Source organism: Camelus bactrianus, chromosome 31 (assembly GCF_048773025.1).
Source record: "Camelus bactrianus isolate YW-2024 breed Bactrian camel chromosome 31, ASM4877302v1, whole genome shotgun sequence".
NCBI lineage: Eukaryota > Metazoa > Chordata > Mammalia > Artiodactyla > Camelidae > Camelus > Camelus bactrianus.
Genome location: NC_133569.1, coordinates 24,430,938 through 24,573,684, shown reverse-complemented (window position 1 = coordinate 24,573,684; position 142,747 = coordinate 24,430,938). Strand labels below are relative to the sequence as shown.

Sequence of the window (142,747 nt, the reverse complement as noted above, 5' to 3'; positions counted from 1 at the left end):
GAAGGTACCGACCCCATAAAGACTGACAACCCCGCCCCTCGTGGCCGCCCTCCCTTCTGAGTGGGACGGACCACACTCTGTCTGTGGAGTGTGGATCTGCTTTTACTTTAAGCTGAGCTCCCCACCGCCACACCTCGTGGCCCTTCTCCGGCCTGAAACAGCCTGCACTCTGTCTCTGGAGTATGTGTCTGTCCAAATAAATCTGCCTTACTCAACTGTGGTTCTTGAATTCTTTCCTGTATGAAGCCAAGACCCACACTTGGCAGGGTGCATCCAATGGGACCCAACCAAAACCTGGGACACAGCCATCCTTTTGTGCCACATTTTTTCCCTGTATCGTTTGGGGAGATCTGCCAGTTGTGAGCCTGCCTGCAATTGTTAAGGTTATCAAACTTGTAGCTTTAATACGCTTTCTCTCAGGCAAAGCATGCCACCCCAAGTAGCAACTGGTGCTCATAGAATTTAACAAACGATTCCATCCCTGAGGTTCCAATAAGCAGAGAAAGAAAGAAGCAAAGATGACAGAGGCCAGAACCTGGATAGCGAAACATCCAATGATTTAAACCCATAAATAGCAATTTTATAAGACAGGGCCTGGCATCCTGCTCTGGCCTCAGTTTTGGTCCCTGGAAAGGGGGTAGGCAGTTTCCTGACATCAACCCGTTACCTGGATGCCTCTGCTCTGAGAGAGGGTACGACACGCTTAGTGCCTGGAAGCACATCAGCAAAATCCTTGCCTCTCCTGGTAAAAGCCACCTGCCTGATGAATACCCTCTGCACGCACCACGAGGGGCCGGTGGAGTGCGGGCAGGGGCTCTCGGTGAGGAAACGTGAATCCAGGACAGAAAAGGAAGTGTCTTCCTGAGCCCTCTGCACTGTATCAGATTTCCTCACCACCTCCTTGTTTTCCTCCACTCTGACCTGGCAGTGGGCGCCAGCCCCTCCGCACCCCGTGGCCCAGAGGGGAGTTCAAGTCCCTGCGTCTGTAGTTGTCCCGCCTCAGATCTGACCCTCTGTGCTCAGTGCACAAAGACGGACCGAGCAACGGGCTCTCTGACCCTCTGTGCTCGGTGCACAAAGATGCACCGAGCAACGGGCTCTCTGACCCTCTGTGCTCGGTGCACAAAGACGGACCGAGCAACGGGCTCTCTGACCCTCTGTGCTCGGTGCACAAAGACGGACCGAGCAACGGGCTCTCTGACCCTCTGTGCTCGGTGCACAAAGACGGACCGAGCAACGGGCTCTCTGACCCTCTGTGCTCGGTGCACAAAGACGGACCGAGCAACGGGCTCTCTGACCCTCTGTGCTCGGTGCACAAAGACGGACCGAGCAACGGGCTCTCTGACCCTCTGTGCTCGGTGCACAAAGACGGACCGAGCAACGGGCTCTCTGACCCTCTGTGCTCGGTGCACAAAGACGGACCGAGCAACGGGCTCTCTGACCCTCTGTGCTCGGTGCACAAAGACGGACCGAGCAACGGGCTCTCTGACCCTCTGTGCTCGGTGCACAAAGACGGACCGAGCAACGGGCTCTCTGACCCTCTGTGCTCGGTGCACAAAGACGGACCGAGCAACGGGCTCTCTGACCCTCTGTGCTCGGTGCACAAAGACGGACCGAGCAACGGGCTCTCTGACCCTCTGTGCTCGGTGCACAAAGACGGACCGAGCAACGGGCTCTCTGACCCTCTGTGCTCGGTGCACAAAGACGCACCGAGCAACGGGCTCTCTGACCCTCTGTGCTCGGTGCACAAAGACGCACCGAGCAACGGGCTCTCTGACCCTCTGTGCTCGGTGCACAAAGACGCACCGAGCAACGGGCTCTCCTACTTAGTCCTCGTTGCAGTCCGGCCTCGATGGCCGCCTCGCCAGCACCCTTGGTGCACACCTGCTCTGTTGAGCGTCTCTCTTGAGCATCCTGGCTGACCACTGTGCTCTTAGCCTCCTGGGATGTAGACGGCACACAGCTGGTTGCTTTTTTATTCGTTTTGAGCAGCTTTTTAGAGAGAAAGCGCTCATTTATTACTTCAACATTCCACTTATTGACATGAAAAGTGTGCTTCGCCTCCTTTCTATCACTTTATGGTAAGATTTTTGCCTTAAAACTTCCGTCTTTATGTGTTTGCATTTGATCTTTGTTCACTTTGTGTACAGATGCTTGCTTGTGTCTGATTTCTGAAAACTGGGCAGTCATGTGTCTGGGTTAGTTGACTTCTCCTGGTTAACGGACTCTATTTATAAAACTGAGGTAAGTCTCAGTTTCTTAGTTTTAACTCAGGATGTGTCTGAAGTGTCTCATGACTCTATACAAGATGACGAAATTTTCTAAGAACTCTGCTATTTCCTCTCTCCATCACTTCTGCATGTTTGTCAATTATGTGATGCTTTTTACACTGTGCTATTTTATAAAATTTACCCTTCATTCTATAACCATTGTTCCCATACAGTTCAGCTTAAATTCTATCCCCCAAGCCTTCTTTCCACAGTTTTCTGGTTTATCTCTTGGTTTTCTGGACGTGCTCACCCCCAACCCTCCAAGAAGTTTTTGTGCTAGCTAATATTTGAATTTTTCTTTGTGAAAAAAACTGGTTTGTGTCATTGTGTGTGTGTGAGTTAATGACAGTTAATCTGGGGGTAACATTCCAGGTCAAATTTTTATTTTCCTAAAACTCCCCTATAGTGTTTCTGTTTTCTTCATTGAATGCGTTGTGGTGAGAGCCTCCAGCCAGCGTGAGTCACCTCCTTCCAGGCAGCTTTGCTTTTGCAGAAGGGAGGAGGGCTGGACACTTATCAGGTCCTGGGACTATTTCTTTACATTTAAAATACCATCACTATTAACAGTTCATGTTCTGGGTTAATCATTCTGTGACCATCTTTCCTAGGACATGGTGTGTCCTATAAGTATATAGAATTAATTTGTTTGCTTCAGTATATGTATATATACTGAAAACTATAAAACGTCGATGAAGGAAATTGAGGATGATTTAAAGAAATGAGTTTCAGGTACTAACTACTATATATAAAATAGATGTACAGCAAGTTCTTCTGTACAGCACAGGGAGCTGTTTCAATAATAATAATAACCTTGTAATAACCTATAACGAAAAAGAATATGAAAATGAATATATGTATGTGTGTGATTGAAACATGACGCTGCACACCAGAAATTGACATAACATTGTAAACTGGCTATACTTCAATAAAAAAAAATAATAAAAATAGAAAGAAAGGAAGGAAGGAAGGGAGGGAGGGAGGAAGAAAGGAAGGAAGTAAGGAAAAGGTATCTCATGCTCTTGGAATGGAAAAAATTAATATTGTTTAAGTGGCCAGCCTACCTAAAGCAATCTGCAGATTTAATGCAATCCCCATCAAAATCTCCATGACAGTTTTCACAGAACTAGAAAAAAATGTTCCTAAAATTTTTATGGAAATATAAAAAGGCCCAGAATTGCCAAAGCAATTCTGAAGGAAAAGAACAAATAATGCTGGAGGCATAATCTGTCCAATCTTAAAACTATACTACAAAGTTACAGTAATCAAAACATCATGGTCTTAGCACAAAATTAGATGTACAGATCAATAGAACAGAGCAGTAAATTCATAAATAAGCCAGTGTACACCTAGTCAATTCATCTGTGACAAAGGAAGCAAGACTATGCAGTGGAGAAAAGACATTTTCTTCCACAAGTGGTGCTGAGAAAGCTGTAAATCAATGAAATGAGAAAACTCCTTCACACCATAAATTCAAAATAAACTGAAAATGGTTTCAAGACCTAAATATAATACATGACAACATAAAACTCCTAGAAGAGAACATAGGCAAAGAATTCTCTGAAACAAATTATAGCAATATTTTTTTAGATCAGTCTACCAAGGCAAAAGAAATAAAAGCAAAAATAAACAAGCAGGGCCTAATCAAACTTAAAACCTTTTGCACAGCAGAGAAAGCCATTGACAAAATGAAAAGACAAATCACAGAATGGGAGAAAATACTTGCAAATGATGAAATCAGTAGAGGGTTAATAGCCAAAATACACAAATAGCTCATACAACTTAATATCAAAAAAAAAAAAGCCCAATCAAAAAGTGGGCAGAAGACCTAAATAGACCCTTCTCCAGCAGACGCACAGATGACCAAAAAGATGCTCAATATTTCAAATTATTAGAGAAACAGAAATCAAAACCACAATGAGGTATCAACTCACACCAATCAGAATGGCGTCCATCATAAAGTCTACAGTTAATAAACCCTGGAGAGAAGGCAGAGGAAAGGGAGCCCTCCTACAGTGTCAGTGGGAATGTGAACTGGTGCAGCCGCCGTGGAAAACAGCGCACAGGTTCATTGGAAAAATAAAAATCGAGTTACCATAGGATCCAGCAACCCCACTCCCGGGTACGTGTCTGTAGCTGAGGATAATTAAACATAATAATCGGCTGACCTTAAAATGGAGAGATTGTACTGGAATAGCTAAGTGGTGCCAATGTAATCACAAGCATCCTTCAAAGTGGAAGAGAGAGACAGGAGGGTGAGTGTGATCTGATGCGAAAAAGGTTTATCCCACCGTGTCTGCGTTTAAAGTAGGAGGAAGAGACCAGGCGCCAAGAGATGCAAGCAGCCTGCAGAAGCCGCAGAAAGCAGAGGAGTGGGTTGTTCCCCCTGGGGACTCCGGAAAGGGACGGGCTCTGCTGACACGTTGAGTTTAGCCTTGTGAGTCTCATGTCAGACAGACTTACACGACTGTAAAACAACAAATCTGTGCGTTTTAAGGCCACTAACTCTGCTGCAACAGAGAACACACACACCTTATCTCTGCAGAATGAAGAGGTCACAGAGGGCCTGTATGCAGAACAGAGTGGCCCAAGGCACCTCTCACCTCCGCCTGCAGAGAAGGAGCCCGCGGATCATTTACACGAAAAATGGGCCCGTTTGTCTAAATTTGGAAATGAAGTGGCCATTTTTCACCAGTCAGCACAGCTCTGGTCTTCAAGCACGTGCATCCATGTTTATGTTGGGGTGGTTGGAGATTTGTTTTTTTTTACTAAGCCTTGAAGAAAGGGAAAAAAATAAAAAAAAACTTTAGCATGGAGCATGCCCCTTCTTTTTATTTTTAAATTTATTTTGGAGGGGGTGGGTAATTAGGCCTATTTATTTATTTTTTTTAGAGGAGGTCCTGGGGATTGAACCCAGGACCCTATGCATGCTAAGTTATACCCCCCCACAAAACACTTTTAGCACTGAAATTCCAGGTTAACGAATTTTATCTTCATGCCAAATTACAAAATTGAATTTTGCTTTGAGGGATCCCAGGCCACTGCAGGACCCACTTCCTCTGTGACAGCTGCTAAACCATTTAGGGAGGAGTTACCGCTTTATTCTAAACACTTCTTTGTAAGAAGTCTTCAGCCGAAACAACCACGGCAGACCGCTCCTATCCATTGGGCATCTTTGTTCTTCCAGTTATAGCAGAAGGCAGATAGGAAGTACTCAGTACTTACTTACTCAGCCGAACTGGAAAACTTTTGCATAGTAAAGAATAGAAGCCTTGTTAGGACCATAATAACATAGAATTGTTCTGCAAATATAAATGGAGTTGTGAACATAACCGTATTCTCAGTCTGAACGGGTCATTTTACACATCCAGTGAATAGAGGAACTCCTCAGATTTCTGGGGGGGAAAATGAGAAATTGCTTCCTACAAGAAATGTACCTTATCAGAGAAATCAAGAAACCTTTTTTTTTCCAAAATTTTTGAACACAAAAAGGTAACTGACAGTGATGAGCTCTTATCTCAGTTAGAAGGAAAAATGTGAAAAAATACTAGGAAAAAAGTTGGAGGCTATGGGCATCATTAGAAGCGCTAAATTTTTAAAATTTATTGGACTAATTACGAGCAACTTGTAAATGAGCATGAGCTGAGTAAAGAGTGATCAGGCGGACGGTCTGGAGGTTCGAGGGGCTTCTTCATAAGTGTGTGTTCTACTCAGTCATCTCACTGGACGAGCCAGAGGGAGGAGACATCGGTGAAGGAAGGAGATTCAAGAGGGGTAGTTCAGAATATTCAGAAATATGCAGAGAGATTTAATTTCCGAGAGAAGGAGTACGAAGGTATAAAAGCAATGCTGAGTCAGAACAAAGGAGGGAGAAATGGAAAGGAGAAAAAAAGATGAGATACAGAAGTGAGGAAGAAGCCTGCAGCCATCTCATCTCCGACTTGCAGACCCCCACTCGAGGTGGTGGCCCCCCTGCTCCCAGCCTGGTCTCCTGTCCAGGGAGGGTACGAAGGACCGTCCATCAAAGCTTGCTGCCTCCCCACCCTGTCACCTGGGTTGAGGGGGTATGTGAAACATGCCTGGAGAAGCCCCAGCATGGGGGGGGGGGGGCCGGGGCATAGGTCCCTTCTTAGGGCGAGGGCCAGGTCTCATCTCCCCAAACCCCGTTCTCAGTTTATCTTTACGTGAAGCTGGGGAGTCTGAGGACACTCATTATTTCACCAGCACGTATATGCTTTTGTTGAAGCAAATAATCAATAAACAATTTATAGTAAGAATAGAAGAAAGGTTTATTCTTCCCAAACTGAGGATTGTAGCCCAGAAAGCAGCCTCCCAGCAGCTCTGAGGGGCCTGCTTTAATGAGCTAAGGGAGGAGCCAGTATTTATGTGATTTTTTGTGCCTAGGAGACACATGTAGTTAAGCAAGTTTTAGCATCTTGCTAAAAGATTACTGCTTATCACAAAGAAACAGAGAGCTCAGGTTCATGACTTGGTGCCTTTCTATGTATGGGAAGATGCAGGAATCCGGGGTCACTGAAATTTTTCCATAAGTGTGCAACTTAACTATCTCGGGGCCATTTATTCAAAGCACAGAGTGCCTCATCCTGTTCTGTTTCCTCTTTTCCTGAATTGTCCTCCGAGTGCACTGTCAGTGGGTGGTTGCAGTGGGTTGCAACGTAACTGTTTGTATAACTCAGTGGTGAACAGCATTCTTTTCTGTGTGGTTAAAGCAGATGTACCGTGGATGTTGGGCCATAAGACAGGCTGTTTTCGTTGGCATACAGTTCAAGCCAAATCACGCGTAAGTCAGAATAACTCCCCCGTTCCTTAGCATGTGGAAGTTTCTCCCATTACTTTAAAATGAAGGTACAAAGAGGCCAGATCGGGGGCCATCAAATAGGGACAATGTAACAGAGAACTGACAAACAGTACTCCTTCCTTGTGGACTGTAAACACTTACGGTGCTTTTTAACCTCTCCCATGCAAGGAGCCAGTGGGATGTGGGTTATCAGGGCTTGGCCTGCAGTGAGCCATGTGTAAGCCCCAGGCCCACTCTTCTCTTGTGAGATTTTTACTAAGGTTCTGGAACCTTGAACTTCAGTTCTTCTTCCATAAAATGAGAGTCGTGTGGTTTAAAGGATTAAATGGAAGAACACACATAAACCACCCCAGACGTAACAGTGTATCACCTCTAGACCGAGCACCTGAGGACACAGTCATGCTGCTGTGTGAATTTCCTGGGGTTGCTGTGATAAGCTATCAAAAACCCTGATGGCTTAAAACAACACAAAATGTATCCTCTTGCAGTTCTGGAGGTCAGAAGTCTGGCACCGGTCTCACTGGGCTGAAGTCAGGGTGTTGGCAGGATAATGATTCTTCTGGAGCTCCTAGGGGAGAATTTGTTTCCTTGCCTTTCTGGCTTCTCAGGACCGTCTCGTTCCTTGGCTCATGGTCTTGCATCGCTCCTCACCCTGACCTCTGCTTCCATCGCCACGTCTTCTGTACTCTGACTCTCCTGTCTCCTTCCTTCCCTTGTAAGGACACTTGTGCTGGCGTTGAGCCCATCAGGATAATCCAATCTAAGATTTCCTCAACTTAGTCCCATCTGCAAAATCCCTTTGTCACATAAGGTAACGTAGTCACAGTTTCTGAGAATTGATGTGGACATTGTTGGGGACCATCATTCCGTCTGCTTCCGGTACTAAAACAAAATGCAAGGGCTGTGAGGCTTGAGAAAGTAAAAGCAAAGACGTAGTTGGAGAGATTTGAGAGGAAATAGTGAGTGTAATCCCCTCACCCTACACGGAGAGGGTGTGCGAAGAACGTCTGGAGACAGATCTAAATGGACCGAACAAGAAATCAAGGCTGAAGGCTATTTAAAGATGCTAGAAGACCAATAGAGAAATGGAAATAACTCATGTCAAAGATGAGAAGGAGCGGACGACAATTAGGTAGCAGGTTGAAAAGTGAGCTAAAATGTCATCATTAAGAATGTGCAGTCAGTGCGTGAAGTCTAAAGGGACAAAATGAACTGAAGAAACAGGGCACTTAGAATTATGGAAATAACCAGATTTAAAAATATTCTTTCTTGTGTCACGGTATCCATTCCGCCACCAGTTTGCTGGTTTTCACTTTCCTTTTGCTGGAATAAAGCAGAGAGAGAACGCACCTTTGGGGGTTCCCGCTATTTGAAACCCTTTTGTTTGGCTCTCACGCAGCAAGGTTACAGCTCCCAGCAGTTGAAGAAGCTCCAGTCCGCTGGCCACGCTCACCCCGTAGCCTCCGCTGTAATATGTTGTTCCCTTTCTTCGAATCCTGGTTGGTGGGGTCTCCGTGGTGGGGAAGTTAAGCACATGTGCTCAGCCAACTGCACTCAACCAGACATTCTGGAGGTGCATCTCTGCCGGCCTGGAACACTTTCCAGAAACCAAGGGCATGAACCTTGCAGATGGCAGCTGTGTGCATCACTGCCCCGACACCTTCACGCCATGTACTCTGGGGGCACGTTACAGCACCAGCTCAGGGAAGATCCCCTGAGGCTGTACTTAGAAAAAGGTCTATTTGTATGCATTAATTTGCTTTCTTAAAACCTACGAGGCACGGATGTTTTTGTGGAAAAAGGACTATGTAACAGACATCGGCAAGGGTGTTACTGGAAAGGGGTCAAGCGTGAATAAGAAAAAGAGGAACTCAGGACCTCTTCTGCCTTTTGCTATGTTCCTGTCGTTGGAAACGGTGAGACAAGCAGTAGCAGAGAAGAAGCTCCAGGCTCGGGATCTGACACAAGGTGACCGGCGCTTGGAGTCCAAGGGGCACCACTCACTCGTCGCAGTTACTGCAAGCAGGGCGCTTGTAATCATGCCTGGCACGGAGTAAACAGTCAGCCAGTGTTATCAGAGGGACAGAGAACCGATGGATTAACTATTAGCATAAATAACGTGCCCCGTCCAACCCCGCCCCCACCCCGCAGGCAGAAAAGCGGTCGTCAAAACTGTCGGGGCCCGAAGCCCCGCTCTGCCACCTGCTAGCTCTGTGGTCCTGAGCGAATCTCGTAGTGTCGCTGTGCCTTGCTTTCCCCCTCCGTGACATGAAGGTGGCAACACTGCTTCCCTGGTAGAGTTGTGGTGAGGGTGTAAAACGTTCTTACGGACAAAGCACTTACAGAGCTCCCAGCCGCGGTAGCTGCTCAGACATTTCTTGTTGTTGTTCTATTACCTTTTCTGAATTGCCTATTGTTTGTAAGTGCTCTGAAACGGCAGGTGCTCAAAGGGTTTAACATCTTTATTTGTGGTGAATAATTCATTCAATAGACGGCAGTAGGAACCGATGGAGGCATTGAATGAGGCCTCCATTCTGCCACGGGCAGGCGTCCGGAGAACCAGGGGAAGGGGTGAGGCCGATGATCCGGCCACAGAGGTCACGTACAGAGCAGCTTTGTTATCTAGAGAATCCCTGCCAGTTTGTTACAATAATCTGACATTCAGTTCTGAATCCTAGTAGCTTATAGATATAAAAGGAAATAATCTAGAAAAAAAATAAATTTTTTAAAACATCCTGTGACTTATGCAGATTCTTTAAATTGGTCATTTTCTAGACATTTGACCATATCTAATGCTGGACTGCATCACCATCCGCTCAGCAATGGTGACATGGCTCCCATTACAGGCATGTCAGTAACTTCTATAAACAGAGGTGAGGAAAAGCACAAACCTCTATCCCTTTTCTTCATTCGTAGACTAAAACGAGAATTCTAATTTTTTTTTTTTTTTTTTTTTTTTTTTAGTTTTTCAAATGCCTTCCAAGGAACAATCTTCAAATTGTGCTTCCTAATGAGGCTGGATTTCATCTGAATCCGTGGCTATGCACTGTTCAGCATCCTCTCCAGGTACGTTCGGCCCTTTCCAGCTGAGACTGGTTTTTGCTCCAAGCAGTTGGGTTTTCACAGTTCCACCCCAGGGGAAGGAAGGGGCGCTGGCCTGAGACTACACTGCCCTCTGCTGGACGACAGAGGCCGAGTCAGGCAGGGAAATTGTCAGGAAAAACGTTCTTCATTTTTAATAAAGTTTATGAAGATTACACAGGTGCTTCTCATGGAAAGCAAGGTGAAGCTCCTACACTTCCAGAGCCTCCCACTCTTCAGAGGCAAACAGGAGGTCAGTGGTGCATGTGGAGATCAAGGGACTGCAAGTGTTACGCGGACAGCTGGATTCCAGCTCTGAGGATCCCAGCTGCGCCATCGTGGGCAAACAGTCAACCCCTCTAAGCCTCAATTTTCTCATCTGTGAAATGGGATAATTCATAAAGATAGCCAAAAATTAAAGAAGAAAATGTATGCAAAGTCATTCATTAGCAGAAAGGTGCTTAGTATTTCAATAAAAGTAGATTATCATCAACCTCCTCCTTTAAGATGTAGAAACTCCGAGGTCCTGACTGAAGGTGCCAAGGTTTTATCTGCTTAGGGATGGAGGAGGGGGGAATCCCAGGCCAGAGCTTCCCCCAAGGGTCCTGGGCTCCAGTGAGCTCCTTTTGCTCTCCCCCCCACCCCCCCACTTAGGCGCTGCCTCAGCAGACACCCTTGCCTGTTCAAGGAAATGTTGAGACGCTGCCTTTTCCCCGAGCAGAGCAGCACACAGGTAGGCACGACAGGCTTTGTCCTGCAGAGGGCAAGGTGGAGCTGGCACTGCTGTGAAACCGGGGAGAGCATTCCTTATGCCACGAGCAACTGGGTCGGGGCATCAAGGTCCAAAAACAGGGATCATCATCTGCTGACCTTACTGAAAAACAGGGAAGTTCATTCATTCATTTTATTTTTATTCGTTTGCAAGTATTCACTCACACCATTTGCCAAGCAGGTCTTGTCTGTATTCACACTGAAGAAAAGAACAAGGCGTGAAAATGACGCTCCAGTTGGGCTCTGCGAGACCCTCGGACACCTGGTAAGTGGGCTGGTTCCCCTTTTCTGCGGCTTGTCACACCCCCAGGAAGTGGCTGAAAACCTCACCAGGGCATTTCCATAAGATCCCACGTAGCAAACGGTCCCTCCGATGAACAAGTCTGAGCAGATGCAGGCTCACACTGACCTCAAACATCATGTCACCAAAATAACGTAGGTGCTAACAAGAGCCATCCGTGCCCTGTCTCAGCACCACGGATGCCCTTTCAGTGGGCCCCATAAGCACAGCCGCCAGCGCACATCGAACCCTCGGCACCCCAGGATCAGTACACAAGGATGGACCTAATCACCACTGCTAATGGGTTAGGACCGGAATTCCAGAAATAATCCCCGCTGCGTCGCTCTCAGTAGAGTGTTCAACACGTCCTGCACCCAAGATCTCATCAGATCATGGAAATGATCCTAGTACTTATCTTGAAAATTTTTGTGAGAAATCAGAGACACTAACTTTCAAGCTCCTGGTTGCCTACATAGACTGGGCACTGAGTAATGGGGACTTATGATATACATTATGTAGCCACCGTTATTATTTCACACCTAAACAAGATACACATGTGAACTGTGTGTGTGTGAGTTTACATACACACAGTGATGCACATAAAACACGCGGGCTGACTTTGTCTCTGTGTAGAAAATATTTAGTCTAATATTGGAAAAGAGGCAAGAATGTATAACCCTGAAATATGTTTACTTAGCTAAATAAAAAATAAAAAGATACTGCTTTGGTCATGAAGACTACTGCTTTTTCAACCTTTGAGGCAAGGAAAAAGTATATATTTTAAGGAAAGCTGTGGAGACAGCCACCACATAAAATGAGATTTAAACTTCTTTTGAAGGATGAAATCAATGCCTCTCTTCATTTGTTTTCTTGAGTATTCTGAAGAAATCAAAGAGGAATTATATCTATAGAAGCATGTGTTTTAGGTTGACTTACATTTTCGCAGTGCAAGAAGTTACAACCATGCTGTACAGATGCGCTGCTACCAACACACTAAGCAGCCATCAGCTTCCCACTGCCCCCCAAAAGGCACTGCTCTCTAGCATCTGCTACTTTCAGATGGGCGCGTGGGGACAGAACGGAGTCACTCCATGAATGAGGACAGAAGAGCAGCCAGCCTGTGATCTCAAGAAAAAGACTGTAGGATTCTGCCGCTTCCTAGCTGTCTAGCCCTGGGCACGTTCTATACCAAACTGTGCCTCAGTTTCCTCTGCTAGAAAATGGAGATAATAGCACCCCAACCTTATTTCAGAATTAAATCAGTTAATACTTAGAGTATAGTATGTAGTAAGCAATGCTTGTGAAATAATACTTTTGACTTTATATATTGGTATTTTACAAACATTTCAATTCAAAACAGAACCCAGGACCTTTTAGAGGAGTTGCACTTGAAAGGAAACTTTCTCAATCAAGAGCATCTATGAGAAACATAACTAGCATCATCCTTTATCATGACCCAGTGACTGTATCTGCCCTAATTTGGGAAGGAGCCAGGAATGTTCTCTCTCATCAGTTCTAATCACCATTGTATACGTGGTCTTAAGCATCACAATAAGGCAAGAAAAATGAAATAAAATAAATTTAAAAAAAATAAAGATGAGAAAGAAAACTGCCTCTGTTTGCACATGACACAAATGTTAACATCAAAAATCCTAAGGAATTTATGAAGGAACTATTATAACACACAATGAATTTACTAAGATCTCAAGACACAAAGGAAATCTATAAGTTTCAAAAGTACACATATGTAGTCTTAATACGGGAAATAAAAGTTACAAAATCGATGCCATTTTACATTCGTGTAAAATGTGTAAACTACATAAACTAAGTTGTGCAAGACCACGTCTAGTCCCGCACCCAGATTATGGAAGGTCATAATCACTGGTGCCTAGTGCGCTCTGGACCAGCGTGTCTTTCCCAAGGTGAGAGTGGCAGCCGCATGCGTGGTCACATGGAGGACTCAAGGTGTCACCACTGGAGACACTTGTCTTTTCTCATTTTGCTGGGATTAAAGTAACACCCTTATTCTTTGGCGGACTAATACAAAATGGCTAGTTTGTGTTTTGAATTGTGAAAATGCATTACAGAGGTTTTGAAATAACTGTGTGTTTACTCCTGAAAACTGTTCTCTGGGTCGATATGGACACACTCTCTGGTCCCTAGAACACCAAAGACAAAGTTGGGCACAGGGTTCCAGGAGCACTGAGATCTGGGTTCATCTAGTGGTTCTAAAACTTCCTGCCTGTGTGACCTTGGGCACATTTTTTCACCTTCTCTTCCTCAGCGCCAACAGCTATAAAATGGAAATATTAATGGTCCCTACTTCACAGGCTACACTGAAGGAAAAATTAAGCAATACATGAAAAGATTTTAGCAAAGTGCTAAAATTATTTATAATTTATTTTAAATTTGTCTTATAAATTCATAAGCAAAGGCCTATGGAAAGTGTTCTGAGTGCGTTGAAAAGAGAGAAGTGCCCTATTTTGACTAAAAGAAGATGTAGAAGTTGCTGTCGTGACAACAAAAAGGGAACTGGAACTAGGGAGGTATAAATATAACAAACTAATAGTCACTGATATCGGGGACCTTATACAAGTGATCCCTTTCAGATTTCACAACAGCAGAATTTTGTGATATATGTTGGGCTACTTTCAATTGCTAGAGGTGTAAACCTAACTCAAAAGGCCTTAAGACAGAAAGGAGAAAGACCAAGGGAGAAGGACACAAGTGAGAAAGTGAGAGGAGAGGAAAGAGCGCCGCCCTCCGCACTGGAGCACCTCGTGGAGACGGGACCTGACCCAGCTCAGAGACCTGCGGGCTAAACGCTGTGCGAACGCTTCTTCCTCTCCTTCTTGCTCCGTTTTCCCGGCTGCATCGTTCTCTCTTTCTCTTTATTTGTTGGCCTTATTCCCGCCTACTTCGGGCAGGCTTCCTCGGTGAGCCAAGAAGTGATGGCTCCGGAAGCCCCAGGACCATGTTCTTCTTTTTTTTTTTTAATTCAGTTATAGTCAGTGTACAATGTTGTGTCCATTTCCAGCGTAGAGCGCAGTTTTTCAGTTATACGTGAACATACATATGTTCATACTCAACGGTGAAGAACTCCAAGGCTTCCCACTAAAATCTGGGACAAGACAAGGCTGCCCACTCTCACCACTCCTATTCAACACAGTCTTGGAAGCCACAGCAATCAGGCAAGAGAGAGAAATAAAAGGGATCCAAATTGGAAAGGAAGAGGAAAAAGTGTCACTATATGCAGATGACATGATACCATATAGAGAAAACCCTGAAAGGTCCTCACAAAAACTGCTAGAACTAATCAAAGAGTTCAGCAAGGCAGCAGGTTACAAGATTAACGTACAGAAATCAGTTGCATTTCTTTACACTAACGATGAATCAACAGGAAGAGAAAGTAAAGAAACAATCCCCTTCAAAATAGCACCCAAAGTAATAAAATACCTAGGAGCAAACCCAGGACCACATTCTTACAGCGCACAGTCCAGCCAAAGAAGAGACGCACCCTGACCCGTGATCCCTGTGTCGAATTGTCACAGAGGAGAGCAGACCTGACTCCATGCTGGATCTGTTGCCTTGGTTTTAACCACTGGGCCCTTTTTCTGGGTTTATGCTTGCCGGCTCTGCACCTTTTGTAAAGGAATGCTGCCTTCAGCCTGTCTGGTAAACAGGAGAGCCTTTTCTCAGGGCTCTGACCCTTAAGGATATTAACACTTCTGCACTCACATAAAGATACCAAGTTGGTAGCCTTTGTTTGGTTGGCGGTTTTACGGGAGTACCATGGCCTGGCGCAGGAACAAAGGACTCCTGCACCAAGAAGTTTGCACCAACCAACCACATCCCTCCCCTGTTTTTTTGGTATAAAAGGAGCCTGTGTTCTGACTTGAGGGGGATGGTTCTCCAAGACATCAGTCTGCCATCCTCTGGGTCTGCCAGCTTTCAGAATAAAGTCGCTATTCCTTGCCCCAGCACCTCGCCTCCCGATTTATTGGCCTGTCGTGCAGCGAGCAGAACGAGTTTGGACTCGGTCACAAAATCTCAAGGAAGCACCCAAGTGGGCCCTAACTGAGTCACACATGCCTGCCACTTGTCCAGTCGCTGGGTCTGCAGGCATGGGGTACCCTGACTGGCTCTAGAAAAAGAACAAAAGAAGCCCAGAGTTAGAAGGGAGAAGATGATAAAAATAAGAATGGAAACAAATAAAATGGAAGCTAGAAAAAATCAACCATACTAAGAGCTAGGTTTTTTTTTTTCATCAACAAGTTTGACAAACCTTTAGCTAGACAAAGAAAAAAGAAAGAAGATTCAAATAAATAAAATAAGAAATTACAGCTGATGGCACACAAATGACAAAAATTATAAGTGAGATAACCAAGAAGAAAAGGATAGATTCCTAGTAACACACACCTTTACCAAAATTGAACCACGAAGAAACAGAAAATCGGAACAGACCACTAACGAGTAAAGAGATTGAATCATTAATCAAAAACCTCCCAATAAAGAAAAGGCCAGGATCAGAAGCCTTCACGGGTGAATTTCTCCAAGCTCTCCGAGAAGAATTAACACTGCTCCTTCTCAGACTCTCCCAAGTCTTCACTCCAGAAGGCAGCCTTCACACCGAGGGAGAGAGATCTTAGGAAGCAGAAGCGTTGATCAATATGAGAAAGAAATTTCTAAAAGTTGGGTTCTCCAAAATTGAAACAGAGATTCTAGTTGTGCTCTGATTCTTCATGCAGACCCTAGGGAAAAAGCAGCTGGAGGCACCTCTGCCTTTGTGGATGCATCAGACAGAACCCAGAGCAGAGCAGGGTTTCCCAGGGGGCCCCAGAGACCCCAGCGTGGGGATGCATGCACAGATGCAGGGTTCCTGCCACTGGTTGGAGCTCAGAGGTGATCTAGTCCTCCTGTGTAAGTAACAGGCACCAGTCCCCCAGCCCACGCCTGCTCGAGGTGGGTGGGGCTGTCCGAGCTCCCCCAGGGAAGCAGTGTCTCCAGCTGAGCCCAGGCTGGCCTGGGAAGAACCATTTGGAGACAGTTGGGTCTGTCTTTTGCTCTCCTGACTTAGCGCACTAGCATCTTCCCGGAAGCAGACCCGACATCCTGATGGAGTGTGAGTGAGTTCAAGTGTCCCTCTCCAAGGTCATTGAGAGAATGATGTTTTCCGGAAATATTAGAGCATGAGGTTTCTTCAAGCCAAGAAAAAGGGAAACAACTTTAAATACAAAAGCACACGCTCAATGTGGAGGCCCAGCTGGCAGGAGGAAGCTGACGCGCTCCCTGTGGTGTAACTGCCGCTTTTTCTAAGAGGTTTTGGGGGGTTTGGGGGGGCAAGTTTCCAGGCACTTAGCTCCTGACTTTAATTTCTGGTCTTCTGCAACTAAACGAACCCTCATGCAATTGCTCACTGCCCTGAGACTCCTCTGAAGTGAAAATGCTGCCAGTTATGCCAGCGGGCTTAGCGGAGTCGTGGGGCCACCAGCCTCCGGGTCTCACTCCACACTCACCAGGTGAGAGCAGGGCCTCCTGGCACAGCCAGCCCTCTGCCCTGGGATGCTCTCCTGTCTCTCCCGCCACAGCCCAGAAACCGTCCCCCTGTGGCTCCTGACTTTGCCTCTCCTCTGATGGCCACCACGATCCCCGCCAGGAACACGGGTCTCAGAACAAGTTAAACCGAACAACTTTGATTCTATTTTCAATGATTACAATGGTAGAATCTTTGTTGCTTCTGCTGAGTTAGATTGCCCCAGAAAGGGTCTAGTTTGGAATTGAGGAAGAACTTTCTAATTATGAGAGTTTTGAGTCTCTAAGAAAAATGACTCAGGGTTTCTTTCTGTTGGTACGGACTGGACATCTGCCCAAAGACTTAGATTTTTCTTATTTAAAAGCACTTAAACAAAGGCAGGGGATTTTTCGTCTCTCTCTCTCGTTGGTTTTTATGTTGTAGAATCAAAGACAATCAGATCTGAAAGGAAGCTTTAAAAGGAGAAGTTTTGTTCTTGTTAAAATCCTAAGTGTGAATGTGGCATTGCCTTATTGTCAGCAGTGAAGTTTAAACTTGAAAGTGTAGCAGGGAAGGACAAACCTGACTCCGTGTTAGACCTGCTCCTTTGGCTCTGACCCTGGGCTCCGTCTCCTGGGCTCAGTCCTGCTGGATCCGCACCTTTTGTAAAAGACTGTTGCCTAGAGCCTGATAAAGACAGGAGAGCCCATTCTCAGGGCTCTGGCCTTTAAGGGTGTAACACCTTCCCATTTATATAGAGATAAAAATTTGCACAACGGAGAATAACATTTGTCTTGTTGAAGGTTTACAGGGACACCATGACCTGACCTACGTGGACAACTTCAAGAACAAGAAATTCAGACGCCAAGAAGTTTGCCACAACCAACCACACTCCTTCCCCTTTTTGGTATAAAAGCAGCCTGAATTCTGACTTGGGTCAGATGATTCTCTAGGACATTTGTCCCCCATCTTCTCGGTCTGCCAGCTTTCTGAATAAAGTCATTATTCCTTGCCCCAACACCTCGTCTCCCGATGTATCAGCCTGTTGTGCAGCGGGCAGAACGAGTTTGGACTTGGTAACAAAAGGGCACTGAATGCAGCCTTGGATCCTGAGCCAGATCTTGAAACAGGAAAAGGACACTAGTAGGAAAGCTAGTGAAGGCAGAATAAATCTGCAGTTTAGTTAACAGTATTGTGCCAGTGGTAATTGTTCAGTTTTGGCGACTGCTCTGTGGTTACATAAGATATTGACACTGGAGAAACTGGGAGAAGGGTACATGGCTACACTCTGTAGCATTTTTGCTACTTGTCTGTAAATCTAAAATTATTCCAAAATTAAAAGTTTATTAAAAAATAAAGAACAGATTTCCACTTATTAATATATTTCTCTGAGTCAAAAAGTTTGTTTCCTTTATTGAATAATAAACATTTTTAATCCTATAATGTGTCTTTAAATCAGGAGCTCTATTCAGGATTCCCAAAGGTCAAACAAATCAATAGTTCTTTCTCGTTATCATCTATGAGATAAAATGAAAAATTTCAGGACCATTAAAACATTTACATATGTTAAAAAGAACTTCAGGTGAGCGCCACACAAGATGCAAAATACGTTTGAACCTGATATTCTTATGTAAATCAGCAGGCACCATAATTTTTTGAACAGAATCATTCTTTTAAAAAATTTGCATAGTAGTAATGCCTCCAATGAAGGAGCACAGAACTTTCCGTTTTCCTTTGATATTTTTATATTTCCTTCCTGTCATTATTATATATATGACAGAGCAAGAGTGGGAAAGCTTATGACAAATATTTCACACTTAATATAAGATTTAATATAAATCAAGACATAACCTCTGGCTTCCTGGGCGGGGGCGGGGGCCATCGGGTCCCTGCCAAAGTTACCTGGAAGAAGGCAGGAGATGGCAGGCTTCTGACCAGAGGCAGCCTCAGTGGGCTCTGCGGTAACCCAGCTCAGCGTAAGCCAGCTCAGAATAGCCACTCAGTCCCAAGTGACTTGAATGTGCTTTTCAAAGCAGAACCTAACTTCCGGATACATCATTCCGGTCTCTCAACCTTCCTTAACGTGTTACCCCCCGGGGCTTCCCTACGCGGCCTGTCTCTGGCTTTGTGCAAGGAGCCCATGCCCGATGGGAGGACCACAATGCTCTTACCTGCAAAGCTCATTGAATAATCTAGGTTATCTGCATGAGAGGCCAGCACACTTGTTCTGCGGGAAGTCAGATAATAAAAATGCTAGGTTTTGCCAGCTACATAGACTCCCCGGAGCACAGGCGACATGGTTTAGTTTTTGCACGCATTTTTAAACAGCCCTTTACCAATGCAAAAAGCGTACCTGATGCGGGAAGGCACATCAAAGAGGCCACCGGCCACCTTTGGCCGGCAGCAGGAGTTTGTCAATCCCTGGTTGCTGTTGACAATATCTTTACTTTTTATTTTTTATAGAAGTGTCTCAGGGGGGGGGGAGGAAATAAAAACCCCTATAAAAATCTTCCCCTGAGATGGCAAAACACTCAGATGTACAGAGGTATTTACATTCAGGTGATCAGGGCTTGCTCAGACAGCAGCCTCTGCAGGACCCCGGGAGGAGGGCTGTGGGTGTGGGAGGCTTGTGCAGAGTCTCACAAACCCACTGGTCAAGGGTCTTCCTCTCGGGTGCAGAGGGTCCTGAGAGCTCCCCAGGCCCCCAGGCCCACCAGCCTGCAGCCTCCTTCCTCAGGTGTGGCCATGAAGCTGAAGGTGGTCACCCGATGCCCGCTTACCTGACCTCAGTGGCCAGCTGCCTTCCCCACGTCCCCTCCCCTGCATTTCACGCCCTCTCCTCCTGCTGACCTGCTCAGACAGCACACCTGGGGGTGGGGTTCTCTTCTCCTCTGAGACCCCTGGGACCTACAAGGACACTGAGACCAGGTGGACAGCAGAAATCCTGTTGGAGCCATTGTTGGCTTCTCACCAACCATGAGTTATTCTAATGCTCTGGTTGCTCAAGATGTTTCCAGCCCTTAGTGCAGCCTCTGACAAGGAAGGAGGATGCAGAAGGAAGGACATATCTGGGGGCTCCCCAAACCAGGCCTTCCAGATTGCTGAGGTTGATGCCCTCTGGGGCCAAGGGCTCCAGGCATGGGTCCCCTTCCCATCACGTGGTGAGAGTGTGGGACACTGACAGGTCCCCTGCTTCCTGCTGCTTCAAGTTGCCCATCCTTGGATTGTGACCACTGACACTGTCCCTTCCAAATCCTCAAGGATCCCAGCCACATTATAAAACATACCTCCTCTGATACGGGAGGTTGGAGCAGGGGACGTGTCTATATATTGCCTTGCAAGCTGTAGGAGAAATAAATAGCAGGAGTCTCCAAGTACTCACGTTCTGTGTAATTTGTCCACCTGTTTTACTTAACAGAAGAGTTTGCTCCAATATATGCTTCCTATTGAGGAATTGCCTCATAACGTCAAACATACACCAAAGGGGGACAATCTAGGTAAACCAGTTACTCAGAAAAAATGTTGAAACAGCCGTGAGCCTCTGAATTATAAAGTAAACCAACAGAAGCACATTTGATAGCACAAAGTACTGTTCAACAAACTTATAATAAATACATATGTGTCCAATCTCCTCTGCAAAAAGATATCAGAGTGAAGAGTGGTCCCCACTTACTTCTCAGCTGCTCATCCTCCTGCAGGTCACCAGGAAAAACAGGAAAAAACTGATACTCAACACAGATGCCTACTAGAGAACTGTGGTGTTGATCACCATATCAGACTCACCGTTCCACTTGATAACCAGGAATTGCGGAACAGCCTCCCTCTGTTGTCTTCCTTTGTCTCCTTAAAACGGAGTCAGAGAATCTGTGATGTAGGAATTCATACACTTAAGTATTTTCTCAGTCTATTGGTAATAAAAGTAGGAATCCGACCATGGTGGGAGTGGGACTTTTGCTTTATCAAATAAGACTTTTTCAAATCCTGAAAAAGAATTATAATGAAGCAAAATTACAAAACTATAGCAATTAAAGCAGCAATGTCTTAGAATATTAGATAAATGAAACAGGACAGAAACAGACCTCTGTGTTTAGCAGTCCAGCATTTGGTAAAGTTGATTTACCCATCACGGAGAAGACGGACTGTTGAATAAACTGATTGGCCATTTTGGGAAAGAGACTGAATATCTATCTCACTCCCTAAAACCAAACAAATTCCAAATGTATTATGAAGATTTAAATACAAAACAGTGGGAGCATTTTTATATATTTGAAGGTAGCAAAGGCATTAAAGCTAGAAATGATGGGTGAGTTTTCTACGTAAAAAATTGAAATCTTATTTTGGGCATAAATACATAGACAAATGAAATATAGGAATTTGTGAGACAAAGAACAAACTGGAGAAAAATAATTATTACAACATATTGTTGGTGAACATAGATAGAAATAAGGTTGGTAATCCACTAAAACTTTTTATAAATCAATAAGGAAAATTTAGCATTGGTGAAAATACTGGGAACACATGATGAACAGACATTTCACAAAAGGAGTAAAATATGAAGAAATCAAGAGACCTATAAAATGATACTCAATTTCTCTGGTTAAAATGATACAAATTAGAAATAAAAATGAGATTTCTTTCACCTCTCACACTACATGGGATAAAAGCATCACTAGTGCTTGGAATTAATTACTAGACAGGACCAGCCTCACAGAGTGCTGGCTGGCACCAGGGCCTTGCCTGCCCCTCTGGCATCTGGGTACCGCGAAGGGTCAGCACCCTTCCTCTGGGCGGATGCTGGTGGCAGAGTGTGGGCTAGACTTCAGCCCCACCTGACCCTCTGCTGGGCACCACCTGTACAAGGTGAAAGTGTGAATCAAAACCACATCTTCCCAGAGTGCAAGTCTGGGAAGCAAGCATCGCAGATAACACTACAGCTCCTCTGACCCCCTAAGTCAGCTTCCAGGAATTTATCCCAGCAAGGCCCATCAGGCATCAAAGATGTATAAACACGGGTGTTTGTGGCAAGGTTGTTTATAATAGCAAAACCTGGGGAACAATTAATTGTATATCAGTCAGGGATTGGTTATAATTCACGGTTCATACACGCCAGAGCCACAGCGTAACCAATAGGAAGACAGTATAAAGCATTTCCACAACATGACATCTAATCCTACAGTGAGGTGACAACAGCATATGTAATCACATTTACATTGATATGTCTGTGTGTGCAGACGGATGACTAAAGCCACATCAAGAAAAGTTGCAGTAGCTGTGTCTAGAGTTGTAATTTGGGATGAATTTTATATTTTTACCCCGTTATTAAAGTTTGTTAGACATTCTCTTTGGAAAACCAGGGTTCTTTCTTGAACCACTTCTATTCTAAATTCTGTCCTCACTTACCCCACCCTTCTGGTAACCCCCTGACATTCCTCGCAATATATTTTGTCTTTGACTCAAATCAAAGAACCCCCATTTGGAGAGGAAGGAGCCTGGAGGGCTCAATGACTCAGAAGTCAAAGTGTGTAGGCAACTTCAATCAATCACGCCTTTCTTCGATTTCTATATGGCAATCCAATTTTACAACAAACTTTATTGATAACTATAAAAGATACATAAATTTTAAAACTTTCATTTTTTAATTTTGAAAATAAATATATTTATTTAAATTAAAAAACAAAAGACAAAAACAGTTCAGTCATTTCTCCTACCCCCTACCTCCTACCTTTGGCAACCACCAATCTGTTCTCTGTACCCAGGAGCCTGTATATATTAGATTCCACATGTAAGTGAAGTATGGTGTTTGTCTTTGTCTGACTTGTTTCACTCAACATAATGCCCTTGAGGTCAATAAATGTTGTCACAAATGGCACAATTTTCTTATTTTTTTAAGGCTGAATAATATCCCATTGTGTATTTATACCACATTTTCTTTATCCATTCATCCATCAATGGGCACTTAAGCTGTTTCCATATCTTGGCTACTGTAAATGACACTACAGATACCTTTTCGAGTTCGTATTTTCATTTTCTTCAGACAAATACCCAGAAGTGGAATTCCTGGATAATATCGTAGTTCTATTTGCAATGTTTTGAGGAGACTCCTTACTGTTTTCCATAGTGGCTGCACCAATTAACATTCCCACCAACAGTGCGCAAGGATTCCCTTTTCTCCATACTCTCACCAACACTTGTTATTTCTAGTCCTTTTGATGATAACCATTCCAACAGGTGTGAGGTGGTATCTCATTGTGGTTTTGATTTGCATTTCCCTGATGCTTAGTGATGCTGAGCATCTTTTCACATACCTACTGGCCATCTGTATGTTTTCATGTACATGTTGGCTCTCTGTATGAATGAAGAGAATGATAATTTTTCATTCTTAACTGAGTTTCAAGGTGACAACCTCAACTCCAAATCAAACCTGGAAATTCAAATCAGTCAAGTTTTTTAAACATGATCAATGGAAGAGATGTGTGGGCAAACAGGAAATGCCCATTCATGGAACTGAAACGTATTTTGAGTCAGAAAATATAGTTTCTGTTCTTTGTTTCTAGGTGTATTTTTCTAGGTACACTTAAAATAGATTACCCCAGGGTAATAAAAATTTAATAGGATTTCACATCAAGACACTTGATGCTGTGCATTAGAAGACTTTGTTAAAATACTATTATATTGCTCATCAAGTTAGTTACTCTATATTTAACCTATTTCCCCCATGAATCACTCACCATCCCCCAAAGACCACATATGGACTTGAAGAAATAAAATTCATTTGAGTACTACTAAACTAAAAGAAAAATAACAGTGATTTGTCACATCGTGTCAATTTTGTAAGTTTAATTTTCTACTGTCTGAGATAGGTATTAATAATCTCTAGCATGTATGCCAAGGAGAGCACAAAGATTATTTGTCCGAATCAAGCATGAGTAGGTCCCACAGGGACTGGTGATAGTTAATGGCAATAGGACACAAGGAAGTTCACATCTAAAAGTGTTTAAACACAATGGAGGTTTTGGAGGTGAGCAATTACAAGGAGAACGGAAACTTAATAACACTTGTAGCAATAAGCAACTGGAAGATCTACACAACAGGATGAGAGGCAGCTAAGAAAAGCCTTCCTGGGTAGGAGCAAGACTCAAAGACTGGCAACATCTGTCTCTGCAAAGAGGACCTACTTTAATTGTATCAGACAGTAGAGCAATTTATACTCAGGGTGTTGTTGAAAATAACAGAGAAATCAGTAAGCAATTAAAAGAGGCTAAAATCTTGATGAGACACTGATAGCAAACCAACCAGAAGCTCATCAGGGAGATCAGGGAAAGACAGAGTCAAAGAGAGACCCGCTAAGACCACAGTGATTCCCAGTGGTGTGAGATTCTTGTCCCAGACTCAAGACTGTGCTCTCTGCGGAGTGACATCACAGGCTGCCTACAGCCAGGAAAGTAGTCCAGCCGAGACACTAGACAAGTGCACCAGCAAACAGGCAAACATCAACAAGCCCTGGGGGAGAGGGGATCGGTCTCCAAATCTGCTACATATATTAGCAAAAATGTCCAGTTTTCAACCGAAAAGGAAAATGAGACATGAATAGAACTAGGAAATCAACACCTGTACACAGGAATAGAAATCGAGCAATAGAAACAACCTTTGTAGGGGCCCAGCTGGTGGACCTAATAAAGACTTCAGAGGAGTTATAAATACGTTCAAAGAAGTAAAGGGACTATGATTTTTAAAAAAGAAGAAAACTAAAGAAGATCTTAAAAATGAATATGATTATGGATGATAATATTTAATATTTTTTAACTTTTTTTATTGAGTAATAGTTATTTTACAATGTTGTGTATTTAATATTGTTAAGATGGAAATGCTCCCAAACTGACCTACAGAGTCAACACAATCTTTATCAAAACCCCAGCTTTGGTTCTTGCATAAATTGACAAGTTGATCCTAAAATTCATATAAAAATGCAAAAGAAATATGATAGCCAAACAACCTTGAAAAAGAACAGAGCCAGAAGATGCAACCTTAACAATTTCCAAGTTTACTACAAAAATACAGTAATCAAGGCTCTGTAGTTCTTGTGTGAGGAAAGATCAATGAGATGGAATTGAGAGTCCAGAAATAAACCTTTACATTGATCTTCAACAAAGGTGTCCAGGTAATTAATCGTGGACAGAAAAGTTGTTTTAACAGCAACTACTGTTGTGCTGGGACGACTGGAGACGTGCGTGCAAAAAAAAACAAAAACAAAAACAAAAAAAAAACTGAAGTTGGACCTCCACCCAAAGCTACATACAAAAATTAACTCAAAATGGATCTGAGACATGAATGTATGAGCTAAAAATATAAAACTCCTAGAAGAAAATACAGGAGTAAATCTTCAAGATCTTGGGTTAGGCAATGGTTTCTTAGATATAACACAAAAGTACAAGCAAAAAAAGAGAAAAACTGGAGAAACTGAACTTCATCAAAATGAAAGAACTTTGTTCCGCATATGACACCATCAGAAAAGTGAAAAGACAACCCTCAAAGCAGGGGAAATATTTGCAAATTTTATGTCAAATAAAAGACTTGTATCCAAAATATGTAAATAATCCTTACAACTCAGTAATAAAAAAGATATGAGTCAATTAAAAAGTGGGCAAAGGATCTGAAGAGACACTTCTCCAAAGAAGAAATACTGGTGGCCATGAAGAACATCAAAAGATTTTTAGAATCGTAACATAAAGGAAACGCAAATCCGAATCACAATACAACACCCTCTCACACACACTAAGATGGCTGTGATCAACATGACAGTCACATGAGATGACAAGGATGTGGAGAAACTGGAACCTTCCCACACTGCAGGTGGACATCTAAAAACGGTGAGGACACTTTGGAAGACAGTCTGGCAGGTCCTCAAAATGTTAAACGTAGAGTTACCGTATAACCCAGCAATTCCACTCCTACTTAAACAGCCAAGGGAAAAAAAATAACATCGTATCCACACAAAGACCTGTACACAGATACTCATGGCAGGACTATTCATATTAGCCAGAGAATGTCCAATGACAAAATAAACAAAAGAGTACAGGCATCTCCATGCCAAGGGATGTTATTTGGCAACAAAAAGGAACACCGTATGCTACAAGAATGAAGCTTGCAACCATAATAAATGAAAGAAGTCGGTCGCAATAAGCACATAGTGTATAATTCTATTTATATGCGATGTCCAGAATAGGCAAGTCTAGAGACAGAAGAAGAAAAAAGCAGCATTTTCCTAGGGTGTATGTGTGTGGGGAGGGGGTACTGTGCGAGGTGGGGAGAATGGAGAGTGAGTCCTAGTGGGTAGAAGGTTTCTTTCTGCGGTTAAAAGAATTCTAATATTGACTTTGGTGATGGTTGCACAACTTTGTGAATATACCTAAAATCATTGAATTGTACATTTTAAATGGGTAAGTTGTGTAAATGTAAGTTAGATCCCAAAAGATGTTAAAACTGCATTGCATTTTTATAAAAAAAAAATAATTATGAGATCTTGCTATAAGGAAAGCTATTTGATTGAAGTGGTTTTCGTTAAGGCAAAAATAACAGCTTGAACTACTTTCCAATTAAGTAATTATATTTTTAAAGCGTAGCCTTCCAGGCAAGTGCGTACTTATCCGTTGAGATGTGCAAAGGTGGGAGCTATTTTTGAGCATAAATTTTTCCATCATTTTTAATCTCCGATGCTTAGGATCATGTCTGGCAATAAACGACACACAATAATTGTTTGCTGACTTGAACTTCATGCAAAATAAGAAAACAGAGGTACACGTGGGAGACATGACTTGCTTGGAGTCACGTAGCCAGGAAAGGAACAATGTTGGGACCATAGCCCATATCCTCTGACGCCTGATCAGTGTTCTTACCACTGGGTTTAGATGCTTGTGTCCAGTTCAAATGCTGTCCTTGGTCCTTAGGTAATTCTGCTCTTTTTTTGCTCAAAACTTCACTAACAACAGAGAAAAGCATCAGGGAAGTCCATCATTTGTAAGTGAAAAGTTACATTTAAATCATGGTTGAACCATCGAGGGGAAGACAGATGCTTATGACCAGGTTGTGGAAATCACTGAGATAAAGCAATTCATCTCATCATTCTGTCAGCAATTCTGGCCAATTTGTCAAAATTAGCTTGTCTTCAAAGATAAGACAGGGCTGAGCTATTACTTTGTATAAAAAGGTTCACCTACATTTTAAAGTGATAAAAATGGTGAATTTTGTGTTGTGTGACTTTCGTCTTAAAATAATTTGTATGAAAGTACACCTGGTACAGTCCTAATTCTGGATTTTTTTCCCTTTGTATGCCGATAAAAATTTTTCTTTTTAATTTTACCATTTCAACAGCTGGAATTGAACATTATTTTATTTGCAACCTAAAGCGTCGTGTGTAACTTGTGTATTTTTAATGTGAAATAGACAAAAAGGAGGACCATGCATTCTAGATTTTTAAATATACAGTCTATATTCTATAACGAAAACATGTGTGGCATTAAATTCTGGATAAAAGTGGTGGAATATTCAGGGTGTACCAAGGAAGGTCCCACTATCTGAGAATAAAAGAACCGTCCCTCCCCTTTTCCACCACAGCTCCCTCCTACCCCTCCTCAATAAAAAAGGGAAAAAGGGAGAAACAAATGTAAAATTGACCAATAGGAACCAAACAAGAAAAGGAGAAGTGCTTAATGGGATGAACTTCAAAAAGGGTTGGCTCACGTGAAAAAAGCGGAAGTTTGAGAGTACCCCCTTGAGGGCACGCCCCCATCTCCCAGAAACCACACCTTCCTTGTGAGTCTACAAAATGCTGACACCTCTCACTCAGATCTTGAGAGAGGAAAGGGAAGCAATTGTTCATGCTTAGTTTTTCCCAGGTTTGACTGTGAGTAGTGAACGTGGCTGCTCTGGGCACGAGGGCAAAAAGAGAAATGGCAGCAGTCTGGCTGAGGAGCTGGGGGACTGAGGTAACGCTCAGGATGCTCCCAAAAGAATGGGGTAAGCTGCACCCGCTTCCTCTGCCGCTGAGGAGGGAACCCTGGCGCGTGCAGGCCAGCCTCACGTGGGAGAGAGGAGCCGGGAGGCGCAGCTCCAGCTAAGCGCCCTCCCCCACCCCTTGCTCAAGGACTGCAGTAAATCAAGCAGCAAGGGAATAATAACCCTCAAACTACAACCCAGAAAAGGGAACGAAAGAGACTCCGACATAAGGACCACAGAGCTGTCTCCCCCAGCGGAGCAGAGCAAAGAGAAGGTGTGGGCAAAACAAGGGACTAGTAACTATGCCAACGAGGCAAAGAGTCAGAATAAAAGATGGAGGATGAAGAATCTCACGCAAGGAAACCAGAGATTAATGGCTTAAAATTGTGAAGAAGAGTAATTTCTGAACTAGAATTCTTTACAACCTGAACCGTCAATCAAACTTGAGGGCGGAACTTTTTCGGATAGGAAAGGTCTTTATATTAAAAGACCTACTTCCACTTCTCAGGAAGCTCCCGAAGACCGTGTTCCACCCAAACGATGGCGTGAACTAAGGGAGAGAGGAGCATGGGATTCAAAACACACAGACTCCAAGATAAAACAACCTTGAAAGGAAGCACAGAGCAGAATCAGATGAAATGAATCCCTGAGAAACTGTAACCAGCAGTTGGCCCGAACTGTGCCCAAATTTCCAGCCCCAATTCATGTCACATTCATATGTAAAAACACACAAGCTGAGAATTTACCTTCAGTTGCCCACTCATTGCACCCTAGGCTTCTGACAGAAGGGAAGGCAAATTCTCTCTGAAAGAAAGTACCTTCTCCCTCGACCTCAACTCATCTCCACAGATAAATTTTCAAGGATGATCAGCGACGCAGTCTAATGTCACCAAGTCCACGAGGAAGTTAGGCACCGTGAGCAGGGGCCGGGGTAACCCTCAGACGACATGAGCATACATGAAAGATTTCATATGGTGGGATCAACCCAGCCAAAGCATATATAAAAAATATCTACTATTTTTAAAGAAATAAAAAAATTAAAGAGTCTACAGAGAACAGGAGACTTTAAAAAGTGATGGTGTCGGGTGTCCCTGAGACCATCTGGAGGCAGGGCTCTGTTGGGAGGGCATCCAGAACTCAGGGTCTAATCACGGCTGAGACTGATTGTAATGAAAGCAAAGGCAGCAGAGGGAAACAGCACTGGGGTGAAGGCAGAAAGGTTGGGAGAAATGTACTGACTTTTAGGAAGATTTTTTTCCCCTAGGTATTTGTGTGATGGTTTTAACATTAAAAAAAAAATCATTAAAAGCATACTAATTAACTTTTTTGAGGTTAATTTGTGCTTTTATTCACCAGGATACCTTGAACACAGTGGTGTGCAAACTTTTTTGGCCTAAAAAAACACATTTTGCATCACAATCCAACAAACACAGACACATATATAATATATACACATATATAGAACTCAAATAAATGTTTTGCCAAAAATGTCTGCCCTAACACTGAGAGTTAATTCTCTCTCTCTCTCTCCTTTTTTTTTCTTTTTTAAGACTTTTATTTTCGGAGCAGTTCTAGGTTTACTACAAAATTGACAGAAAGGTAAGGAAATTTCTAACATACCCCAGAATCCCCCCTCCTCTCCACACACACGCATAGCTGTTATCAACATCAGTCTCCAGAGTGGTAATTTTTTTTCCACCAAAGATGAACATATGTTGACACATCATAGTCACCAAAGTCTGCAGTTCACCTTAGGATTCACGCTAGTGAAGTGAACAGTGTCTCACATTCTGTGGGTTTGGGCAAGGGTACGGTGACATCTGTCCAGCCTTATAATGACGTATAAAGTATTTTCACTGCCCTAAAAACATTCTGCACCCTGTGCCTTAACCACCCCGTCCCCCATCCTCCTGGCAACCACTGCTCTTTAACTGTCTCCATAGTTTTGCCTTTTCCAGAATGGCACATGGAATCTTTCTTTTTTATTCCCTTGAAAAGAGAGGTTCAAAGCCCTCATGTCTATAAGACGACTGATGGCCCACCTATGCACGGACTGGACAGGTTCTCCGTGGCAAACTCCCCCACTAAGTTCTGTAGCTTGTCTTCCAATATTGAGCACTGTGCCACTGGTCCTGCCCGGCAGTGACCTGGAGGTGCAGGGAGACACGTGTAGGGTGTTTGTTCATAGGACGGGCACCGATTTTGTACACCCTGTCACAATGAACCCAGATTCCTGTTGGTTGTGAATACGGAGGAGCCATTTCTTCAGTCCCTCTGCTCTGCTCCCATCCTGACTAACTACCTTTTAAAAGGATTCAATGCCGGGAAGGACTATAGCAGTGCTAAAAGGTGGCTTAGAGATGGATCCAAACCTTGACCTCATCTCCAGTGAACGTCCCTAAGAATCACTGTAATTCTGTCCACTTCCAACAATCTTACCACCTGTAGGGAGGTTCTGCAGCCTCTGTTTAGAGACCGATGGCTACTTTTTTGGCTATTTGCAGTAACATTAAGTCCATCAGTTAACAAATATAACCATAATAAAAATCCTTCACTTGGGCTAAAAATTTAGTGGCAAAAATTAAAAGGAAGAGAATGTCCCAGTGAAAAAGGCTGAAGGAATTCCAATCAAGCAGAAACACTTTCTATCATCTTTTTTTTTTCCTCCAAGGCAATTATAATTTAACACACTATATGTTTTATTTTATTGACTGTATTTTGGCTCTTTTTTAAAAATTCTTTTATTGAAGTATAGTTGATTTACAATGTTAGTTTCAGGTAGGGTACAGCTTTTTGAAAAAGGCACCACCAGCCAGTGTTACCAGGAATGTGAGGGTCTGGAAACGGTTTTATGGAATTCTGAAGAGGGCTAACAATAAAAGGGGGTGTGGCGGGGTGGAGGGGTTGGGGGAGGGGAAACAGATAGATATTTTTAAACCATTTTAAAGAGGAGGGAGGATTAAACGTAATTTATTTAGCCTCCAGATGTCAGAGCTGGTTGTGAGTAGAAGGAAGCAAGTTAAACTCACTGCCAAGAACCTTGTAATGATTACAGGCCTAAGAAAGCAGCCGTGGGGGGCAGGCTGGGCTCATCCCGCGATGCGCTATGATACCTGACGCTCCCCTAAGGCAGAGGCCACCTGGCAGGTCTCATGGGCCTTCCGATCCCCTGTCAGCAGGAGCATCTTGGGTTGGTGACTGAGAATCCTCGCGGCAGTGAATGAGGTTGGCTTCCCAAGCAGCTGCACTGAACGGGCGCGCCTCCGAGCGGCTGCGGGCTCTTGGAAGGAGCAGACGGCAGGCAGGCCGCGTGGCGGGCGTCCCCTGTTGTTGGCCGTGCGGCTTCTTTGCATGTGAAGGCCCCTCTGCCCCGCCTTCCGCGCGCCCCCTCCCCCGGCGCCTCTCCCTCCTCCCCTCCCAGGCGGACCCGGGGGCGCGCGGCCGGCGGGGCGGGGCGGCGGGGCGCGGCGCCCGGGAGGAAGTGCGGGCCTGCCCGGCGCGCTAAGGAAGTTGCCCAAAATGAGGAAGCGCCGCGCGCTGGGCGGCTGAGGCGACCCGGGCGGCAGGAGCGGCGAGGAGCAGCAGCGGGCGGCCAGGCGCCGCGCCCCGAGCTGCCCCCGCGCCCGCCACCGCGCCCGCCACCGCGCGCGCCCGGCCTCCGGGGCCCCGCGCCCCGCCCTCGCCGCACCTGGCACAGGTAGGTGAGGCCGCGCGCTCCCCCGGCTCGGCCGGTGGGGACCCGGGGCCCGGGGGCCGCCCCTTTGGACCGAGGACGGCGGCGAGGGAGGGGAGGCGGCGGCGAGGAGGGAAGGATGCGGCCCTTCCTCCTGCGCCCGCGTCTATGCGCCCAGGCACCCCGGGCGGGTCCATTCGGGGCCTTCGGACTTTGCAAATCGGAGGAAATTTTTGATAAAATGTTTCTAATAAAAGCTAGTGGGTTGTGCCAGCTCTTCTCCTAAACCGAGTTAGTGTGTCTCGGGGTCTAGCTTCTGTACCGGGAGCCAGGGGCTGGGGCCGGGCCCGGGGGGCTGCGCCGGGACCCCGTTAATTCCAGAGGCTGCAGCCAGTGCAGGAGGTGCGGGCGCGGGCGGGCCCTGGGAGACGGGAGCTGGAATCCGCCGCTCAGGACACTCAGGTCTCCGGGCTGGGAAAGAGCACGTTTTCGTTTGGCCATTTAGAGAATCCGCCGAAAAACTCGACTTCATTTATTGAAGCGACTCAATGTAAAGATGCTCATCTGCCTGCAAAAGTTTTTCTTGCCCATCTTGTACTACAGAAAGTAGGAACAGTTGCATAACAACATGAAACTTTTGCGGGGAGGGTCACAGTGGTGGAGCGCGTGCTTAGCATGCACGAGGTCCTGTGTTCAAACTCCAGTACCTCCACTAAAAAAAAAAAAAAAAAGTGAAACTTTCAGAGCCACTATTAAAATGTAGCATGATTGCTTTCTTTAAAAAAAAATAATTTTCGTGGTGCGGTAACTTAATTAGCCAGTGAATGATTTGGACGGCAGGAAAGTTTGAGGCAGTAAATTGTGAATTTGAATTAAAATGTTTTTGGGAATATGGCTTCAAAACCTTAAGCCTACCTAAATAACTATAAATGGCGATTCATTTTTGGTCTGTTTGAATATTAAGAACTAGGAAGACAGCCATTGGAGAAGTTAGTTTCAGTCTTTTGGCCGTTTCCGGTGCAGTTCCTTGGGAAGAGAATCTTGCTCACGGTGCAGTGTGTGCCTGTCACCAACCCAAGCCGCTCCTGCTTACTGGCGAGGACGAGGCCCTGGAATCCCGCCTGGTGGCTTTGGAAACCGGGTTGCAGATTATTTTAATGAGTTTGCCTGACTCACCGAAGATTCCCGTTGAACCTAAGTTAAGCTGTTGTCTGGAGTTATTCTTTTTTTCTTAAACCCCGGAAGCATTTCAGTGTTTACTTAAAAGACTTGGGGATAGCCCACATCTGAATCTTCCTATTAAGGGGAAAAAAAAAATCATAGGATGATGGAGAATTCCTGAAAGACATGGAATTGATTCTAGTATTTGTTTTGTTCTGTTTTAGTAAGAACAAATTCATTGCTGTTGAACGGGCAGCATTTTAGTTACATGCAATTAAATTCATTAATGTGCACCCTGTCCTGGCTGGGGGGAAAAAAAAGCTAAACACTGCAAGGGTATGTTTGTTTCTGAGCTAAAAGGTTTAAATACTTGTAAAATATTTGGTGTTTTAAGTGAGAAATCTTATCTATGGAAGTTATTTTAATGAATTATTTTGTTCTATCTACATCATACTTTTGTTTTGCTCTGTTTAGGGAAATTTTGCAGTACAATAGAAACTGATGTCTATTCTCTGTATTTGGAGTGCTTCAGTATGTGGAACTTTATAAACAGTCTTAATAACCTGGATGGTTTTAATGTTCGAAGCAAGGCTCAAAGTGAGGTGTGCGTTTTAGGGCTTTACCCTTCCTGAGAGATGGAAACGTCAGAAAGATCATTTTATCGCTAGATGTGCACTTCAGAAGTAACTCAGTTTGGCCTCCTTTAGGTTTATACTTGGTATTGTAAGTGCAGGTCGTGCTTCTCTGGTTTCAAGCGAAAGCCTTGTTAGTGGGGCATCAGGTGTGCAGCACATAGCTTATCTGTGATCATTATCCAAAACTCTTGTGCCCAGACACGTTTTGGGATTCAGGATTTTTCGAGATTTAGGATTCAAATTTAGCATCTAAGTTTCAGCACTGAGAAACATGTTTCTTGGGATTTAGAAAGGTGTGCCTGCACCCTGGCACCATACGTTACATGGCGTCCGACACAGCCTGGGTGGATCCTGAGATCCCACCCGGCTGTACTTCTGCACCGACAGTGTGGACAGTCTCGCTGAGTGACATAAAGAGACTCTACAAATAGCTGTGCGTCCGTTTAGGACAGGTGTCGTCCCTAAACGAGGTTCCCTACGAAACTTACCAAAAAAAAAAAACCTTTGTTTTTCAGAGCTTTTTGGAGTTAGGGCTAAGGAACTGAGTCTGCATGCGACTCCACGGAGCTGCCGTTTGCTTTCGAAAGGAAATTGCGTTTCCGTTGCTCAACAACTCACACGTTCCAGTAATTAGAAGGATTGTTCCCTTCTTTTCATTATGTCTGAAATGGCCAGACTTCGCTGAATTTTCAATGATAACCATCAAAATTCTGCTCCTCCAAGCGGGAATAGGATGTTTCGTCCTTATCGATAGATTGTGAAACAGCAAAGCTTCCGACAGTCTGATTCTAGAGAAAGATGACAATAGCTACTTGAAGAAGGGGTGTCATCACACCCTTCGCGGCCGCAGTGTCCTTGGAAGAAACTGGCTCCTGTTCACCTTGTGGCTGGTTTTATCTCTGTTATCAGTGCCTAGGAATGGCAGGGTGCTTCTTATAATCCGAGCTAATTTTTGCTTTCTCAACTTTGATCATATAGATTTTTCTTCCAACTCACTCACCACCACTCCACCCCCACCACTGTCTTCCACTTCTGGCCTGGTTTAGCTGCAAACGAGCGGAGAGAAAATTAGCAACTGAGGCTTTTGGGTGAGAATTTCTTTTTAAAAAAGGTCTACACACTGCATGTTGCTTTTCTTTTAAAGCAATTGAGCTCCGAAGGCAGAATCTTAAAGAGAGATTGGGATTAAATTGCCTGACTTAATTATGTCTTATCTTTCTCTTCTACTTTGGAAATGAGCAAGTTGGTTTTTTGTTGTTTTTTTTTTTTCACTCAGAAAAAAAGAGGTTTTTTGTTTTTTTAACTGAGAAATTGTGGGAAGATTTAAAAAACTAGGCGTATTAGAATTTTAAAGGAAAAGTTTGTTCATTCATTTTTGTTTTATTAGCAGGGAAGTTTTCTATTAGCTTATAGTTTTGTCTGGCAGAATGTTAGCTTGGGCCAGTTGCATCAGTTGGATTTTTTTTTCCCTTAAGAGTTAATTATGTAAATTTTGCCCTATGAATTCCGAAAGGTGGTTGAATTGGAATCTTAAGTACAGTCCAATTTAGCCACAGCCAAAGATTCCATTACAAGGAAGAATAAATACTTAATTTCTATTACAGTAGATTTAATAAATCAAAAATGACTCTCCCTTGATGCTTTTATCTCTGGGAAACCATGTTTATTTTTGGTGGCTTCCAGAGGCTGATGATGGAGGAGAAAGATGAGGGTGATTAGAATATTGGTGGCACCTCAGTGACCAACGGGGATGTACTGAAACTTGTATGATGCACAGTGTCTGGTAACCAGCATCCTCTGTCCCGGGGGTACCCACCTTTGACGCTGGAGCCCTGGGGCAGAGCACGGATGTGGGAGGACACTGGGCTTCCAGACTGGCGCGCTGAGTGTGAAATCTTTGCTCCGGGCAGAGGCTGAGCAGGCAGCAGGACTGACCAGGAGAGTGTGCGGCCGGGGTCAGGGTAAGTGAGGTTCAGGCCTGGGTACAGCCAAAGAGGGGCGTGTGGAAGGATGGAAGAGGGCCGAGGGCCAAATTTTAGGAAAAACCGCAGTTTAAAAATTGGTTTTGTTCAGTTATACTCTGCATGGCTGCAAAGAGCATTTGAGTGTCCAACAGGTGACCTACTTTCCCGTTCCGTTTGTCTCAGCTAATAAATCTTCCTGCTGTCCTGGTCAGTCTGACAATGTATTAAATGCATCCGTTTCTGTTCAGTTGTCATGAAAATGTTTTGGTGTGAACAGAGGTAATTTTTCTTTTTCTTTAATTTTAATTTATAACAGCACCTTCCCCTTCTCTAGTACTGCTCCCCCAAAGCAATCTTTTAATCTTTTTTCACTATTTCTTCTGGAATTTTCCACCTCATTTTCTAATAATCTGCTCACTTGCTTTTTTTTTTTTTTTTTTTTTTAAGTATACGAGTTTCAGACAATGCCTTCTGACTTCCTACTCAGAGAATCAAATGCGCCACAGCCCTGGACTCTCATTACCCAGGATAATCATTCTATAATTTGGGGTTAAGACACTATTTGGTGTTTACTGTGACCGTGTTTACTTTGAAAGCTGGTGTACAGTATAGTTCCCTTTCCTTCCTTATGCCCCGTGTCGCTTTTCCGGGGGCAGACTCTTGTTTCGTTTTTGTGTTTTTTTTCAGGTCTTGTACCCCTTACGATGGTCTCCCCAACTCTCTGACTCCCAGCTAAAACTCCCCCTTGCTCCAATTTCCCCCTGAGTCAAATATACCAAGCAATCTTTCAGTTTCCCTCTCTTTTTCTGGAACCTTCTGTCTCCTTGCGCCAGTCCGACAGTTTCTTTTCAGTCTCACTACATACATATTAATAACCGAAGCATGTTTTGGGGAATTGATTGGCTAAATACATTTTCTGCAAGTTTTTTAATTTACTTCCCAGTGTCTTAACATACTTCTTCTCAACATTCATGTGCCTTGTAAATCCATTATCATAATTGTTGCAAACATTTCCCCCAAACTTTTTATTTCTGTGGTTATTTGATTATTTGTACATTTGATGACTTTTTGTAGCTTAGAACTTTTATAGCTTCTCCCATCAGGACATATTCTGAGTCATGCTTCGTGAAAGGTTATTTTTAGCTCCAATTTGGCAGTTAGCATCTCCGTTTTAAATCCGGCTCAGTGTCACCGCTGTGTCTGCTCTGACCATGATGTTTTATTATCTGATCGAGGGGACTGCGTGTTTCCCTGGGAACGGGGAACCTCAGGGCTTTGATCAGATGGCTGGCCTCAATTCTTCTGATTTCTGAAGTGGGTACCGTACAGTTTTAAACGGTATTCCCAAGGAAGCTTTCCTGGCTCAAGCAAGCGAGATGCTAGGCAGAATGAAGTTGAATAAACAGGATTAGTGTCGTGGGCTTCTTCAGAGCTGTGCAGGTGATGTCACAGAGAGGGCATTTGTCACTGCACCCTCCCACCTCTGTGGCCATGGGATGCTCCTGGAGCATCTTGGGGACCAGGGCTCTGGGGGTCGACTTTGGGAAACACTAGGTAACTTCCTGCTGCCCCTTTGCAAGAGCCTCGGGCTCTGCTTGGCTGAAGGCAGAACGCTGTGGTTATTTTCAACTTAAATGCTAAGAATATTTGAATCACTTGATTGCTCTCATGCCTCCAAGTCACATTCACTGAATATTTTTATCAACAGTGGTTGAGAGTAGGGGGTCTGAGGACCTGCTAGTTTCCAATCCCACTGTGTTTTCAAGCTACCCCTTGAGTCTCTGCAGATGGAACGTTGGTTGCAGGGGGTCTCATCGTGATGCACGACCGCGACCATGCGTGCAGTGCCCGTCCCTGGCCCGCCGGTTAGAGCTGATGTCACTGTCATAGTCCCTCCCAGGCGGGTGGCTCAGGAACCTGCCCCTGCAGCCTTGGATGGCCGCTAAGCATAGCACTCCCAGACGGGTCACAGCTGAGTAAGGCCTGCTTCTGAAGTTAGTTTCTCTGACCTCCAAGATGGGAGAAATTTCTGTCTTTTTTTTCTTTTGGAAAAGTGTTAAATTGCATTGTTAGTGCATAAGTACATAGTCAGTGGCGAAGAATTCAGGTAAGACAGACGGCACTGAAACTTTCCTTGAGCACCAGCCCTCACCCCAGCCCGCCCACACTGACGGAGGGCAGTTCGGCATATATTCTTCTAAGTTTTCATCCTGCACGTTCATGTACGTGCATAGGTGTGTGCATTTTTAGAAGATATAATGGTGGTGGCGTGTATGTGTGTGTCTTCTTAATACCCATATCATCCTGCAGCTTTTAAAATTTGATCAGCAGTGTTGGGGGAGCCCTTCCTAGCAGCAACCATCGTGTTTCACTTGAGAGTGGGAGATACGATTGTTGATCGATAGACCTTTCAGATTGGTTTTTCTGATTTTTGATATAAGCAAAGCTCAGTGAACGCACTTTCTCTTTCATCTTTTCCCTCTCTTTTACCGTTTCTGTTGAGTTTCATGAAACTGACAGGTTCAACTTTTTCTCAAGGGAGATCTTCAGCCCTGTCCATCTTGTTATTCAGTCCATCCACTGAGTCTTTTACATTTTAGCGAACAGGTGGGCGAGCACGGAAGCAGGGGAAGTAATTAGTTCTTTACTTGGTAAATGACACATTAGGCTTGTTTTTATTACTGGTCCCAGTGTGGACATTCTCTTCCTGCCGCACGACCTGTGTGTCCTTTGGCACCTGCTCATTTGATGCCTTTCCTTTGTGGGGTGAGCTTTCCTGATGGGCTTGGTGTTTCTAGGGTGCATGCACCTGGTTTCCGAGGTGCCCTCAGAGCTGGTCTTTTAAGGCTGTGTGCAAGGCATGGCCCTCTGGTAACCTGTCCCCCATGAGATGGGAGAGAGTGAGACAGGAGTGGGGCAGGATGAGCCAGTAACCAGTGTGTAGGGTGCAGGCGCTCTCTGTTCTGCACAGATGTGGCCATACGCTGCCTCTCCAAACGCATGTCTTTCCTGCAGGGGGACTTCTGTTGCTCTTAAGGGTGCCGGAAGCTGAGGACTGGAGAGGGCTTGGCCGCCTGCCTGCCCTCAGCTCTGCTCCTCCCCAACCCCCCCAACCCACTCCATCGCACCCAGGCTTTGTGATTTTCAATTTTCAAGGCACCACGCTCCTCATGGCCATCCGCCTCGCGGCCATGCCCTGCTACCTGCACTTCGGCTGTGGTTCCTCTCTTCGCTTGTGAGCCCACCTTGCTTTGAGTCCTTCAGGGATCATGGTGGTTTCCAGTCCACTAGTAATTTGCCTCTTTTTCTCCCCAGCGGGGTTATGGATTCATCTATGTTATTGTTTTTAATGCTGTTTCTTTGCCTTTTCTGCATATGTAGCTGCTGTCTAAGCTTGAAGGGGAAGTCCACCACTTCCTTTTTTTTTTTTTTTAGCAACACCAATCAGCTGATGGTCATAGCTGTGAAGGAAGTGACAGCTGGGAGGAAGGAGAAGAGGTCTCTAGAGCAGGGGTGGATGATTCTCTGGTCTTCACTGTCGCCCTGGGAGCTGGGCCCGCCATCCTGCAGCTTGGGCAGGAAAGGTGTCTCATGAGAGGGCTGCCTTGTCAGGTCTGTACTGAGGAATAGCAAATTGCCAGGCCCAAATCCTAACTTTCTTAGCAGCATGTTTAAGGATGTACGGGATGTTAGGGGGGAATGGATCTTAGGGAACACCGAATCAGCCTGCTGAGATGCAGGGAGGCCCAGAAAGGTGCAGTGACTTTAACTTGTCCAGTCGCTAAGCCATGCTGCTGTGATCTGCAGCCCAAAACCTAGGTGTTTCTAATCCAGAACCAGAACCCCTATCTGCTACTCTGATGAGGAGCATGAAAGGACCTGCTGCCGGGCCACCAGGTGAAATTTAAGGTCCTATCAGGGGGCACAGGAGCCTGAGAAGGCGGCTGGAGGGCGTAAGCTCAGGTTTGAGCTCAGTTTGACATGTCAGTTTCACTCGTTTCCCAGTAGTTTCAGAAAACTTAACAGTAAGTTAAAGATAATAACAACTTTGTAGCTTTGTGTTGAGAAATTAAGCAAACTCAGTAGGAAGTGGACAAAAAAAGAAAAACCCCTGCATCAGAGAGAGGTTAACATCAGAACATGTGATGCTGTTGGATGTCCCTCCTTCCGACAGAGTTTGAGCTTACTGTCCGGGTTACCGTCCACGGCGAGCTGATGTCACGCGGGGAGCTGGCTGAAAAGGACATTGTCTGCATATGAGGCCTGCATCCCTGTGGCTGTCCCCACGCGGGGTAGGATCGCTGCTCTCTGGGCACATGACTGTCCCGAGGGCTGAGGGGAGGTGCGAGGCATCCTGGAGGTTGGAATGGAGCAAGGGTAAAAGGAAAGTTGCAAGCTCAGCTCCATTCCAGGGTGGAAACAGTTGTGATGCAAGTGGGTTTTCAGTGGTTCAGGCAGAGAAAGGCAGGTTGACCACCAAGGAAGTCTTCTAGAAAGAAGACGGAAAGGTCATGTATGGTTTCCCCGAAGGAGCGGAGATACGTGCAAGCTGTTCCTTCTAGCCGGCCCTTCCTAAGAAAACGCGGGAAGCTCACCACCGTTAGTGGAGGCCTGGTGTGTCGGCTTGCTACAGGCACTGGAAAAAAGCACAGACCGGGCAGCTGACACAATGGACGCTGATCGTGTCACAGCTCTGGAGGCTGTAAGTCTGAGGTCAAGGTGTGGGCAGAGCTGGCTTCTCCCGAGGTCTCTCTTTGGTTTGTGAATGGCGTCTTCTCTCTGTATCTTCACATCTTCCTCCTCCTTTGCATGTCTCTGTGTCCTGATTGCCCCCTTTTTATGAAGGCATCAGTCACAGGGGATTTGGGCCCACCCCAGTGATCCCACTGTAACTTTGCCACCTCTGTAGAGGCCCGATTTCCAAGTAAAGTCCCATTCTGAGGTCGTGGGAGTCAGAACTTCAACGTACAAATCTGGAGGGGAAACAGTTCAGCCCACAGCAGTTGGTTGGATGGAGTCTGGCCTCTCCTCCTGGTGGCCTTGCCGAGCTGCCATCAGGAGCATGAGGAGGGCCTCTGGTGTCACTCTGGGGAGATTTCTCAGCCAGCTGGAGTCAGCTTCGTGCACAGCTGATAACAAACATGGTGGATGTGGACATCACACAAAACTAAGCAAGTTAAGATGCTCAAGATACAACTTTCCTTCCACCTTAGATTGGCAATTTTTTTTTTTAAAGAAACTTTTAAGACACCAAGGGAAAAAAAAAATGAAAAATAAGGTTGATAAGGAGAGATACATTTTACAAGGTCTTAAGGCAAAACTGCAGTGGAGAGTGGAGCAGCAGACCCACATTCTGTGTGGAAATTAGTGCCAAGCAAGGGTGGCATTTTCTTCCCAGCAGTCGGGCGAGGGAACATGGCTTATTAACGAATGCTCTGGGGAAGAGTGGCTAATAATTTAGGAAAAATAAATAAAATTTTGCCCTGAATACCAAAATAAGTTCCAGAATGAACAATAAATAAAAACATATTGAAATAGTAAAAGTACTAAAAGAAAACGAATGAGTTTTAAAATAATTGTGAAGAAGGCCTGCAGAAATATGGTAGAAAATGTGGAGCCATAACGGAAAGAGGCTGATGGTATGATTTTTCTGAAATTGTAAGCATGTCCCTCTACAAATGAAAAATCTATATAAATAAGTGTAAGATACATTTATTTTCAATGCCTGTGGTAAAGGACCAGTAACCTTAATATGCAAAGAGTTCTTCCAAATCAACAAGAAAAAGAAACACACTCCGATAGAAAGGTCAGTCAAGGACACAAGCAGCTAAAAAGGCAAATGGACCAAAAGCACATGAATATACTGTGCTTCTCTGTGATCTCGTGGTGATTTAAGGACTTGCTGTGTGGTGAGCTGGGGAAAGAGCCACCCCCACAGGTGGTGCTGGAAGGGCTGTTGGGTAATATTTTCTGAAATGTAAAACGCACATGCATTTTGACTCAACATTTTTACTTTTAGGAACTTATTACGGACATATATTGGCAAAAGTTGGGAAATCTATAAACATATAGCAATTCATTGCAACATTTTATTTTGTAATAGCAAAATTTTTTTTTGCTATTTTCTTTTTTAGAAATAGGTGTCAGGAAGGGGACTGGTTAAATACACGGCGGTGTGTGCCTGCATTGGCTTCATATGTGGTCTTTTTTAAAATGTGGACTCTTGTAGACCAAAATGTAAAGTCTGTCCAAGCTATGTTTGCTGAAAAAGCAAGATGCAATATGTCCTTGTATTTTTAAAAACACATACATGCACATAACGAAATAAGTTGCACTGGATTGTTATTTACTACATGTGGATGCAGATCTGCCTGTACTGATGTGTGCATGCGTGTGTGTGTGTGTGTGTGTGTGTGTGTGTGTAAATATGCAGAGAGACCCAGAAGCAAAGGCACCAAATTGTGAGCAACAGTTATCTGGGGAGGGCAGTTGAATCGATTTGGGGAGAAAGAAAATGGAACGCAAAACATATTTGACGTCTGCGTACGGATGAGTCCAGCGATCATAATCAGATAAGAAGGTCTGCTTGGGAGGCTGGGGGCTAAGGAGGGTGAGACCAGGAAGAGAACTAACTCAGAAACGAAGCCTCCATCACGGCTGTGGGGGCCATTCCGTCCCCAGGGGGGTGCTTGGAGAGGCCGGGCGGTTCGCCCAGAGCCGAGCAGCCGAGGTTCACAAGCGGCCTGTGCGCGGTCGCCACCTGCGCTCGTCTCGCCCGCTGGGGCCGGGGCCGCCTCCGGAGATTCTGCTGCGGGCCTGCCTTGGGAGATTCATTCCGAAGGCCTCCTCACCCCTCCTCCCCCAAGTGCAGCAGCCAAGGTGGGGAGCCGCCGGCTCAGAACGAGTTCGTAGGGTTTGGTAGCACACGAGCACGTCTTCAAAGCCTCACACGATTTCCACCAAATTTGAATTTTTTGGTTACACTTTGTATAGTGGCAGTGGTGTGAGCCTTTGATTGCAAAGACTCTGGGCATGTTAGATGTTGCATCCCCGTGTGTGTGTGTGTGAAAGAGAGGGAGAGAGAGAGACAGAGTGAGGGCAAGAGAGGTCGATTGAGAGAAAGAAAGAGATTGAGAGAGAACTGGCACGTTTTTTGCTGCAAACACTCCATTCCTTGGGAACTTGTATTCCCAAAGTCTGGGGGTCTGTGACGGTGAGGAGGAAGGCATTTGAGTGAGAATGTTAACGTGTTCTCCGCACACTGCTGTGAAATTTTAAGGAGGTGAATGTGCCAAAAAATGATTCTCAGAGAAAGAGTTGTGTGTCCTGATCTCATAGAAAAACTACCCATTTTAATAATAATAAGTTTTTTAACCCAAGATAATGTAAATGATTTCCATCTTTAAGGTTTGGTTCTAGCATTACTCGCAGTCCACTGGACCTTTTTCTGTCAGATGGTTGGTCGCCTGCTTGTTTCACATGAGATGGTTTTTTTTTTTCCTCATGGGAAGGACTGAGTGACTGGTCTCGCTCTGGGTGGAGAGCTTGGTTTCTTGGTGTCTGTGGCTTGGCTTCTGGGCCTGGAAAGCCGCAGCAGGTGGTGACGGAGGGGCTGCTGTCACTGGGGGCCGTTTGGGGACAGTCTGTGGCTGTCACTCTTGGTCCTGACTCTGTCCAGGCACATCCGTGGGAGCACTGTGCCCCACACACTTGGGGACCCCCGGAGCTCATCACATGCACCCACATTTCCACTTTGTAATGAAACTTCTAGGACCACCACTGCGACCCATAAATGTCCTGTTTGCATAAGTGGCTTTGAAGCCCCTCTGGGGGACAGCGTGGATGGCCTAAGCAGACCATCATTCCATCAGTCCTTGAAACTGCATAAGTCCTGGCCACCTCATCTCAAAACGAGCCTGGAAACACCTGCCCCTTGGCAGCTGCGGCTCCGTGATGCACTGTGCGTGTGGCTGTCATTAATAAACAGAAAACCTAGAGCTCCACGCTTGGCCCGAGTAGGAGGAACATCTGGAAGGGAGAGGTGTCTGGACACACAGCCTGTTCCTTGGGGTCAGTTGATAAGGTTCCCTTTGTCGACCCGCAGTCCCATTGCGCTGGTCCCGGGAGGTGCTGCGTGCTGCTCCACCCCTGACACCCAGCCCAGGTGAGGACAGCTGACCTCTCCCCAGCTTCCTGGCCAAGGATCCAGAACTGTGCTGTTCAGAATGGCTCCACCAGCCACACGTAGCCACAGACATTTCAAATGCTGAAAAGGAAATAAAATGTAAAAATCAGTTCTCAGTCACAGTGGCCACGAGCCACATGTGGCTGGCGGCTCCGTGTGGAGCAGGCACCTCCATCATCGCGGGCGGTCTGAGGGACAGGTCAGCGACACCGTGTTACCCGGAGCCCCACTCCGTCCCTCCTGGGGAGTCAGCGGGCACAAGCCTCTACCCCCTCCCACCTTTCCTTGCTCTGGATACCACTGCATGTGGACGGTGCATCGTTGCACTTTTCCACGTGTGGACTCCCCTGCCTCCCATTTCCGTAAGGGGCTCTGACCCTGGGAAGTGGCAGTGGCACCAAGATGCTTACACCCTTCTGATGAGACCCCGTGTCTTGTCCACGGGACCTGACCTGGCCCTTCCATCCTCGACACGGTGGCAACCTCCTAGTCACCACAGCAGCCTCTCCCCACACAGACACACACGCACACACATGCACTGTGACAGCCTGGCTTACTGACAGGCTGCTAATGAGTCACATAGGAACTGAACTGATTCCTGGCACTTGTCTCGGCGCAGCCTAACGCGGGAGCCGAGCTTTGGGGAATGCTAATTAATGTGTGCATCCTTGGGTTAAGCGCACTTGGTTCAGTATTGTTTCTGAAAGAATAAACTCCTTTTTAAATTTTTCTTGCTCAAGAGGATTTAGAGGTCATGGAGAAAACACGAGCATTTATTCTCTATATGCAGCGAGACAAAATCCAATGTCATCTTCGCAAAATGTCTGGCATCCAAGGTTCTTTCCATTTTCAAAGGGAGATTTGAAGAGGGAGCGTGTGTTTCTCATCAAGGGAAAATGTGATGCTGATCCCATGACCACGTTCTGTGCTTTCAAATGCAGCAGAACAAGACTCTTAATTCTGGGAATGCGCGCCGCGTGCATCTGAGGGTTCCGACAGCATTGGAAGGAGCCAGGCACCACTGGGGGGTAGGTGCATCCCTGGGTGGCAGGTGCATCCGTGGGAGGCAGGTGCATCCCTGGGTGGCAGGTGCACCCGTGGGGGCAGGTGCGTCCCTGGGTGGCAGGTGCGTCCGTGGGAGGCAGGTGCATCCGTGGGGGACAGGTGCATCCCTGGGTGGCAGGTGCATCCGTGGGAGGCAGGTGCATCCCTGGGTGGCAGGTGCACCCGTGGGGGCAGGTGCGTCCGTGGGAGGCAGGTGCATCCGTGGGGGACAGGTGCATCCCTGGGTGGCAGGTGCATCCGTGGGAGGCAGGTGCATCCGTGGGGGACAGGTGCATCCCTGGGTGGCAGGTGCATCCGTGGGAGGCAGCACCTGACAGAGGGCGAGGGGCGGAGGGGGCGGGGCAGGAGGGCCAGCCTCTGCCTCATCCCCCTTCTGGGCGGCACGCTGATGTGCAGTTTGTCTCTGGAATTCCTGGGCTGCTCCGTCGGAGGAGAGAGAAAATACCAGAAGCGCAGCCGCTGGAGGGGTTTGCGAGTTACAGAACTTCCGTCACGATGCAGCCGGACGTCAGGAGGCGGAGCGGCGCGCGTGCTGCTCGGGCGGCCCCGCGGCGCCCCTGCGCGGGGACAGGACGGGGCCCGGGCGCGGCCCCCTGCGCTGAGCTCCCGCGCTAGGAAAACCCGCGCCGAGAATCAGGCCGCGGGACGGGCCCCTGCTGACAGAAAAGTGGTTTCCAGAGTGATGCCTTCACCGTTTTTCTTTAGAATCCTACGTGGAACTTTGAGGTCCTCGCTCTGTCCGTCTTGCCCCAGTCCCTTGGCCCCCGCCTCACTTCAGCGGCCGGCTCTGTTTGCATCCGTTCTGAGCCCCTTCCAGAATCTTCCATAAGGAGGCAATCATTTTAGAACAGTGATTCTCTGTCCAGGCTGCTCACCAGAATTACCTTGAAAATTTTATAAAATAACACAAAAAGCCAATATCTTGTAGTAACCTATCATGAAAAAGAATATGGAAACGAATATATGTATGCACATGCATGACTGGGACACTGTGCTGTGCACCAGACATTGACACATTGTAGCTGACTGTACTTCAATTTAAAAAAAAAAAAAAAGGAAAAGAAAACCAGAAAGAAGCAAAAAAAAAAAAAAAAGTGTGGTGTCTGGGCCCCGCCCATCCCCGGAGGTTCTACGGAACCTGTCGCCGGTACTTAAAGGACGCAGGTGGTGCTCACCTGCAGCCAGGTGGAAACCGCGGCTCTGGTGTAGAGCTCGGCAGTGAACTTGCCGTTGAAGCCACGCAGGTGGCTTCACGTGCACACCCAGCACCTGGGGCGGCAGCTCAGGCTCTCGGCTTTAACTCCCTGGGCTGCTGCGGACCAGGCGTCTGCACCGTTAAGAAGCGTCTGCAGGGATTTTAAAGCAGGTGCCTCGGAGGTGTGGTGCGTGCGCTTCTTGGCTTTTGGACTCTTGGCAGAAGCATCAGAACCCTCTACCGTCTACAGCCCTTTAATCCGTGTCCTGAAATTGCGCTGCGCAGAGCCAGCCCTTAGCGCAGCTGGACCGTTCGTCTCCGGGCTGGGCACGCTTGCCTCCTCTGGGGACACCGCCCCTCGGCCGCCTGGCTTGGAGCGCGGCCGGGGAGAAGCCTGGAACCCAGCACTCGCCTCCCCTTCTTAGGCTCCTGGGTCAGAGACTCCAGGAGGAAAGTCCTCTTTCATTTCTGGAAACTTACTTTAATTACAGCTCCAAACCTCTGCTCCACCCCTTCATTTAAATTCTCTCCCTCAGGGACATCGGTCTCATATTTTGGATCTCCTTTGTCCTTCTAGTACTTTTCTGCTGAATTCTTTCGCTCTTTGTCCATTTTTGTTTCATTTTCCTGAGCTCCTCCATCCCGCCCGCCAGGTTCTCCTGTCAGTGTTCCCGTCTGTTCTCTTCCTGCCGTTTGGGGTAACAGGTAACACCACGTCTCTCCTGCGCTCCGCCCGCCGCGCTCTGCGCTTGTGCCCGGGGACACGCCCCCCCCCCCCCCCCCCCCCCCCGCTCATCCCCGGCTCCCGCGTCGCCGCTTCCCGCTGCTGTGTCGCCAGCGCCTCTTCCGCGAAGCCCTCGGGTTTCCCGGCGCCTGGCGTGGTCGTGACTTCCTCCGCCTCTCGGCGCGGTCTTCTGGCCAGCGTTCTTTGGACCGTTTGCTCGTCTTGTTGCTTCTCTCCTTTTGTTCTTCCAGTGTCATTGTACCGACCCGGGGTAGGTTCCTCTTCTGGGAAATGAATCACGTCGGGGCGGGGGGGCAGCCCAGGCTGTGCTCCAGCCTGAACAGAATCTTTTCCTCATTTTCAGTAATGCTTTGTGTGTATGTGCGTCTGTGTGTGTGTGTGTGTGTGTGTGTGTGTGTGTGTGTGTGTGTGTGCGCACGCGCACGTGAGAGAGAATTGGTTTAACATTTAGGGAGGCTGCTAGCCATTCAGAACCTCCTCGCCACCCTCGGCAGCTGGCTGGCTTCCCCCTGCCCGGGGGGACCCTGGCTCTGCAGGCTCTGAGGTCTGCAGTGGCCCCTCTTCCTGGACCCTCTTCCTCAAGGCTTTTCGTGCTCCCAGCATGAGCCTTTGATGCATTTGGCTCTGTTCCCGCAGGTGGTTGTTCGGAGTGCGGGGCGTCTGCTAACTCCATTCCATTTCTCTTTCTTGTTCTTTTTGGGGAGTGATTTCAGAGAGAAGGGGGTCATGACATCTTTCCTCTGTCAGCACCCAGGCTGCCTGATATTTTGGTATTGATCTTACAGGGCAGCTTAGAGCAGCTTTTTTGTCAAACAACTAGGTTTCTTTAGAAACAGTAAGAAGCAAACAAATAAATAGCAAACAACTTCAGAATGACCAAAAAGCTTCATGTGGCACATTTTTTTTACCATTTTTTATTGATTTATAATAATTTTACAATGCTGTGTCAAATTCCAGTATAGAGAACAATTTTTCAGTTATACATGAACATATGTATATATATTCATTGTCACATTATTTTCTCTGTGAGCTACCACAAGATCTTGTATATATTTCCCTGTGCTGTGCAGTGTAATCTTGTTTATCTATTCTACAATTTTGAAATCCCGTTTATCTCTTCCCACCCTCCACCTCCTTGGCAACCACAAGTTTGTATTCTATGTCTATGAGTCTGTTTCTGTTTTGTATTTATGGTTTGTTTGTTTTTGATCTTGTTTTTGTTTTTGTTTTAGATTCCACATATGAGCGATCTCATATGGTATTCTTCTTTCTCTTTCTGGCTTACTTCACTTAGAATGACATTCTCCAGGGACATCCATGTTGCTGCAAATGGTGTTATGTTGTCAGTTTTTATGGCTGAATCGTATTCCATTGTATAAATACGCCGCATCTTCTTTATTCATTCCTCTGCTGATGGACACTTAGGCTGTTTCCATGTCTTGGCTATTGTAAACAGTGCTGCTGTGAACATTGGGGTGCAGGTGTCATCCTGAAGTAGGGTTCCTTCTGGATATATGCCCAGGAGCGGGATTCCTGGGTCATATGTAAGTCTATTCCTAGTCTTTTGAGGAACCTCCACACTGTTTCCCACAGTGGCTGCACCAAACTGCATTCCCACCAGCAGTGCAGGAGGGTTCCCCTTTCTCCACAGCCTCTCCAGCATTTGTCATCATGTGGCTCTCCTGACTTCTGTCAGCCTCGCTGGTCTGCCTGGCCACCAGGGCCATGTTGCTGGCTGGCTTCTTCACCTGTCCATCACATTGATTTACTGGCTACCTCCCACCAGCCAGGAATGGTGCTGGGTGCGGGGGCTATACCAGTAGCCCATGTCCTTCTCTGTGCTCAGGGTGTTCACAGTCAAGTTGAAGGAGAGAGCAGGACCAGCAGCAGGCCTTGATCAGCTGTAACTTCATTTACTCTTCACAGCAGCCGTTTAAAAAATTCAGAAAAGGGCAACACAACTCATAATTCACAAACGTGGCCAGTTTACCATTTTGGCCTTCATTTCTCCTAGAAGAAGAATATTCCAAATAAAGTAGAAGTTACACCCCTTTTGTGGAGAGTAACTTGCCCGCAGCCGGGGAGCCGGGGAGCAGCAGGCCCCTCTGTGTGTGGAGCCTGTCTGTCCTCTCGCTTGCTTTGCTGCGTTGCTTTGCGCACAGCACATTGATTACGTGCGGCTCGCCTGCAGCAAGGGCCGGCAGCTACGACAGTAAACCAGACGGGTGTTTCTCACGCCATGGACTGATTTTTTGGCAAAGGTAAGTACGGTCCACGGTTTTGCGAGTGCCAGGAGCCAGCTAGTGAGAGCCAAGCAAAGCGAGGGAGATGTGGTTATCAGAGGCTGAAATGAACTGAAACATGGATTTTCCAAATACACGTACCTCGTCACCCTTGTTTTGATTTTTACGATAACCTGTTCCTTCCCATGCAGTTTGTTCGTGACCATTGAGGCCCCATGTGAATATTCTCGGAGTCCCTCAAAGTGGATAAAGAATGAATTTAATTCCTTAAAAAACTAAAAATAGAGTTACCATATGATCCAGCAGTCCCACTCCTGGGGGTGTGTATGTATTTATGTATCTGTATGAAAGAATCAGTTTTCATAGCCAATACGTCTAAGTAAATCTCTTTCTCATAACCAGGCAGTGATTGTAGGCAGGTTCCCTTCCATCTGCACAGCTGGCGGCTTGTGACGGTGTGCTGGAACGCACGCCCACCAGAAGGTCCTCGAGACTCGCGGTGTTCAGACCTCCAGGTCGTCACAGGTCCTTCGTGGCACGGGCTGGCTCAGAAGGCTGTCAGGCAGAAACCCCTCTGCACAGCAGGATGACTGCAGGCTTCTTCCTCCAGTGAGGTCCTGGGGCATCATACAGCTCAGGTGCGGAGGGACAGGTCCACGCCTGGAGTGGCTCCAGGAAGCCAGTTGTGTCTTTGAGCAACGCTCAAGGCAGAGTTTCCAGGTCCCACCGGAAGTAGGCTCAAAGCTTTGGTTTTTATCTGGGATAGTTCCTCCAGTCTAGATGCAATTTATAAAACAGAACACTAATCAGTACGAACAGAAACAGCGCCCCCTAAATAGGTGAGCGTCACACAGCCAGTAGGAGAAGAAGGGCCTCCTCTGGTGGAACAAAGCCGTTCCTCAGCTGGGCAATGCTGAACCCACACAATTCTTGTGACAAAGAACGTTGTTTTTCAGAAGGTAAAGCATTGGTCATTGTAGCAACTGGAGGTTTCTGTGAACAAAATACTTTAAGTCATAAAGTCAGAGGGGAGTGCTTGGTGAAGGCTCTGTGTTTTCAGAGTTTCTCGCCCCTTGTGCTTTGGTCCTCTTCGTCTCTGTGTGTGCTTGGAGGGTGGGCGTTTGGGTCTAGGGTGTTGCGGCCATCCCCACTTGGCCCAGGAAGATCCTTAAAGCACCAGAGCATCTTTCCTGATCGTTCTTGCCCCAAGCTGCCGTTGATTTATCCGTGTGCAATATTGGGCTCCCGTGCAGTCAGAGTGGTTGCTGATGGGGATATGCTATAAACTTGTCTTTGAAGCCCATATTATGTAAGATGGGTTTTATGCTCTTTTTAAAAATATTTTTGCATGAAAAAAAACCTCCATTTTTTACCGTGAATATTTGGTAACGCGCAGACACACGGAGAGGGGTGTAGTGATCATGCGTATACTCAGAGCTTAGTTGTGGTAATATTTTGCCATATTTTTTTTCTAAAGTGCCTTCCAAGGAAACTACAGATATTATAAAAGATTTTGTTCATAAACACTTCAATAATCCTCTTTGAAAAGGGGCAGGATCATTACACAGTTGCCCCACTAACACGATCAGCACCAGGAGAGCTTGTAATTACGGTGTCGCCCCGAGTCTGCTGGAAGCCGCGGAAGGTAGGGGCCGAGAAAGAGGAACGTGGGAGCGTGCCGTCCTAGGGCTGAGTGGGTGAGACAGCTTACACGAGGAGGTCATTTCCACCAAGCAGTGAGGGTGCGCTCCGAGCCACCAGCCTGCTTGCTCCTAGGACACCCACCTTCATTGCCAACCCGGGGCATTGACCAGGTGCCAGGCCGCCTGCTGTGAGCACTTCATGCGGGTGGACAGCGGAATCCCCACGCTGCTCTTGGAGGTGGGTTTCACCATGGTCCTCATTTTACGGAAGAGGAATCTGAGACTCAGTGTTTGAACCCCAGGATTCCAACCTGAGCTGGGACTTGTGACAGTCAGAGACCACCTCTCCACCCCACGTACCCAGGCTTTCTGTGTCTCTACGAGAGGGTTCTGCCTAGACTAAGGCACAGACAACGCAGCCTGACCTTGCTTGTGAAAGAGAAGCGTGTGAACCTTGCCTTCAGAGCACCTTTAATTTTGCAGAGTTATTGTAGTGTTTTTGGTTTTGACCTCACATTTTGTTCAAGGTTGTGCATAAGGGACAGACGGGAATTAAGAAGATAAGGCTCACGGCATCTCCATAAATTTGGGACAAGACTATGGTTTTTTGATTATCCAGGTGGAAAAATAACACTTGGTGGCATCTAAATGGGACATATCCAGGTTTTCTAGCAGTGTGGTATTAGGAGGGAGTATGAAAGACACATACATTTTTCCTTCTGCATTTCAGTCCTTCATGAAATAAATGAGACCTAGTAGTTTCAGGCAGAAGTAGTTCAGGACTGTCTCAGAGCTCCCAGGGAGAAAGCATGGAAGGGGTGTGCACTGAGCATCCGAGGACGAGCACGAGGACCCTGGAGGATGTTGGGTCTCTGGTGATTTGCAGTGACATAGGGTGGACGTGTCTCAGCACCTCGGAGCACTTATGGATGCCTTAGATTTGAGATGCGCAGTTAGGGCACCTGTCTGTATAAAACTGCAGTCACATCTCACTCCCTCATTCATTATTCATCTGACATGTGTTTATGGGCCAGATAATCACATCTGAATCATTCACTCATTCATTCCTAAATTCATAAGTATGACCATCTGTTACAGGGTAATCACAGCTGGATCATTCATTTATTCCTAAATTCATGACAGGGTTGTGGACCATCTATAACAGAGTAATCACATCTGCATCGTTCGTTCATTCTTTCATCTGACACGTGCTTGTGGACCCTCTGTTATCGAGTGATCACATCTAATGACTCACTCGTTTATTGATTTATCTGACAGATGTCCGTGGGCCATCTCTAACAGGGTAGACACCAGGTACACAGGAAGGAAAAGAGACACCATCTTCCAGTTTCAGCTCCAACAAGTAAAGAACTTAAAACAGGTGTTGTCACTTTTACTCTTGGAATAAGACAAAGCCAGACTAATAGAATCAGTGACTCCTCTTAGACTATCAGAGAACCGAGCTCTCGGGGTAGAGTGCCACCTAGAAACCTGGAGGAGACAGGTGAACCCAGAGACATCAAAACCCACTTACCTGGAGCAGAAGCTGCTGGAGCTGTGGGCAGACGGGGACCGGGAATGGTCACCTTGGTGAACAGCTGCAGGCCAAGAGTGGACTGGTTTGAGAGAGAGAGACTCCAGTGGGTCACAGTCTCAGAGGGTCCCCCCTTCCTTGGGTTTTACCTCTAGAAACCTTGTTTGAAGGGCACCTGGGATGCGTTCTACTCAGGTGTGGTAAGACACAGGCACAGAAATCACTGTCATGAGCATAGAAGTTTTTATACTCACAGGTGCCTAGAAATAGGAGGCAGAGCACACCATGCAGGGCCACAGGGGGAAGCACCAGGGCTGGTCAGGAGGCAGAGGGAGAGGGGAAAATGCGGACAGGAGCCTTTGTTGTGGTTTCTGTAGGAACGAACAGGGCAAGCAGGCTTGAGATTGGCTAGTTTGAGTGATTTCCACAGGCGCTGGTGCATAGGGGCTGTCCCTTGCTGCCTGGTACCTGACCCTGGGATGACGGGGGGGGCAGCAGAAGGGTGGCTTGGCTTGTAAACGAGGTGGGTGGGGGATTGGTTGGTTTGGATACAAAAGACCCACTTGTAGGAGACGCCTTCACTCTCTGCAGACATGGCTAGCCCTGGGAGGAGCAGTCTCCCCAGGAGCAGCAAGGCCTTGACGTCAAAGCATCAAAAATACAGAAAAGGAAAATGCACAATTCGTACAAACCTCACCAAGTTCTCATGGTGAAATGCCACTAAAGAAATACTTGTGACGGCCGCAGCCCCCCAGCCTCGGCTCACTGACAGACAGAGAAGAGGGATGTTGAGGGACCCCCCTTCCTGCCCACCTTAGCTGCACACTAACGGGAGTCTAGCCTGTTAACAGGGAGTCACAGCTAAAGAGCTGCGAGGCATGCACACCTCCGAGAAGGAAGTTCGGGGGGTCAGTAGGAGAGACGCGAAGAAGTTGAGGGATGTGCAGTCTGGCACCTGGAGCTGCAGAAAACAGGAAATGCTAGCAGATTAAAGTGAATCCTCGCCCTAAAAGCCTGCCCACCTCGGTTCCCATTACCTGAGACCATAGGTCTCGCTTTCAGCAAAAATGTGCGCGGCAGGCTGAAAGGGAAGAGAAATGTATTCATCACAGCACAGACCCAGGAAGCTCACAGAAAGCAGAAAATCAAAGGCAAAGAAAGAAGCTTGAAAGACGCCAGATGAAAAAAAAAATTTTTAAGCCGTCTTCCCTAGAGAGGGATAGGATAAGAATTGTAACAGATGTCTCATCAAAAACAATGCAGACCAGAATTAGAGCAAAAGATTTGAAGGACTGAAAGGAGAAGAAAAAAGCACCAACCTAGAATCTTCTCTACAACTCAATTTATCCTTCAAAAGTAGAGGAGAAATAAAGACTTTCTCAGACAAACAAAAATGGAAAATCCACCATGAGCCGACTGACCCTACAGAAAACATCAAGAAGTTCTTTAGCAGAAGGAAAATGATATAGGTCTGAAACTTGGATCTGTCTGAAGGAAGGAAGAGTATCAGAGAAGGGAAAAAAAGTAAGATAAAGTAAGACATTTTGTTTTTCATATTCTGAATCTAAAAGGTAACTGTTTAAAGCAATAGAAGTAACAGCGTATTGAGTGAGTGTAGCATGTGGCTAAGTGAAATGAATGACAGCATCGATTTAAAGGCTCAGATGGAGGAGTTGGGAATACTCTGTTATGAGATACCTGTATTATATGTGAAGCCATATAGTGTCATTTGAAAATGGGATTTAGATTTTAAAATACATATTGTAAACTCCAGGGCAACTACTAAAAATTTTTAAGAGATGTGCTGGGAAGATATAAAATGGAATCATATAAAATGCTTGATTAAAACCAGAGAAAGCAGAAACAAAGGGGAAAATAAAAAACAACAACATAACGCAGTGAATAAAAAAGTTACAAACATTGTAGGTATTAATCCAACTAAGTTAATAATCACCTTAAATGCAAGTGGTCTGAGTGCCCCAATTAAAGTGCGGAAACTGTCAGAGTGGATCAGAAAACAAGACCCAACAGCACGCTGCCTGCAAGAAACCCACTGTAAATATAAAATCATACGTTAAAAGGAAGAAGGTGGAGAAAGATACTCCATGCTAACACTAATCAAAGGAATGCTGGAGGAGTTGTATTAATTTTAGACAGATTAGATTTAAGAAAATGGAAGATTAGCAGGGATAAAGAGGCATGTGACATAATGATGAAGGGGTCAGTCATCTAAGGAGACATAATGATCTTAAACCTGTATGCACATAATAAAAGAGCGTCAAAATACACAAGGCAAACACTGATGGAACCTAAAGGAGAAGCGACAAGTCCACTATGACAATTGGTGATTTCCATCACTATCTGTCAGTAATTGACTTGTTAAGTAGATAGAAAATCAGTAAGGAGATAGATGACCCGAGCAGCACTGTCAGCCAACTTGATCTGCTTGTCAGTTATAAGACGTTCAATTCGACAATGGAAAAATACTGGCACACCTCATTCGGTTGCACCTAACTTACCTGTGCTTCACAGATACTGTGTTTGTTACAAGTTGAAGGGTTGTGGCAGCCCTGTCCTTGTCATCTGCTCACTTTGTGTCTTTGTGTCACATCTTGGTAATTCTCACAATATTTCAAACTGTTTCATTATTATATTTGTTATGACGATCTGTGATCGGCGGTCTTTAGTGTTACTATTGCAAAAAAGATTATGACTCGCTGAAGGCTCAGTTGATGGTTAACATTTTTTAGCAATGAAGTATTTTTAATTAAGATATGTACATGATTTTTTAAGACATAAGGCAAATGCACACTTAATAGATTAGTATAGTGGAGACATAACTTTTATATGCACATTTTGAGAATCCAAAAATATTCATGACATGCTTTACTGTGAAATTTGCTTTCTTGTGGTTGTCTGGACCCTGACCTGTGGTAGCTCCAAGTACACCTGCACATAATCTTCCCATCACAGGCAGCATTCACCAACACAGGGCAGATTCTTGAAAAATCATATGTAGACAAAGGTAAATGAATAAAAAATTATACACATTATGTTCTCAGAACGCAATGGAGTTAAACCAGAAATCAGTAACAGAAAGACAGCTGTAAAATCCCCAAATACTTGGAAATTAAACACCAGACTTTTAAATACCTTGTAGGTCAGAGAAGAAGTCTGTCTGAAGAGAAATTTTTAAATATTTTGAACTGAATAAAAATGAAAGTAAAATTTGTCAAAATTTGTGAGATGCATTAAAAACAGTGCTTTGAGGGAAATTTATAGCATTAAGGGCATACATTACATAAAAGGAGCATATGTGGAATCTGAAAAGTAACAACAAACTAGTGAATGTAACGTAGCAAAAAAGCAGACTCACATATTTAGAGAACAAACTAGTGGTTACCAGGAGGGGGAGGGAGCAACATAGGGATGGGGGAGTGGGAGGTACAAACTGCTGGCTGTGAGATAAGCTCAGGATGTCTTTGTACAACATGGAGAATATGGCCAATATCTTGTAATAACTGTCAATGGCAAGTCACCTTTAAAATTGTATAAACATGAAAAAAAATTTTAAAATAAACTCTAGTTGTGAAAAAAGAAAGATATAAAATCAATAGTCTGTGCTTCCACCTTAGAAAATTACAGGGAAAAGAAAGAGCAAATTAAATCTGAAACGAGAAGAAAAAAAATGGTTAACATTACAGCAGAAATCACTGACACTGAAAACAGGAAAACAGCATGGAAAACCGACAAAACCCAAAAGCGGTTCTTTGAGAGCAGTCAATAAAATGAATAAGCCTTTTAGCCAAGACAAACAGGAAAAGAGAGAGAAGACGCAAATTACCAATATTATAAATAAAAGAGAGGTCATCACTACGGGTCCCGTGGACAGCAAAGGACAGTAACGGAATACTGTGGACAGCTCCAGTCTCACCAATGTGAAGAATGAAACGGGCTAATTCTTGAAAGATACAAACTATTGAAACTCTCAGAAGGAGAAAACCACCTAAAGAACCCTGCCTTTTCTATTTAAATCGATAATGAATAACCTCCCTCCCCAAAAAGCATTGCGCTCGGATGGTTTCCTTGTGCGTTGTACCATACGTTTAAGGAGGAAATTAGACCAATTTTCCACAATTCTTTTCTCCCAGAAAATAGAAGCGGACAGATGGATTGAACTCCCATTGGCATTAATATGGATACAGATGGATGGATCCAAAAATGCTTTAGCTGTGTGTACATGTGCAGCTTAGGTACACACACACATTTTTCCTTGCTGTATCATCTGAGAGGGTCCAGACACAATGACACCCTAGTGGCAGCAAGCACACCCAGTGCCCAGATCTTGGTGTCTAATACCCTCTCAATGAAAAGGAATACAGAACTCACAGATCCTGGGACGGGAGCAAGAAATAGAGAAGATAAGCCTGGAGTATCTTGTAGTGCCAGGAGTAAGGAAGACCTCAAAAAACAAAACAGAAAACCTCACCGTCATGCAGGTGTGTCAAAGGGACGCAGGGGCCAGTGGGAAGTGCTCCCCATGGCCAAGCTGGAACCATTGGACAAATTATTTATGGATTTACCACCTGTAAAGTGATAATGCTTTTTGCATACAGCTGTCATTTTTGCTGGCTTTGGAGACAGGTTGACTACTGTTAACTTTTCTGAACACATCTTTGCACATGCCAGTAAACCACCCACTGGACTCCTTCCAGCTTCAGGCGTCTGGAGACGGTGTCTCCAGCAAAATAGAATAGTATTGGATTATAACCTAAAGGATAAGATAATTATCCTTGAATCTATGCTTCCAAAAACAAATTATTACATAAATAAGTAAGTAGGGGAGAATTGATAAATCTATCCTGCAGAAGAATCTCAAACCCTCAAGGAAGTGGAATGCACTTTCCCTCTCCTTAAGGTGGGCTGTGCAGAGTTTCTTGCTTCCAAAGAGGATGGGATGGAAAGGGGATGGGGTGGGGGAGCAACTTGAGAGTGGGGAAACCTGACAAGCACCACCTCAGCCAAGTATCAAAGATTAAGATCAGTGGTGACATCACGTTGGTGGCGCACACCTTGATAAACTGTAGGAGAATTCTCTACCCTTGTCTTCCCCAAAACGCATAACCCCCAGGCCAACCGAGGAAAACATCGGACAAGCCGCACCTGAAGGACGTTCTGCAAACTGCTCGACCGATACACCTCGACACTGTCAAGGTCATCAGAAACAAGGGAGGTCGGAGAACCTGCCGTGGCCAACATGTGCCTAAGGAGGCATAACCACTAAATACAATATGGCGTTTGGGGTGGGGTCCTGGAACAGAAAAAAAAAGACATTGGGTAAAAACTAAGGAAACGCAAAGCAGGTAATAAAGTATGAGCTTTAATTTATCATTTGTCACAACTGGTTCACTAATCGTACCAGAGTCATGTCAGACGTTCCTGACAGGGGAGCTGGGTGTGGAGCACATGGAGACTCTCTGTGCCACTTCTGCAATGTTTCTGTAAATCTAGCTGCATCCTAAAATGGAAGATTTATTTTAAAAGTAAAAGAGAGAGAGATAAATAGATATAATCTCAGCCCTCATCAGGGAGACAGGAATCTGTCAAATAATCACACACATCTAAGTAAAGTAAACTAAAATTAAGCGAAAACTGTGGTCAGTATTACAAAAGGAAGGCACGTGGCACCTTGAGGGGGGTTGGATGGTCTGGAAGCATCTGATGATGCTGTACCAACTGGACAGTGGGAGTGAGATCACACAGGGTAGCTGATGTGGACCCTGGGGGACAGGAGCATGTCTACCCTGAGATCAGAGGACGGACAGTAGTGGATCTTTAGCAGAGAAGTGGTGTGATCGGGTTTCGTCTGAAGAGTGGACACGTTTGAAAGGTTGGAGCGTAAGATGCATGGAACCGTCGCTGTGTTACCTTCAGGAGTGCAGAGGAGAGAGCTCTCTGAGAGGACGGAGATGTTTGTCTTGAGCAGGGACATGGGTGGAGTTCTTGGGCCAAAGTTCTCAAACATGAGCTTGTGAAAACACAGTCCCGGGGCCCCACCGAAGCCCCAGAGCCTCCGATTCTACCACAGAGGGGGCCTGAGCATTTGCGTTTCTCACGAGTTCCCAGTGACGCCGATGCTGGAGAAGCCCTGAGCTTGCATTTGGATGTGCCGATAGAGGTGTCTTTTCACACCCCCCTTGAGGGTCTCCAAAGACTGCAGCTAACAGAGGGCTGGCTTCCAACACTGGCTCTCCTGCCGCCTCCTGGGTGTTCTTCCGGAGGTAACTGACCTTTCTGAGCCCAGTGTCCAGGTCTGCGAGCTGAGGATGACAGTAGCCACGTCCTTTGGGGATGGCACACGGGCCAGCCAATGCCCGCGACGGAGCTGCCTCTCGTTGCCATCCTTGTCATCTTTGTCATCTCCTTATCAACACTAAACAAACCTCTTTGTGGCTCGGGTTTACCACCTGTAAAATGATGATGTGTTCTGCAGACAGCTGTCATTTTTGCTGGCTTCGGGGGCAGGTTGACTCCTGTTAACTTTTCTGAACACATCTTTGCGCACCCCAGCAAACCACCCACTGGACTCCTTCCAGCTTCAGGCGTCTGCAGACGGTGCCTCTCCACCTCACACTTCTGGGGATGTCTTCTTGCCTGACTGAGGGTGAAGCCTGGCTAGGGCTTCTCCCATACAGCCTGGATTGAGAAACCCAAGCTCTGCTTCCCGAAAGCCCTCTGTGCAGTTGTGTCTGTTGCTGGTACCATGGGTGGCCGCCGGCCAGGAGGTCTGGGAGCAGGGTCAGGGACCCTTCTGGCCTCCCTGCCGTAAAGACCGTGTCTGCTTGCCTCTCCAGTCTCCAGCCATGAATTAGTGTCCTGCCGTCTCCAGCAAGCCTTTCCTAGGATTTCTCTCCTATTCAGTCCAACCTGCTGAAGGTGGAATTTGGTACTTATAGTACCCGAGGCCTTTTTGTTGTTGTTGTTTTTAGGTTTCTTTTTCATTTTAATATTTATCCAAAATTAAAACAGATTAACCATTTCCCATATCTCAAGTTAGAGGAATCACATCTATTTACAAAAACAGGCCTACAGAAAATATATCTCTCTAAGATAAATACTGCATTCCACTTGACATTATGAAGAAAAAGCTGCTCACACTTAGGGGAGCAAAAATTGCATTTGAATTTCTTGCTGGTGACTAGATAACAAACAGACAAATAAATTAATAAATAAGATGGAAGAAATGCACGTGTTTTCATTTACAGTGCTGTGATTGGCTGTATAAAACTCCAGAACTTTTTTTTTTAACGTATTAGAACAAATTAGAGAGTTCAGCCGTTGTCTTGGATGTGCAATCAGCAGACACAATGGAAAGTACACTTACATGCTAGTAATAAGCTACTAGTGATACGGAAGCAAAAAATTAACTTTAAAAATATTTTTTGAAAAACATGTGACAATGAATATCTATATGTTCATGTATAACTGAGAAAGTGTGCTCCACACTGGAATTTGACACAACACTGTAAAATGATTATAAATCAATAAAAAATGTTAAAAATAAATAAATATATTTTTTGGTTCTCACACTTAAAATAGAAGGTTCTTGGACTAAACTTAAAAGATGAGTAAAAGTAAGAATTTTATGAAAATTTTTAAAAATTGAAAGGTCTTTTTCTCTCTCTAATCTTTATTATTTTTTCTTTCTTTTTTTTTTGGTATATGCTCCCTTTAAAAATTTATTTATTATTATTATTTTATTTTATTACTCTTTTTTTATTGAGTTAGTCATTTTACAATGTTGGCCTTTTTTTAAATATGAAACAGCCAGGACAACTTCGGCCTGCCCTCCCTGGGGCGGCCTAGCGAGGACCCCCGGAAGGGCGCGCGCCCCCGCCGGCACCCCCCCCCCCGACCCCCGGCGCTGGGTCCCGGCGGCCCGGGCGCTGCTCCGTGTGGACGTGCCGGGGCTGGTCGGCTGCGGCCGGGGGAGAAGGCCCGCTGCCCGGCAGCACCGGCGCCCTGGGCTGGCTCGCCATCCCCGCTGGCCTGGCGTTAAGGCCCGCTTCCCGCCCGGGCGCCCCGCGTCCGCTCTGCGGCTCCAGCCAGAACCGCAGGGAGACCAGTGCTCGGAATCAACGCCTCCCCAGCGGCGCCCTCGCGCTCTGCCGCCGTGGGGCCCGCGGGGAGGACGCCGCGCCCGGGTGGCAGAGGGTCACGTCTGTGCCTGTGTTCTCCCCCCTGTGCAGCCAGCGCTCCCCAGACACATGCGCCCGGGAGTGGGGAGGAGGGGGTTCAGGCGTTTTGCATCCTGTTCTCGCCTGCGGTTTCTCTGTGCTCAAGCCATCGCTCCCTCCTTCACAGAAGCTTTGGCTACCCAGCGAAGCGCTGGAATATTTATGTCACACGTTTATGAAATCTAAGGACACTGTCATAAGCCTCTATAGTGTCTGGCAATCTTGAGTTACCCACAATTACTCTCTCACCGACTACAAAAAAGGGACGGTGGCTTTGAATACACAGGTAGCCCAGCTTCCTGGGTGTCTTAACCCTCGATAGCGCGTGTCCTTTCATTTAAATCCGGGGGCTGTTTTCTCCAGCAGCTGCACGGTCCCTGCAAGTGTCGGACGGATGAGGCGGAGGCCCAGGGAAGTAAAATAGGGCCTGGAAACCTGTGCAAGTCGCCCCCAGCAGGGTCGGGGAGGCCAGGCTACTGCGAGGTGACCACGGCCTCGCCAGGGGTCTCTGTTCTCTGAGCGGGAACGGGGCTGGAGGGAGGGCCGTCTGGAGCAGGACCAGGGAGGACTCGGTCACCTCGCTGCCTGTTCAGGTTCCCTGTGTGGCCGGCACAGGTGAAGAGAAGGCGGGTGAGAGCTGTCGGCCCCTCTCAGCGTGAGGTTTTTCGTCTGTGACTTTGCGGCTTTCGTCCTTCCCTAGAGCAGAGTGCGTGATGAGGCGACTTTCAGGACACGGGGCCTGAGTGAAGTGCATGGGGTAGGGGGACATCCTGGGTCCCACTGGGGGCCAACCCAGGCCTCGACCCAGTGGCTGCAACACCCCCCCCCTTACTTTTCTGCTCAGGAGAGCACGGGGGGGCATCACCCAGGGACACCTTGGACGCGAGCCCCCGCTCACTGAGTCTGCGCTAAGTCTAGCTCACTTTGGATGACTCGCGCATAAATCCAGCCTGGTGCAGGAGTCGTGCAGGGGTAACCTTCCCGCCCCAATGGGGTTGGAACGGGATTTCCCTGCCCAGGGGTCAGCAGGCACAGCTCGGGACCCTTCCCTGCTGAGGCAGGTGGCAGCCCAGTTCCGTCCCGTCCCCTGACTCCTGCCCCCCCAACCCCGACATCCTGGAGGCAGACGTCATCAACTCATTTTTCTCTCTGCCAGCCTCACTGGGGGAGTGAAATAGCGGATGACGGCAGAAGTTCTCCAATGGGAGGGTGCTTGAAAATCAATAGGAAGTTGTTTAAAGCCCAGGCTTGCCATCTCTATGCTGTACCTGTGTACCCGAGCTGGGAGGGGACCCCCATTTCCAAGGCTGAGCCTGCGGTGGGGCCCTGAGGGCCACACTCTAGAAGTGCACGCACGGCATGGTGAGCAAGGGCTCCTGCCAGGAAGCCGAATCTGCTCTGGCCAGTAGTGCTGGGAGGCCAGGGAAGGTGTGGATAGTGGAGATCCTGGATCCTAACAGGAGGGGAGCAGGGCCCTTGGAGCAGGTCCTGCCACCCGTGATCCACCTCTGCTGGCTTGCTGTCTGGAGGCAGAACGGCCCCCTTTCTATTCCGCATGGCACCCCAAAAATGATTTACCCATAGTAGGTCTCAGCAAGCATACTGAGGGAATCAATGACTCGTATTTTCAAGTTAAATTCACTTATGGTGGGCCACTTGCTTATCTGTAACCAAATACGTTAAGAGTTAATGTTTACATGGAGAGGTAACATTTATGCAGGCATGATATCTGTGATTTGTGCTAATTACGTTGAGGGAGAAATACTGGGTTGGCACAGAAAAGAAGTTCCTTAACATCCCTTGTGGAGCTGGAGAATCCAGATGTTGGCTGAGACACACCCGTCTCTCCTGGGTACGTTTTCAGGACCTTCATGCTTCGACGGCAAGGCCAAAGAACTCAACTTTGAAAGGTCTGGATAACGTTTTCACGTATTGAAACATCCCCTCTGTGTCTAAATATTAGTAAAGCGTCATCTTCTCCAGCCTTAGATTTACATTCTGTTTCTGAAATGTGTGTCTCATTATCTGAGAAGCTCTGTTGCTTCTTACCGCAAATGCAGAACGGGGGCCGCTCTTGAGAAATCGTGGTGACTGGGTCTGCCTCGGGAAGCCAGGTCTGACCGGCCCAGCAGGCCGCAGGGGACCTGGGGACAGCCCTGCAGGTGGCCTCCCAAAGGGCAAGCTGGTATCACGCAGGACGCCAGGTGGACATGGGGCCGGCTCGGGCTGTGTGCTGGGGGTTCTGTGTCTCCGTGTTGTGGCCATCGGTCTGCACATGGGTTTTCTCTTGGGCGGTGAGATCCTGCTGCAGAAGGCAGCGCCCGGGGCCCTCTGCAGACCAGTGGAGGGTTAGTCTGCTGGCGCTGTTTGGGCTGGTCCCACCGCATCCCCGTTTGCCTGGTCCTTCCTCACAGCTAATCAGCCTGCAAGATCTCTTTTCCCACTGGGCCGGCTCTTTCCTCTTTCTTATGAAAATTAATCAAAACCGCAGGGGAAATTTGTCCTTTTACCCAAATCCTAATGCTTCATTTCTCGGCTTCTAGATGCCAGGAAGTTCCCAGGCAAACTGTATCAGGGCTTCTGTGCACTGACGGATGGCTGGGTGGCTTTGCACGCGATAAGCCAAGATGCCTTTTAGCAACGTCCTGATTTTGTTCCCCTGCATGGTGGGGTGCTGGCTGAGACTGTCCCCAGGTGTCGTGTCCCCAGAGTACCATTTACTCCTGCCGCTGTCCCCTCAGTCCACATTAGGTGGGGAAACTGTGGCCCAGCGGTGAGAAATCCGCCAGCTTTAGTGTGCGAAGTGCTGTTAAAAATGTTCTCTGCAGGAAGCAGAAACGGCTGCACCCTGTTGTGGACGTGGCAGCACCTGCAGGAGCCATGGTTTGATGGATCTTAAGAAAAGCAGACTCCTTAGAGCGCAGTTCTGGGCTGGCGATAACCAGGGCAGACAGAATTTTAAAAAAAACAAACAAACATAAGTACTGTTCCATGCCGAGTTGAAAAGCCCTGAAATGAACACAGGTTTAGGGGACAAGAATAAGACATGTAAGAACATAGTCTTGTATTCAGGCATCGCTGTGTATCTGCCCACGAGGTGGGGGCTTTTCTGGGCAGGTGGGGGAGACTGGAGGGAAGTCAGTTCCTTATTCACGGATTCCAGATTTGTGAAGTCGCCTCCTCGCTGAACTATATTTGCCACCCCTGCATCGATCCCTAACTGCCCTTGTGTGCTCATGTGTGGACGTGCACAGGCCAGCGAGAAACGTGAGTCTCCCAGGATGCACGTTCCCAGCTGAGGCTGAACCAGGAGACGTCCTGCCCTCGTATCTCTCAGGTCCTTCTGCAAACAGGCGCATTTTCATGGTCTACTTAGTGGCATGGTTTTTTTGCATTTTGGGGGTGCTTTTTGCTGGTGATCTTGGGTGGCCCCAGTCATCCTGCGGAAGTGCTGTCTGATGTCTCTGAGTGCACGAAGGCTGTGATGTCCCTTATGGAGAAGCATGCGCTAGGTAAGCTTCCTTCCAGCCTGAGTTATAGTGCGGCTGTGAGCGCAGCATTCATAAGTCAGCAATATATACGAGTGAAGTTTCTTTAAACAGGAACACACATATAACAAGGTTGTGTACTGATCTATTGACAAAACTGTCACAGATCGGAGGCTCGCGGGAAGCTCGCGGTGTCTTTTCCCCGGAGCGTTGGTTCAGTATTTGAAAATCCATTGTTTCCCAGTGACTTTATAGAATGTAATGACTGCAGACAGTGAGGGCCGACCGCGCGCTTTGTCTCCTGCGTAGGATGGAGAGAGAACAGAGCCCAGAGTAGCCATGCCGACACGGTGGGGAGGGAGGGAAGACGGGAAGGAGAGGAAACTGAAGATGGGTGAGTTACGACGTGGCCAGTGGCAGTAACTCATCTGACAGTTGAGCTCTGCAATATCTCAGGCTCCGGTATCGTGGCCTTTGCAGCGTTTGGGGTCAGTGCCTCTGACCATCTTCCATGGGGATGGAGGAAAGCAGACTGAGGCGGCAGCTCCTAGGGGCATCCACTGGGCCTCTCCCTCCTGACCTTCGAGGCTTATCTCCTCCTCCCTCCTTAGTACCAGAAAGTTCTACTGTGACTCCACCAGAACCCAGCCTCACTCACTCCCCGGCCTGGGGGGCCTTGCTTGTCATCAGACGATTCAAATACTTATGAAGGGCCAGTGTTTCTCTCTCCCGGCCCTAGTCCACGTGCGGTCTTAGTTACATCTTGCTCTGTAACAGGTTACCCTAAGTTTAGTGGCTTACAACAGCACTGATTGATTACCCCTCATAGTGTCTATGGGTCAGCAATTTGAGGTGGTCCGGTTTGGGTCGGGGTCTCCCATGAGGCTGCAGTCACATGTGCTGCATCACCTGAGGTCCCATCAGGGCCTGGAGGACCCTCTTCCGAGATGCCCCCTCCGTCCTGGCTGTTGGCTGGACGCCTCCGTTTCCCCAAAGAGCTTGCTGAGCACCCTCGTGAGTTGGCGTCTGGCTCTCCCCAGGGTGAGCAATCCAGAGACCAGGGAAAGGCTGTAAGAGCCTTGACAGGCTAGCGTCAAGCATCCCACAGTGTCACTGCGTGGTCAGTCCTTGTCTGTGCAGGAGAGGCCGCACGGGGGCCTGGATACCCGGAGGCGATCATCAGTGCAGCCATCTTGGAGGCTGCCTGCTGGGTGTACATTTTAAGTCTCCACAGAGCTTTGCAAGGTGGAGGTCCATTCTTAGGGTGTTCCTGAGTCCAAACTCATTCTGCTCGCCACACAGACAGGCCAGTGCAGCAGGACATGAGGTCTTGGGGCCAGGAAAAAAGGCTTTATTCAGAAAGCGGGAAGACTGAAAAGATGTGGGGCTAATGTCCTAGAGAACCATCTTCCCCAGGTCAAAATTCAGGCTCCTTTTATACTAAAAAGGGGACAGGGTGTGGTTGGTTGGTGCAAACTTCTTGGTGTCAGAATCCTTTGTTCTTGCAGCCATCCCTGTGGATCAGGTCATGGTGTCCCTGTAAACCTCCTTTTCTGTTCTGCAACTTTTTATCTTTATGTGAATGGGAAAGTGTTACACCCTTACAGGCCAGAGCCTTGAGAATGGGCTCTCCTGTCTATTTCAGGCTAGAGGCAACAGTCTTTTACAAAAGGTGCAGAACCAGCAGGACTGAGCCCAGGAGACAGAGCCCAGGGTTAGAGTCAAAGGAACAGAGCTGACATGGAGGCAGGTTTGTTCCTCCCAACCACAAGGGTAGCAGCAGGGAACGATGGGCTAAAACACTGGTCCTCGTGGAGTATCTGTCTATTCTAATGTCTCTGGGGAGGCAGACAAGGGAAAAGGAGGTTTTAAAGCTGGGGTGGGCTGAGGAGCGGGGGTGGGGGGGGATGCAGAGCCCAGCCCTGTTCATCACGTTGACTTCGCGCTGGTCATTCTTCTGCAGGGGATGAAATTTCCTTCCACCAGAGTCACGGGTTTGAGACAGCTTTTTCCATCTGCTAAGCCTGGTGTGAGCAGCTGTATCGAATCTTACACTCAGGCGGCCCCCAGAAACATGACTTTTTTTTTTTCCCAAAAAATAATTAGCTCAAATCTTATCTGAAAAATTGTGTTTATGTTGGGGAGCTTTGGCTACAAAACTACCGTCTGATAAGATAGAACCACACAGGTGATGTTTTCCAGCTAAAGGCACTTTACAGGGCAACGGTTGTGCAGGGAGCCTTGGTCCCGGGGTGGGCGACGTGGATGACAAGAGCCTGCTTGAAAGGGGGACCGTAACACATCAGGAAGAGCCAAAGGACACGGTGTTGCTGAAGTAAAAGGTGCAAGACACGAGGATGCTCGTTGGTTTCAACTGTCACAATAATTCGTCTTTGCAGGCTGCTGGTGGGGCTCCTCGGGGCTGGGGCCGCCAAAATCAAAGCCCCAGGAAGGCAAAGACTCTTTTCTAGATGTAACCCCTCAGAGCGCACCGAGTGCAGGATGAAGCCTGAGCTGACTAGGCAGGGTTTTCAAGCGGGAAAGCGTTGTCTCCAGCTCAGTTCTGAGTCTGTTTGTGGGGTGCACACAGGCGCAGTCTCTCTCTCTCCCCTGTCAGGTGCTCCCCATGCCTTTCCTTTCACCATCCCGTGATTTTCCATTCGGAACCCTTACTCGCGGGGTGCCAGTTGCCAGGGGTACCCCTCGACACTCTCTGTCACGACTGCAGTTAGTTACAGGCACAGGACTGTGGGGCTAATGTGCCTGGGTCACGCGAGCTGGGACGAGGCGCCACCCTGCCCGACTCTCAGCCTCTGCTCTGCCCCCCGCTCTGCTGCCTCTGGGTCCAGTGCACAGTCGCCTCCCCAGGGCCCTGTCCCTTTCCAACCCTCCCTGTCCTGCGCTCAGAGTGACAATGGTAATGAATCAGATAAGGGGATATTCATTTATCCAGTTTATCGGTGAAGATGCTAGAGCAACGGAAAGAACACATCCGATTTGTGAGCAGCCCAAACCGGGAACACAGTGGCTTCCAGCCAGGGGACCCCTGGGGACGCTGCCCCAGGGAACATTGGCAGTGTCTGGAGACGGCTGGCACGACTGGGGAGCCGGGGAGGCCGCTGGCTGTCGTGGGTGGAGACCAGGCTCGCAGCGACCCGGCCTGAAACGGACAGGACAGCCCCCACAGCAGAGACTGATCCAGTCCCGGTGTCAGGAGTGCCGAGGTCGAGAAAGCCGGTACGCCCTGTGCTGATGTAATGAAAGGTGACAGATGGAAATGGGTGAGACCAACACAAGGAGTGTGAGGGGCAAAGGCAGCCGTCAGTGTGTAAATCGAGGCTGGGGAACGTGCTTTGACCGCATGTGGTAGGGCGCCTTTTCATTAACCAGAAGCCCAAGTGGATGCCGGGAGCTGGGGCCACCCGGGGCCGTGTCTGGGGGCCACCGGTGCAGCCCAGGAGGGCCCCGTGCACTTGCGTGTTTAGATCTTGGCAGTGGCAGCATCAAAGCCAGCTACGGTTTTAAGAGGGTCTTGGGGAAAATGGGATTGTGCGGGTCCAGGGGACCAGCTGAGTGCATGCTCTGCGGACAGCGTCAGATGAGGGAAGATGCGGGAACTTGGAGCAGAGCGGCCAGCAGGTTGCTTGAAGGTTGTTTCGGGGAATAGGAACTGGAAGAATTCTGTGTGTCCTGTGGGCAAACAGGATGGGGCTGGAGGAGGAGAGTTCGCTGAGAAAGCCTTTCCTACCAGTCACACCCGTCCCACCCACGCCGGGAGGGGTCCCCTCAGGAAGCCACGAGCTCCGTGCAGGGACCCGGGGCTCCACTGGGGACCGGGGACTCTCGAAGGGGGCTGGGTGCCTATTCTCCGAGGCTCTTGACTCTGGCACCGTAATCCCCCCCGGGGCAAAACACAGCCACACAGTGAGCGTTTATAGTTAGAATGTAAAGCATGTGTGTGTGGAAGCTCTAAAAAGGAATGCTCGGCGTGTTTCCCTGTAGCAGGTGTTCTGTGAGCATCTGGGGAGCCCCTGACTGTTGGGGTGCAAGCCGACACTTCCAGACCTTGGTGCTTACGTGTTAGAGGGGGGAGCACGGGCTCGTGGTGACTGTGATGAAGGAGATGTGATGAGAGAAAGGTGGACGGGGGCACGAAGCCACCTGAGACCCGGCCGTCCGCACACACCCCCTTCTGAGGAGGTGACATGGGCTTGAGACCACAGGCCTGGGAAGGAGGGAGCCAGCCGGGAGCAAGGGCAGTGAGCAGGGCTGGAAGACGGTGGTATGGCTGGGCGGGGTGAGCTCCGGCGGACGGGGGCAAGATGTGGGGGGCAGGGGCGGAGCTCAGGCCAAACCAAGCAGGGCTCCAGGGCCAGGGGATGGGTGTTTGGGGCGCGAGGGGGAGAGGGGGACGGCCTGTCACCGTCACTCTGCCTGCTGTGTGAGGAGCGGACCGCGAGGAGGGCCGGGCGGGAGGCAGGCAAGCCTTCCGTCCACGGGAGAGCGAGGCGGCGGGCCCGCCCCCGGGCGGCGCTGGAGGAAGCAGGGAGGAGCCGCGGCTCTGGGGTGCATCTCCGAGGAAGACTGGTGAGGCTCCCTGGAGACCAGCTGGCCCAGCCTCCTTGGAGACTCCCCAGCGCCTGACGGAGCCCCTCGGTCCCTGCAGGGAGCTCCCTGCTTCCCGAGGGGGCCCGTTGCAGGTGGGACAGACGCATCTGAAAGAAAACGTGCTCTCTTCTGACCCAGTGGATTAGCTGAGATGTGCGCGGTGAGGGGGAGCGAGGGGCCCCGAGAGCACCGAGGGTCTCGTCCCCGTTAACTGGGTGCAGTCGGTGGCGTTTCCTCAGCTAGGAGGGGCCGAGGGAGGGCCGTGCGTGAGCAACTGGGAGCCCCGTCGGGGGCTCCTGGAGGCTGAGTGGCCTGTTGGACGTTGAGGTGGAAACGCCAGGTAAGCAGCGTTCAGGCTGGGCGCTCAGGCGAGAGAGGTGCGGGTGGGACCCGCAGGCACATCCGCGGCAGTGGGGGCCACGGGCGGGGGGGCTGCCGCTGGGCCGCAGAGTACGTGAAGGAAGGAGCCACGGAGGGGAGAGGGGTCAGCCGAGCGAGAGGCTGACCCCCTGATGTGGGGGCGCTGGGCCGCGTCCGGCGCTGCCGGGAGGTCAAGCAAGATGGGGCCTGAGGAGTGACCTTGAGGTTGGCCATTTAGAGGTTGGTGACAATGGTAGGAGCAGGTTCATGGAGTGCAGTGCAGAGACCAGGCAGAGATGGGGGGTGGAGGAGCTCCACTGCGAGGCGACCTGGGCAGACGTGCGCAACCAAGGTGCTGGTGGAGTTTGGGGTGAGTTGAGGGGCCTGGTCCGTGGGGACCGCGAAGTGATTTCACACGTGGAGAGAGAGAACTGAGAATGTTGAAGTGGACACACGCAAAGTAGGCAGCAAGCTGTAGGCACTGCTGAGAACATTATCCCAAAGGCTGTGAAATGGAGTCTGAGCTACGGGCTTTCCCTGGGGTCCAAGGAGAAGGAAGACGTAGTCCGTGCCTGGGACCCAGGGCGGGGCCGAGTCGATGGGCGGGTGGAGGGAAGCGCACGGCACATCGCACGTCGGGGAAGCTGCAGTCTGTGCTGATTTATCACACGGAGCAAGGGATGGTGCCTGAGGAGCAGGGCTGAGGACAGCAGTGTGGCCACGCAGCGTCTGTGGACGGTGGCTGCAGCAAAGGTGGCCGTCTCCTGTCACCGTGGCCCGTGTCGTGGACAGGGCCCCAGCCGGCCGCTGGCAGGAGCTGGTCCTTAGGAGATGCGAGCAGGGCCTCACAGCTGGTGTTCACCCCCCAAGTTAAATAGCCCAGGAGTGCGTGCCCTCAGCTGTCCTCGCGATAAACCATTTCTATTATGAAAACCACCGCCAGCAGCAAGGGCCCAGGGCATCTTCCTCAGGCCCATGCCCAGCGTCACCTGCAGCGCAGGAAGTCGCACCATCAGAAGGGGAGGGCTGCTGGGCCAGGCACTGTGTCTCCAGGAGCAGCCAGGCCTGCGCCCTCCCAGGGAGGCCGGAAAGGTGCCGCCTGCTCAGGGGCGAGTCGGAGGGTCCACCCGGGCCTGGAGCACGGGGCTGCCTCATCACGGCCCGTCATGTCACGCTGACTCGCCGCGCCGCGGGATTCCAGCAGAGGGCCCGCGCCGATGCAAATATTAGTGGCAAACCAATGAATCTTAAAAACGATCATTGTTCAGATTCATGTAAAGTTTTAAAAAATGTCTGTAAACACTTAAAATACTGTTTTTGAAGACCCAAGATTTTAGTTGAGGCCAGTGGTGGGTGGCAGCTCTGCATGGGGTCCCGAGCAGTGGGGACAGCTGCGAGGAGGGTGCGTCTGGGGCAGGCGTACAAGACGGCGTGTCCCCCAAGCAGAGGGGGTGTGTGAGCAAGGGGGCGGGAGGGGGAGCCGTAGCCCGTGGACTGGGCCTGCCAGGGATGGGGCCGGCAGGCGAGCGGTGCTTACAGCCGTGTAGCGGAGTTGATGCGTCAGAACGAACAGTGATGATGCGTACACAGAGAGACAGCCCTTTGGGAAGGAAGCCGGAGAGAAAGCAGGGACCCTCAAAGGACTCTGGGCTCCTGGCCGGGGCAGTGCCTGGGCTGGGGAAGGCAGTCGGGTAATACATCAGCCTCCAATATGACATGGGGGACGGAGGGGGTGGAGGGTTCGGAGGGGCCAAACCTACAATGCCACCAACACAGAGGGCTTGGCCTGAGATGGAGACAGAAGCAGAGGAGAAGCATTGCTTCCAAAAGACACATCAGCTCCCTGTCTTCCCAGAGATGCTCTCGGTGTCTCACGGATGTCTCTTGTTTAAAAGCCAACGTGGACCGTACTTTTAAGAGAAAACAAAAGCTTGTTGCGAGATGAATGGTTAGAAACCTCGACGAAGAAAAATCAATCATCGACAGTCAAATCTTAAGAGATGCAAACGAGAAAATTATTATACGAGCCGTGTCTTTTTAGGGGCTCGCTCGGGAAGACTGATTTGGCGATGTTGCCTGGAGAAAATTCTGTTGCCCCCGCCAGGCGGGTGTTACGTTCTGCAGTGTAATGCATATCGAGAAGAGGCTGTTTCATGTAATCGTGTGTGCACATGGGTTTGTGTCTCTGTATGTGGGCGGGGTGTGTGTGTTGCAGTGTGTGCGCACATGTCTCTGTGTGTGTAACACGAAGGGGCAGGTGCCTCGCTCCTAGACACACAGGTGCAGTCATCTGAATACTTCTCCGCCCACGACAAGCCCCTTCGGGTTGAGATGTGCACCACTTTGGGTACTTCTGGGACGGACAGTATCGATCCTTCTTATCTACAACTGCAGCTGGTCAGTCTTCCCCTCAAAAGCGCATCCACTGCCTTCGCACTTCCCCTCTGGAGTGTGCGTCTGTTCAGTGCAAGAAGCATCTCTTTCTGTGACAGTGTCCCCATCAAATGTGGAACCTGCCCTGTGTCTTCAAAATCGGCCCTTCGGACGGTACAAGGCGGGGGCCAGGAAGTGGTCTGGGGGAGGGCGGGGAGCAGCCGGCGTGTCGCTGAGGCCTGGGACTCTGGGCGGGTGTCACTTTTCATGCCTCAGCGCAGCTGCTTGCCCATCCTACCTCCCGGCCAAAGGTCTTACGTGATATGAAAATGCGGCCCGTACTCAGCTCTCTGGTGTCTGGTGTCTGGTGTCCAGTTACAGCGTACGACGCAGTAGACCCTGAGTGTTCGGGTGGGGGTCCGGTAACATCCTCCCTGCAGGTGGCTGGCCAGTGTGTGTTTACAGCTCTCTCCATCTCAAGAGAACAGTGGGTTGCCCGGGTCCTGCCCCTGTGCCCTGCTGACGGTCAGGTGAGCTCCTAAGCCCTGTTCTGCAAGGGGATATCTCATTTTAGTTAGTCTCAGAATTCTCTGCCTCCACTAACAATAATAATAATAATAATAAGAAGAAGAATAAATAATAATTTGGCCATATTGGTCCAATGTGCTGTGTTTTGGTCCAACATTGCAGGGATGTGTTTGCGAAGCTGATGGTAATGTGGGCAGGAAGGACACGAAGGCGCGCTCGTTAGGGCTGTAGCCCTGAGGCCCAGCGGCAGAGCACCCGCCACCCCCGGGAGGTCTCACCTCCAGCGCTGGAGGCGCGGCGCTCAAACCGCTTCCTGCTGCTCGGGTCCTGACCGCTGTCCTGCCTTTGCTTCGCCAGGGGGACTCCCGCGCGCGCCCTCGGCCCCAGGAGACGCCGCAGGCATGGCCGACACCGCCAACCACCTGCCCTTCTTCTTCGGCAACATCACCCGGGAGGAGGCTGAGGACTACCTGGTCCAGGGCGGCATGAGCGACGGGCTCTACCTGCTGCGCCAGAGCCGCAACTACCTGGGCGGCTTCGCGCTGTCGGTGGCGCACGACCGCAAGGCGCACCACTACACCATCGAGCGCGAGCTCAACGGCTCGTACGCCATCTCGGGCGGCAGGGCCCACAGCAGCCCGGCCGAGCTCTGCGCCTACCACTCCCAGGAGCTGGACGGCCTCGTCTGCCTCCTCACCAAGCCCGTGCACCGGCCGCCGGGTGTGCAGCCCAAGAGCGGCCCCTTCGAGGACCTGAAGGAGAACCTCATCCGCGAATACGTGAAGCAGACGTGGAACCTGCAGGTGGGCCGCGCCTCCCAGGGCCTCGCGTGAGCCCCCTTCCCCTCAGCCACCAGCCTGCCCCCCTCCAGGGGGACTGCCTCTCCTCCTTTGCGCTCACGCCTGAGGCGCCAGCGATGGGGTTTCTCCACCGCAGGAAACCACTGCCACGCGGTTCGCACTGGCCCTTTCGGACAGGCGTCCCAGGCACATACTGGTTTTTTGGTTTTTTTTTTTAATTTACCCTAGAAGGTCATACTGCGCACGTTGCCCAGCACTGGATTTCACAGCCTCAAATCGCCTCTTGCAGAACTCTGCAGAGCAGCCGACACACGGCTGCGTCAGCCTGTTTTTGGCTGCCTGATACTTCCTCCTGTGAACCCTAATTTATTTAACTATTGACGGATACCCTCACTATTTACAAATAATGATGCTGCTAACATCCTTCTCAACTTCTATGCAGCATCAGCGGGACAACCCTGAACAGGCTGGATTCGCCACAGCGAAGGGGGGGTGTGTGGGATTCGGACGTATTGACAGATTGTCTTCCAGGAAGGCCCCGGGGTTGTGACAACTTGCATTCCTGCCACACTCTTGAGGTCAGGAGCCAGCAGGCTGGTGGACAGTCTCCTGCTCTGACTCATGCGTCCAATTTCCTCGCATCCCCCGGGTGTCTGCTTCACGCGTCCTCCTGTGCCGTCCGGTCCGTGTGGATGTGTGACGGCACAGTGCAGGCTTTCTGAGGAGTCTGCACATCCTTTACTCCTTTAGTGTGTCCTGCACTGAATTCAGTCTTGCAGACAGATCCTGCATTTTCAGTATTTTTATTAGTGTTTCTCGAATAAGTCTCAGACCAGCCTTCTACGTTTTTTAAGTCAGGTAAATCAGATTTATTGAGGTGTAGTTTACACCCTCTTTCGGTGTACAGGGCTGTGACTTTTGGCAAGTGCGTGACATCACGTAGCCCCCCGTGTAGTCAGGGTGCACGGCAATTCCATCACCCGTTAGGCACTCATGCCCGGCCCCGGCCCAGCCCCTGGCGGCCCCTCATCTGCTTTCTGGCCCTATAGCTGCGCCTTTTCCAGAATGTCATACAAAAGGGCCACCCGGCATGCAGCCTTTTCAGACTGGCCGCTTTCACGCAGCAAGATGTCCTGGCGAGTCAGCCGTGTGTCAGCGGCCGTTCTCTGTTGCAGCAGAATCCCGCACCCCTATTGCTTCTGCCCTTTGCTCTCTTTAAGTCGGGCACCTTTCTGGTATGTCACTGCTGCGGCTTTGGGTTTTCATTCCATCCACGAGGAAACCCTTCCACGTTCCCCTTCCCTTCCGTCGCCTCCATCTCCTAGTTTGGGGGGTTGTGGTTTTCTTTTCCCTCCTTCTGGTTCTTCCTGTAACCTTGAGTAAGCACCTTGGATTCCTCATTCACTGCTGCTGGGGACAGCGGCGTTTCTCCCGCTGAGGACGAGGAGGACGGGAATTCAGCCAGCTGTCCGCCTCCTTCTCATTTTTGTTTTCCGCGCTGTCATTTCTGTGTTGTCGAGGTTCGTCTCCTCTTGCTGTGGTCGCGTCTCCTGCAGGTACAGGCGGCAGCGCCTGTGAGCGTTCAGGGTGCAGCCATGTAGAGGGAGACGGGAAAAAGCACGTCTCCTTTGCTGCACGCATCTGAAGCCTTCCTGGGGGTGATTAAATGACCAGAGGCTAATACGGAACAATCAGTTCTAGGAGGCGATGGTGGGGAGAGGGCGGGAGGCCCATTCTCTAGACCTCATGGATTATGCCAGGTGGCTTCTAAGGCCCGATGTGGCTTTTAAAAGGCCAACCTCTGCATTCTAAAATCCATTTTGTTACTTATACACTCGAAGGTACTTAAGTAATATATACGAGCTACCGGCTTTATTTCTTGAATAGCCAGTCAAACAGGTAAATAAATGTGACTGCATTTTCCTGCGTCAGGACTTAGGGCAGAGTGGAAATGCCTTCTGCATCTTCCTTGTCACTGTCACTCAGCTTGTCTCCACTCTCCTCTCCGCATGGCAGGGTCAGGCTCTGGAGCAGGCCATCATCAGCCAGAAACCCCAGCTGGAGAAGCTGATCGCCACCACGGCCCACGAAAAAATGCCCTGGTTCCACGGAAAAATCTCTCGGGATGAATCTGAGCAGATCGTGCTGATAGGATCAAAGACAAATGGAAAGTTTTTGTAAGTATTGTGTCTTTTCCCTTCACCCCCTACCGCCAGGGCTGCCTGGACAGTTAGGGGTAACCCAGCCTCCCCGATCCTGGATTCCTCGTGACCCCGGGGAAGGAGTCACTGCTGTCATCTGAAATGAGTGTGTTGGTCGGCCACACTGACGTCTCACATCAAAGCCGTCCCACATAATTCAGCATTTGTTTTGCCCAGTGTGACTCCAAAGCAAACACGCTCCTTGGGCCCTGAGGGACGCCGTTTAAAGAAAACGTATTCAGCCACATAGTCTGCTTTTAATGACAGACGTGAAAGGTGTCACACCGTGGTGTGTCCGCTCACAGATCTTGCCCCAAGATCTCAGACTTGACTTCTGTCTTTCCTTGGAAAGAAGTGCTGATAGGGTGGACGGGAAAGAAAACTTGCTGAGAGTCGGTCATACAAGAGGTCAGTGCAGAAGCTTGATCACAAACAGGTGCGTGGGCTCCAGCCTTTTCCACTCTGCAATGAGGCATGCATCCCGAGCTCTGTTCCCTCGAGGTGCTGGAGATGCAGACCACCTCGGGGCAGGGTCGGTGGCCTGGAGACGGCAAGGAGCTGTCTTGGGCACATGTCGGCCTTATTCCCCCGGTGCTGTGGCCGAGGGTACAGAGGGGCATCGGCAGCGGAGGCACACTCGCTCCTGTGTCTTTGTCCCTGCTCCGTGCCCCTCCAGAGGTGCTGGCTGGGGGCCCCATCCTCGCCCTGGACATGCGCAGCAGTGGAACCCAATGGTCAGGCACGGGGAGCTGCGCCCTGCTGGCCTTAGGAGCTCTTCTTAGAAATGGAAGTGGTTTCTCTGATCAGCCGTCTAGTGAAAGAATGTTCCTCATACTTTACCATAATACCTATTATTTAAGAAATCCAGACACGCACTACTGTATATAAAAGAGACGAACAACAGGGACCTCCTGGAGAGCACAGGGAACTCTCTTCAGTTTCTTGTGATAAGAAAATGCATTGAGCCGTTAGACTTGTGCACTTTTCATGGGTTATGCTTCATTAAGAAGGTTTTACAAATAAAAAAAAAAAAAGAAATGATCTTAAGCCCAATCCTCTTTCTCCAAAAGTGATCCTAGAGGGGGCGGGGCACAGCTCAGTGGCAGAGCACCTGCTTAGCATGCATGAGGTCCTGGGTTCAACCCCTGGGACCTCCATTTAAAAAACTATTTTAAAAAAATATAATAAAAAGTGATCCTGAAAGCAAATGCAGGGCAGCCCTGGCTGGCACACAGCGTGCCTGGACTGGTGGTTTTGTGGGTACAGCAGTGGCCGGGGCAGGAATCCTGTGGCAGGCAGATGTCCTTTTCCCTCAGTGTGGCACCTGGCAGCTCATTCCCCCTGAGGTCTGGACTTTTACCGTCTTCTTAGGAATAGTCTCCAACACAGATGTCACAGGACGGCGTGCGTGGCATCTGGGCGTGTGAAGTCAGCCCCAAGGCGTGCAGAATCCAAACAGCAAGGCCTCCTGCCTGCTCGCCGTTTGGAACCCCGCTCTCAGGCTGGCTGGGGGGCAGCTGTGCTCACTGAGATGTGGGGTGCTGCCGGGACCCCCCCCCCCCGCCCTGAGCCAGCCCCACAGTTGTGGCACCTTCCTCCTGAGTCTTGGCGGGCCTCAGCCAAGTGTCCCTAGAGAACGTGCCTCCTGCCTCCTTTCTGATCGTGTGAACTGGCTTATCCATCTGTGGGCTTGTCCACTTGTGTCCACAGGAGGCACTGGATGCCAGGACTGTCCTGGGCAGTGGAGAGGGGGGCATCTTCCTGGTGGAGGCTGCATCTCTGTGAGGGAAGTAGGTGCTGAGCCACTGGACTGGGGCCTCACCGTGTGTTGGAGCATTTAAGGAAGCAGGTAGAGCAGCCGTTGTTGGGGTACCAGGGTCCTGTTTTACGCTGGGTAGTGAGGCAGGGCCTCGCTGTGAAGGAGACATTTGAGCAGAGACCCAGGGGCAGCTGGGAGCCATCCTGACGGAGGAACAGCTTGTGTGGGTGCCCGGAGGCAGGAGTGCACGTAGAGAGTCAGGCCACCACGGGACCACTGTGGCTGGTGCAGAGTGAGATGGGGAGGGGTGGAGGGTGAGGGCCAGGCCTCCGAGGGCTCTCAGGCATCAGTCCATCTGCCTTCAGGAAGGTGATAGCGCAGATGCAGCTGAAGTTCAGCAGGACCCGATGAGCTCGGTGTAGAAAGGAGCCAGTGCGGAGGTGGGAGCCTGAGCCCGTTCGCCAGCCACACCGCACACACTTACACCCACTTGAACCAAAATGTGCTGCTCATTTCTCTGCAGTGCTTTCAGGGCTTTTACCGTCTCATGCCTGCTGACACCGGCACGGCCTTTCGTGCTTGTCGGCAGGAGGAGTGGAGTGGGTGCCGGTGTGCAGCCCTGCTGCGTGGGTCTGTTCTGCACGGCGGCCAGAGCAGGCCCGGTGTCTCTTCTGCGCAGACAGGCCCTTATTGTGGGGAGCTGGGGTTTCCCTGCACCCTGCATTGTCCCCAGCCAAGCTGCAGTGAGGAGGAAGGCAGATTTCAGGGCACGGGGTGCTGTCCGTGGTGAGCGGACCTCACCCCATCCCCTTTGCCTGATGTTTACAGTTCCTTGTTCAACCTCGTCTTGCTGCTTGATTTTACGTGCTTGGGGCTGATGTTTTTGCTTTCAGTTCCCCCGCTGGCCCATTCCCAGCCCTTCTACACTCGATTTGGCTCCCACTGGCCGCCCCTCCACGCTTCTCACACCCCCGCTGCTTCCCCTCATCCCTGCACACTCAGAGGTACTTGTCCCCCGCGTGACCCGGTCTGAGCCTTGCCCGGCCCGACGGGCCTTCCCTGGGACCTCCCCGCAGTGACTGGCCGACATGAAGAACCCAGGAGGCTTTCAGATTCAAAACCAGAACCTGATCTTTGTGTTTCCTCACGCTGGTCATCTTTGTTAGACTGAAAATAAGTTACTGCATGTGAACAGGTCCTGCCTAATGTTGAGCGCTTTGTGGAAGGTTAACCGAGAGGAGTCGTTAACGGACAGAGGGGAAGGGCCGGGGGACACAAGCTAGTGCTGAATGCTTGCATTTCCCAGGAAGGACGAACCTGAAGAGTCCAGTGCAAAAATATAAAAGTTCGTTCCAGAGTCTCTGGTCTGCGTTACAGCTCAGGGTAGCAAGGTCCCTTCCCGCCTTGGGAAGGCAGTACCCCTGCTGCCCCCAGAGAACATGGGTGGAGAGGCAGCGCGTTCCACGAGGTCTGAGAGCTCGATGAGGTTATAAACCCTCACCAACGCGGTTTGAAGTGCGGAGGCTCTGTCCCAGAGACGCCTCACCGTCAGGGCGGGCTGTGCCCAGAGATGCCCGCCAACTCCAGTTTTCTCTCCTCTTGAATTGTGCTGTGAAATCCATTTGCGGTGACCAAACCCCTGCGCCAGAAGGGACCTTATTGTTGATGCTCTGAATCTCTTGATTTCCAGACAAGGGCTTAGGCACAGGGGAGCCTGCCCAAGGCTGCCAGGCAAGTGAGAGGTGAGGATTGGAATGGGGGGGGGGTCCCTGATGTGTCTGGGCTGAGAATGGGCAGCAGCGAAACCCACACCGGGGGACCCCAGGGCCACCAGCCCCAGCCCGTTCCCCCGGGAACTCAGCTGGGACTGTTTAGGAGCGGCTTTGCGAAGAGAAGCCATCAGGGACTTCGCACTGTGCTTGGGGATACAGAACGTAGGCGTGAAGGCTCTTTACAGGTGAAACGCACAGTGCGGGCCTACGGCCCGTCTCTCGGCATCTGCGGTGTTTCCGGAGGCGGTTTCGCATCGCCTGGCGTTGCGGGCCCAGTGTTCGTGTCCTTACAGTTTCACCTGGCGGAGCCGCAGCCCCCAGCATGACAGGTGGAGGTGGGGCCTTTGGGGGATGATGTAGACAAAGCCATGAAGAGGGGGCCCCGTGATGGGACTGTCTACGACAGGAGGAGACGGGAGCGTCTCTCCACGCCCGCACCGAGGCGAGGCCCTGGGAGCACACGGGAGGTGGTTCGCCTTGGGCGGGCTCCCCGCGCCTAAGCCTTTGTCTGGAAATCAAGGGATTCACAGCATCAGCACTGAAGTCCCTTCTGCGCAAGCCTTCTGTCACCGCCAGTGGGTTTCATGCCGTAACTCAAGGTGGATCCCTCATGAATGGGTTTCGAGTCCTCATTAAAGAGACTTCAGAGAGCCTTCCCCCTTCCGCCACGGGGAGGCGCTAGGAAGGTGGCGTGTGAACCGCGAAGCAGGCTCTCAGCGGACACCGACCCTTCCAGCATCTTGGTCTCAGACCTCCAGCCTCCAGGACGACGAGGATGAAATGCCTGCCGTTTAAGCTTAAGTGTCTGCTGTTAAGGCAGCGGTGTTCTGATGAAGACACCCGTCCGTGTCTGGGCCTGCCCAGCCAGATGGGGACATCAGATGGGGACCCCCCGGCCCGGGCCCTGTGGGTGGGGGAACGGAGCTCTGCCTCGTTGGTGACACCAGGGACAGAGGCAGAGCAGACAGGCTGGGTTGGGGGTGCGTGTCCTCGGCTCTCCGAGGCCCCATCCTGACGGCACAGTTTGCCGTTTGAGAAACTGGTCACGGCTCAGGTGTGGTTTGAATACGAATTTGTTAGGCAAGGGAAACAGAGCTTCCTTTCCAAAAATGTTGCATCCTCTCCCTCAAGGGAGGGCTCTAGGATTGGTGGGATACAAAGCATATGCAATTTGGAGACCCTTTAAAAAAAAGAACACAAAATTTGGCACAAAATACAATATTTTGGGAAGTAAGGAAAATAACAATAAATTACATTTTTTAAAAGCTGATAAATACTACAAACATACAAAATTTAGAAAAAAATAGTATAATTTTCTACTTAAGTGCCTGACACATCTCTATAGTGCCTTTGATTTTGACATCTTTTGACTGCTTAGTGTTTGACTGCCTCTTCACTGGGCAATAATTTGGTAATATTACTTTCTGCGTATCCCAAAAAAGAAAACTCTGTCCTTCTGGTACGTTCACAACTCACTGTGAGTAATGCAGGTACATCTTTAGGATTGTCGTCAACGCTGAGAAAGGAAGTCAGAGTGGAGGAAAGAGTAGTCTTCTCTGGCTATAATTAAGTATCTTTTACAGGTCGTACAAAACCCTCCGGCCGCGTGGTGACATTGCTTGGGCCAGATGAGGCCGTGGGGACAGGCCGCGGTCAGCAGGCCGCCCACCCTCCTGTGCAGAAATATCTCACGCTGTGGTTGGTGCAGGGCAGCTAAGAGCTCTCGTGCGCGTGCCCAGAGCGCATCTCGTCTGCTGAAACGTGATGTGCTGTGTCCTTCATGTCATCATGTCAAGTGTCTCAGAACAAAACGCTGTAAAAAGCCCACGTTCTGCAAGCGAAAAGTAATGGAATTGGCACCCTCTTTGTGTTTAGTACCTGGTGAATGTTTTGTTGCTTCTGGCTTAAAGTCCTTGCAAGTCTCGCAGAGTCAAGAGTGAGTCGGAAGCGACCTTTAAAATACACAGATCGTGGTTCTGCAAGTGGCTGAATTAACGTTGCAAAGAAAAGGGAGGATTTCAGATTTGTCGAGGGAGTCACTAAACCAGGAAGTCACCAATGCCTTTTTCATTCTAGTTCCTACTTTCTGACTTTAGAAGTGTGCTGTTTTAAAAAAGGAAGCTACAAAAATAGGCTTTCATTCCACAAAGTATAAATGCATCCCACCAGGTAAATGCCAGGCATTGTGGTAGGACTGTGACAAACATGACAGACGTTGTTCCCTGCCCACATCGTGCTTCCAGCCTAGGGGGAGGATATTAAACTCAGAGAGACATGCTGCAGAGTGTGTGACGTGTGACAGTGTTTCCCGCTCCATCCATCACGGTCATCCCATCCAGCTAATGACACTGCTGACCATTGAGCAGTATCTTCATTTCCACTCACTCGTTTATTGTCCGTCAGTCCACTTGTTCTGAGTGTCCGAGCGCAGGGCCAGCCACCGTCTTCATGAGTGGAGCCCCACTGCTCAGGACAGGGTCTCAGTGGCAGGAATCTTCTCAGGGAAAGGGACCCTTAAGCCTCGCTTTGAGCAATAAGGAGAAGAGGATTGATGGAGAAGGGGAAAGGGGGTCCTGGGCAGGAGGGAGTGCTGGTGCAGAGTCTTCGGGGTCAGCACTGTGACCTGAGTGTGGCCTGGCCTGGGGCTGCGCAGGAGTGACAATTAGTGGTGACGGGGAGGCGGTCAGACCCGCCCGGAAGTCCCTGCTGGTCCTAAGGGGTGGACCAGGGAGTGGATTGTCTGCTCAGGGACACATTGAAAGGGAAAAAGGGACCAATGACAGGATGGGAGGGGTCAGCGGGGGTCAGCAGGTTGAGTCTACCCAGAATCAGGGATGTGCAGGTCAGAGCCATGTGGTCCTCTTCCAGGACAGCCCTGACTTGGGGACACCAGATGCCATCCCTGACACCCTTGACCATTAGAACAACGCCTTTCACCAGTGCCCTCCCCTCCGCTCCCCCATCCCATCAGGCGGACTGCTTGGCAGAGGGATCCCTCTCTTTGGAAATAGCTGTCAGTAATCTTTTCCAGTGCACGCGCAACTCTGTGTAAGGGAGCCCTAAAAAAAACGGGTTTACGATGTGGCACAGTTTTCAGAGACTTTGAGATAGCTTGTAACAGTGTACACTTGTGTTCCCTACGAGCAAGGAACAAAGGTTAATTAGGAGAAGGGAGAAAGACTGAAAGCAGTGCCTTCATTGGGATTCCACGGGACAGAGACATAGTCCAGAGCGGTTAACGCAAGCAGTGGCTCTCAACCTTCTGTGCGTGTGCGGACCACCTGGAGACTGCAGAAAGCACAGATTTACATGGCACAGATTTCAGCCGCCTCCCCTGAGTTGTTAACTCACTGGGTCTGGGTTTCGGCTCAGGAATTTGGATTCCTAACAAGTTCCCAAGTGACGCTGAGGCTGCTGGTCTGGGGACCACATCTGACCCTGTTTCAGATGCTGGATGCCTATCTAAGCCAGATTAAGAACTTCAGGGTTTGAGGTGGATTAATAATCTCAGGATGGACCACCTGCATCTATATGTCCAGTAGGGAATGTCCTTGCAACACACCCCAAATACTGTATTACTGGACTGGTTGAGACAGCGTTAGTGTTGAAACTGCTGCTTTTTGGGGAAGCGTCAAGTTCAGACAGGCACAACGGCTTTACAGCTCTGCGATGTAGACAGCTTGACTCATGTCTGCAGCCCGGGTTACTGAGTGATAGAAAGGGGAACCTACTGTGGTGTCGGAGTTTCTTATGGAGATGAACAAGATAACATGTTTACGGCTAAGCCAGTGGCTGTCCTGTATCTGTGCCTTCGACAACCACAGGTTCTTTTCTTTCATCAGTTCTGGAAAATACTCATTTTTTTTCCAAGGCATTACCATCTTTCTTTTTTTTTTTTTTAATTTTTTTTAATTGAGTTATAGTCATTTTACAGTGTTGTGTCAAATTCCAGTGTAGAGCACAATGTTTCAGATATACACGAACATACATACATTCTTTGTCACATTCTCTTTCACTGTGAGCCACCACAAGATCCTGTATGTATTTCCCTGTGCTACACAGTACAATCTTGTTTATCTATTCTACATTTTGAAATCCCAGTCTGTCCCTTCCCACCCCCTCCCCCTTGGCAACCACAAGTTAGTATTCTATGTCTATGAGTCTGTTTCTGTTTTGTATTTATGTTGGTTTTTTTTTTTTTTTAAGATTCCATATATGAGCAATCTCATACGGTATTTTTCTTTCTCTTTCTGTCTTACTTCACTTAGAATGACATTCTCCAGGGACATCCATGTTGCTGCAAATGGTGTTATGTTGTCAGTTTTTATGGCTGAATAGTATTCCATTGTATAAATATACCACATCTTCTTTATACAGTCACCTGTTGATGGACATTTAGGCTGTTTCCATGTCTTGGCTATTGTAAACAGTGCTGCTATGAACATTGGGGTGCAGGTGTCTTTTTGAAGTAGGGTTCCTTCTGGATATATGCCCAGGAGCAGGATTCCTGGGTCATGTGGAAAGTCTATTCCTAGTCTTTTGAGGAATCCCCGTACTGTTCCACAGTGGCTGCACCATTTCTTCCTCCTGAGATGCCTATTAAACATGCGTTAGACCTTCTCAGTTCATCTCCTGTATCCCTTCTTATCTTCTCTTGCCGTTTCTCTGTGGGCTGCACTGTGCAATGTCCTTGACTTTGCCTTCCACTTCACTAACTGTCACTTCGTCTGTATCCAATCTGCTTATCCCCTGTTTTCCCCCCACCAATTGCATTTTTAAACAAATTTCTAGCAGTTCTGTTTGTTTTTGTTGTTCTTCAAGGAGCCCTGTGCGTTTTTGAGAGTCCCTATTGCCTGACAGTTTCTGTGATTCCATCTTCTGTTTCTCTGAACATTTCATGCATAGTTAGCTTATATTCTGTAGCTGATGATTCCAGTGTGGAAAGTGTCCAGGAGTATAAATCTCTGCCTCCTGTGCTCTCTTTCCCTCTCTGCCTTCTTTCCCATAAGTTGTGTTTCCTTGTTTTGGGTGATCTCTTTTGAACCTGTGTTTGACTGATATCCATCTGTGGGATTCCTGAGTGTTCTCTGCTGAGCATGTTGTCCTCCAGAGTTGAAGAGATTTTCTCCTTCACGGTCCTTGCTTTAATGTGAGAATCTCAGGTCCGGGTACCCACCTTGCTGCTGGCCCGGGATGTTGTCCCCCTGTCGCCTGCAGCACCATATTAGTATTTGTCCTTGGGTGAAACCCACATCTTTTTTACTCTTATTTGCCGCTCACTTCTCCCTACTCAAGTTGCAACTCACCTTTCGTACTTATACTTAAACTTCAAAAGAAAACTGTGGGCTTAGGAGAAAACCTTACTCTTGTTCACTGATGAATGGGACTGTGCGGGGCTCCTCTGCCACAACAGAGGCTGAGTCCCGTGAGCGCCCGTCCTTCATCAAAGGGCCCCGTGTTCTTTAGCGTGTGTGGTTCTGCAGCCACAGGTCAGCGTGGAGAGTCGTGACCTGTCTGAAGTGAGAAGTTTCGAGGGGCTCGTGGGCTGATATCAATACCAGGTCGTTGGTCTGACCCAGGCCCCCGTGAAGCTGGAGGAGGGGCGGCAGGACCTCGTGTCACCGCATGGACCAGAGCAGAGGGGGAGAGAGGGGCAATACGGTGATAAAACCTTTCCAACGGCAGATGTGTGGAAGGATGGCCTGGCGGGGTCCCACGTTTGGACGTGTTTTCTGTGCTGGTCCTCCTTCGTTGCTGGTGTGCAATGCTCATGCGCCTCCGTTTTGCTTTGACACGAGGCAACAGCACCGGAAGTTGCATGTTCTCTCATCTTCTGTGCATCATTAGGGCTGGTGTGCCTCCTGGGCCTGCGGAGCTCTCGGCCTCACGCTGGCAGACGTACGACTGTGCGTGCCTCTGCTGCACCCCTCCGTCCCCGCTCCCCGCGTCCCTCTAGAGAAGCCGCTGTCGGGGACCCAGCTGCAGTGTCTGCCCGCCCGATACGGCATCAGCCCTGGAAGGGAACCCCTCCCCGTCTCTCCGTACAGCCCCTCCCGGCCGTAGCCTCACAGACGCCCGCCTTCCCCTCCACCAGCCGTGCTCCTCTCTGCTGTGAGCAGAAAGAAGACGTACCAGGCAATGAGAATGCCTGATGGGCTGGGACGTGCCCAGCCGTTCCGTTCCGTCTGCAGCAGACACAGTGCAGTGTCCCCAGACTTTGGCTGGTGAGGGTCACCTGAGGGGTGCCACCACCTCCCGGGTCCTCACTTCCCCGTCAGTGTCTGGACATCTCTGATCCAGGAGAGCACAGGAGGGTGGAGGAGGGGCTCAGGCCTCCAGGCCCTGCCTGGCAGAACGAGCACCCTCCCCGCCTCGGCTTTGCTGAGGGCCTCGTGTCAGTGAGGGCAGGACCTGCTCATCGCAGAGCCCGAGACGTCCACCTCGGAGGGGAGGTGGCGCTCCTGCCCGCTCACCAGCGGCCTCGAGACAGTCTGAAGGCCGGTGAGGACGCTTCACAGCTCAGGGCACTGAAGCCCCACACTCTGTAGCAGCAAAACACAAATCTGTGGTGAGCCCGCTTCTTGCGAGAGACTCGCCGGGAAAAAATACTCTAGTGCTTCTGGGAACGTGCTGAAGACGGCTGGCCCGGAGGGCGGAGGCCGGCAGCCCCCAGAGAAGCTGGAAGGCTAGCCTTTGCTCGTGCCTCACTGGGCATCCGTGTGACAAACCTAGTGAGTGTCCCAGGGACGAGGGGGGCTTCTAAGGAACAGGAGGGGCCCAAGAGGAGGAGCAACTTCAGCTTCCAAACCAGCATTTTCCGTAGGTTAGACTAAAAATAGCCCAGCCCAGGATCTGCCTGCAGCCAGCAGGCGTCTCACGGTTGCTGGCCGTTAGTGTCACTGAGCCTCTGGTCTTTGTCACCCACAGATGCCGGGCCTGTGGGTTTCCCTTCTCTGCCCTTGTTTCCTGCCAGCTGCCTCAGGGGCTGTTCAGGCTGCGTGACCGCCGCCTGTCCCTGCGTCTGCCAGTCCTTCAAGTGTGCTCACCAGGGAGCTGTCGCCACTGGCCTCCCGGGAGCTGGCCCAGGCTGCCTGGCTGGGGCTCTGGGAGAGAGGCTCCTCTGGGACCTGCTCCCTGCAGGACTCATGGAAGCACGTGCTTTTGCAGAACTCCCCGTCCAAAAGCAAGACCTTCCCTTTCTGCCTTGCACAAACTCTCTTTTAAGGCTGTTTTAATTATGAAATATTAAATGCACAGAAGAGTGCATTACCCTGTATGTGTTACCAAAGGCAAGTTCACGTGCCCGCCTGCTGCACCACGAGGCCAAACAAACTGAAACACGAGTTTGGAGCAGAGAAAGGTTTACTGCAGGGCTGAGCAAAGAGGACGGGGTGGCACATGCCCAAGAAAACCCCAAACTCCTGGAAGGGTGGCAGCAAAGCATATTTAAAGGCCGGGTAAAGGGGGGGGCGGGTGTGCAGGGCACCTGATCAGCTCGTGCACAATCTCTGACTGGTTGATGTTGAGGGAACAGGGGGTCAACACTGTCAAGCCCCAGGCGCCAGACGGTCTGGGGGCCACATGCTCTGGATCATCAGGTAGTTCATTTTGTCCCTTTGTTGGTGGTTTTAAGCATCTGACAAACTCAGGAAATGTGCATGAGATACTGGTGCTTCAGAGGGGAGCTCCAGCAGAGGACATGGGGGAAGGGGCCTGTCCCTGGAAGCCCCGCGGGGCCTTCCCCGCACGCATGCGCCGCTTACTGGATGGCTCTGAAGCAAATGCCGCTGGAGTCAAGACTAAACCACGGACAGCGTCACTGGGGGCCCCACCCTCACACCCCAGCCCCTAGAGGACACCGCTTCCTGCACCCTGTGTCCAGCCTGTTCTTGCTTTTTTCTTCTTTTCTCTCTCTCTTTTTTTTTTTTTTTTTGCCACCTAAGACTGACCTATGTGTACATCTCACAACAAAACCGTTTGCTTTTGCCTGTCTGGGAACCGCGTGTGTGTGGAATCACGGTGTCCGTTTTGCGATCGTGAGAGTCGCCTGTCCTCTGTACCCCTGCCGCTTGCGTGTTTTATCCTGTGACACTGCGTGGTATGAATCCCCCCCTGCAGACTCGCTCACCGCGCAGCCAGTGAACACTCAGGCTGTTGACAGTTTTTGATAATCACAGATAAAGCTGCTGTCAGCATCCTTGCACTCATTCCAGGTGCAGGACGCACACCGGTGGCGTATCTTCGAGTAGGTTGCTGACTCACAGGGGACAGACAGGTTCAGCTGTAGCAGAGAACTCAGAATTGTTTCCCAGATTGGTTGAACTGACTCACGCTCCTGCTGGCTGCATAGGGGAGTGCCCGGTGCCCCCCTGCTCAGCAGTGTTCAGTATCTGGCATCAGTCTTTTATTAAATTTCTTCCAGTCTGAAAGGTATGTAGCAGTATTTCCATTGCAGTGTTCATTTGTGTTTCCCGATTTCTGGTGAGGTGACGGCACCACCTCACTGGGCGTTCTGCAGTCCTCCGTCTGAGTTTTAACAACAAAAGGTCAATCAAGGCATAAAGCAAGATGGAGAGGTAGTGACTGGTCATGAATCCAGAAAACCAGAGCTCAGATCCAGTTCATTGTTTCCAGGACCCCGAGGTCCAAGACGCAGAGGACTCGAAGTCAAGGAGGGTGATATTTTGCAATGGCTTGTGGACATTGTTATTCCAAGGCCACCTGCTTATATGCTTATAAATGCTTCCTGTTAAGAATGTATATAATTCTTTATACTTCCAAACTATCTTATTTGTTTGCCACCAACGCTTATGAAACAAGCAAAGCAGGCATGAATAGTCCCACGTTATGAAATAGCTTCCCTGCTAGATTGACTCACTTCTCCCCCATATGAAAATCTGTTTTACCTTTTATGTGTGGCTGTTTTTCAGTTTGACAGCAGCCGCCTGGCCTTCCTGCACCGTCTGACCGTGAAAGAGAGTTTACGCTTTGGGGTGCGGGTGATCTGGTTGAGTTGAGAGAAAAGGCTGTTTTCACAGTGCAGGGTCTGGGCGTGCCCTGTCACCCACACCAGCTGCCCTGAGCACTGGAGCATGGTGGGAACCCATTCCTCGTGCACAGCCAAGCACGACTTAACAGAAATGTATTTTTGAAACAAAGTTCCAACCCCACATGACACAGCTTAGCTCTCAAGTCCTGGGTTAGCTTTTGGCGATCAGTCTACCAAGTCAAGGAAAGTGTGACCACGTCAGCCTCCAAAGCCTGTCTCATAGGTGTGGCCTCGTGCAACCAAGAGGAGGCATTGGAAATTTACGCCAAACGTGGAAATCCCACCAGCTTGGCACATTTGAACTCTTCCCAAAATACAGTACGTTGGCCACACTGCTTAACATCTGGGGGCACTCAGGGTCCTCGTTGTAGAAAATGCCATGGCTAGAGAGGCTTTCTGGGACCTTCTGAGACCTCTGTGACTCACTGTCTCTCAGATTTCATGATCCGAAGGGCGTGAGTGGCTGAGGGGGAGGATGGCCTGAGGATGGTGATGACTAAGGAGTTCTTCTGAGGGAGGGGGTTCACCTCCATCCCCAGCCTGTACGCCTCGGCCTGGACTGCACCCTCCCCACATCCCACAGGCCTTCCCTGGAGGTCTCTGTCCTCCCTGGAGGCAGCAGCCCCCCTTGGGCAGGACAGTGGGTGTCTCTCTGCTTGGGACTCACAGGTCTCATTCCCCAAGTAAGGGAAGGGTGGCACCAAGGCACACCTGCTGGGACAAGGAGGCTGAGCCGGGGCGGCCGGCACCACCAGCGCAGCCCTGGTTCTGCTCGCTGGTCCCCACCCTGCCGTGGGTGACATTTTCTTCTCTTGGTGACTTCGTCTGCCCTGTATCACATGAAACAACGGTTTAAATTCTGGTCCTGCCCTCTCCTGCCTGCAAAGGGAAGAGGGCCCTGGGAAGTGGGAGCTTTCACCCTCCTCCATCTGGGGTCCAGAAGGTTCCAGAAGGTTCCTAGTTTACAAGCCCACCAAACACCGTCCATGCCGCAGCCTGGGCTGGGAGGCGGAGCTGCACCGTCTGGAATCCAACCCAGATGCAGACCTCGCTGAAGAGAGGCGGGCTCCACAGAGGCCCGTGGCTCCAGGATGCTGGGGTCCCTGCACTGGGACCCGGAGCGGTGTTACTGCTCCAGGTGAGCAGAGGACTCACCCACAGAGCCGGGCTCTCCTGACGCCCACCCGGGCCTCCCAGGCCCCCTGGGCAACCGTAGCACTGCCTTGTCTGGAGCCACGGTGTCACTGAGCTGTGGGCTGGGCCTCCCTTGACCCCGAGGGTGGGGCGCTTCTCCCTGCCGGGCGGTGGGAGCCGTGCTGATGCGCGGTCCCTGTCTTGCAGGATCAGGGCCAGGGACAACGGCTCTTACGCCCTGTGCCTGCTGCACGAGGGGAAGGTGCTGCACTACCGCATCGATAAGGACAAAACCGGGAAGCTCTCCATCCCCGGCGGGAAGAATTTCGACACGCTCTGGCAGGTAGGCGTCCTCCTCGGAAACGAGGGGCCCCGGCCCCTGGACCTTGTTAGAAACGTTCACCTGGGCCCCCGAGGACACCTGGCCCAATCAGGGTCTGCTTTTTGACCTCCAGGTCCCTGGAGGCACTGGCCTAGGGCCATCACGTTAGGTGACGGAGGCTCGCAGAGCTTGTCTGGGGCCCCTCGGGTCTCGGCACCATGAGGCGGTACCCCCTCGGGTCTGCGCTCCGTTTAACAGGACACCCCGCCCTGGGGGCTGGAGGCATTCCTTTCTGAGATGTTCTCCTGGAACCAAATACACCCACAAAGCAGGTGTGGATGGCTGGGAAGGGAGGCCCAGGGGCAGTTGATCGCACTGCTCTTTGAGTTGTGAGAGGCCCAGTGGAATATATAAGGTCACATTCTCACTGCAGAACAAATCTTGTTGCAAAATTAAGGGAACATAGAAAGCAGCCAGCATTTCCTGTGCTTCAGGCCGCCCTGGTCTGAAAAGGGGTTATTCTTAACCTACCTCGTAATAAACCCAGAAACAGCTCATCACTGGGGAGTTCCTTAGGCACTAATGGGCCCTGATCCGAGGTCCATCCCTCCTCCCATCGGGCCAGGGTGGGCACGAACACCTTGGTTTCATTCCAAATCACAGCTCCACGAGGGAACAGCAGTCACCGTACTGAACGCATCGCTTTTAGCAAAGCATCCTAGACGGAGCCAACCAAGGGACCCTGCCACCCCAAAAGCAAAACTGCAGTGAGCTTTTGTAGGTGAGGGACGTCAGCGGGGGGCATGTTCAGATGTCCACACCCAGGCCCCACAAGGAACCTCGTGTGTGGAAAGGACCCAACTCAAAACCTGATGTTTTTAAAAATTAAAATCAAGGATCCGCATTACCTTTAAAGCACGTAGCGCAGCCAACGCATAGTGTATCTTGGTTCCTAATGCTGCAGTTGGAAAGAAACACTTCTTTTTGGAGTGCTGGGTATTATAACATTGATTCATATTAGCCATCACACCGACACTGTCTTTTGGCTTGTGGCTCATTCATATATAGCTTATGACGGACCACAGACAGCTTTATTTCAGTGGTGTCGCTTTGTGAGAGCATTTAGCCTTCTGGGTACTAGTGTCCAGTGGGAGTCAGAGCGATGAGCAGGGGATGTCGCCTTCTGGGATTAACTTCCCAGCGGAGCCTCTCACCTCCCACAAGAATTGCTGACGGTGTGCATTTAAAGGCACCGGCTGGAGTCCATCTGCCAGCCCAATGCTTGAAGGCCTGGGGCGCCGTCGCTGGCACGTGGCCACTTGGCTTCTGTTGACCGCCTTCCCTGCGTGAGTCCACTCACGGCCTCCATCCCTCACGCTCATCATAGTGTGTAAAACGTCTCTAATCGCCGGAAAGTCCCTTCCTAAGACTTTCTCCTGTATTTTCTGATCCGTCCAGCGAATCGTAGAATTCAGCCTTGATTAAATCTTTCCCATTGTATATATATTGAAGAAAAAGCATCAGAAAATGCCGCAGTGCCTCCCACTTTTACAAGCGGGGTTTCACTGGTTTTCCTTGACAGCGGCGTCAGATACCTCTGTGTCCTGCCTCCACCCGGGAGTCTGGTGCCATTTTTCTGAGGCTCGGTAATTGCCACACCACCCTGGTCTTCCTTTCTTTACAGCAAGCGTCCACACACCAGTGGACCAAATCTGGCCCTTTTTGTTTTTGTTTTTGTGTTGTCCTCGAAGAAAATGGGTTTTATACTTAATTTTTTTAATTCTTTTTTTTTGAAGCGTAGTCGATTTACAACATGAGTTTCATGTGTACAGCAAAGCGATTCACTCGTCCATATACATACATCCATATATTTTTGGATTCTTCAGCATTACAGCTCATTAGAAGAAACTGAATATAGTGCCCCGTGCTACACAGTGGGTCGTTGTTGTTTATCTATTTTACGTACAATAATGTGTATCTAATGTGTATCTAAACTCTTAGTCTGTCCCTCCCCCCAGCCCTTTCTCCCCTGGTAACCACAGTTTGGTTTTTGTGTCCATGAGTCTACTTCTGGTTTGTAAATGCAATTTGTATCTTTTCTTAAAAAATAAATACAGGACTACGTGACAGAGATGGTCTGTGGACTGAAAAAGCCCAAAATCTCACTATCTGGCCCTTTACAGAAAACGTTTGCAGATCCCTGCCCAAGAGGGGAACCCGCTCTCACGTGTATGCCCGCCTCCCAGCCACCCTTGGAGAGTAGGTGGTAGGAAACACTGACATGTGAAGAGACACTTAAATGGCGCTGGAGAGATGGACAGGCTGTTGGAGCTGTTTCAGGGACCTCCGCACTATTAGCCTGAGGACACACTGTCGCATTTAACAGAGCAGAGAGGGAGCTTTCGTGTCCATTTCAGTAGCGTGTTGGAGCTGGCCAGGTGGAAGCATTTGCTAAGAGGGTGGATCTCATGTTGTGTTCTTGACCACAATGAACTAACATTTTATAAAAAGGATGCCACCTGGAAGGATAACATGTATCACATTCAGCAAACATTCACCCGAATAGGTAAGTTTTGGGAGGAAAGAGGAGTCAGGAGCAAGGAGTCCTTAACTGGAAAAGGTAGCAATAAACAGACAAGGACGAGAATTCAGATCTGAAGGTTTTAGCTTGTCTGAAGACGAAGTATCAGTACGAGAAAAGAAAATGTGAACGCTGAGACTGTGTTCCTAGCACATAATTTTGATTAGATATGAATACATCTTCTTGCTACTAATTTATATTTCGACGTAGAAGTCAGACACTGTGGCTCAGTTTTCTGGGAGCTGTTAGTCTGTGTTTTGTCAACATCAGGCCATTCTCCAAGGTCACCATTCCCCAGGTCCCAGCTCCTGTGTCCCCTGTGCTGGGACGTCTTCTCTCTGAAACTTCTGGGCTGAATTATCGGGTCCCTCCAAAGCCTTTGCCCACAGCACTCTTTCAGCATTAATCACTCTCCGTTGTGACTCATTTGTCTGTCTCTCCACCGGGAAAGATGCATCTCATTCACCGTAGTTTATTTTTTGTCCTATCTCCGGGCCTAAGCACACAGCAGAAGTGTTTGTTGAATGACTGAATAAATGAGTGAGTGTTAGCTTGCTGAATTCATTGTCATAACATCACACGGATATAGGAGAATATAAACAAAGAAATGCAATGCAACTTACCAAAAAAAAAAAAAAAAAAGAAAGAAAGAAAAGAAAGAAAGAAAGAGAAAGAGGGTGAGCTGAGACCAGTAGGGTCTGCATGGGAAAGGCGGCATGTGGCCTTCTGTCCAGAAGTCTGAGGGTGGCAGGGGAGAGGCACGGGGAGGGATCAGGAAGACCACCTAGGAAGTACCATTTTTTAAATTGAAGTCTGGTTGATTTTATAATATTGTGTTAATCTCCAGTGTACAGCATGGTGATTCAGTTATACACACACACATACATATATTCGTTTTCATATTCTTTTTCATCATCGGTTGCTACAAGATATTAAATACAGTTCCCTGTGCTGTACAGTAAGACCTTGTACCTTTGTTGTTCAGGGCTGTCCTCGAGCCATTTTTAAAGTCCGAAAGAGGAGTCCAGGTCAGGGTTGCTCCATTTCCTGCCTTGGTCATTAATTGTATTTCCTTACTGTTTTCTTTTCCAGCTAGTCGAGCATTATTCTTATAAGTCCGATGGTTTGTTGAGAGTTCTTACAGTTCCATGTCAAAAAATTGGGCAAACAGGTGAGTAGCCGAGACACGGGAGTCTCACTCTCTCAGATGCTGCTGACAACCGGCCTCGTTTTCAGTCTGGTCTGTTGCAAATCCAGGTGGGACGAGGTGGTTGTGTCCTGCTGGATTAAAATGATGCTGGATTGCTCCAATCTTATATATATGTATCATTCATCAAAAACAGCCGATAACTTTAAAAAAACTCATTCATTTTCACTGCTTATGTGAGAAAGGTGAGTGAAAGAGGATAAAAAGGAATGTGTGCAGAGAATGTCCCTACTTCTCCAGCAGTCACAGCGCACAGTTGCAGTGATGGATCTGCAGTGGAGGGGGGTGGACATAGGGGGTTCTCACTGACGCAGCGCTAATTGTCCGCGTTCTTTCTGACCAGGCAACGTAAATTTCCGTCCACAGCTGCCAGGCTCCCATCCTGCGGTAAGTGTCATTCAGTGGCGCCGTCAGAGGTGGGGCAGTTGTAAACTAGCACAGTGGAAAGCGCGTTTTAGATAGCGGGGAAGCAGTGACGGTTTTTATCCCCCTCGATAAACTGGGATTGCTGATGAGTGTCGGCTAGAAGGTTAAGTTCCCTCCGCTTTCTAAAAGTGTACACAGTGACCACGCGCCCCAGTGTTAAGTCAGACGTACGCCTCCTGGCAGATTTGGGAAACGGTCACGTGCTCTTCAGGGTCAGCCCTGACCCAGCGGTGTGGAGCCGCGTGCACAAGCCACATGGCCACGTGCGCGATGGAGCGGTGAGCCTGGTATACAAGATGTAAGGTTATCGCACGGCGGTAGAGGGTGCGCTTGGTATGTCTGAGGTCCTGGGGTCGATCCCCAGGACCTCCATGAAAACAAACATAGATAAACCTAATTACCTCCTCCCCCCAAAAATAAAAATAAATCAATTAAAAGTACAAATAATAATAATAAAATAGTGGACCAAAAAAAAACTTTTTTAGAAAGATGTCTCCCTGAGGTTGACTGCCCAACTCTTTTGGTTAAATCACCCAACACACTTTTGTCAGAGAGCTCACCCTTTCCAGGAGAGCTGCTTCGGCAATAACTCAGTGGAGGAGGGCACGGGATGGGGGGCGCTCGGGGCCGTGACATGAGGGACAGCCCTAGAGAAGGATGGAGCTGGGGGCTTGGCCGGAACCCCCCTCCCCTCCTAGTCAGTGGGCGGGGAGACTGTGGCCTGGCCACACTTCTCCCTGTGGGTTTGCCTCCTACGTGCCTGATGCCCCGAAATTGAGAGGATCCTGGCTCTCTCCTCCCTCCAGACTGTTATGAGCTGACACACAGATTTATATTTAAAGCAGGAATGGCGTCCTGCCTACCCTGCCCATGGTGGGGACTGCTGACTGCTCAGAAGCTGTGTCTGCACTGAAACAGGAAGGCTCTCCCAGGGGCGACACCTGTCCCCAGACTCTGCGAACCGGAATTTGCTAAAATACCCATGATCTTTGGGGTCAGTCTCCAAAATATAGCACCTTTATGGAGTCATCATTTTATTTCACCCTTTGTGTGGCCGATGGGCCCGGCCAGCCAACTTGAAGGCTGTACCCTCCAGGAGACAGATCCGTTTTCCTCTGAGCGGCGTGAGGGCTTCGGGCTGAGGACTCTTAAAAGAACAGGAAGCCCTCTGCTCAGTCATTCATCACCTAACGGCTTCAGGAAGTTAGACATTTTGGAAAAAAATTTTCACTGACCGGTGAGATACATCCAGAAAAAAAAATGCATGTTCCTTAAGGGTCCAACTCAGTGAATTTCCACAAATGTCATAGAACCAGCACACGGAAGAAGTAACAAAATTGGGCACTCAGGTTTACTTTTAGTTTCCCTAGGACAATTTGTCTTGAGTTTGGGACTTAATAATTCTATATGAAACATGGGCTAATTAATGCAAAAGCTCATGTTTTACAGCCTCCCGTGGAAAATATTGCCAAAATATGTTTCCAGCTCCTGCTGCTCAAATGGCAGGTTTTCCTGGAGTCTCCCCATGATCAGGTGTCACCCACCGTGCGTCTCATCAGCAGAGTCTGGCGGGGTGATCACAGAGCAGGTTAAAACAGCTTGTCGTGTAACGAACGCAGCCTGTGTTTTCTGAAACATTTACTGTTCCTCTTTGCCATTGTGGTTTCTAGACTTGGTCAGCGGGCGGAATAATCTCAAGAATCAAATCGTACTCCTTCCCAAAGCCTGGCCACAGAAAGGTGCTAACGCGTCCCCGCCCACTGTCCCCGAGTGGTAGGACTGGCCCGCGCTCGGCCCCGCGCTCTGCCCTCTGGCTGCCCCTCCGTGTGCCCTGCTGCTGACGCTCCCGCCGCCGCGGTCTCCTGTCCCCGCCGCGTGTAGCCCTGCCGGGCGGCCCACGCCCCGGCCCTCGCTGTGCTTTCCGTGTGGGTCCGAGTCACTTTGCTGCCGTGTCCATCACCGTGAGCGCAGCTGTCTGCTAACATGTGCGCTGGAAAGTCACTTCGGTCAGGGTGACGGGTGGGAGGGAGTTCTCACCTGGGAAAGTCTTTTCAGAGGGAGCTGAGTCACTTTTGAGTTGCCGGAAGCACATGCTGTGGCGTGAGGGTCATTGACTAGATAACTTACATGTTGGTGGAAGGAACGCCGAGGTTGTGTGGGTCCCACCCAGTGACAACACAGGACCCATCCCTTTTATAAATGCCACGTGCCATGGTAACTTCATGGTGGCTGTAGAGTTCCGACACAGAACTTTCAGCGTAACGTGTAGGAAGACGAGATGGAATTTGAGAATTAGAAACACCGTTTTTATTTATGGGACAGTAAGTTGGACATTTGGCTGTATGACAGGATTATGAGGGAAATAAAAAGATGTTGTTTTTAGAAGACTTTTACTTATAATGAATCACCTCCCTCAAAAAGAAAATATATATATATATATAGCATGCATGGATTGCTTTTTGTTTTTCACTGTGGAATAGAATTAATTACTTTATTAATCATTCTTCCCGTGTTCATATCAGTTAGTAGTTTTCCAAACATTTCAGCATATAACTGAGCATCAGCTCATGAAGTAGATTGCCTAAAGTACTTGTTAGAAACAACAGAAATAAAAGACGTGGAAGTCCTAAGATTTAATTTCCAGGTGGGCAGTCTTAGTTTCAGTGTTCCCAGCCTTGCTGACCATAGAACAGAGAAGTGCGTTGAACGTGGTGTTTGATGGGAAGTTCTGTGATGAACCCGGACGGAGTGACTGTCTATTTTGATGGCTGCCAGGCAGCACGGATCACCTATGACAGGGCATCGCTTTTGGGAGGTGACAGTAGGGCTGCCCACGCACGGGTGGCATGTTAGGGGCTGGGGGCCAGGTTGTCAAGGCAAAGCATGCTCTATGTCCATGTCCCTTCTGCCCCATGACCCGGTGCTTGTTTCAAGAGGCTTTGGCCTTGAGCAAGTAACACCGCCCACGATCCAAGGTGAAACTCTCCACAGCTGCCGCCTCTGGCCCACGTGGCCCTCGACCCCGGTGAGCATTCGCCCCTTCTCCTTGGAGAGGGCTCGCTCCGTGGCCAGGGTGCCATCTCACGGGACCAGAGTCCACGGAGACATAGGCCAATTGGTGCCCCACCAGCCAAGGGGATTCAAAATGTGTTCTGGTTCAGGGTGCTTTCCGGTCGTGAGTCAGCCTTTCAAGAGTCCTTAGTCACCTGCTGCACTGACACAGCTCCATAGAACACCCCACGGCAGGACCCCGGGCAGGCACGGTGCCCCTTCAGCAGACCCGGACCACCTCCGTCGCCTGGCTCCCTTGGCCAGGAGCCCCGGCGGGTGCGGGCCACACCCCTGGCTCCCGCAGTTTGTTTGTCCAGCATTCCCTTTAGGACGTGTGCCAGCGCAAGCCCTCCGCCCACGTGCAGTCCCAGAGATGAGCGGTTTCCCTGCAGGGTAGATGCCGCATTCCACAGGTATCGCAAGTCTGTGGCTTCCAAGGGCGTCGTTCAGGGTTCAACCGGGGGGGGGGGGGGGCATGACGAGTTGGAGATTTATGTATAAAACGCAAACACACACACACACAAGTACATAGATAACACACACACCTACATATTTATACATACACACATCTACCTACATGTACACACACACACACACACACACACACACACATACAGATGTATTACCAGGACTTGCCTTACACAACTGTAGGGGCAAGTTCACTGTCCACAGGGCAGATCATCAGGAAGGGAGGACACCAGGGTATTTTATTTTTAATTATCTCAGGCAAGGCTGAAGCTGTCATTCACAGCCTCTCCCCCGAACCCCCCACCTTTCCCCCTCTTAAGAAAGCTGCAACTCTCTTCTGAGGACTCTCAACTGATTAAGGCAGGCCCACCCAGGGAAATCTCCCTAAATTAAATCGACTAATTAGGAATTTTAAGTACTTGCAAAATCTCTCTGCAGCAGTGCCAGGATCACTTGTATCACGAACACAGGAATATAGTTCAGGCGAGCCAGGCCGACACAGCAGAAAGCCATCTCCCCAGGAAACAGTAACCCAGCACTGTTTTAGGGGACAAAGCCGACTCCCACCCCTGTCCTTTTTCCAGGCAGGCTGAAGCCAGCTCAGGCCACCCATGGTGACTCTAGGAAGTAGCCAGAAAATACATCTTAGTAGATCTTTAAGTGAAAGAAGAACACATCTGAAGAAGTGTCAGTAAGACTACCTAAAAATAAAACACATGCGTGAATAATAGCCACAACATCATCAAAAGGAACGTAGTAAACTTGGAATAGGTATTAGTAATGATGATACAGATGGAAGGTTAATCTCTTTAATATATAAAGAGACTTTATAAATCAATAAGCAAAGTTTCAGCCACCTAATAGGTTAATGGGCAGAGGATAGTTTATAGTAAAGCAAACATAAATAGCCCTTAAATGTAGGAAAAGCTGTTCTGTTTCATTGTAAGAGAAATGCAAGTTAAAACTATGGTGCTCTCTTACGTCCATCTGTGAAACGGACCCAGATAAACAAGCTCGGTGTCACACTGTACAGCAAGGGTGTGGTGAGTGAGCCTGGGCACACTTTACTGGAGAAGTGTGAAATGGTGCAATCTCTAAGAAAGGCAATTTCACATCCGTCAAAATTAAGAGCTCACGTAACCTCTTCACTGCAGTTCTATCATCTGGGTATTTTTCATACATTTATGTGCAATCGCGTTCATACGGAAGTGTTTGTTCTGACATTGTGTAATGGACAAAGTCTGGAAATAATTTAAAAGTCAGCCAATGGGAAATAATGCAGTCAGTCACAATGAGATCCATACTGTGATGGGTAGCTGGGATCTAGAATTGTTTCTGAAACACAGTGTTAACTGAAGACCCCAAATTCACGCACAGATATGTGCTGATATAGTACAGAATGTTCTAGAAGAATACAGAAAATGCCGATAACCCTAGTTGCCTTGGGCGTAGGAAATGGGGTGTCAGGGAGAACCATGTCGTAAACCCTGTTGTGCCTGTTTAAATTTGCCCTTGCTAAAATTATTTAACCAATTTTAAAAGATAATTAAATATTAGAAACTAATTAATCTGATTAATACTGTGAAAATACTTTTCTGGCAAAAAAAAAAAAAAGGCTGTTGTCTATTTAAGTTTATAACAACTTTGAAGTATGCATTGAATTTTCATAGATGCCAGAAATATCAGTAGTTAATTGATAAAAAAAGGGATTGTGTGATTTAAGCAGTGGATTAAAAATATCTTAATTGCTCTTCAGAAATCTTTTAAGAGAACTGATCCTTATGTTTTCACAAATAGAAGGAGAAATTTCCATTATTTAACCAGAGGAAAAAACTTGTGGGCATTTATGTCAAATAGCCCATCTGTTAAGCTAAGGTGCAAATAACTTGCGTGAATTTGTTAATTTGCTCAACGTAAATAGCTGTTTTTTAATAATTCAGGCACAACAAGTGCATGTTAGAACTTGAAGTAACTCGAGTACGTAGTTAATGACAAGTACGTTTTGATCTGCAGGACATTAATTATTCAGAATATTAATTGTGCGGACTATTATTAAACAGGTAATTTGAAATTTCACAAAAACTTAACAGCAGATGTATTTTTTCTCTTCTTTAGTAAATTTTAACACTTAAAAATGTATGAATTTGACTGAAGAATACAAGCATTTGACCCACGCTGTCCTCGCCCCCTGCCATCTCTTGCTCTAAGGACTGGTAGTCCTTATGTGAATAAAATTGCCCCTATTATTAGCATTGGAATCTATTTCTTCACTACTTTAAGGATGTAAACCCATCCTTTTAATAAGGACAATTGGCACAGTTTAAACAACAGCATTCTTAAAGACCATCCTTCTGTTCCACAGTTCAAAGGCACATTCTCTAAGATGAAACATAGCAGTTATGGGAAAGGGTCCCAGAATTTCGAATTAAAACGTGTTTCGTGTGTTCTTCCAACATTTGCATTGATGATGGGACTTTTTTTAAAGACATATTTCATGATTCACAAGGGTTCAGCCGAGAGAGAGAAAGAAAAAGTTCTTAAGTCCTACCCGTTTGCCTGGTCATGTGGAAGCAGCGGCCCAGACCTCTGGGACGGTGTTTCCGCATCACTGTATAAAGCACTGGATTTTAGATCTTTGCTTCGAAGGTGAGGGAGGATGAATGATGAAGGTCGAGTGTTTATTCTCAAGGATTTGAAGCAAACCTAGTGTTATCTCGTGCCCTGGCCAAGGAGAGTCTGCCTTCGGCTCTGAGTGAAGCCTTGGTCCCCGCTGGGACCACGATCATTCCAGCAGGGAACAGAACCGTGGCTGAGCCTACGGGCTCTTTTTGCCCGTCTTTTCGTGAAGTTTTCGTGAAATTTCAAATTACCTGTTTAATAATATTCTCCACAATTAATATTCTGAATAATTAATGTCCTGAAGATCAAAACATACTTGTCATTAACTACTACAAAAGTATGTTGGCGTCTTTATTACTGCTGTTGCCTGATTAGAAAACGTCTTTCAAGAAGTCTAGAGATTAAGATCCAGAAACGGACAGCAGGGCACGTGGCGATGCTCCCAGATCAGGAAACTGTGAGCATCCCTGCCGGCTCCCTACCTTAACATATTTTTTCTCTTTTGTTCACTTCTGAATTCATACTTCTTAAACACAGGCACTCAAAGAGTAATTGTCAAATAAATTTTCTCATTGCAGTTAAGCCTGGTAAATAAGAGATCACGATTTATCACCTAAAGTTTCTTTTCATTATTGTGGGGTGAGCTGTTTTTACCTGAATTTGTAAAACTTAAAAATCACAAATTGCTCTTTGGAAGATGGGACGGGAAGGTGGCTAGTGCCATCTGGTGGTGTCCTGCAGGTTTGACTTCTGTTCCGAATATCACCAAAAACCGGGAAAAAGACAAGCCAGCCTTTCATTCATACCTTGTTCTATGCAGAAAAGGTGATACTATTAGTTAGGGCAGAAAAAAAAGATCAACACAAAGCAGGAGGAAGAGTGACGACTTACATAGTGGACCGGCAGCCTGGTTTTCTTTAAATTAAAAATTTTTTAAGTTCAAAGTACTAATGTACTTTTATAGTTGATCATTTTTGCCTCAGAGCTCACTTTTTTACAAAGTCCTCAATTTCTTCTTTTCAGCTGAGCATTCGATTCCCGCGGCTGTTTGTTGTTCTTTTCGCTAGATGGCACGTTCACCGAGTTCTTTGGGAAGGATGAACCTTGCATTTTGTAGCTTCATCTTTATATAAAGCCACCCCTTTTAGCAGACACGGGAGAAAACCTCCCATTTCTCCCAAAGAACAGTCTCTCGAGTGCATGCATCCTCCGCCCCAGTCAGGGGGCGAGGAGGGCCGAGGGGTCCGAGCGGGGAGCTGGCGTGGTTCCTGAGGGGAATTCGGGGCTCTCTGGGCCTGGGGAGGCTTGTAAGCACATGGTGGTCTGTGTGGGCAGCACTGAAATGAATCCCTGAGTCGCCTTGGCTTAACAGATGGGACCCGATCTTCTAAAGGAGACCCCCAACCCGTTTGCTTATCCATAGTGAAGACAGACTAGGGGCGAACCCCACGCAGCCAGTCAGAGCACGCATTTCTCGTCCAGGGCTTCAGGCCGACTGTCCATCTGCTAACTCTTACTCCCCGTACCCCAGGTATCCTGTGCAGCACTTTCTACACCTCCGTCTCTGCTTTTAAAACCTTCCCCGCAGGATTCCTACATCAGGTAATTGCATTCTGGCTTAACTGCAACAGCCTTTATGCAACCTTCCTGCTCTGGAGGATGTTCCATCCGGGCGGAGAGGCTGCACACTGGGAAACGTGCCTAAGCGGGCAAAGGGCCGTGGGTCTTACGGGCAAGAGCAGGGGTGCTGGTGCCCCCTCCTCGTCCGTGGCGGCTGGGCCTGATGTCTTGAAGTTTTGTCTGCATCAAAGCTTTCCTGCCCGGAGGGAAAATCAGAGAAGCTGCAATGGTAGTAAAATGTGAACTTGAAGGTCTTCATGTGCAAAGTCTCTCCATCTTGGAGTCTGATGGCCGGAGGGACCTGAGCAGAGCGGGAGGACGGCCAGCCTTGGGAATCACCTAGTCTCTCCCGGGATGGTTCTGTTGAGACGGGGTAATTACACTACACATGCGAAGTGACGGCCCAGCACATCCCATAGCCTCGCAGTTATACGCCAGTTTTTAAAAGAGATATATTGTCATTAGGAATTATTCACACGTATCCTTTCTGTTAATATAAAAACTGGAGCCAGAACTCATTTTTCAATCACATTAGTTTACACTTCACATCTCCCAGTTTTAAGGTTGTTTCCATTCATTCATTCATTCATTCGTTCATTCTCCATGTGTTTGTTCAACCCATTGTTACCTAGTACCAGTGGTGGGCGCGGCAAAGCTCTGAGGCGGGGAGTAAATGACTTCGCCCCACGGAACTTAGATTCTGTTTTCACCCGTGATACATCGTAGCTACTTCTATGAAACAGCTCGAGAAGAATGCTGAGACAATCGTCTGAAAACGGATCCAGTGACATCCTGCTGAGAGGACATCAGTGTGTGATGTCCTTTATCCCGTCAGGAGGGCCTCTGCCACAGCCAGCAGTGGTTCCGCAGAGCTCGGTGGGCGGCAGGAAGAGAGAGGTCAGGGTTTCGGAGACCAGTGGCCAAGTGGCAGCCGTGACGCACTGTGGCTTTTGTCCCTGTGTTTTTGGTCCCTGGGCTTGGGCCGGCAGGAAGGCAGACGAAGATTCAGTGTGTGCGGAAACTCAGTGGCTGTGTCAAATTGAGCTTAATGCCTCTGTTTCTTTAAATTTCTCCAAAATCTGGCATTATCTCATTTCTTCGTGGCCAGCGTTGGGGCACTGCTGATGAAAGCGGATATGTGAACTTTCCGCTCGGTGCACACCCCCAAAATGGTTTCAACTGTGCTTTTCCTGCTAAGTCAAATTTAGTAGCAAGGCCTTTGTTTTAAGTTGGGGGTGAGGGTGGATTAGGAACACTTGAGACAGAGACTTGCAGAAGGGAAAGGTTGTAGGAACATACCATGTAACAGTGGATTTTTACCCCATTATTTCAGTATGCAAATTGATGCAAATCAAGTGAATAATAGAGCAGGTTGCCATTAAGAATGGCCAGCAAATATTTGTTCTGCTAATGCTCCAGTGAACCTGCTCTGGGTACAGGGAAGAATTACCTTCCTCCAGGTTAGCAAAACGAGGCTTCCCTGCCTTACAGGATCTGTGATGGTGACGAGGATGGTGACGAGGATGACAGCTAGCAGCATTGCTGGGCCCTGGGCTGGGGGCAGCCGCTTCCTCTCGGAACCCTTAGCTTAGCAGCCCGCGCTGCCCTCTGGCATCTCCCCAAATGTTGCCTGAACGCCATGGAAGATAAAGATACAGGAGGATACTCAGAATGCATGGATGCTTTGCAGTTGGGAAGCAGCTGGTGGAGAGTTAATGTCTCTTTTTAAGTAATTTCCCTATAAAGTAAAATTAGAGAGAAAGAGTTAATGGAGGGAAATTATCCAAGGGGTAATGAAAACCCCCAGCACCTTCTAGCAGGTGGAAACAGGCTTTGAAAGGGTGTGTTGGTGGGAGGGACTTTCACCCCCACGGCGTGGTTCGTGCTCTCACAGCACCCCCGGGACCTTGCCGGCCCTCCCACTGCAGGAGCAGGGGTCCTATTTAAGTCTCCGAGCACCCCAGCAGTTGCCCGAAGGATGAGATAAGCCATGTTGTTGTCTGCTGTTTTCCTGTCTCTTTTCCTCGTTCCTTTGTCTTCCCTGCTTAAGTTGAAGTGTGATGATTTAAAAGCAAAAATAATTACCCACATGAACTCAACAGTGTTACCAATGAAGAAAACTGAGCTCTTATCCTTTGTGTGCCTCAGACCTCCTCATCCCAAGAGAACCGGCCAGAGAGTTCGGTGTCGTTCAACCCGTATGAGCCAGACCGAGGGCCTGCCAACGACAGAGGTGAGAACCGCTCCTGCAGCCCCTGGGCGTTCGCAGCGCGGGGACACGCCCCGCGCTCACTGCAGACCGCAGGCCGGCCTGTAATTCACCCCGCTGCCGGCGGCTGTGACGTGGCGGCGGCTGGCGGTGAGCGGCCCTGTGGGCTGGCGGCCGGTGGCAGGTGCCACGTGCCTGTGAACAGGGGAGACTGTCGGAGGAAATGGCCTGCACAGCCTCCCTCCCAATAAACCGGCCGCCCTGATGATGGTCTTCAGTCCTGCTGCTTCGGAATCTCTCCTCTCTCGCAGTGATCACCAGTATTCCTCACAGCTTCCTTTTCTAAGATTGCGTGCGTGGCAGGGCGTCTGTGCCCACAGGGTGGTCTCAGCAGGCGGTGCGGTAGTGGGCGACTGGTGGACACTGGAGCAATGTCCGAGTTGTGGGAATCCGGATTCTGTGAGGCCTGGAGAGGGCAGGGTTCAGGAAGACAGCCCCTCGGCCTCCGCAGGCCTCCGCTAGACTTACCGGATGATCGCCGCTGGGTGACCTTCTTAGGTTTTCCAGGCGGTTTTTTAATTGGTGAACTTGGTCTGCTTATTACTCCCCCAAAACCGCCCCACAGCTTACTAGCTTAAAACCACCGTAGTCGTGCAAACCCTCAGGCGGGTCAGGAACCCGGGCGGGCCCGGCTGGGCCTCTCCCGTCAGACAGCGGGCGGGGCCGGGCCAGCGCGGGTGGAGGGGCGCTCAGGCCGACTGAGGCGTCTCCCTGCCTCCGCGGAGCCCCGGGGGCCTCCCGGCCGGGTCCCTGCGCCCGGCCCGGCTGGGCACTCTCCCAGCCTAGCCGGGCTCGGGGCAGCCGGACAACCCGCACGGCACTGAAGCGTCAATAGCCAGTTTCCCGCAGGCCAGGCAGAAGGTGCATGGCCTTCTGGCAGCTCACCTGAGCATGCCACCAGCCTCGCTCCTGCGGTGCTCTCGGGGGTGACACGGTTACAGAAGCCACCAAGGGGAGATGACGCAGACTCCACCTCTCAATGAAAGAGGGTCAGAATTTTCAGACATGGTTTAAAGCCACCACAGCCCGTTAGGAAGACCCCGTCTGACTTTGCCTCTGGCACAAAGACCCCTTCCCGATGCAAGAAGAGGGGTCAGGTACCACAGGGACGAAGGCTTTCCCTTCCCCACCGTTACCAGCTGTGGGAGACCGCGTCTTGAGTGCCCACAGGCCCCGCAACTGCCCCGGGTGACCCAGGGCTCGAAAGGGGAGGTGTGCCCGCAGGATGCAGGAGGGTGGCACTGTCACGTGGGACCCAGCCCCAGGGTGCTGTGTTTCTGGCCTGCGTTGCAGAAGCCCAGCGCGAGGCCTTGCCCATGGACACCGAGGTCTACGAGAGCCCATATGCGGACCCCGAGGAGATCCGGCCCAAGGAGGTCTACCTGGACCGGAAGCTGCTGACCCTGGAGGACAAGGAGCTGGGCTCCGGCAACTTCGGGACCGTGAAGAAGGGCTACTACCAGATGAAGAAGTAAGTCACGGCTGTGCGCCTCACATCACCGCTCGTGCGCACGCGCGCTCACATTCCAGAAGCTCCTGAGTGTTTTCACGTATCGTGTTCATTTAATCCCAGACACGAACTATAACCCGGCACTGCTGAATCCTTTTTCATCAGCAGTGTAATTTTTGTTCATTTCTGGTACAATTACAAGGAAAGCATCCAGTATGCATATTAGCTACATATATAATAATTATATATATTAGTGGTATTATTTATATTATTATATTGGTTGTGTTATTATGTTAGTTGCGTGCCTTATAGAGAATTAGGAAATTGAAACAGACAAAACACAAGAAGATAAAAACGTCATATTTTATAACCCAAACACTTCTGTTAACGAGTCTGAATGTCTATATAATTTTTTTGGATCTTTATGTTGAATTAAAATGCAATCATTCAATGATGCCACAGTGCTTTCACTTTTTTTTTTTTTGATTGTTTAAGTTGTTTCATTCTTCTTAACCAGAAAATTCCTGATGACAAATATCATTCGTCTGATTATTTATTTGCTTTATCCTATCATTTCAAATGGGAATACATGTGATACAACAATTGGAATTGTGACATTGCTAAAAATCTCTTCGTACTTCGTTTGGTCTTTAGAAGACACCCCACAAGGAATGTTCAGGAAAATACTGGTTTCTGAAGTCCTTTGAAACAAATTCTCTTTGCATGTGTATGTTTGAGTTAGTATGTTTCTGAGATAACTGTAACTGGGTTTGAGTTTTTTGATGCCATTCTGAATTTAAGGAATTTGTATAATTTTTTTTCTTGAGTAGGAGGTCTACATGATTCAAGGGTCAAAAATATAGACAAAAGTATACACGGAAACTTTTGCTTTTAATCCTGCCCCTTCCACCATATGTGTGTGTGTGTGTGTAATGTATATGTGTGTGTGTAATGTGTATGTGTGTGTGATGTATGTGTGTGTGTGTAGTGTGTGTGTAATGTATATGTGTGTATGTAATGTATATGTGTGTGTAATGTGTGTGTGTGTAATGTATATGTGTGTGTGATGTGTGTGTGTGTGATGTATGTGTCTGTGATGTATATGTGTGTGTAATGTGTGTGTGTAATGTGTATGTGTGTGTGTAATGTATGTGTGTGATGTATGTGTGTGTGATGTATATGTGTGTGTAATGTATGTGTGTGTGTGATGTATGTGTGTGTGATGTGTGTGTGTATGTGTGTGTGTAATGTGTATATGTGTGTGTGTATGACAGCTATGCTTATTTTTAAATATATATGTATATATATACACATATATAATCTTACACTTATTTTGAAAAATGAATATAAATTACCCTGTATTAAGGCATAAATTTTCTCAACTAGTTTGCGATGCTGAAATTCTTTGCTTAATTAAATACGTAAATTAGCAGGTGTGACCATGGATGCATTATTTCAGCTAGAGGTTTGGGGAGAGGAGAGGCCGTGTAGGTCAATTTGGGGCAAAATGACGTCTTTGCAACACTGAGTTTTCCAATTAATAAACACGACCCACCCTTCCATTTCCTGGGGTCGTCTTTAATTTCTTTCGGGTTTCTCTCGGCACAGTTGTTTAGTTTCTGCGTAGAGGTCTCGCACAACTTTCCTGTTGGATTCATTCACAGGGAGTTAGTACTTTTGATGTCAACATATATGGTATAATTTTTAAATTGCTATTTGCTATTTCTTCTAGGACTGGTTTTGCCTGTCAGCCTGAAGCCCAGCAGTCTTGCTGAAGCCCCCTATTATTTTCCACTTATTATTTCCAGTAGTTTATCTATGTATTCTTTGACCCAGAAATTCTCTGTAAATGATGCCAGTTTGATTGTATTCATCCTGTCCAATCCTTACTCTTCTTATATGTCCTCCTTGTCTTACTGCATTAACTAGGAACTGTGGTTTGACGTTAAATTTAAGTGGCAGGAGCCTCATTCCTTATTTCAGAGGGAAAACATTTAATATTTCACCATCAGGTTTATAGCTGCTCTTTATCAGATTATGAAAGTTTCCTTCTGTTTCTACTTTTCTGAGAGATTTGTTTTTAATCATAAATGGTCTTACATTTTCTGTGGACTTTTATTTCCTCTACTGATATGACCACAGGTTTTCTTTCTCTTTTGTTGTGTTTATGTGGTGAATTACACTGATGGACTTTCCAGATGTTAAACCTGCCTTGCGTTCCTGGAATAAACCCACCTTGTCTGTGAATTATGTATCATTCTATCTTTTTCATAAATCACTGCATTTAATTTACTAACATTTCCCTTCGAATGTTTACATCTATGTTCATGAGAGGTTGTCAGCACATTAGTTTCTTGTAATTTCTCTGCCTGTTCCTGGCATCAGGCTAATGCTGGCCTCGTAAAATGAGTTGGGGAGTTCCCTTTCTCTTTTCTTTTCTGGAAGAGTCTGTGGGTGTTCTTTCTTCCTTAAACATTGGGGAGAATCAAGAGGTGTCTGCTTGTTAACTTAGACCCCTACCTCAGACTGTACACAAAACCACATCCAGGTGGATGGTAGACTGAAACGTAAAAGGTGAAACAGTAAACTGTCCAGAGGTCGCAGAGGAGGCTGTTTCCTTGGTCTCAGGAGGAGAATGAACGGGGAGGGGGTGGACCCAGGATGCTGATGATGTTCTAAACCTCCATCTGTGTAGCAGCTACAGCTTCTGTCCAGTGACACAAAGCATATAAATACTCTTTGAGTCCTAAGCTGAAGCTGTATGTGCTTTTCTGAATGTTATGTCCGACTTACTCTGTTATTCTGTTGTTTTACCTATTTCATTGGATAGTTCTGTTTTTATTCTCCCGTTTCAGAGTTCAACAAAAGAGGAATACTTCCAGCATTTCTGGGAACTGCATCCCAGAGGGATGCAGTTTTTCAAATCATGCTTAGTTGAGTTCCATTCCTTTATTTAAGCCCTGCTATATCAGAATGGTTTCAAGAGCTCAAACATGACCTGGATGATGTTTTTACTAGAAAACAGAAATAATTTGTTTTTTGCAAACTTGTTAAAGCTTGCTTAAAATGAACAAACTTTATTTTTTTAAGTGTTTTGTAAATTATGAACTGTAATAGTGTATGCTTTTTAATTCTGCATCTAGAAATTCATTGTAAGATATATTAAAGGAAAGTTGTATTTACATACATTAAGAAATACTCTTGAGATGGTAAATCTCAAGGTGTTATTGGAATTCATGAATGTCATAGATTGCAAAGTTTATTTGAAAGTTATTTGAATATTCCATAATGTGTAGGCTTTCCAATTGCTTGGGGCAATCTTCAGTGCTCCCCCATTATGTTTAACTAATTAGATGTTACTTTCTTTGTCTATAAAATGAGAGAACATGATTGGAAAGCTAATCGTTTTCAACATGGCTTCTCAAGATGACTTTCTGTTCTGTGACAGGTACCATTTCTAGCATAGGAATTATGCTTCATGGAAAATAATTATGTACGAGTGAGCCACTTTGAAAAATTTCTTATGTGTTATGACTTCTTTCGCAGAGTCATGAAAACAGTGGCTGTGAAAATCTTGAAAAACGAGGCCAATGACCCCGCCCTTAAAGATGAATTATTAGCAGAAGCAAACGTCATGCAGCAGCTCGACAACCCGTACATCGTGCGCATGATCGGGATATGCGAGGCCGAGTCCTGGATGCTGGTCATGGAGATGGCGGAGCTCGGTCCACTCAACAAATATTTACAGCAGAACAGGTACCTTTAGGCGCCCCCACTGCTTATGCTCTGAGGGGCAGAGTCCACCTGCCCAACACACACAGTAGCCTGATTTCTACAAGAAGCTGCCTCTCCTCCCACGCCTACCCGGTGTTGGTCCACACCCAGGGCTCTTGCACGGGGCGGCAAGAGAGGTGCAGTCTTGGGATCAAGTGCTCGTAGTTGTGCAAATTTTTTATCTTTTCCTTTGCTCACTCTGTATGGGCCTGTGCAGAGAATCATTCTTAGACTATCTTGGCAAGCAGTCTACCCTTACCAGGGAGAACGAGCGTGCTCTTTTGAAAGAAGTATTTATTAACCTGTTTGTTTGTTTATGTATTGATTTATTATTTTTAATTCACATATAGTCAGTTTACAATGCTGTGTCAATTTCTAGTGTACAGTATAACATTTCAGTCATACATATATATATATATACATATATTCCTTTTCAGATTCTTTTTCATTATACATTAGTACAAGATATTGAGTATAGTTCCCTGTGCTGTACAGTAGAAACTTGTTGTTTATTATTTTATATATAGTAGTCAGTCTCTGCAACTCCTGAACTCCCAATTTATCCCTTCCCACCTCCTTTCCCCCAGTAACCATGTTTGTTTTCTACGTGAGTCTGTTTCTGTTTTGTAAATAAGTTCATTTGTGACTTTTTTTTTAGATTCCACATATAAGTGATATCACTTTATTTTTCTTTCCCTTTCTGGCTTACTTCACTTGGAAAGACAATCTCCAGGTCCAATTCATGTTGCTGCAAATGACATTGTTTTATTGTTTGTTATGGCTGAGTAGTATTCCATTGTTTAAATATACCACAGCTTCTTTATTCTGTCATCTGTCAGTAGACATTTAGGTTGTTTCCATGTCTTGGCTATTGTAAATAGTGCTGCTGTGAACATTGGGGTGCAGGTATCTTTTCTGAATTAGAGTAAAATAAATATTTAAATAAACATTTTACAAGGGAAACCAGTGATATTTTTCAGTAATCACTTCTGAAAATATCTGTTGGTCTTTATTGAGGACAGCCGTCGATGGAGTAGCCATGCTGTGCTCACCTGCAGCCACGGTGGGGATGTAGGGACTCACGTGGAGTAAGTTATATTAACAGCCACTAATTACTCCATCCCATTTGCTACATTATGTTCCTACTAAACTCAGGGTTGGTTTTGTCAGCTGTTCAGTGTTGGAACTGGGATTCCCACTGACGCCTGAGTCTCCGGGAGACAGGTCTGACCACCCCCTTACACGGCTTTCCATGCAATTCAAAGCACGCCTTGAAAATTCTACCAGTTAAACACCAGGAGAATGGTGTTCGCACTTGAACACCTGTAGGTTAACGTGGTTATTTGTCACCATTTGTGACTCTTGCTTGAGAAGAAAAGGAAATGAGTGGATTCACATTCCGTCTGCGCGAGGGTCATGGTTGGTTGTTCTGAAATGAACTACTGTTCACTTTTGCCGACGACACCTCTGTGACTTCCAGGCATGTCAAGGACAAGAACATCATAGAGCTGGTGCATCAGGTGTCCATGGGGATGAAGTATTTGGAGGAGTGCAATTTTGTGCACAGAGATCTGGCTGCAAGGAATGTGCTGCTGGTCACTCAACATTATGCCAAGATCAGTGACTTTGGACTTTCCAAAGCACTTCGTGCTGATGAAAGCTACTACAAGGTAGGGACAGCTCAGCTGACGTTCAGAGCAGCGGGTAGCAAAAATCTGAAATGCAAATGTGTGTCTTCTTTATTTTATTACAGTAGGGTTTCAAGAGGCAATTTCCTTGTGTAAATATAACTATGTAAGAAATGTTCATAAGCTTTGATTCTCTTGTTTTAACAAATGGGAACACTGTAATATATCACAACTTGCGACTTACTGGGAATAATGTCTTCCAAACTATTCCTTAGAACAACAGGGAATCAGGGTATTAATGATAATTTGTTTAAAAAAAAACAAGAATAGAATTATTGTATTGAATTACTTTGGAATATACAGGTTGAACAGGTTGACTCTTGCAGGGTTTTTCGAAGCCCCTCTCTGAACCCTCAAATGAACTAATCAGAACTAAAACAAGGGGGAAAAAATATGAAAGCCCCATCCTCATATGAACTCAAACACAGGGCATATGTAGAGTCTAAGTTGGTCAGTTGGAAAATGCTGTGGGGTTGAGCCCAGGCAGTGGAAAAGGGTGCCAAGGACAGATTCCCAACTCTTCCCTGGGAGTGTCTGGTGGTCCAGAAACAGAGGACAGAGCCTGAGGGTCTAACCAGAGAATGGCAGGATGGGGCGCTGTGGGGTTTCCCTGAGTGGCTGGGGAAGCACGGTTAAGTGACCACACTGCCCCCCACTGCAGCGATTCTCCAAGAGGCCAGCTGGGGGAATGGCAGGTGGCAACAGATAGCAGATCTCGTCCAGCTAAGAGTCAGCACAAAGGACGACCGACAGGAGCAGAGCTCCTCCCTGCATTCTTCATAGAGGAGCTGGCCCCCGAGCAAAGCCACTTCAGACATGAGCCTTCACTAGAAAAGCATCCAGTGAGCCCCATCCAGGGACTGCCGGGAAATGGAGCAAAGGGAACAGCTCGCCTAGAATGACAGCCAGACATACACAGCAGTAAAAAAAAAAAAAAGAGAGATTTTAAGGTTGGAGGTGCTTTGGGTCATGCACTTCATCACGACAATGAGAGAGAAGAAAACATAGACCACCCAAAACATAGACCCAAACAGGAGATGGAGAAGTGAGAGAACAAGTCACCCCAAAACTTAGTGCCTTAGGGCGACGCCAGGCGTGGGTTCCCTCGCACCCCTGCCGCGCGGGCAGGGCCTGGTGGGGGCGCACCCCCTGCTCCACGCAGCGTCCCAGTGGGGAGTGGTCCCGAGGGGGCGCGAGGGTTACTCCCACCCAGCGCACTCACACAGCTCATGACTGACGACATGGACCGTGGTCGGGGACCTCCACCGGGCTGTGCTCACAAACAACGACGCGTCTGCACGCGGCCTCCCCGTGTGCCCTGGGCTTCCTCACATCCTGGCGGCTGGGCCCTGAGAGCGAGTTATTCAGGAGGCAGGAAGGGGAGGCTGCCAGGCTTCCGTTGCAGAGCCAGGACCACCCTATGCAGGGGAGCGCGGAAGAATGACAGAGAACAGGGGGCCAGCCTTTCCCACTGCCACTGATACTAAACGACACACCATTGAAAAGTAAGCCAGTTAATCTCTGGAAACCAATAAAGAAGAAGAGAACGTAGAAGATAGTATAGAAGTGAAGTGAATTCACCCAAGGGAGCAGGAGTAACTCATGCCAGCCTGAGCCCCCGGCCCCGACGGAAGGGCTTTGCTGGGCAAGATTTTCATCTCTTTATGGCCATTCACTATTTTTTTTTTTAATTAGAAAGTTTAAAACTTTGTTTTAAATGACAACTAGCAGTCTACCCCAAAATAATTAGTATTAATATATAATTATATTATAAATAATATAATCAAGTATAGTTAATAGCTATTAATATACAGTAATACTGAAATATGCCTGTGAACAGTCCAGTATTTCGTGGAGCATAACCATGAAGCCATATTCAGGCTCAACACGCCAAACTCCAAGGAGCTGCGAGAGGTGAGGGAAAGAAGCTAAAAGCTACAAAAAAATTCAGTCTGAATCTCAAAAATACGTATTTAAATCTTAAAAACTTAAGATTTTACGATGTGATTGCATTTTTGAGTCTCAAATCAAACATACGTACACAGGCATTTTGCGAGTCATGATTTCATTTTTTTTAAATTGTGGTAAAATACACACAACCTACATTTGACCGCCTCACCCATTTCAGGGGTAGAGTTCAGCGATGTGAAGTACATGTGCTTTGTTTGCAGCCCATCTCCAGAGCTCTTTTCATCTTCCAAACTGAAATTCTGTACACATTGAACGACGCCCCACCCGTCCCTCTCTCCCCATGTTCTGCTTCCTGTCTCTATGAATCGGACTCCTCCAGGGGCCTCGATGAGTGGAGTTACACAGTGTTTGTCCCTCAGTGACCTGACTGGCTCATTTCACTGGGTCTAGTAACAGGTAACTGCATGACTCATCCATGCCTTCGCATGTGCCAGAATTCCCTCCCTTCCTAAGGCTGGATGGTGGTCCACTGCATCAGTATACCCATCTCATGTATCCACGCGTCTGTCCACAGTCACATGGTGACTTCCACCTTCGGCTGCCGTGAACCAACACGGTGGCCATAATGTTCTTCTTAATGGGGCGTTTCCGTGTGTTTCAGGCGCAGACGCACGGCAAGTGGCCCGTGAAGTGGTACGCCCCCGAGTGCATCAACTACTACAAGTTCTCCAGCAAGAGCGACGTGTGGAGCTTCGGCGTGCTGATGTGGGAGGCCTTCTCCTACGGGCAGAAGCCGTATCGGGTGAGTGACCTCTGCTTCACTTCCTGATTACGTGGCCACCAGAACAGATAAGCACCAGATTGTCTTCACCGGACCCTGACGGTCATCAGATCTGGGCCCCCATTCTGAGTCTTTATCTTTTGAGAGTGGGCAGTTAGTATGATCTCAGTTTCTTCTAAAACTGAAAGAAACATTTGAAGCTACCTGGACAGTGCGTGGTTTTTTTTTTTCTATTGTGTCTCACACATTTAAATATGCATAAATATATCCCCAAATCAACATTTAATAGGATTGAAATAGAAATAATGACTACTCCCATTATCAAATTGGCAGCTCCGTTACCGTTTTTTGAGTTTTTTTAAATCAAAATATACGTACTGAAAAGTGCACAAATCCTAGAACACAGACTGATGAATTTTGACAAATGGGACGTGCCCATGGAACTGGCCCCCAGATGAAGAAACAGAACAGAACCCCAGAAGCCCCCTACACCCGCTCCATGCACAAGCCTTACCCCGAGGGCAGCCCCGTCTGACTTCCAGCATCACAGATTAGGTGCTTCTGTTTTGCACTTGATGTCATGGACGTCACACAGTGTGCACTCTTGTTTTTTTTCGGGGCTGGATTGTGTTAGTTGTGTTTCGCTGAATGCTGTGTTTTAAAAGCTCAGGTGTGTTTTGCATGTTTCAGGGAATGAAAGGCAGCGAGGTCTCTGCCATGCTGGAGAAAGGAGAGAGGATGGGGTGCCCTCCAGGGTGTCCAAGAGAGATGTATGAGCTGATGACCCTGTGCTGGACCTATGAGTGAGTACCCAGACCTCCCTGCCACTCAGCCCAGCACTCTGCAGGCAGGTGGCATCGCCAGGCACTCAAAAGCATAAATGCTGTCTTCTTATGAATCGGGGTGGGCTCCCTTCTAAACAAGCAATGGGGAAGGGGGCTTGCTTCCTGGACCAGGTGCTCGTGTTCTTCAGTCTAAAGAGTGTAGACAATTGCTCTAATTCAGGGCACCAGAATTTAAATGTCGGTAATGTTGGCCCAGGGTAGAAGGGGAGGTCAAAGTGAAAAAACTATTCTTTAGCGTCTGGTCTGGGGGTGTGTGCCATTTCTGGCGAGAGAGGATGGTGGTGGAGGTACTTACGGGGGTGCCATGCTTGGCTAATTTCTGATTCCCGATCACCTTCCTTAGTGAGGCATGACCACGGATGGGGGCCAGCTCACAGATGGATTGGCTAAGGTAGCACATCCCGAGAAGCAGCTCAGATCTTGGCACAGTGGCCCTCAGAGTCTGCCCTGAGGGCCCTCACGTGGCCTGCCTGGTGGAGCACATGTGATGTGGTGGGCAGGTGACGTCAGGGCAGCTCAGCTGGCCGGGGAAATGCGCTGCACCTGAGAATCAGGAACGTGGCCTTTGACCTTGCCTGGGTGTGGCAACCTGGAAATGCATCGTGGGGAAACCCTAAGCCATGGTCTCTGTCCCTCTGGCACTGAAACATGCAGGTTGGAAGTGATGCAGCTCATGTAACCGGGAGGTTTGTTCTCAGACACTGCAGCTCAGGCTGCAGGAGCGTCTTAAGGATGAGGGATGTTCCAAGTGCCTGCAGATGCCACCTGGGGTTTCTCCGTGTCCCAGGGAGCGTCTTCCGCCACCACAGCTGGGAGTGGAAGTGAAGAATCTCATTATTACCTAGAAGTGACCCTGGCACGAGCCCCAAAGGGGGAAGGCGGAGATTTCCCCGTCTGCTGCTGACACGGTTCAGGGAAAGGGCCTTTTGGTACCCAAGGTGCCCGTCTAGGCCCCCAGGGAGCTTCTCTAGCCCAGGTTGCCAGAGGGATGTCAGGGTGTCAGCAAGAGCGAAATCCAGCTGATGGATCTTAGATGTCCATCATGTGCAGTCTTGACCTCACCTTCCCACGCCCGAACGGGAATCGGAGAACCACTGACAGGCAGGGCATGACATTGACATGGAAGTTCTGGCCTAGAAATCAAGGTGGGGGAGAGATACAGGAAACAGATAAATTACCCCAAGGTGATGTTACAAACCTTGCAGTCGGGCCACCGTGTGCCAGTGCTGAGTCCAGTCCCTGCTGCCCCACCTCCTGGTGCCTCTGACAGGCAGGGGCGGGAAGCACCTGCAAGACGTTCCAGGAATCCCATAAGCGAGGACAGGCTGTTAAGCTTTTCCTCGACACACAGTTCCGAAGGACCTATAAAGCCACTGGGAATGGGGCAGGCTTTTCCTGGCTTTTAGTAGGTACCATTTAACCCACCGGGATTTGGAGACCCGGTGGTCTGTGAGGAGTCACTGGGAGCAGCAGAGACCACCCCCAGGGTGGAAGGGAAGCTCATGGCATCTCCCCCACCCTCTTGTTGTGGAAAAATGTGTTACAGCTCAGTGTTATAGCTCAGTTGTGACAACAACCTGGATCCAGGAGAGGGACCAAGCAGCACTCAGAGTTGGGGAACTCGGATTTATTACACCAGCAGGCCCACAGGAGTTAACACTCCAAGCTCTGGATCCCTTTACACAGGCCTTTATAGGCTGCCAGTTTACACTTTGCAACGTCATATGCAAATAAAGTACAACAGAAGTTGACCAACTAGGAATAAGCTTTGTAGAAATAGACCAATCAGGAGTGAGCTCCATGCAAATGAAGTACTACAAATGGGCCAATCAGAAGTTAGGGAAATGGACCAATCAGGAGTAAGGGAAATAGCCAATCAGGAGTCAGTTCAGGGAACCAATAGAATTTTAGGGGTAAATAAGCCGTTTCAGAGGCAAAAAGTGAGATAGAGCCTCTGGGCCGGGGAAAAGGATGGCGCTGGCAGGAGAGCAGCGGCCCTGCCTGGGGTCCCTGCGGGGGGGGGGGGGGGTCCCTGCCAGTCTTTCTATGGGGCTTCCCGCCTCACTCTGTCTAATCGACCTCCCCGTCCTGGAGGCCCCGGGGAGGGCACAGCCCGGGGCCCGCGAGCCTGTGAGCACTGCCTGGAAGTGTTGTCTGGTCCTGCCTGCGGTTTCCTTTGCAAGGTTTCCCTTTTTTGGGGAAAAGTGAACTTTTACTTCATTCTGCAACAGATGAAAAAGCCTGAAAATAAAATGAAACTCTCAGGGACATCAAGTTAGTGTTTTTGCATTTAATGTTAATGCTGACATGTTGTTTTTACAGTTTACCAGTGAGGAGCGGGAGGGGGTGGCGGGGTGCAGAAGAGGAAGTTTCCGGTGGGAACAGGGTGTTAAGGGATGTGTCCGGCGGGGTGACCCGTGGCAGGCGGGGCGATGTCGCCAGGGCACACCTCCCGCTGGGCGTGGGAGGCGCCGTGAGCCTGCTGAATTCCCTGGGTGCCTCAGTGCCTTCTTGGCCTTAGGGAATCAGGACCAGGTGCTGCTCACTGGTATGTGACCTCGGGGACTGTCACTGCCAGGAATGTCCACAAGGGGAGGATGTGAAGAGAAAACAGTTCTCAGTGTTCATAGCCTCAAGAGAACGTTATTTCCCAATGTATTTTCCCACCTGGAGATTTAAGTTACAGGCAGAGCCGGGCGTGCAGGGAGGGACGCCTTCCCCACCGCCTCTAACGCCAGGCGTGCTTTCCTGTGAGCTCGGTGCAGCTGTACCTAGGAATTCGCTACAAAGTTGAAGTATCAGTCGAGTGGAAACAGTGATGATGTTCATGCCTAGAATTCGAAATGATGGCTTTTTTTCACACTCTGATTTCTTTTCCAACAAGCTGTATTTCTGGAGGCTGAAGTTTTTTAGTAGTGACCTGAAAAGGTAGAAGTTAGGGGTCGGGGGAGGTGTTCAGAAAGTTTGTCATTTGATGAAACACAGTTGAGTGAAAAAAACAATGCTTCCTGGGGGAACTCAGAAGTAGCAGGAGCTTGTCTGGCAACCTGGGTCTTTGCCTGGGGCTGTTGGGGAGGCGCCAGCCGCCCGGGGCAGCAGGCGGCTCCACATACCAGCCTTCTCACCCCTGACGCCGCGTGTCCTGGGGGGACTTCATCGGGACTCTCAGTGTGGGTGGCAGAACCCTGAGGGGCCGACATCATTCCCAGCCCTCTCACTTTGCAAAGGGGAACAAGGCGCTCCCGGCAGTGCCCACGGTGGGGGTGGCGTTGCCAAAGCCAGGAAGGAAACAGTCCCCCACCCCACCCCCAAGAAAAACAGGAACCCACGCTGGGGGCGGGGGCGTCACTCTTAAGTGTGTCCCAGGGTCAGTTCACATCCTGTCTGTTCCCACATGCTTGCGGGAAAGCCCTTGCAGATTGCGAGAAGATGGGGATCCTGATCCTGAAAACACAGGGCCTCTGCCTAACGGAGAAAAGCTGGGGACGTTCAGGAGTCTCTGAGAGCTGGCAGTGTTCGAGGTGGAGCCCAAGGTGTTGTTTAGAGATTGGCAAGCCCAAGGCACAGTGTCCCTGCTCTGCCCCGGCGCCAGGTCCTTGGCCTCTGTGTGCCTCATCGTCTGAGAGCCGCGGGCATTCACTGGGGCCACACTCACCACCCGAGCCAGCTGTGTGCAGGCCAGGCTGCTGTCCCCAGCGGGCGTGTGGTCGGCAAACCTCACGGAAGGCACAGGTCCCACCCCTGTAGGAGCCCGCAGTCCAGGGGAGGGGCAGGCAGGCAGGCAGGCAGGGACCAAGAAGCTCAAGAACCAGTGCATCTGTGATGTGTTCTCAGAAGGTGCCGAGTCCATGGGCAGCTCGGAGCCCAGGAGGACCCCGGGCCCAGGAGGGAGCGGCACGTGTGCGTGAGGACCTCCTGGGTGGTGGCTGTTCCTCTGCAGAAGGAAAGGAAACAGCTGCTTGGGGCACAGAAGCACGTGGAGCTTCCAGAACCTGGTGGATTCAAAGAATTAAATACAAAAGATCCCCGTATAGTTTCCAGCCAACCGTTTTAAAGCATTTTTTTTTCATGGTTTCCTCCATTGTAAACAGTCAGCCACCTTTTGCCAAAGCGATGGATAGTCACATGGATGTGTAGATGAATAAATGGCTAGACTGATGATGGACGGATTAGCCAGACAGATTGATCAATTCATGATGGATGGATGGATGGACAGGTATTTTGACAAACATATACATGTACAGGTTTAGATTTGTCACCGACACACTCCGTTGACGGCCCGGCACCTACTGAGCCCCGCAAATAAGCACTAGCTGGCACTGTCCTCATGGAGGTTACAGTTCTGGGCTGGGCTGGGGGCTGGGCGTTGCTAGGCAGACGGGAACCAAATTAACCCTCGTATAAACATGTGATTACATATTCTGATGGGTGCTGTGAACGAGAGTAAAGGATTCCGGTGGGTGTGCATCCTTCCATTGGGGCGTCCGTATCAGCCTAAAGGAAGGGCCATTCCAGCTGAGAGCTGCAGGATGAGGTGCTTGAGTGCAAGAAATGAGACACGAGGAAGGGGGCCACTAGGCAGGGGAAAGCACCCCAGATCCAGTTGGACAGAAGTGGGCAGGCAAGGGGTGGATGGGAAGCTGGCACACAGGCAGGACGCTTGGCCACCCTCCTCTGCAGGAGCTCGGCATTGTCCTGGCTTCCTAGAGGCAGCCTCACCCATGGTGGAAAGGAGAGGTTCCCTGGAAAACTGACCAGGTGTCTTTGCTGAGAGCCAGTCCGTATTCCTGTTTACCTACACTTAGCTTGTTTGCTTGGTGCTAGGCTCCTGGGTGGATGAAGCCCTCGTGGCCAGACTCAAAGGGACGCTGTGCATTGGCATCCCCGTGGCTGGAGCAGAGCGCCCTGCCCTGCAAATATGATAAGGCTGCGCTGTTTGGCTGTAGAAGTTTAGTAACAGGAGGGAGGCTTCCTCTCTGTGTGGACACAGGTTTCCGCACATGATCCTGCATCCCAGGCTTGGTCATCGCTTCCCCTCCTGTCACAAAATTTGGTGGCCAGAGACACATCTTCCCGCAATGAGCCAGAGGAAGCTTTGGTCTCCAGACAGGACCACAGATGGCTGATTTTTGCAAACGGTTTTATCATGCTTCTCGCTTGCTCTTGAAAGCTCTCGGTCCAACCATTTATTTTGATGCCATTTGACGGAACTACCCATTTTGGTTCTGCAGACATCACTCTGCCCTCGTAGTGGCGAGCGGTTCTTGATCCCTGGCTCTTCTTTCGTAGCTGGACTGAGCCACGTGAAACTGCAGCTGTTGCAGGTCTGAAAGGTTGAGTGTGGACACTTCCTGCAACCGAACCTCAACGTCTGTTTCACTTACTGGGCAGTTTTACCCACTTGCCATGTGGCCCCAAGTCTTGCAAAATATAATTAATTTCCAAGCAAAGATAGAGTCTCGGAGTTTTGAGAAATATTTGCTCCCAACTTATCCTTTCAGTGTGCCCGTGTTAGCGAAAGCAGAGAGGCCCAAAAGAGTTTTGTTTAGACGCTGCAAATTGTTAAAAACGTTTACCTGTGGTTTACGTACATCATCACCTCACTGGCCAACAGTGACAGAAGCAAGGCCTTGGCATGTTAAGGTTTATAACAGCAGCACGTCTTCAGAAAATTCAGAGCCGTCCGACTTGGGTGTGAGGAGGGAACCTTTGAATCGTGTCTACATTTTAATTTTAACAAGATTATGGGCCAGATATTCCATTTATGTCTGCAGCACGTTCACCAGCTGAGCATTTTCAGACACACTGTTTTGCTAGATCATAAAGAGACAGTCTCTGAACGTGGGATTAAAAGATTCTGACTGTGAAATTGACACAGCATTGCAAATTGACTTCAATATACACATATACGCACACAAAAAAAAACTTCATCTTTTTTTTACCTTTTTTTATTGAGTTATAGTCCTTTTACAGTGTTGTGTCAAATTCCAGTGTAGAGCCCAATTTTTCAGTTACACGTGAACATAACATATACTCATTGTCACGTTTTTTCTGCTGTGAGCCACCACCAGATCCTGTATACGCTTCCCTGTGCTACACAGTATCATCTTGAAGGGACAGACGGGGATAAGCAAGACTCGCCATCTTTAAGGCGGACGCGAGGTCACCCGGAGACCTCGCTGAGCGCAGCCTGGGCTCCGGGGGTCTGGGGTGGGCCTGACGCTGCGTTCCGCGCAGGCTTCTGGTCGCCCGGGGCTGCCGCGGGGACGCCGGCAGGGGGCGCTCTCCCCGCAGCGCGCTAACGATGCCGCCCCCCTCCCTTGCAGCGTGGAGAGCCGGCCAGCCTTCGTGGCGGTGGAACTGCGCCTGCGCAATTACTACTACGACGTGGTTAACTGATGACGGCGGGCCCACCCGCCGGTGGCTGCCCTGGAGCAGATGCGCCACCGCGGGAAGACTGTGCCAAGCGCCTTGATTTTGAGTCTCCATCCCCCTCCGCCCGTCGGGAGCGCCGTGCTGAGTGTCGTTCCCCAAAGCCTGTCCAGGACGGAACCCGCCCTCCGCCAAGCAAACCCGTCCCGGAAGAGCCGTGGGGGGACAGACGGACCCCAGGATCAGAGGGCCCGTGGGTTCGTGTTTTTTGACTGCGGGGTTTTCATGGCAGGTTAATTTGCAGGATGTGTTTCCAAACTCCTTTCTGTCTGCAGCCCCCTGGCTCCTGGGCTGTCCTTGAATCGCGCAGCATCACCACCACCCGGGGTGCTGAATGTCCCCCCGCCCCCAGCTCTGCGTTCTCCGTGGCCGGGGGCGGCCGCTGGCCCGTGACACCTGCCCTGGGGGAGGAAGGAAGCGGAGAAGGGGTGTGGCGGCCACCGGAACGAGGCTCCCGCAGGTCCCAAGACCGAGTCCTGCCACCGGAAAGCTTTCCCCATAGAAGTGCTTTGAGGCTTTAAAAAAAAAAAAAAAAATCAAGCTGAATCTGTCCAGGGCCCAAGCCGGTAGCCAGTTAAGGGGAAGAAAACTCCTTCTGCTCTGTGAGTTCCGAGGCGGAGGGCTCCGGTCTGCGTGAGGTCAGGGGCCTGCTGCAATGAACTGGCTCGCTTGTCGCCCCAGAGCCCCTCTCCTGCGGGCTCCTGAGGACGGTGCTGGGCTGGAGACGCATTAACAAAGTTCTTTGTGGAGACGCAGTCGGGGAGAGGCTGTGGCCATGTCAGGCCTGACGCAGGGCAGACCCCGGGTGCTGCGGGCTGTCCCCGCCTGGCGTGGTCCATGTTCCCTCTCCCCTGGGGAGGGCGGCCGGGCTGGAACTCCCTGCCTTTTCCTGTATTCGTAGTGGGGGCAACCTGGTAGCCAGGGCCGTCTGCAGATGGGTTTCTAAGTGTGAATTCATCGTAAAGCCACAGATCGTGACCTTGCCTCACACTGGCCTCGCTGAGTGTGACTTTGGGCTGAGGACGTGAGACCCAGGGAATGATAGGGGACCCAGGAAATCCTCTCCAGCCCCCTCGGCCCTTGTTCCTGGCTAATGTTTGATCTTCTACAAGTCATCAGCCCATTGGTACCAGATTTGCTGTGGCCTTTGAGGTCGGAGCTAATGAGCCCACATCCTTCGGTCAGCTGAGACCACAAAGACTCAGACCGTCTAGTCTCCAGCGGCGCCCAAGACGTCGTAGTGTCCTGCCCCCGGCTGGGAGAGGAGCCCCACTCCTAACAGGGGGCCAGGCAGCACTCAGCACCCGGCTCCGCCGGACGGGAGCCCACTCGCAGAGCTTGCGTTAAGGAATGTTTAGAAACTGCCCGTGCTTCATAGAATGGTGCCACCTCGTGTTAAAGAGAGGGTCCCCGTGTGCTCAGCAGATGCTCAAACCAGTGGCCACGCATGCTTGGTGTTCCTGGAATTAAAAAGACGAGCAACAACGTCTGTGGTCAGGCTGGGCGTAGCTTTAGAGTCCTCAGAGGAAGGCCTGGAGAACGTGGCCTGAGAGGGAAGCCGTCCCTGCATGCCGCTGAGCTCCCGCTGTCCCCCCAGAGCGTGTCTGTCACAAAGGCCACCCGCTCACGGCAACGAGGGGGCGCGTGCCGAGCGCTTTCCTTCTTTCTGGTGGGATTTCCCGCACCGTCCAGCAGCCCCCGCCCCGCCCCACCCTAGAATGTGAGTGGACAGGAGAAGCCCAGCCCAGGAGGCGGCCAGCGCCCCCTCCACGCTGTCCTCCGCCTCCTCCCCACTCCCAGCGGAGGGAGCGCCTGTGTGCAGAATTCCCTGCGGCCGCGTGTGCATCCTGTCTAGTAAGAAACATGTGCCCTGTGTTAGGAGTAAGTCTCCTTTCCCCTGGGGTCACAGCGGAGGGCACACGAGGAAAGGTGATTTCACAGAAGAACAGCTTATGACGTAAATGAGCAAAGTTTGGAGGGTTAGGGCTTCTTGCCGGGCGCCAGGCTGGGCTCCCCCGCACGCCGCGCTCTTCCTGGCTCTCACTGTCTTTGCCTGGGTCTGGGTTCCCTCCACGTGCCTCCAACCTTCCCATCCTTGTTTAGCGACAACTAAAGGACGCCACCATCCCATCACACTGCCCTGGCAACACCAGTTGTCTGCTGATGCCACAGTCACTTGTCCCCTCAGTGGGACCAAAGGTTTCCATGACAGAAACATAATCCATTCCGTAGTTAAAATAATTACAATAAAGATGATGATGATGATGATGATGATGATGATAATAAATGACAAGTGTTTTTTTCCAGCGTGTCCTTTCCTGTGCTCACTGGCACCAGCCTTGCCATTCTGTTGGGTGGTGGTGTCACACGTACGCCAGCCCAGTGACTGCCACCCGACCTGGATTTTCACGTCCTGGGGTGACCGCCAGATTTTCAGGCACCACCACCCCCAACCCCAGCCTCCCAAGGAGCACACTTACCAGTTAATCTGAGCATCATATTCTCCATCCATTTCAGAAGAGCAGTCTTTGGTCACTGGACTTTTTTTTTTTTCAATTGTGTTTTTTAATAAAAATTTATAATTAGCTTTGTGATGATTTTAATGGATGATTTTTCATGGGTGTTCAGAGGATAGGTTACACTGTCAAACATGCTGTGTCAAACAGCATTGTCAACTGTGCAGCATGGTTTAAAAGAAAAAAGTTAGGTTTCCAGCCACCTCCTGGAAAGATGGACGTGTGCAGGCCTGTTGGAGTGGGTCTGGAGGCTTCTGCTGTGCGCAGAGGGAAAAGGCCAGTGGATGCGGGTCCTGCTCCGCCGGGATCCTCTGTGCGTGGGCAGGGGGTCTGCCCAGCGAAGGCCTGACAGCCCACATGGAACACCAGTGGGAGGTGGGCTGAGAAGACGGAAACCCCCAAAGGGGCCGGAGCAGGCTTGGGGGCTGTGAGTGTTCTCCGTACAGATAGCTTAGGGAACATAGGGGTGTCAAGGAAAGAAGCCTGGACCCCCCATCCCTTTTTAAGGGAGATGACACACGTATACATGGGCATATACGTACAAACACCCCATACACACACACCACACAGACACACACACACACTCAACCTTATTCCAAATGGCCAGCTCACTGCCAGGATGAGGCATACATCCTGCCCCGGGACATAAGCTGGTGGCTCCATTCACTTCTCCTCCACCCTCTCTGGTTCTGGGTCCAGTACTAGAGACTTGCCCAGCCCCCAGCCTCCCTCCCAGCCCCACTAGAGGGCCTCCTGCTCCCGGCAGGCAGTTGGAGGAGACCTGGGCTGGCCGGCCTCATGCTCCCTAGGTGGGTCCTGAGACCGGGACAGCCCCAGGATGGGAATGACACAGACCGTCAAGCTGCCCCGTGGCCCGCTGCCCTGGAAGCAGCATCGACGGGTGGTCTCCATCACTGACCCTGAGCGAGCCATCCACACTGCAGCACCGCCGCAGGTGAGGGCTGCCCGCCAACCCTGTGGCCACACGTGCGTGCCAGGCGCAGAGGCGGGGGCCGCGCTCTAAAACCCTCAGCCTGGCCCGTGGGGATGGTGCGGGCCGGCAGGTGGCCCTGTGTGATGGCTCAGGAGGTGACTTCAACCCTCAGCCCCTGGGAGGGCGCAGAACCCGCGTGCTCACACGTGCGTGGTCTCTGGAAGCCTTGACGTGAGCGCGGCCAGGGATTCTAAGCCCGTGCTTGCCTTTCCCAGGTTAGAAGAGGACTTCACAATCTGTCCATAAACTCGAGCTTATTTCAGGGAAGAAAGGGAGCGTTTTGAAAGAGCCGGGTGAGCAGAACGAGGTTTTAGTTCGGGACAAGTGATGCTGGCTTTCCCCACCCCAGGCAGCGCTGCTTCCTTCTCTTGGACTCCAGACGGTGTCCGTCCCTGCTTCAGGGACCACACCTCCTCCTGGATCACGGCGTTTCTCAGGCGAGGTGAGCCCAGCAGAGGCGGAGCGTGGTCAAGTCCCCCCGCCCGACCCCTTCTCCCTGCCGTCCACCCCCAGAGAAGCCCCCGGAGAGCATCTCACAAATGTCTTCCCACGAGTGTGAGTCTGGAAGACAGAGCCGTGCTGTGGCCCCGCAGCTCCCTGGTCACATGATGCTGGGAAACACGGCCGAGCGCACTCCCACGTCAGGGCCCGTGCCCCTTAGCCGTTCGGAGCTCGAGGACTATTGCAACAAAGACCTATTCACAGATTTTTTTCCTAGTTCATCGTTTTCCCGACTCCTTCAACCACAGAACCGCTATTGTGCTCAGTGCCTATTCGCAGGATGAAACCTGTGTCCCTCACACACTTCGGGAAACACCGCACTCACTGCGCAGGAGGGAGAGGCCTCTGCAGTGCGCTTGTGGGAAGGCAATTCCGTCCCTGAAATCACCCAGGGAGGCAGCTACACGTGTTCTCATTAGCTGAAAATCCAGCCCTGTCCTGTTCTCAAATGTGGGTTATTAATATACATCGTATTCCCTCATCCTCTCTCTCCCCCAAACACACACACACGCGTGCACACACACATACACACATATGCACACATACACACATAAACACACATACACACACACACACACGCACACATGCCAGGACACATATAACCAACCTCTCCTTCAAAGAAAAAGAAACACTATGATAACATTTTGATACAGAAGGACGGCCCAGGGCACATGACTTGATGCTTCATTACATTGAGAACTCTTCTTAAGGTTGCTTCTTTTTTTATTATTCTTATTGAATGGTAAGGATTTGTATTTTTTTTATTGAGGTATAGTCAGTTTACAGTGTTGTGTCAGTTTCTGGTGTACAGCATAATTCTTCAGTCATACGTGAACATACATATATTCATTTTCATATTCTTTTTCACCATAAGCTACTATAAGATATTGAATATATTTCCCTGTGCTGTACACTGTGAATTTGTTTATCTATTTTGTATATACCAGTCAGTATTTGCAAATCTCAGACTCTCAGTTTATCGCTTCCCACCCCCGGCAACCACGAGTCTGTATTCTATGTCTGTGAGTCTGTTAAGGTCGCTCCTTATTTTGCAGTTTTACAAAATTACCCTAGAGGAGGAAAGAACACATTTGCAGAGCCACCGCCACCAAGTCCAGTGGGCACCCACCTCGGGACGCCTGGCACCGCCTGAGCTGTGATTCCACCCGCCCTGTGCTTGTTTGAGCCCGTCGTCTCCCTGGCTGGGCGCTGCCGGTCACTGCCGGTCACTGCCCTCTTACGGGACATTAGCTGACCAAGTGATGCTCTCAGCCCACATGCCACTCAGCTGAGGACGTTTCCAGGAGCTATTTTTTCAGCCAGGCGTTATTTTACCAAAGCCGTGAGTCATAAGACTTTACGCCTTTGCAACCTTTGCAGTCTTCGAATGACTCAGTTTTCCATGACTGCCGTTCGGCTGTGGAACAATGAGTGGAAAATGTCTGTGGTTCACAGACGACGCTTTCTCATTCATAAAAGTAAAGAGCCGGCGTCTGGGGCTGTTTATTCTCCACGGCGTGTGTGAAACGGCGTCATGTGTTTCTGTAAACCGCTGAGGATGTCACAGCGTTTCCGAAGACGGTGCTGGGAGTCCTCAAGGCTTGTGAACACCTGCTCCGAGGCCTGCCTTCCCTGACGTGGGGGCAGGAGAGCGGCTTCAGCCTCACAGGGAGCGAACGGGTCAGGAAAGGCAGGCACGATCGCTGATCAAGAACACCGTTTTGCTAAGTTCACGTCCCCAGCAGGTGGGTTGTGCCGGAAAGAAAGTGACTTCCGCAGGAGTAGGCAAGTCACCGGCACCCACGGTGCGGGAAGTGAGTCTTCAAGTGAGTGATGTACCTGGAGGTTCCTGGAGACCGTCGGGAGCGGTGTCCCCTCTTACACTGAAGGGGCTGGTGACGCACGGCCTCCGGACACTGGATGTGACCCAGGGGTGGCAGGGAGCCCTGGCTGCCGGCGGCGCCCGGGTGAGCCGTGTTGGAAGTTGCCCGCCTCCAGTGCTGTTGGTACGCAAGGCAGTGAGGCTTAAACCTTATTTCCTGCGCTCACCACAGATCAAATGCACCAGTTTCCTGACACCAGCCTCTTCCATTTTCTTCCAGGGGTCACCTTGAATCTTGACTATTAGACGCGCCCACCATGGGTCTAAGCTGCCTCACACAGACTGTACATTATAATCCCACCGCAGCCCCCGTGCGGCTCCGTTGTTAACGCGACAGACCGAACCGTTTGCTTCCGGCTTCACTTACTTAACACACGACGTGTGGCCTTTCTGCATCAGCTGTGACAATGGTAAAGAATGTCGGTCTACGGGAAGGAACAGAGAACTGATACTGTTTTAAAGCATCTGTAATTTCTTTTCTTTTTTTTTTTTTTTTTTTTGCTGAAACATGGTTCAAATCATTCTAATACCAAGTATAATAAAACTGAATGTCTAATCAACTCTTTCGATCAGAGGTTAAGTGTCCAGGTGGAACTGAAGCATTTCCTGGACAGAGTGACGTCAACCCCCCTGGTTGCCCCCTCGCGGGTTGCCGCACTGTGCTCTCATTTGCCTCCTTACCTTGCTGTCTGATACATCGTGTGCTTTTCTCCGTCACTGTAACGATTGTCACCACACGTTCTCATCCTGCTGCAGTCAGGAACGGACTCCGGGGGCCGGGCCTGAGCAGGGAGCCGCTCACTCAGGCCCGGGGCTCAGTTGTATGGCCTGGATCTCTCAACGTTTGCCCTCTCTGTTACACATATGCTATGCCATTAAATGCTTTGAAATCTAAAACCAAACCAATTCCCCCCACCAAAAAAAACCCCACAGCAGTGTGCTTTCATCCTTGGCACCTGTCAGAACTGAGGGGCACAAGCCGCCAGATGAGCCCCCAGCCCACCCTTTCCCTCCTCACCTCTTGTTGCTTCTATCAACGCTCAAGAAAGAAAACAAGATGCTTGATGAAGCCAGCCCCACCTCCCTCGGCGCTGTGCCTCATGCAGCTCCGTACGCGGTGGGAAAACCAGGCAGAAAACAGGGGCTCTGGACGCCCGAGGGGGTGTCAGCAGCCCGGACGCGTGCAGACTCCACTCGACTCAGAGAGAGGCTGGCCTCCTGAGACGGACAGAATTAAGCCGAGGAGGTGGCTTCAGAGAAGAGCCCGACCCACCGACAGCTTAGCCCGACACGGAGGCCGTGTCAGCGGACTCCACTCTGCAGTCGAAGCCTGCAGCCGCTTGCTCATTCTGGGGCGCCCTTCTCTTAAGTCAGTGCGTTGTCCGTTCCTGGATGTTCCGCGATGAGATTTTTTTCCTCTCAGTTTCATTCCAGCACTTTATTCTCGGGCACCGAGTCAGAGTCTCCCTAAGGCTGCTGTCTGACTGAGGGCGAGGGGTTGCCCTGAAGTGCCAGGAGTCCCGACGTCTTAGGCCGTCATTTGAAAACACAGGGTCCAAAGTTGCCACATGGGGCCTGCACTGGATGGTAATGCTCCCCAGGGATTGTGTGTGTGTGTGTGTGTGTGTGTGTGTGTGTGTGTGTGTGTGAGACTCTGAGTCACAAAGGTGTCTGTGTCTTTTCTTTGTCCCAGGTCTTCCTCTATTTTTAATACTCCTCTCAACATGAAAATAATTCTCTGTTATTAACCAACTTGATCACTGCTCTGCCCACGTCGGTTCTCAGTGTGCAGAACCGGTTTCCCCACTTACCCACGTGGACCTGGGGATATGATGCCCTGTCACTGACGTCTTCATAAGAGCCAAGCATTGCACAAGGAGAGATCTGCTTTTCTGACGCTGTGCAGAGACTGGCTTCCTGCTGTGGCCCTGCTGGAGCGAGAAGGTGGGGTGGGTGCAGGGAAGCCCCCAGTCAGGCAAGAGGCAGAGCCACCAAGAACAGGGAGGGCATGCTTCCCAGACCTGCAGGCACGTCCTCAGTGGCACTTGGACATCTGCTGCGGCTCCCTGTCCTCCTGCCCCTGAGGAACCAGCCTAACCAGCAGAGCCGCACACGTGCACGGCCCTGGGAGGCCAGCCACGGCCCAGGTTGTCCCACAGCCAACTCCCTGCAAGGCTGACAGGGAGGGGACACTTCCTGGGCCTCAGTGGATACCTCAGGCCACTGGTGTTCCTTGGAGGCTTCCCCAGGAGCGAAAACAAAGTTAGACAACGCATTCACATCACTTGAGGGCAACGTTAGAATCTGCGGGGAGGGCATAGCTCAGTGTTAGAGCGCGTGCTTAGCGTGCACAGCATCCTGGGTTCAATCCTCAGTCCCTCCACTAAATAAATAAAGAAAAATCTGATTACCTCCCCTCTTAGAAAAAAAAGAGAGAGAGAGGATCGCAGGTGTCAGAGTCTCTCTCTCTCCCCATCCTCGGCATTTGGAGGGCACCCAGGTGAGCAGACGCCGCCTTTGGGAGGCCCCTGGCAGCCCAGGGACGGCTCCCCTGGCCGCTGGGCAGACCAGCCTGCAGAGGGCTTCGGGTTAGGGGCAGCACGCGAGCACCCGGAGCGCGGCCCGCATGCACAGCCCGGCTCACCTGCCCCTGCAGGCCGGCCGCGGGCAGGCCGCTCGGGAGCGCTCTGTGGCGGCAGCCGCGTCTGCTGACGCTTCCCAGCTCGCAGAGCCATCTCAGGCATGTTTTCCATCTGAAGTCAAACGCAGCCAGCTTCCGAGGCCGCGGTCGTCACTGACGCAGTTTACAAGTGAAGAGGCCGCGACTCAGCAAAGGGCACCGACACGCAGGCCAGCCCAGGTGACTGTGTGGCAGCTCTGGCTCTCAGGCCTCTCTGCACAGTGGGGTCGGCTGGAGCCTCAGAAAGCCCGGTGCCCAGGCTCTGTCCCCAGAGCCCAGCTGCATCGCCCTGGGGGGCCCGGGAGCCAGGCGCTGATTGCCAGTCTTGAGACATATAACCCATCCCCCATGCTGGCCGCTCACTGGTCCCCCTCTCTGTCGGGGCTCTGACTTGGGGGACCTGGAACCTATGGGGCCCTGGGGCAGGAAGTCAAGGGTGAGAGCCCCCCCTGGGGTTCCAGCAGGTTGCGTTTCTCCAGTGGAGGCCAAGTGGCCTTGAGTGATGTCTCCTGTGGTGGGTCCTTGGATGCCTGCCAGTAAAGTTCTCTAGGGGGCGCCAGCCACCCCAAAATGGCTCAGTGATGAGGGACGACCTTGAATTCTCTTGGCTGACAGAAAGCTGACCTGCGGTTCTCACTGTTAAACCTCATCCCTTGTCTGCGATTTGCGTTCCCACTGTTCATGGAAGAGCCGGGCAACCTGTAGGCTGGAGAAGCCCTGTCATGGCCAGCCTGTCCGTGCTGGCTCGGCCAGCTGGGGAGCAGCCTGGGAACCGAGCCGCCTCCCCCATCCCTCTCTGTCTGCAGAGTCTGACAGACGAGGATGGGGTATCCCACAGGGGAGTGGGGGGCTGAGAAGGTGTCGGGAGCTGTTGTCAGCCCAGGATGACTCAGAGGCCCCTGTGGGTTCCAAGCCTTGCTCAGGAGAAGAATCTGGGCGATCTCGGCCTCGACGGCCACACCCAGCACCTGTGTCCCCGCATGGCTTGCAGGACGACCAGCAATGAGCAAAACCCAAGGTAATTTCAGCCCGAAGCCGTTCCCTTACAAATGCCCCGGTGGAGAGCCACATCATCTGGTTCAGTCATCCTGGAGGCTCGGAGGAATGACTCCCTCGGGCAGGGGGACTGAGTCTCCTTCACGGCTCTCCCAGAGGCCAGGGCAGAGTCAGGCCTGAGGGCTTGAAGCTCACCCACAGGGTGGTGAAGCCGACTTTAAGAAAGAGATTTCTTTGGAAGCACCACGTCCGGCTCTGGTGCAGGCGTGCCCAGAGCTAAGACTCGGTCCAGTGTGCTGGGAGGTATGAAAAGTGCAAATCTGGGGGACGTGACTCAGCCCGGAACACTGTGCAAATGGACCGTTTGTCATTCTGTTCACTGGTTCATCCCAAGAGCCTGGAAATGACTGAGTCCCCACTCGGGTCCAACCGAGGCCTGGCTCCCAGCTCAGAGAGATTCTGGCTGACGGGCCCAACAGTTCCTTCAGGGCTGGACGCTGAGGCCGGGCTGTGAGTGGGCTAGGATGCCTTCTGAGGACAGCAGGGGCAGCGGAGTCAAGCTGCAGCCATCAGAACTTCCTGCATGTCCCTTGGCCATGGATGGTTCTGGCACATTGGTGGGGTGGGGTGGGGGAGGGGATGTGCTGAACACCAGCCTCCCCTCTAGACACTCTGGACAGTGCTGCGGAGTCGTGTCCCCAACGAGACATCACAGTCCTAGCACAGGACCTGCAAGCACGACCTCACTCAGAGAACAGGGTCTTTGTGCAGGACTTCAGAGAGATGAGGTCCTGAGGGTGGGCCCTGATCCAGCACGACTTTGTCCTTATAAAAAGGGTCAGCTTGGGCACGGAGACACACACACGGGGAGATGCCATGTGACCCTGGAGACAGTCATTTACAGGCCAAGGAGAGCATCCCAGGACAGATCCTACCTCACAGTTTCAGAAGGAGCCAGCCCCGCCGACCAACCAATCTCGGACTTCCAGCCTCCAGGACTGGGAGGCAATAAAGTTCTGTTGTCAAGCCGCCCCGTCTGGGGTCCTTTGATACAGAAAGTCCAAGAAGCAAGTGTCAGCAGGGAAACCCGGGGCCCGGCAGCCCCGCCACCCCTGCCAGGGCCCCTCTGTCCCTTAGTGGCAGGGACCTGTGGGAGGGGAGGCCGAGAGGCTCACGCGGCCTTCCTGTGCCCGAGGGTTACGTGGATCTGGTTGGAAAGCGGATTCTGGCTCAGTGGGCCTGGGGCGGGGCCTTCTTTCCTCCCAGCCCCCGGGCGAGGCGAACGCAGGTCTGAGGAGCAAGGGTTCCCAGCTCGGATGCTCGATTCGCTGCCTTTCACACTTGCCCGCTGAGGGCCTGGGCGTGGGTGGTGTTTCAGGCCCCAGGGGCATCACATGAGCGGCCTTCGGGAGGAGGACGCTCCCTGGGTATTCAGGGCAGGTGGGGGTCAGAAGCATCTCCGGTTCTGGGGGGCTCTTTCCAAAGACCCCGGTGCACTCGGGAAGCCACTCCTGTGTGTCCCGTGTTGCAGGAGTGGGCACTGTTGGGGGATCTGGGAGCGGTTGCCCCACTGTCCCCAGGACCACACCCCCAGTCAGTGAGCGTGCCTGGCCTGTCCCCTCCTTCTCCCTCCGGCCCTCGGTGGCTTCCCGGGGCCAGAGCGAGAAGAGATGACTGTCCCCACAGAACCCACAAGCCTGTAGGGGTCAGAGTCAAGGTCACGGGTGGGAGGGGAGCCCCACACCCACCTCTGTGACCCAGTGCCCGGCCCAGCGTGGGCTCGAGACAAAGTGCAGCAGGACCTTCCTCCGAGGGGGGCTCATTCCACTGGAATGAGCCTCCTTTAGGAGATGCGAGGGGACGAAAAGAAAGGAAAGATGGGAGGGGTGACTGTCACGTCACGTCTCTAACACAGGCGGCCTGGCCTGACCACGGCAGGAGGAGCAGGCGGGCCGTGCCCCTCCCAGGGACACATCGGACCCTTAGCCGAGCCCCTGGCTCCCGGACCGGCAGCGCGCGGCCATTCCCCGAGCGCCCACTAGGTGGCGGCCTGACTCCGGGGCGCGCGCTCACCGGCCCTGGAGAGCGTGATTTCAGTGCTGCCCGCTTCCACCCGAGCCTGAAGGTCGCCGACGGGACGCAGCATTAGAGATCACATCTCAGCAGGTGTGGAAAGACGTAGGAAGTGGTTTACTTTCGAAGTAAGTGGCTGGCAGCTGGCTGCTCTATTCCGGGAAGCAATTTCTAACCTTTGCCGTTGGGCACTGGCCAGTAGAGGGGGTTCGAAGGGTTCCTTGATGTCCCCTTACTGAAGCTCTGCCTGGCGCGTGTTCGGTCCTGCCAGCCCGCCCCGGGGGAGCTCATTGCCAGGGGGGACGCCGAACGCTTGCGCTGGAAGGGCCCCGCTGGCCAGGCCTGTGTATCCAGCCCACAGACCTCGCGGACCGAAGGACGCATCACGAATTCCCGGCGAAGGGCACCCGGACAGCAGAAGCACGTGGGTTTGTTCACTGGGGTTCAGATAGTCCGGGCCTCTGATAAGAGAAAGTCTGGACAGTGGATTCACTACTCGGCCGGCAAGGTTAGGATGTGGGTTCTAAGGAGGTAACACAACGGGTCCCGGGTCTAGCCCACCCTGTTGTACGGGGGAGCCAGTAAGGCCCCCGGGGGGTGTGGACGGAACGGTGGCTTCGTACCCACTTGCCCGGAGCGCTCTCCAGCCCACTGTGCCTGCGCCCGGCGCCCGGGGCCTCAGCGCGGGGAGGAAGCCCCCGGCAGGGCTGAGCTGTCGTCTCCTGATCCCCAGACATAAAGCAGCGACAAGGATGAGCCGCCTCCTTGACACGCCCCCCCGCCCGCCCCCAGAGATCTGAGGAATGTCAAGGAGAGTGGCAGGCGACATTGCTAGGTTGGCCAAAAGAGGTGTATTTTGTACGCGTTCTCTGACTTCCCGCTGGTTATGCCTGCGGATAACACCACACGGAGGTCAGGAGTTCAGGCCTCAAACGAGCGTGTTGTGCCCTCCGGTGTCCCCTGCCCTCCGGCACGTCGCTGTGAAGCGTTTCAAGCAGCCCGCTCGAGAGCCAAGTGCCAGCCCTCTCACGACAGCTTCTCCAGGCGACGTTCTGGCCCACGCGCGGGGACGTCTGGCTCAGGAAGCAAGCTTCTATGTTGTGGGCAGCGGGCCCCCCCTTACCCCATGTTTCTGCAGCATGAGAGGGCAAGGTTAGACTCAGAACTTACACTCGGGCTGAGGATGTGCTGGAGAAGGAAGGGCGGGCTCTAACGGCAGAGGGGGGAGCCTCTTCGAGCTTTGCCTCCCCGGCCCCGATGGAGCCGGGCTGTGCAGGGGTCCAAGTGGCCCTCAGCCCCCGGCGGCCGCTCTGGGATCAGGTTCCACAGCTGGACGTGTAAGAGCGAGGGCATCCGCCACGTGATCCTCGTTTGCCCAGACTTCCCAGGGTGGAAGGTCAAAGGGCTCTCCATCCGTGTGGACCCCAAGGCTGGGGGGGGGGTTGCCACGTGCCTGGGGGTGGGCACTGCTATATTCCCGAGCCAAGCAGGGGTCTGGCGCTCTCGGATGGTCCAGGGCGAGTCTCCAGACCTCACGCCAAGCACAGAGCCCCGCGTTGCCCCTTCGATGCTGTCTGACCGGCTTCCCCGGCTCCCGCGGGAGCAGAACAGCCTTCCCAGAGTGGCCAGTCAATACACACTTGTTTCTGTTTTTGAATGACTGGACTTGGAGATTGTACTGCGTGCATTCTCTTTCCAACCACAGAGAGGGCGGCTAAATGAGACTCCCTCCCTCTCCCGCCCTCATCCCCTTAACCCTTGACTCCATCCTTAATCCTCAGAGCCCTTTATCCCCTAAGGCAAGCCCCTAACCATCCAAACAGAAGCATCACCAGGAGAAGTCATTTTCTGTGACCGTCTTCAGCACGTGGATTGTTCAAAGTCCATTTTAAAAGTCAAAGTGGATGGCCGCCACTGTCCCTCACATGCAGTCTCTCCCTTTTCATGTTGATAATGACCCTCCTGGAAGTCCAGCTGTACTGGACCCCTTACTGAGGTCATTTTGTATTTCATCCTGAAGGTGGGCTGAGCGGACACATCCCACACTTTGCATTTCTCTGCAAGTGGGCTGCAAATTCAACCAAGATATGTGAGCAAATGGGTAAGGGGTCACTCCTGCCGTGGGGCCGTTCCTTTTATGCCAACAGCAGCTTTCCAGCGCCATGCAGGGCGGATCCACTCTGCCGTGCTTTAGAATCAGGACCCTCTTGTCCCGTCTCCCAGCTGCAACCTGTCACCTTCCAGTAACCCTTACAGCCTCTACCATATGCTCCCGTCAGTGTTTACAGATTGTGTTCTGCTCAGCAGAGAAGCGTCTGTGGTTGAATTTTTATGGAGACCTGTGTCAACTGCAGTCCCCTGTCGGAGATCCAGAAAGACATGTCAAATGCACAGAACTCCTGCAGCACAGAAACCTGCTCGCATCGTCCCGTTTGTCCTCGGGGCCTTTAGCATCCTTCGTACCTGCTCCACGAGGGCACCCGGCTGCCTGGCCCGGCCTCACTCTCTGGCCTGAGCTCTTCCAACTGGAGAAATTGGCTCCCTGCCTCCTTCCCCATAAAATCCCCCCTCCTTCCTGCTGACCGCGCACTCCCTTACACTCCCTCAGCGCTTACGGTCCCTGGAACACGATGCGCCGTCCAGTCTGAGGCATGTGTTTTACAGACGTTGGGCTGTGAGTCCTTGGAAGCTGGAGTCGCGCTCCGTCCCTTCCCTGAGCCTGGGCCAGCTCAGCAGACGGGCTGAATGAGGAGCTAGCGGGGACGGCCAGCCCCCGGCCGGCGGGACTCGTCCCCAGGGCTTTGTGACTGCGCGCCCCTGCCCCGATGGCTTGGCCGGCTTTGCTCATTGGAGCCTCCACCAGGGGATGAAGGGGAAGGCGCGAAACGCAGGAGCGCGTCTCCCCGTTTGCTTGGCCAAAGTGAATTGTCTGCTCATTTCTGTATTTGAGGAGCCAAAGGAGAAACTTCCATTGTTGTGTGTGTCCATGTGTCTGTGTGTTTGTGTATCTGCCGCTGTGTGTGTCTATGTGTGTGCCTGGGTATGTGCGCATCTGTGTGTGTGTGTCTGCATGTGTCCATGTGTGTCTGTGTCATATGTGTTTTTATGTCTGTGCTGTGTGTGTCTCTAGGTGTCTGTCTGTAGATGTGTGTGCGTGTCTATATGTGTATCCGTAGTTGTGTGTGCATGTGTGTGTGTGTGTGTGTGTGTGTGTGAGGTCTACGGCGCATGAACCCAGGGTGTGCACTTGGAGTTAATCCTGTCCAGCCTCTGGCGTGGGAGACGGGAGTCTCCCAGGCGGCCGAGTGCCCTCCAGTCCTGGCCGCACGTGTCGCAGCCTTGCCCCACCACCCCATCCCCCCGGCTTTCTGCTGGGCCACGGTGTCCGGGTGCCCGAGCAGCAGGACGCTTTGTTCCAGCACGTCCTCGATCTGCAGCCCGCCACCTGCAGCCCCGCAGGGACAGCCCAGCCAAGCTGCGTCTCGGCACGTCCCGGTACCTGGCCTGGATCCAGAGCCGGCTCTGCCGGCTCTGCGAGGAGACAGCTCCGCGGACTTCACAGCCAGCCCGCTTACAGCCCCAGGACACTGGCTTCCCCACCTCCTCTGCTTTCTGGACCAGAGGACGGCAAGTTGCAGGCTGGGCCACCCGGCTGTTCAGAGGCTGTGGGCCTGGCCCACACAGGAGCAGGGAGTCCTGGAGGGGGGGCCCCAGGCCCACGTCCCACTTGGTGCGACCTTGATCAGCCACAGAGTCCTAACCCAGCTCAGCCACCACCTGTCATGGTCACTCATCTCTTGTAAATGAACTCTTCTTTCTCTCTCTGGAAACCTCGAACATTCTCCTTTACCTTTGAAGTTCCAAAATCAGTAAGTTTAACATACATTCTGCTTTGAATCTGCTGGACCTTTTAAACAGGACCAGCTTACCTCATTTGCAGGACCCATGGCAGAAGTTAAATGTGGGACCTTCCTCAAAAAGCAGGAAAACAGTGCACTTCAATGCACCAACCTATAAAGCTTTCCTTTCCTTCACAGTCCTTGACTGGCCATGGTTTTTCCCTAACGTTGTTCCAAAGAAAGAAAAGTTAAGACTGTAAATTATTAGCATGAATTTTAGCAATCACCTTGATATTGTGCGATGTCAGTTTTCAGTGCAAATACAAGAGCCTTTAAGTCACGTGAAGAACCACTGGAATCACGCAGTTTATTCTGTAGCTCCTGCATGCAGGTGCGTTGCACCCTTAACAGAACACACCCTGCACAAAACTCACGTGAGCGCTTTCCGTTCACTCACTGGCACCACTGGCCGAGGAGAAAGGAAGGGCTGAATCAGAAGATGCGTCCCGCCCCTCCTGCGTCGTCACTTTGGAGTACGTGGTCGTGGTTGGCTGACACAGAGCCGTTAACAGGTGGGGGGTCTGCCAGGCTGCCTTGGTTACTCACGTTGCTGGGAAGGCCACTGCCTTCTTTCTGCATTTGCAACAAGTTCTGGTTCTAGTGGAGAGTGTGGCTTCTCAGAGCTGTCAGTGCCCCACTCACTCAGCTGTCAAGGTGCACACTCACCTGGATTCACTCTGAGTCTCGCTGAAAGAGCTCCATGCATCCTGGGAGCATGGGAATTGTGTCATGGGGCACTGAACTCGAATCAGGCAGCAGGGAACCGGCAGACACCCATTCTGTGCAATGTCTCCTCAGCTCACCGGCAGACTCCATTGTCCCATCAGACCTCACCTACAGAACATAAGGAGACTAGAGACGTGAAACTATCCATGAAACAAGAAGAGTTTGTTATGAAAAAGAACTAGGGAACTTGGAAACTTAATAAGGAAACCTCAATAAACAGGCTCAGTGGCAAAACAGACATGAGTGAAGAATGAATTTGTGAACTGAAAGGCCAGGTATTTCTTGCAGAATGTTCATAAGGACAAAAAAAAAATTGAAATAAGAGAGAGAAATGGACACATTAAGGGGAGAACCAGAGGTCTTGTCACTTATTTACTTGGAGTTCCAGGAGAACAGAGAGAATTCAGGGAGGAAGTAATCAATCAACAAACATAAGGAAATTTATCAGGTATTTTCAGTTCTGGAATTGTCCTCACAATTGTGTGGCCTTTGCAGTCACATGGGACCCCACCCTCGGAAGGTCTTCCACTTGATACTCTGCTGTCACTGTCTTGAAATGGTTAATAATTCTAGCTTTGAAGGAGCCAGTCTTCCAGCTCACGAATTCTTGCTTCAGTCATGTCTGGCTATTAAACCTATTTATTGAGGCTTCCTTAGCAATCATGGTTTAAGGTTCCGAGTTCCCTAGTTCTTTTTCATAACAAACTCTTCTTGTTTCATGGATAAGTTTATCTTCTCTAGTCTTGATGACCCTAATGATAGTTACCTTGAAGGCATTGCCATCTGGGCTCTTTCCACTTGTTAAATTGGATTGTCATTTCTCATAGCGCTCATCTTTCTCAGCTGTTTGACAGCTCTTGGCTATCTGCTTATCTTCCCGTTTAGGAATCCCTCATCAGCATGTTTCTCTGTGCCCAGTTTTCTCATTTATAAAATAAGGGACTCAAGTAAGTCATTGCTTTTCAACTCTTTTTCGCTTTGGTAAATGTTGTCACATAAAAACTTATTTGTGGACGCACAATGTGTAAATGGAGACGGTGTGGCCATCATCACAGCAGGGGCCAACCCTGGAGGCCCCACCTTGGAGCTCCCTCCTGCAGCCCCACCTCAACATGGGCTTTGACTGGGCTCCTGGGCCAGGTGACCCGGGCTCCGGAGCGCCTGGCCCAGCTGTTCATGGACTTGGGGGTCCAGGTGGTCATTTCAAACTCAAATATTGTATGATTCTTTGTGGGGCACACCAGACTTGAGGTCTGTGAAATCCCTTCCTGTGCATTCATTCTGGCGTGGATGGGGGGGAGGGTATAGCTCAAGTGGTAGAGCGCGTGCCTAGCATGCCTGAGGTCCTGGGTTCAATCCCCAGCACCTCCACTGAAAATCAAATAAATAAATAAACCTAATTACCTCTCCCCTGCCAAAAAAAAAAAAAAGAAAGAAAGAAAAGAAAAAAATTTAAAAAAACAAAACCAAAAAATAAAAAGCAAGATGCAAAATGCCATTCATTCTGCCGTGGATCTGGACATGAAAGTGATTCCCCTCCTCGCCCCGGCAGGTAGACTTGCAGGGACTGGAACAGCATCACACATGAGCCCCTCCCGCAGCAGCTTCGGGATAGAGTCTCGACAAGGAAAGCTGCACACAACCGTGGTGATGTATGTCTCCAGGGAACATGCAATTCTGTTCTTTCCTTTTCCAGGGGACCTCCTGATTTCAGAGGAATCAGTTCCAGAAAAGACCGGGCTAAGTTCCAACCCTGGCCTCTGTGTACCCTGCCAAGGCAGTCGCTGTAAATCAGTAAGTTCTTGGCATTCTATCATAAAAAAAAGACAAAGCTGCCTTTTCGGCTTGACCCCACACCGCTCTCTCCCAGCGACCGTGCACAGCGAACGCCAGGTGGGGACGCGGCTTTGTGGACCTGCGATCCAGTTTCTGGGCTGGAAACAAGTCAAAACAGCAATGTGGAAATCTGTGCGTCTCAGCGCCCCCCCCCCCAGCTCACTTGACGCTCAGCAAACCAAATGAGGAAGCGAGAGCTTTGAACTGCTTTGTCCTCTTTTGTCTCAAAGAGGATGGTTCTCTTTTTAAGGGTTTCTGAGAGCGAAATTGAACTGAATTCCTCCTCAGAGGTCGGTTTTATGTGAACCAAATTAATACCAGCTACAATAACAGTAAGTCCTGGGTTGTAGCCGCGGAAGAAGTTCGCCCCGGAAGCCCGGCCCCTTGTCTCTCAGTGCCCGTCCTCGGCCCGGGCTCCTGCTCTCTCTAGAGCCCCAGGACGGGAGGCTGCCCCTCGCACCCCCGTTTCCTCTTATACTCCAGCCTCGTTGTCCTCCTCCAGGGTGAACCCTGGACCTTGGGCTTCAGGCGCCCGACTGTGCTTGGAGGTTTCCGCTGCTGTTGATAATCTGGAGTCTTCGTGTTGATTAACAACAGTAACAATTTTCTCATTTTGTTTGCTCTTTTGTCGTCTGCGTCAAAGCCGTGATCCCACAGGGAGGGACATTTGGGGGTCCCACCGCAGCCTGAGCTGGCCGCCCCCACCTCCGATCCCCAGCTTGTCCCTTACAGCCCTGGGAGAGAGGACACAGACCCGAGCGTTGAGCAGGAGAGACGTGCCGCTCGCTGGGCGGAGGAGAGCGGCGTCTCCTTTCCCGGGGCCCACGTGGATCTTCTGGTCCGCTCACCCACGACAGATGAGGCCCTGGAATTTTTAAGTTTTTTAAATCTCAGATGCGCGCGCGCACACACACACGCGCAGCACATTCCCTAAGTGCACGGTTTGTTGAAGCCTCACTCACTGCACAACACGCGTATCCAGCCCCCGGGCAAGAGCTGACATCAGCAGCGTCCCCGAAGGACCTCCCGGTTGCAGCCGGGCCAGCGACCATCATCATCCTGACTTCTACAGCATAGCTTGGTTTCCTTTGCTTTTGTTCTTTGCATAAATGCAGTTACACAGTTTGTCCTTTTCTATCCAGCTTCTTTGGCCCACGTCACTTTTGCAAGATTCTCCCATGTTGTCTAACGAGTCACCGTGTCCTGCATCCTCGGGTTCCACCCTGGTGGGAGTGTCAGGGGACGTGTTAGCGCGTCCTCTGCTGGTGGGCCCTTGTGTGCTTCCTCCAGTCTCTGGGTTGAGACAGCTGCCATTGTCCAAAGAATGTGAGAAACAGGCCAAAGCCAGCCCCACTAAACGCACAATTCTATCAGTACACGAAGCGTCAATAAAAGCCACTTCCAGATTCCTGGACCGCTGCCCATTTCCCTCTTTCTCTGGGGGGTGTGGGGAGTGTTGACTGAGCTTATAAAGATCTGAAAATTAGTCAGCCACGGATACCTGGGGAGCGGCTCGCCAGCCCTCCCCTCGATGTGCCGAACGATCTCATCAGAAAAGCAGGGGTGAGTGCGTAGGAGAGGCGAGGAGGCAGGGCACATGACCTCATTCAAAAAGAAGATTTTCCAGAAAAACCTGTATGCTTGACTGCACAGATGTGTCTCCAGCCTAGAAGGTTGTGAAAACCGCATTTGACCACTCTACCTTGTCCCGCTGTGAAGAACGGGAGGGCGGACCATTTATCCAGTCCTCAAAGAAATCCCCTTGGATTCAGGGAGGTCAGAGTCAGCGAGGGGTTGACGCCAGAAACCTCCGGAAGACGCCAGACCATTCAAAGAAGCCCGGGGACGTGCTGCCTAGAAACTTCTAGCCGGAAGTCGAATTTCCCCACCTAGATGAAGTAAAGTAAATTCCAGAGGCTTTTAAAATTTTTTTTCTTCATTTTAATTTTTTTGTTGAGGGGGGGTAAATATTGTAACTAGTGCTGCTGTGAACACTGGGGTGCAGGTGTCTTTTTGAATTAGAGTTTTCTCTGGATATAAGTCCAGGAGTGGGATTGCTGGATCACATGGTAAGTCTATTTTTAGTTTTTTATGGAAGCTCCATACTGTCCTCCGCAGTGGCTGCACCAATCTGCACTCCCGCCAGCAGTGGAGGAGGGCTCCCTTTTCCCCACAGCCTCTCCAGCGTTTGTCATTCGTGGACTTCTTAATGATGGCCGTCCTGACTGGTGTGAGGCGACACCTCACTGTGGTTTTGATTTGCATTTCTCTGGTGACTAGCAATACTGAGCACCTTTCCATGTGCCTGTTGGCCATCTGGATGTCTTCTCTGGAGAAACGTCTATTTAGGTCTTCTGTTCATTTTTCAATTGAGTTGCTTGCTTTTTAGATATTAAGCTTTATGAGCTGTTTGTATATTTTGGAAGTTAGTCCCTTGTTGGTCGCAACAGTTGCAAATATTTTGTCCCACTCTGTGTGCTGTCTCTTCACTTTGTTTATGGTAATCTTAGATGTACAAAGGCTTTTAAGTTTAGTTAAGTCCCGTTTGTTTGTTTTTGCTTTTATTTCCATTAATTTAGGAGCTGGTTTGAAAAAGTGTCGCTGTGGTGTATGTCAAAGAGTGCTCTGCCCACGTCTTCCTCTAGGAGTCTTACAGTATCCTGCCTTACATGTAGGCCTTCAATCCACTTTGAGTTTCCTTCTGTACGCGGTGTTAGAGCACGTTCTGATTTCAGCCTTCTACAGGCCGCTGCCCTGTTTGCCCAGCACTGCTTATTGAAGAGACTGTCTTTCCGCCATTGTGTGTTCCTGCCTCCTGTGCCGTAGACGAGTTGGCCACACGTGCGTGGGTTTATTTCTGGACTTTCTATCCTGTTCCATTGCCCTCTTAGGGCTCGTCAATGAATTCAGTGAAGTTTCAGGACACAAAATTAATCGACAGAAATCAGTTGAATTTCTACACACCAACAATGAAATGTCAGAAAAAGAAATTAAGGAAACAATCCTATTTATCATCACATCAAAATGAGTAAAATGCCTAGGAATAAACCTACCCAAGGAGGCATAAGACCTGTACCCCAAAAACTGTAAGATGCTGATGGAAGACGGAGACGACAGCACAGACAGATGGAAAGATCACTGCGTTCTTGGATTGGAAGGATCAGTGTTGTTAAAGTGGCCACACTACACAAGGCAATCTACAGATTCAATGCAATTCCTAGCAATCAAATTACCAATGATAATTTTCACAGAACTGGAACGAAAAGTGTTACAATTTGTATGGAAATACAAAAGACCCTGAATAGCCAAAATTAATCTTGAGAAAGAAGAACAGAACTGGGGGAACCACACTCTCTGACTTCAGACTATATTATGAAGCTCCAGTAATCAAAACAGTATAGGATTTATTTATTTTTTACTGGAGGCACTTGGGGATTGAACCCAGGACGTTGTACATGCTAACCATGCATCTACCACTGGGGGGCCCAGGTATCTGCTTGAACATGATTATGGGTGTGTCTGGATGAGATTAGCATCTGGATGGTAGACTGAACAAAGTGAACTGCCCTCCCCAATGTGGGTGGGCCTCGTCCAATCAGTTGAAGGCCTGAATAGAACAAAAAAGGTGGAGGAAGGGAGAATTTGCTCGTTGTGCCGGACTGTCTTGGAGCCATGACATGGTCTTCTCTTGCCCTTGGAATGGGACCATCGGTTCTCAGACTTTCAGACTCAGACTGGGACTACACTGTCAGCTCCCCAGGACAACCCGCTTGCAGACAGCAGATAGTAGGACCTCTCAGCCCGCATTATCATAAGGGCCAATTTCTCATAAGAAGTCCCTTTGTATCTATGTAAACAGGATCCTATATAAATATATGATCTTTATCTTATTGGTTGGGTTTCTCGGGAGAAATTTAGCTATGCAATTTCTATCACTTGTCTACTGTGGAAGAGAAGAAGGTGCAGTTTAGCTGTGCCTGTGAACAGAACAGTGAGCAGTCCTACCCGTCTCCTCCCATTCTTCCACCTTTTTGCTCCCCTGGAGGGAAGAGGCAGAAAGGAACTGAAATGGAGGAATGACACCAAGCTCATTGCCATGGGGGGGTTGGTTCAGTCCCGGCAGCTGCCACAGGGGCCCTGACGTCCCTGTAGGAAAAGAAGCTGTGGGGTGGACTGGTGCTGTGAGGGGAGGCGGTAGCAGGGTTACAACCCAGCGGACCTCCTGCTCCGGGAGCCAGCAGCTGGGGGCCTTCCACGATCACAGAGGAGACCCCATTTAGAGGTCCGCCACCCAGAAGAGCTCAAGTGGGGATCAGCCATAAAAACAGCCGTGACCGGTGGACAGGACCTGCGCCTCACACACCCCGTGCCGGAGAAGCTGGTACTGGGAGAGAGGAGGAGGGTTTGTTGTCCGAGAACCAGACCCCTGTCTTCCACCCCAAGCTCGTGGCATGATGCACAGGAAAGATGTGCCAGCATTCTTCGGGCTTTTCGGGGCGAATTTAAACTCAGCCTGTTGAGAGCTATGGCAGGTGGCTGGGTTTAGAAGGCATGGAGGCAGAGCCACGGTGCCCAGCACGACAGAGAAGTTTGTGTTAATGTAAGTCCAGGTGCTAGGGAGCCAAGCAGGATTCAACAGGAGAAAGTAGATGCTGGCAAAATGGCTGAGAAGACCCAGGAGCACCCCAGCCTGGGCCTCTGGGAGGGGCTCCTAGGCCCCAGAGCAAAGTCACCCACCGAGCGGTCTGCTACCTCTGTCACGGTGGGGAAGCTGGGTACCTGGGGGTGGGGGGGAGGATGCTGGCCGCCTCGATCTCCGAGCTCACTCACCTTAGCTGCGATTCTGGGATCAGGAAACCACCAGCTGCAGCTGAGTGCTTCAGGAGCAGCTCACTTCAGCTGAGAGCTAAGGTTCAGAAAAGGCGTCCGGGCCCCTGGTAAATGCTACCAGCAAAACGCAGGCTCCAAGCCTGGCTCCTGCCTCTCATGCAGCCACTGCCTGCAGGTCTGGACCTCAGGACCTCTGCTAAGATGCTACAGAAAAACGGAGGCTTTCCCACCACACTCTCCGATGGAACAGTTACTGAGCTGACCCACATCACCTCTGCCCACAGCTTCTCAACCAG

The 142,747-nt window shown here is 49.6% G+C and overlaps 1 protein-coding gene and 1 non-coding gene across 3 annotated transcripts; one reads left to right on the top strand and one right to left on the bottom strand.

Moving 5' to 3' along the window:
• Positions 1-29,887: 29,887 nt before the first annotated feature.
• Positions 29,888-30,014, bottom strand: LOC123615554 (small nucleolar RNA SNORA11). Its single transcript, XR_006723211.1, has one exon. It is a non-coding gene; the product is annotated as a small nucleolar RNA SNORA11 (small nucleolar RNA).
• Positions 30,015-31,263: 1,249 nt separating this feature from the next.
• SYK (spleen associated tyrosine kinase) lies at positions 31,264-121,824 on the top strand. 2 transcript variants are annotated; one of them, XM_074355735.1, is made up of 14 exons: positions 31,264-31,419; positions 71,717-72,162; positions 74,176-74,336; positions 88,282-88,417; positions 92,070-92,148; positions 92,528-92,571; positions 94,281-94,349; positions 102,517-102,601; positions 103,931-104,108; positions 107,634-107,843; positions 109,342-109,531; positions 112,122-112,262; positions 112,932-113,044; positions 119,413-121,824. In XM_074355735.1, exons 2-14 carry the CDS (start codon positions 71,761-71,763, stop codon positions 119,483-119,485), a joined length of 1,881 nt encoding a protein of 626 aa, XP_074211836.1. In that variant the 5' UTR covers positions 31,264-31,419; positions 71,717-71,760; the 3' UTR covers positions 119,486-121,824. The 2 variants fall into 2 exon arrangements, with proteins under 2 accessions (XP_074211836.1, XP_074211837.1); XM_074355736.1 differs by lacking the exon at positions 94,281-94,349.
• Positions 121,825-142,747: the final 20,923 nt, after the last annotated feature.

What these genes read in the sequence shown, in the direction of transcription:
- SYK (XM_074355735.1), top strand. Translation starts at nt 71,761, where the DNA reads ATGGCCGACACCGCCAACCACCTGCCCTTCTTCTTCGGCAACATCACC. An exon ending in TGCCAGGCTCCCATCCTGCG is followed by an intron (nt 92,572 to 94,280) that starts GTAAGTGTCATT and finishes TGTGGTTTCTAG; the next exon opens with ACTTGGTCAGCGGGCGGAAT. An exon ending in CAAAGCCTGGCCACAGAAAG is followed by an intron (nt 94,350 to 102,516) that starts GTGCTAACGCGT and finishes TGTGTGCCTCAG; the next exon opens with ACCTCCTCATCCCAAGAGAA.